This window comes from Equus quagga, chromosome 6, assembly GCF_021613505.1.
Source record: "Equus quagga isolate Etosha38 chromosome 6, UCLA_HA_Equagga_1.0, whole genome shotgun sequence".
Taxonomy (NCBI): Eukaryota; Metazoa; Chordata; class Mammalia; order Perissodactyla; family Equidae; genus Equus; species Equus quagga.
Genome location: NC_060272.1, coordinates 105,196,392 through 105,340,570, shown reverse-complemented (window position 1 = coordinate 105,340,570; position 144,179 = coordinate 105,196,392). Strand labels below are relative to the sequence as shown.

At 41.3% G+C, this 144,179-nt stretch overlaps 1 protein-coding gene and 1 long non-coding RNA gene across 3 annotated transcripts; one reads left to right on the top strand and one right to left on the bottom strand.

Moving 5' to 3' along the window:
• Positions 1-28,366: 28,366 nt before the first annotated feature.
• VLDLR (very low density lipoprotein receptor) lies at positions 28,367-57,498 on the bottom strand. Of its 2 annotated transcripts, XM_046664824.1 has the most exons (18): positions 57,265-57,498; positions 45,840-45,959; positions 42,102-42,224; positions 40,581-40,703; positions 38,554-38,925; positions 38,327-38,449; positions 38,118-38,240; positions 37,542-37,661; positions 37,314-37,439; positions 36,643-36,814; positions 35,807-36,025; positions 34,792-34,910; positions 34,052-34,191; positions 33,597-33,738; positions 32,596-32,742; positions 31,145-31,225; positions 29,897-30,066; positions 28,367-29,020 (listed from the first exon to the last, which is right to left on the bottom strand). In XM_046664824.1, the coding sequence occupies exons 1-18, from the start codon at positions 57,344-57,346 to the stop codon at positions 28,985-28,987; spliced, it is 2,538 nt and encodes an 845-aa protein (XP_046520780.1). In that variant the 5' UTR covers positions 57,347-57,498; the 3' UTR covers positions 28,367-28,984. The 2 variants fall into 2 exon arrangements, with proteins under 2 accessions (XP_046520780.1, XP_046520781.1); XM_046664825.1 differs by lacking the exon at positions 40,581-40,703.
• A 645-nt stretch (positions 57,499-58,143) lies between these two features.
• Positions 58,144-132,356, top strand: LOC124241208 (uncharacterized). The gene is made up of 6 exons (XR_006889143.1): positions 58,144-58,341; positions 71,303-71,450; positions 73,094-73,307; positions 116,080-116,158; positions 129,923-130,082; positions 132,260-132,356. It is a non-coding gene; the product is annotated as an uncharacterized LOC124241208 (long non-coding RNA).
• Positions 132,357-144,179: the final 11,823 nt, after the last annotated feature.

Here is a 144,179-nt window from a genome sequence, read left to right as displayed (position 1 = left end):
ATGTAACTATAGAATTTTTTAGCTTTTTCTATTTTTTAAATTGAGATATAAATGACATATAACATTGTTAGTTTCAAGTGTACAGCATAATGATTCACTATTTGTATATGATGCAAAATGATCACCACAATATGTCTAATTAACATCCATCATCACGTATAGTTACAAATTTTCTTGTTACAAAATTTCTGGTGATGAGAACTTCTTTTTTTTGTATCTTCACCTTTTGCATGTGGTGTTAGAATTCAAATGGAGGTGTTAAATTTGCTCTCTCTTTTTTTTTTAATTGAATTCATAATAGTTTACATCAATGTGAGATTTCAGTTGTACATTATTTCTTGACTGTCACCACATAGGTGCTCCCCTTCACCCTGTGCCCACCTCCCACCCCCCTTCCCCTGGTAACCACTGAACTGTTTTCTTTGTCCATGTGCTTGTTTATATTCTGCATATGAGTGAAATCATCTGGTGTTTGTCTTTCTCAGACCAGCTTATTTTGCTTAGCCTCATTCCCTCTAGGTCCTTCCATGTTATTGCAAATGGGATGAATTTGCCTTTTTTCTGGCTGAGTAGTATTCCATTGCATATATATACCATGTCTTCTTTATCCAATCGTGATGAGAACTTTTAAGATCTACTCTTAGCAACTTTCAGATATACAATACAGCATTAGTAACTGGTCACCATACTGTACATTACGTCCCCAGGACTTATTTACTTTATAACCGGAAGTTTGTACCTTTTGACCGCCTTCACCCACTTTAGTGATTGTTTTTAATAGCTGCATAAAATTTCACATAAATTATTCATTTTCTTAGTTAAACTTCTACAGATGGAAATGAGTGATTTTTTTCTTTCTTTTTCTTTTCTTTTTGTTTTAAATAGCACTTAGGATGAAGATTTTTCAAGTGTGTAGGTTTTCTTTTCTTTTAAGAGAACTGTTCTTTCTACCTGGAAGCTTTTAAGCTTTTTCTCTTTACCCTTGAAGTTTGGGAATTTTGCCAAAATTTGGATAAATGCGGCTCTTCTTTCAATAATTTTGCTTGAGATTCATTAGGCTCTCTCTATCTGAAACTCAATTTTTTTTTTTTTTTAAAAGATTTTTAAAAAAATTTTTTTTTTTTCCATCTCTTGCCTTTTTTCTTCTAAGGCTCCTTCTAGCCACATGTTCGCTTCCTGGGTCTGTTGTCTCAGCCTCCAACTTTTCCCTCATGATTACTAGATGTTTGTATTTTTGCCTTGTGGTTTTGCTTATTTCATCCTTTTGATCTTCCAGGCCACTAAACTTGAGTATCCACAGTGATTATCTTCTTATTTTCTAAAAAATGAAAGCATGTGTTCTAGGAAATCTTTTTTCATGTGCTGAACCTGAATCTCTTTAAGTGCTCTTGTTATCATTACTGTTTTAATTTTTCTTAAAGGTGGCCCTCCGTCTGCTCCAGTCAGCTTTATTTCCTCAGGGACCTACTCTAACCCTTGTTTGTTCTTCCTCTCTCTGACTGCTGAGCTCCCTTGGGGTCTGGTTCTTTTCCTTTGCTGCTTTTAGGGGTTCAGCTGCTGGGATACCTTCCCTGGGATGGAGGGTGGGGTGGAATTGTAAGAGCGATGGAAGGTGTGGTGGTCTGACCCTGAAAGCTGGCAGAGCTGCAGTGGGAAGCCATCAGCTCCTTATCAAGGCGCTGGATGAGGGGGAAAAAAGGCTCTCCAAAGGCTGTCCCAGCCTCAGGGGTGGGGAGCCCTCAGTCTACCCATTCAGCTTCTCTTCAGCTCCTTGTAACCTTTTGGAGACTGGCAATGTCTAGAAATACTCAGGTTGGCCAACGTCAACTTTCCTTAAAAGGGGTCCAGGGATCCCTGTGGATCAGGCTCTCCCCAAAAGCTGACTACTTCAGATCCTTGCCCAGGATTATCTTTTGCTGCCCCCCTCCCTACACCATTCCCCAGGCTCCCACCTGTCCCAGAGCGTTAAAGCACCACCAAGCCCACCAGAGGCAGTTCGCCTATCCACTGCCTGAACTGATGCAGGCTCAGGAGAAGTGAGATAAAGCTGGGTATGGAGTTGTGTGTGTAGACAAGGCAGGCTGCATTAATGCATTCTCTTTTCAAAGTCTCCTGCTGCCATGTTTTCCACAATTGTTTTTGATATTTCAGCTCAGTTATTCTTTCCTATAATTTTAGGATTACTTAATCAAGTTTAAAATATTCTGTGAGTTCTTGTCTGGGGGAATGAATTGGTATCTTTCAAATATTCAGTCATGAAAGATAGGGCTCTATATTCACTCAAACTTCCTTATTTTAAGTTTCATTATTTTCTGTGTATAAGGTCACATACTTTTCTCATTAAGGTTATTTTAAGATACTTGGTTATGCTCATGAATTGTATTTCTTTTGTTTTCTCATTATATTTTCTTTTGAATTATGCTAACTTTAATTTTTGAGATGCTCTTTCCCAGTAAGGGTTCTTAACCCTAGATGTAATTTAGGATTATTTGAGGAGCCCCATCCCTAGCAATTCTCATTCAAATTCAAGCCATTCTTTTAGAATATTCTTTAAAAAAACCCAACCAAACAAACAAAAAACCTCACTTGAAATACAGCCTACGACATACAACAGGCGTCACCATTTCTTTTGTCAACACTCTCTGAAAGTTGGGGACCTTCCTGGAGTTTCTTCTTAACCTCCAGGCTCACTTAGGGGTCAAAGCTGCCCAGATTGTTCATTTCCAGGTTCTCAAATGCCTTCCCTCCTCCATCAGAGGATTCAGGGACTTGCCCTCTGTGCCTGCATAGCCTGATCCAGCCCATCACAGGGAAGATTCTAACTTGTGTTTTCAATGCAGCTACAGAGAAAATGGTCGTGAAGACTGTGATATTGCATGAAACATAAAAACAGCTGTATATTTATATTTCTCCATGAGAAGGAATAAAGACATTCAACATTCCCCTCTTTGTCTTCCTCAGGACAGAGATGATTGTCTTAAACCTAGTCGTAGAATAGTACAGGACACGTACACACCCAGCCCCCTGGTCTCCCTGAAACTCCCAAGGACCATTTTGGGGAGTTGTGCCAATGACAGAATGCCCTCATCAAGGACATGGTATTTCTTATACAGAGCAGACAATTTCAAAAATTTGTTGAATTAACTAATTTAAGAAAATTATTTGTTTATTAATTAGAAATTATTTTCTTAAATTAAGTAGTGCTTGCCCATTATATAAAATTCAAAAATGTACAAACATATAAAAAGTAAAACAAGTTCCTCCTGCCCTAGTCTTTATATTCTAACACCTTCCCAAGAAGAATCTATCGTTGTTCTTCTAGAGCAGGGGTTGACAAACCCTTTCTGTAAAGGGCCAAATAGTAAATAGTTTACTGTTTGTGGGCTAATAGTTTCTATCACTACTATTCAACTCTACCATTGTAGTCCAAAAGCAGCCCCAGATAATGCAAACGATGTGTCTATGTTCCAATAAAGCTTTATTCATAGACACTGAAATTTGAATTTCGTGTCATTTTCATGAAATTATTTTATCCTTCTATTGATTTTTTTTTCCACCATTGAAAAATGTAAAAGCCATTCATAGCATACAAAAACAAATGGTGAACTGGATTTGGTCCTTGGGCCATAGTTTGAAGACCCCTGTTCTAGACGCATTCCATGTATATTCAATTATATAGTCCTTCTATTTCTTTGTGTATTTATTTACAAACAGGCTCCATGCTATATGTAATGTTCTGCACTGAGCTTTTTCTGTTAAGATTTCCTGGTCGTCATTCTATATCATTTCATGGAGTTACTTCCACTTTATTGGTCATGTGATGTTCAGGCATGTGCTGTGATGTATTGAGAAGCATTAGGATTGTCTCTGATCTTTGACTTCTACAAGTAATGCTGTAGTGGATATTCTTGTCCATTGGTATACTTCTGTGATTCTGTCTGTAGAATAAATGCACAAAGGAGTAATCATAAGTAGCAATTCAGCATAAATATAAGTAAAGTTTCTGAGCAAAGATTTGGCTACTTTCATTACAGTTCATTGCAGGTCATGTGCAGACCACACCAAAGCCTTGGGTGGTTCTGAATCTTTTCAGGAGACACTTGTTAATATGGATCCCAGAGGATGTGACCTCAATTTGCAGCTACAGGTATATCTTAACCACCAGTGTGCAGATTAGAGGGGGAAGGAGTACACAGTGGACTCATCTCCCAGAGGACTCTGAGGCTCTAAATGACCCCTTAGAGGTGCGAATTAGGGGCTCCCTTACCACCCACAGGGGCTGATTGCCACTGCACAGAGCTGGAGAGGAGAGAGTGATGGGGTTTGGGAAGGGACATGAGAGGAAGAAATTTGAATTTTCATGATTTACAAAGAGATTGTGAATTAGTTGCATAAACTAAATTTTATTTTAATGGCAAGTAGACGTCATCTAAATGAATCACTTCATAGGGTAAATAGTTCCCCCTAAAGTGATTTGTTTTATAATAAACCATATTTTTAATGAGCAATGACAAGTTATATTTACACGTATAGAAAGCTTTTGCCCCCAGGATAATTGATGCCTCAAAACATGCAGATAGTAGATAATCCGAAATCTTGTGTATCCTTGGTCCAGCAGATGACTTAGTTACTCCCAGTTTCTGTGTCCTCTCCTCTAATATGAGAGAGTTGGGATATTTGGTTTTTATGTTCCCTTCTAACTTGGGGACTATGCAAAACGTGGACAATCAAGAAATGCCCAGTAGATCAGTGGGTCCATGAAGTCAGGGACTGTGTCTAGTTTTTCTTACTGTGGTGTCCTCCTACTACTTAGAATAGTGCATGGCATATAGTGGGCACCCGGGAAGGTTTGTTAAATGAAGGAAAAATGAATATATCAAATGGCCATATTGCAGAAACTTTTGCTTTTGCATTTGTTGGACATTCTTGTTGTCTAACCCAACAGTCATTCCTCCTTCCTCCTTTGTAATAGAACTCTGCTCTTGTTTAAATGTCTGCCCTTCTCCACATTGCCGTAAGTTTCAGGAGATGTGGTCTTCAGACCCAGTGCTAAAAGGTGCCACTGGCCAATCATAGTGATTCCATTTCTTTTGCCTGTGATTGATTTAAGCATGGTCATGTGATGTAATTCTAGCCAAAGATTGGTCAGGGGGAAACTACTGCAGGGCTGTAGGAAAGTTTCTTCATTGATAAGAAGGGACTCTTTGAATAAAGCAGTGTCCCCATTGTTGTCATGTCTACTTCACTCCCGGCACTATTGCGGCCATCTTACAATCATGAGAGAGCGAGCTGAGGACTAGCAGAGAAGCCCAGAGTGACAGAACAGAAATATGCAAAGAATTTCAGTCCATGATCATGGTCTTGAAGGCCTGAGGAAACCACTCTGGAGCAGCCCTACTTCTGGATTTTGTGTTAAGTGGATTGATAAATTCTCTGTGGTTTACACAGTCAGTTGTTTTGTTATTTGCAGCCAAAATCACCTTAATAATATATCACTTTTATAGTTTTTATGCAGGTGACTTTGGTGAAAATTAGAGTTTTCATTGCTTGGAGCTTAATGGGTAGAAAATAAAAATGCACTTTTCTTGTCCTTTCTCATACTCTGGAAAATTGTTCGAAGCAAAAAGTGTTAAAATAGGGGAGAATCTAGTTTTGATTAAAAAAAAAGCATATGCATTGCAAATTTTATCATGTAGAGATGTTACAGAACTGAGCAGTTTTAAAAATGACTCGTGGGGATAGAAGTAGTGGAATATTCTTCCTTGAAAATGGGTTAACATTTGTGGTTGGTCACATAGACTTTTTTGACTATGATTTTTTTTTTTCAAGGTTATAGCAAACTGTTCCATATTCTATGTGAAATTCATGGCTAGAACAAGATGCTGGCATTAATAAATGAGTCAGTAAAATGCAAGCAAAGCACCCACAGCTGTGTCAGTATCTTTAAAATAGAGAAACATCAACTCAGTATTTACTCGGTGTCCCAGCCACAGCAGGAAGTCGGGTGCTGAGGCAAGCTCGCTAGACGTTCAGGCCTCTGCTTGATTAGCTATAGTATTATGGGAGCAAATTATAGGATTAGCTGAGGATAAACTATTATTAGATCTGTCAATATTTGTTAATTGCTGGATAATACGTACATCTCATCCCTTCCTCGACACAGCATCTCTCCCTCTTTTGAGCCCAAGCACAGGCACGCGCACACACACACAACACACACACATGCACATTGGACCACAGTAATAGCAGTCAATTGTGGTAAGCACGTGTCTCAAAGACCCTGAAAGCTGAATTTTCGGTTACACTGCTTTTCCCCAGGATTCTGGTGATGGATGTCCAAAACCCTGCTCTTATACTCTTATTCCAAGGTATCTTTGCTTATAGAAGCACCATAGAGCTCTAAGCATACAGTCCCAAAGCCACACAAATGAGGTTGTTACAGAAAAACAGAGCAACTAGGTGATTGTGCTGGAAGAAAGGATCTTTGAAACCTTGATTGACAAGTTCTACCAGTTGCAGCAAAGGAGCCTTTCCATTAAGTTATGTGATCATGACGTTCTCAGTCATGAGATGTCATAAATTTCTTGACCTTATAACCACTATTATATCTTTTATTTTGCTTTCTCTTCTCCCTCTCCATGTCTTCTTCTCCACCCATTTGCCCTCCCTCTCTTTCTTGTAGGTTTGAGGGCTGGGAATTTTACCTTTCAAGAGTATAAAAGTGGTCTTTCAGCCTTCCGCAGATGTAAGGCCTATAGCAATTGTAAAGCCATCAGTTGGAGGCGTGATAAATGGCATATTCTGTTCTTTTAAGGTCTAGAAGCCTTCAGAGGAGGCTAAGTCCACATAAGGGTTACTGGCATGCTTGAAATCTATCACTGAGGTTGGTTCCATGTAGTAGAAGAAGCCTGACGTAATGAAAGGAGATTAGGATGTAGAATGAAGCAGACTTGAGTTCACAAAGCATCTCTGTCACTCAGGGATTGTGTCACTTAAACGAGATAATTAGCCAATAAAAGAGAAACCTGTTTTTCATCTGCCCAATGGGATATTAATACAGACTTTGTAGGGATTAAATGGGAGGCAGCACGGGAAGCAGCTTAGCGCTTGCTCATTCTACAAACATTTATTGAGTCCTACTGTGTTCGGCATGTGTTAGGACAGGAAATTCAAAACCAAATATGGCGAGTGCCCAAGGAGCTGGGGAAGGCAGATGTGTACCGCCCGCTGGAATCAATGACTCCAGCAAAGCAGCACAGAGGAGGCTGGAGAGAGTGGTGGCGATGATGGTATGGCGCAGAGAAGGCTTTCTAATAATGGTGACCCCTGAGATGTGTTTCAAAGACAAGCAGAAATTAGGTAAAAGGAGAAGGGAAAGGAAGGGTAGTTTAGGTTGAAGGAAAAACATATAGTAAAGACATTAAGGTTTCCAGAATCTGAGGAGTTACCACTGGAGCTGTATGGCTGGGTCGAAGGAGCGGTGGAGGTAGTGATGGAGATGAAACCAGAGAATTTGTCAGGAATCCCACAGTAGAGGGCCTTGTGTGCTAGCATGTGAATTTTGAACTTACCCAGGTCACAGAGCCTGTAAGTGGTAGGTAGATGTAGGGTGGAACTCCATTTATCTAAATCTAAGGTCAGGATAATCTCCTTCTTAGCTCACTACCTCCTTTGGTATGGGACCTTAACACAGTGATCTTAACCTCAGTGCTCGCAGGGGTCACCCATGATGGAATAGTCTGGATTAGAGAATGTGGAAAGGATAGCCTAAGTCTCCCTTTTGGGTGAGGAGGAACAGGTGGACCCTCCGAGGGCATTAGCTGAAAGGTCAATGGCAGGCTGGGACAAAGTAGTTAGCCTACGGCTTCTAAAGCAGAGGAACTCTGACATTAGGTGCCCAAAAAGACCAGTAGAAGGTGTGAAGCCCTTCCAGAAGTGGGCAAGAGCTAGGAATGGAGGATGATGCCCACGGGTCAACCAACAGGTAAAACACAGGTGCAGACTAGGAAGACAGGAGTAAAGATTGCAAAGAGGGAAGAGGATCCAGGACCCTCTTCATAAGGGCTGAATCCCATTCCCAGGGCTGGGAGGCTCAAAATCCCTGGTTATTTATTAGGTTATATATTGTACGTGATATATATTAATAGATAATACATAATTATAATTACATAATAATATTATATATAACCTAATAAATAACCTTTGGCTGCAGAGGGTGTGTATGAACTAGTCATCCTTGTTAAATGCACAGAGTGGGCGCAAAGAGCAAGTTGTCATTGGGCCCTTCCACTGTAACTGAGATCTCCTTTGCATTACACCACTTTCATGCCTCATTGAGGGAGCTTTCTTCTACCTTTGGTATCTTAGCCTGTGTTTTCACTTCTTACATCCTAAGGCCCTCCAAAGGAGGATGCCATTTGAGCATTTACATTGTAAACACTCTCTTGAGAATAAACAGGCATTAAAATTAATTTAAATAGTCATTTGTTGAAACTCACCTGCCTAAGAGCATTGTGCTATCTTGGTATCCTAAAAAGCATCATTGTCCCAGAAAAATCAGGCTAGAGAGAATTTGCATTTAGGGACAAGTTAGGTGATGGAAGGAAAAAGACAAAAGGAACCAAGGAAACCCCATTCCAGCTGCTTTCTGGCTAGAAGGCAAACCCAATACGCGTTTTCAACCAGTGTCATATTGGTAGACCTGTTTCCATTTCCTTTGCTGGGGTTAATTTCCAGTCAAGTCATTTGAGTATTAGAACACAATGCTCTGACTTGGGCAGTCCTGGCTTGCTATGGCAGAGGGATTGATGCTGGTATGTGCCACTGAACATAACCAGTTCTTTATTCCTTTGGCCCCTCTTGCCCAAACTAAAGAAGCGCACTTCTTCAAGATCATTTTCAGTGCTGATATGTTATCATGATTTCCATCTGGGAATACTAAAGTACTCTGAATTCTAGTTGGTGCCCTGAATTCTATCACAGACTAGCTGTGCCTGCAGTCACCCAGGACGTGCTTTGGGGTTGATGCCAGTTTCTGAACCCTAAATCCATGCCTTTTGGGGAAAACCTAATGCTCCAGTTTGCAATGACACTGATGCTTTTCAACTTACTTCAGAGCCAAGAAAGACACGGCTCTTTCTAAAATGGTTTGCAAATTCAGCAGTGTACTATATATATAGTGGCACCAGATTTTTTTTAAAAAATCTAAAAAAAAGATGTATGAGGCTGTGCCTTTTTATGAAGCAAAGTTGCGAAAGTCATCTTTTCTGATTTATGAGAGACTGAAAACTTCCTTTAGAATCCTCACTGGACTTTGAGTCCAGCAGAAAATCCCGCCGGACATCTACTAAGTGATCTGGCAAAACCACTGGGGGATCTAAACTTTCAAATGTCAGGAGGAAAGGTACAAACACACTACAGCTTGCTCCCAGAAATGGACTTATCAGAGGGAGATAGGCTAATGAATAGAATGAAGACCCTTGCTCCATCCTCTTCCTCCTTTCTCCTCCTGCTTTTCTCCGTTCATCAATTCCTTAGGGTGGAGAAGGGGGAGGGGTGTCCAATCATCACTCTTCTCTTTCTGAGGGGGTCTGAATATTCTCAAAAGGGCCATGCCTTCCACCAATTCACTCATATTTAAGAATTATATTCTTGAATGACTAACACTTCTTATCTTCTCTTAAAAACCATTCCTTTGATTTGGGAATGTTCTGATAAACTTGGGTCAGAAAAACCAACAGATAGAAAGGAAGTTTAATGATGTTGGAGATCTTTGTTTTGCTAACTGAAGTATCCCAAGCACTTAGAACAGTGTCAGGCACAGAATAAGTGCTCAAAATTTTTGTTGAATGATAAAAGAATGAATGAATAAAGATGCAGATGTGTGAGTCACGTATTAATCAGGTCTGGAGAGTGCAAGAAACTATTGGAAAAGTAGACATTCCTCTCTTCTTCCCTCGTGGGCAGAAGAGGTTTGAAGCATGGAGTGGAGATGGAAGCATGGGTTGAGGAGACGTTTGAGAAAATGTGGAACTTTTAGAGAACAGGGTCAAAAGAGAAGAAAAGGCTTTAAAATGAACAAATAATATATACTATGAAGAACTGGAAACAGGGAGTTGAACAGATACTTGTACGCCAATATTCATAGTAGCATTTTTACAATAGCCAAAAGATGCAGCAACTCAAATGTCCATCAACACGTGACTGGATAAATAAAATGTCCCATATACATACAATGGAAAATTATTCAGCCTTTTAAAAGGAATAAATTTCTGGGACCGGCTCAGTGGCATAGTGATTGGGTTCACTAGCTCAGCTTCAGCAGCCTGGGGTTCGTGAGTTTGGATCCTGGGTGTGGACCTACGCACCACTCATCAAGCCATGCTGTGGTGGCATCCCACACAGAGGAACTAGAAGGACTTACAACTAGGATATACAGTTATGCACTGGGGCTTTGGGGAGAAAAAAAAGAGGAAGATTGGCAACATTGTTAGCTCAGGGCCAATCTTCCTTACCAAAAAGCATACCTAAAAAAAGGGAATAAATTTCTGATACATGACGTAACATGGATGAACCTTGAAAACATTATGCTAAGTGAAATAAGCTATAAACAAAAGAGCGTATTCTATGATTCCACTTATATGAAGAAGAGTAGACAAATTCATAGAGACAGAAAGCAAAACAGAGTTTACCAGAGGCGAGAAGCGGGGGAAATGGGGACATTGTTTAATGAGTGTGGAGTCTCTATTTGGGATGATGAAAATTTCTGGAAATCGATAGTGGTGATAGTTGTACAACATTGTGAATGTAGTTAATGGCACTAAATTGTACACTTAGATTTGCTTAAAATGGTAAATTTTATGTTATGTATGTTTTGCCACAATTAAAAAAATAAGCAAACAACAACAAAGCTGACATTTTGATATGTTCAGAAGCAAAGGAAATGCCATCTTTTTCTCTGACTCTTCCTCTGCTGTGGTCCAGAGGAGTGTAGCATCAGATGGAATTAGCTCAAATCCAAGCCCCACCATTCACTAACAGTGTGGCTTTGGTCCAACTAGTTAACCTCTCAGATTTCCAGCTCTCTCATTGGTAAAATGGAGATAATGGAAATACTGAATTATTGTGATGTGAGAATAAACGTTACCATGTATGTAAAATGCTTTAGCATAGCACCCGACACATGGTGGGCAGGCAATAAATGGTCAGTTCGTATCCCTCCCATTCTCTCTCCTGCCCTCTGTCCTCACCACCCTTCCTGGTGGTGTTCTCCCTGGCTGGGCTCAGGCAAGAGTTCCCACAGAGAAAGCAGTTCCCATCCAGGTGTGATGTGAACACTTTCTCTGCAGCTATTTCAGCTAGAGCTCATGATCTTTTCGTTGCGCCTCTGGCATTGCCGAGTCAACCTACACATTCCTCGGTGCATCGTGGAATTCAGTGTCCAAACTGTTTCTTGGAACATCATCTTGTTTTCCTTATATCAAACCATAAAGGAACTTCCTCAACTCTGGGCTGAGGCCATTGGAGCCCTTGCTTCACTCTCTCCTTTATAGTTATTCTTATTAAAAAATTATGTAAGCATAGTTTTCAAAGTCAAGAAGTTCTACAATGGTTATAATGAAAAACAGTAGTCTCTTCCCTCATCCCTGATCCCAGCCACGCAGATACTATTAACTGTTACTGCTCTTATTGCTAATCTTTCACTCCACTTTCTAAATGATTAAGCTTTATTGCTGTAACTTGTTTTTTCTTGAGTTAGATATTATCAATCAACTTCTTTCAATAAAAGATGAAACTTTACTCAAACATCTTTCCAACTCCCTACCTCCATGTTCTTCCTCTCTACATCCTTCCATTACACAATTTTGGATTATATTAACAGTTGGTGTTTATATTCTTAGAACGATGTAAATCTTATTTCCAACTACAGTATTTTCATTATTTTCTTTTACGCTTTGTAGTATTTTCATTATTTTTCTTGCACAGCTACTTTTTATTTCCTTGGAAATAAGAATCACTTAACTTTTTATTTGTTTGATAAATCTTTTTAAGATCTTGCATGTCTGAAAATGTGTCTACTTCACCCTCACATTTGATAAATAGCTTGAATATAGAATTCTAGGTTAAACTAATCTTTCTTCAGAATATTAAAGCCATTATTACATTTCCTTCTAATGTCTGGCATTGTTGTTGAGAAGTCCAATGCCATTCTGATGTTCGATCTTTTATTTGCGACCTATTTCTTTTCTGGAAGTATTTATGGTCTTTACTTTGCCCTCAGTTTAATGAAGTGTTGTGGTGATATGTCATGGTTTATGTGTGTGTGTGAATGCACGCAAGTACGTCTATGTGTGTTTACTGTGCTGGACCATCCATGAGCCCTTTCAACTTGGAAACTCATGTCTTTCTCTGTGAGTAAATACTCATGTTACTTTTTTTTTTTTTGAGGAAGATTGGCCCTGAGCTAACATCCATGCCCATCTTCCTCTATTTTATATGTGAGACGCCTGCCACAGCGTGACTTGATAAGTGGTATGTAGGTCCACACCTGGGATCTGAACCGATGAAACCTGGGCTGCCAAAGTGGAGTGCATGAGCTTAATCCCTACGCCATGAGGCCAGTCCCTCATTTTACTTTTTTTTTTTTTGAGGAAGCTTAGCCCTCAGCTAACATCTGTCACCAATTCTCCTCTTTTTGCTGAGGAAGAATGGCCCTGAGCTAACATCTGTGCCCATCTTCCTCTACTTTATATGTGGGACGCTTGCCACAGCACGGCTTGACAAGCAGTGTGTAGGTCCGCACCCAGGATCCAAACTGGTGAACCCCAGGCTGCCAAAGTGGAACGAGTGAACTTAACCACTGCACCCCTGGGCTGGCCCCTCATATTACTTTTTAAAATGATATTCTTTACTTCATTTTCTCTGAATTCTCTTTCTGGAACTCTCTCTTTGAGAGTTGGATCTCCTTGACTGATCCTTTAGTTGTCGTATATTTTGTCTCTTATTTTCTTCTTCTTTGTCTTTTGTTCTACTTTTTGGAAATTTTTTTCAACTTTACTTCTGAGTCCTCCCATGGGCCTTTTTATTTTGGTTATATCTTTCCATTTATTGGTGTCTTCTTCAATTTCTTTCATTAATGTCTTGTGGTTTTCGATATCCAGGAATCTAAGCATACCACTAAAAAAAGTCATCAAACCACAAAAGAAGAGAGCAGAGAAACTACAAAAACAGCCATAAACAATTAGCAAAATGGCAATAAGTACATACCTATCAATATTTAGGTTATAGGATTTAACTTCCAGGAACTTTTCCTTATTCTATGAATGTTCCTATTTATAGCATTCTGTTGTTATTTTATATGTGCAATATCTTTTGTGTTAAAGCTATGAATTATAGCAATATTTTTGGGTAATTTCTTCTGTTTTCTCCATTGACACTCTGCTAAAGTTCTTTTTCCCCCCTCTTTGTTTAATTTAATCCACTTTTCATTGTGGAAGATTTTTCTAAAATTCTGGCTGGTCCTTGGCAGTTTGCTCATACTTAAGAGTAAAGGACTAAAATACTGAGTAAAACTGTGTGCACATGAGCAGGATTTGTTGACTTGTTTTTCCTGTCCATGATTTGGTCTACAATCTGGCCATTTAAGATTGCTATATATTTTTATCATTTTAAAGAAGTGTCCTTGTAATCCTGGTTTTCAAAGCATTTTTATTAAAAAATGCATAACAAATTTTACACAATGCCTTTTGGACTTTTTTAAAATTATAAGGCTTGTCTTATTTGATCCATTGATATGCTATATTAGATTACTTAATATTAAATCATTCTAACATAGCTTCAGAAGTATGACTTGGTCATGATGGTCTATGCCCTTCACAATATCATTGAATTTGATTTGCTAGCACTTGATTTGGGATTCTTTTCATCTGCATTCATAAGTGACGATGATCAATAAGGGTGTGTGTGTGATTCTGTATGCATGCCCACAAATCATCGTCACATGCAGAACAGGATTATTCTAGCTAAAAGCAGAGCATCAAATACATAGACAAAAACTGATAGAACTGCAAGAAGCAATAGACAAATTCACAATTGAGTTAGAGATTTCAGTACCTCCCTGTCAATCACTGATAAAACAAGTAGACATAAAATCTGCAAAGATGTAGAAAATTTGAATAACACTATCAATGAATTTTATCTAACTGACATTTATGGAACACTCCACTTAACAACAGGATGCGTATTATTTTAAGTGCATGTGACATTGTCGAGATAGACCATATTCTTCTGTTTAGGTCTTCATATATTTTGTCAAATTTATCCCTAAGTATTTCACATTTTTGATGATGTAAAAAGTATCGTTAATTTATTTTGATTTCCAATTGTTGCTAGTGTGTAGGAAGACAACATTTGTATGTTGCGTTTTTATTCTGCAACCTGCTAAGCACACTAATTTTAGTAGTATTTTTGGGTACATTTCATAGGATTTTCTACACAGATGATCCTGTCATCTGTGAATAAAGAAAGTTTATGGGGACTGCCCCATGGCTGAGTGGTTAAGTTTGCACACTCCACTTCAGAGGCCTGGGGTTTTGCTGTTCGGATCCCAGGTGTGGACATGGCACCACTAGGCAGGCCATGCTAAGGTGGTGTCCCACATGGCACACAGCCAGAGGCACTTATGACTACAATATACAACTATGTACTGGGGGGCTTTGGGGGAAAGGAAGAAGAAGAAAAAAAAAGGGATTGGCAACAGAAGTTAGCTCAGGTGCCAATCTTTAAAAAAAAAGAAAGAAAGTTTAATTCTTCCTTTCCAATATGGATGCATTTTTTTTCTTGCCTTATTGCGCTGGCTAGAATCCCCAACACAATGGTGAACAGAGTGGTGAGAGAAAACATCTTGTCTTGTTTCTAATTTAGGGTCAAAGCATTCAATCTTTGATTGTTAAGTGTGATGTTAGAAGCATTTTGAAAACGCTCTTTGTGAGACTGAAGAAGTTCTCTTCTATTCCTAGTTTTCTGAGAGTTTTTATCAGGAGTCGATGTTTTATTTTGTCAGATGCTATTTCTGCATCTATTGAGACTATTGTATCACTTTGCTTTTTTAATCTATTGATATCATAAATTATATTGATTTATTTTCCGATGTTAAACCAGCCCTCCATCCTTAGGATAAACCTCATGTGGTCATGATGTATTATCCTTTTCCTATATTGTTGGGTGTAGTTTGCTAATATTTTGTTAAGAATTTTTGCATCTGTGTTCATGAGGGATATTGACCTGTTTTCTTTTCTTGTGATGTTTTTGTCTGGTTTGGGTATCAGAGTCTCTTGGAATGAGTTGGAAAAGATTCCTTCCTCTTCAATTTTCTGGAAGCTATTGGGGAGAAATGGTATTATTTCTTTCTTAAATGTTTGGTGGAATTCACTAGAAAAGCCATTTGGAGGGCTTTGAATGCCAGGCTTAAGGGCTTGGCCTCTGCTCTGAAACCTTTAGTGGTTCCCATGGTAAAAAGATGATGTCTGCAAAGTGTGTTTTGAAAATGAATCTGACAACTGTGGGCAGGAGATAGGTTGGCAGTGAGGGCCTAGAAGTAAGCACTAGGAAATACATTATACCCTGATTTCCAAAATTCCTGCACATAAAGCTTTGCTCAATCTTTCAGAGGCTTGAGGGAATTCCCCACCCAGAAACGAAAGTGACCGTATTTGATGAAAACTCCAAATAGATTGGAAGATTCTCTTCCTTTATGGAGAGGCTTTGAGGGGGCTGCAACTATTGTCACTGAAAAATTACTCTTGGTGTCCAGGGTTTCAAGTTCAGCTCAATAATTCCAGTCTGGCTTGATGCTTGCTTTATGAAGTGCCAAGATCAGTGTAAGATTGCAGGATTTTTAAGTGACTGGAATTTTTTTTTAAAGGAAAGTGATTATTTCGGGTTTTCTTTTCTTTACAGGTTTAAAGAGTCATAAAAGGAACACAAACATTAAGGACTTGTTCGTAACACAACTCTGTAAAGTTGCTTGTCTCTCCACCACACCAGAGACTTGTCATTTTGAACAAGCACAGTCTCCTGTTCTGGGCGCGATATTCTACATATTTCCTTCTACACCGTTTATTGTTTTTTAAGAACGATATTGCAATTTGATCATCTGATTGCAGCAGCCACTCTCAATGAGTTTCACTTCATTGCATCAGCTCTTGGGATGGCATAGGATAGGCCAGTGCCAACCCAGAAGCTTAGTCACAAACTGTATCAATAGCAACATGAATTTGTGTTAAGACTGAACAACCATGTTTTACAAGCTCTTTTCAGCTCATGAGTGAAAACATTTTACAAAATATAACTTTTATGAGAACATCTTTCAGCATTTTCTTCTGCGCTGCAACTCAAACAATGCCTGTACACTAGCAAAGCAAACACACCTTTCTAATATAATAAAGTACTGCTGAGAAGGAGGCGCAGTTGACATCAATGGAAAATTCAGTGGATTAGGGAATGGCTTTCACTTGGCATCAGTGTGAAAGACTTGGCATTGTCAATACGGGTGGTGTTATTTTAAACACAGAACATCCTGCACAGTGATTTTTATTGTAAACCAAAAGTCCGAGATGTCAAGCTTCAGTAAAATTTCTTTCTGGGAAGTGAACCTGCAAAATGCACACAAGGCAAGTGTCTTTTTTTTGAAACAACTCTAGGAAAAAAAAAAAGCTCACATTTGGATAGTACACATCTGTGATCCCATCTGGTCCTTGTAACAACTATGTGAAACGACTGAGTCAGGTTTTATCATTGGCTTATTTTACAGACGAAGAGATGGAGGCTTGAGATGGAAGAGAATTTACCAGGATTATAAAGCAAGTAAATGGCAAAACAAAGATTGGGGCTCAAATCTCTTAACCCTGGCTCTCATGCTTTTACCATTAAGGCACACTTGCTCTCTAGAGTGAAGATACGAATATGATGATTAAGCGATTCCTAGTGTGCAGAACTCAAAGTACACACACCTGGTATGTAACACAGGGCAAGCCAATATTACACCCCTGGAGTTGAATATTTTGTAAATCAACTCCCAAATGTTACAGTTCTGTAGAGAAAGAACTGTGATGTTATGCTATTAAATAAGATATTAATTCTGTCCATTAATATACTGTTTTGATGGTATCTCAGAAAACTTACATGTGAAATCTTAGCGAAAAGAAGACAGTCATAGAAAATGCGAATTTATTTAAATATACAAATCAGAGACTCCTAGCCTGGGGTATGGACAATTTTAGAATCGACAGATAGGCACTAGGAGATATTGGGATCCTTAAACTTAATATTATATAAAGTTTTGTGATTATATATGTTTTTTTTTCTCTGGGAGGATCCTTTGGTTTCATCAGACTTTTAAAGAGGGGTCTGTTTCTTGAAGAACCCTTACTCTGATGGACATGAAACAATTCCTCCTAGCTCCTACCAGGGAGGCCCCCAAAGATTTCCCCATCTCCTGAGCTCTCAGAGAGCTTATTGTCTGCCTGCCATGTTGACTTGGTAACCACTGAGCACAGCTTTGCCTTGTTACTTAACTGTATGTATAAATAAGCGGGACTTCATCTCAGTTATCTGTGTTTGTTTCAGACTACTCAGAACCTTGCTGTGCATGTAGTAGATGCTTAATAAATCTCAGATTCATGAATGTTGACTTCCAACACCCCAAGTCAAATTTTATCATTGACTCATTTTATAGATGAAGAAATGGAGGCTTGGAGACGGAAGAGAATTTACCAGGATTATATAGCAAGTAAGTGGGACAACTAAGATGAGAACTCAAATCTCTTGACTCTTGTCCTAGAAGAAGGCTTGTGGGATCAAGCTCTTTTGTAGCCATGCCATATAAGGTACTTAGTTGGCAAATCAATTCTAAACATAAAAATGAAGTAACAGGTGTGATTATTAAGTTATAGGATAACTTTCTAAATAGTCTCAGCAGTATATAGTAACCTAGATGAGTGTTACCCTATTCAACTTAATTCCCATGGCTGGTTATATTTCTTTCAAAGATGGTATCGTTGGCTCCAAGTATGTCCTGTAAGAGTTCCTCATTAGGATGGCCATGGAGGGTCTCAAAATGGTATTAACCAGCACGACAATTACTATGTTCCCTTATGGAACACTCAATGATTTTTGCTGTTTCAAAATAATAAGTTGACCCTCGAGAATATAAGATTTGCTTTAATGGTATGTATACAAAAGACAGCTTTGTGCTCCCTGAAAGTAAATCCACAGAAGGACCTCCAACTTGTGTGGAGGCATAAGCTGTCATTGGAATTGGCAAATAACCTTTCAAGGGAATTTCTTTGATGAGAGATGCTCAACTGGAGGTGTAAGCTCTGGTATGCGTGTTTACACAATATTGCTTGCATTCATGGGATCAATTTAGTTTAATAAACAGTGTTTGAGCACTTAAAAAGTCCCCAACTTTGTGCTATGCATGGTGTAGGGGAGGGAACAAAGATTACCAAGACTCAATCTGTACTTTAAAGTAGCTTGTATTTCATTAAGTCAGGAAGATACACACATAAAAATATAAATAATCTCGATATAATGATGTACATGTTATTAGAGAATTAGATGCTGGCTAGACGAGATACATGATCCGAATTGGGGCAACAGGGTAGCCTTCCGGGAGAAGGTGATATCTGAACGAAGTCTTGGAAGAAGAGTAAGAGCCAAGCGGGGAAAGATGAGAAAAGCACCAGCAAAGGCATGGCTTTGTATGGGAAGCAGCAGTGTGTGTGTGTGTGTGTGTGTGTGTGTGTGTGTGTGTGTGTGTGTGTGTTGTGGGGAGCGCGGGTTACAAAGAGGTGAGCATTACCAGAGTGCGGAGTTTGGCTGGGGCACTGCAATGGTCCAGTCACGGTGGTCTTGAGCCACAGCCTAAGGACCTTGATTTTTGTTCCATAGGCAACGGGAAGTCACCTAAGATTTGGGAGTGACATAGTCATATTTGCACTTTGGAAAGATGATTCCAAAGTTTGAAATACTCTGAGCCCCTACCAGCCATTACTATAATAAATTCTGTACATTGATTAGTTAGCAAAATTCTGGGTACCTATCATCTAAAAGCCACCTGATTCCACCTAGTAAATATAATAATTTGTGGCATCATCTGGAGTCACTCTGCCCCTTAAGCTCCAGATAATACGGGCTTGAACTTCTACATCCTGTAGAAAGTCTGTTGTCTCACTGAAGAGTTCTCAGAGTCGCTGGGGTGCTCAAGCTCTCTGACTCTGAGCTCTTGTAGCTGCTGAGTTAGTTCAGTTCAGCTAACGGATTGTTCTGTGAGTCCGTTCCCTGTTCTTCTGCCATGTCTACTCAGATCTGGGACTGGGCTCCTTTGTATGAGTTTCATCCAAAGCCACTCACACAAGGTGTTCACGTGTGCCACACACTTCCCTGAAGGACTGGAGAGGCGAAAGGGTTTACAGTGCTGCAAATGTAAGCGGTCCACAATGGCGTATTGGATGTTCCTGTTGTCTGTCAGCCTGAGCCCCACACATCCACTGTGCCCCCCATTGCCCCACCATCTTCTTCAGCTTGCTGCTCACAGCCCTTCCCCGCCCTCGGCCCGAGCCCTCTCCTCACAGAGTGCAGAGCATTTCTGCAATCTGTGGCCCTCTCCCCAAACTCGGCTCAGGACCTCCTTTGGCACATCCCAAGATTTTCCTTCTCTCGTAGCAGTGTAGAAATGTCCTTCCCCAGGACATTCTCAGGCCTCCTGCCAAGGAAAAAGAAGCTACAGTTAGTTTTGGCTTTAAATAATCTTTTTCCACCCCAGTTTCACTAGATTTCTGAGAGAACTTGAGATTCCCTACACTGGTGTGCCTCTCTTGGCGAATTGGCACTATTAACTAGGCCCGTTGAAATCTTATCTGTCTCATGATGGAGACAGTTCACAGAGTGCTGGGAACACGGTGCCTGCTGCAGGGGAGGCAGAGCAAGGAGACAGCACGTAGTCTGTACTCGGCCTCCTGCCCTCTGGAGTTACAGAATCCTGGGATAGAGGAGGTTGGTTTTCTTTTCTGAATGGAAGCAGGTACTGGGGCTGACATCTGGGAAGAGCCTGTTTTCCATTTCAAAGCTGTCTTTTACTATTTGGCTTCTATTCTGCGACATACATGCATACACTTCAGAGACTCACCTCACTTCTGAACACATTAAAAACAGTCCTTTCCTCAAATTTTGGGTCCTAGGAGGCCCTTGTTTCTTAAATAGCGTCCTTTTCTGTTTTTTTAGACTCAAGGCTCACAAGCTGGTGTTGAATTTCTAGGCTTGTTATGAGAGTAATTGTTACTCCATAGGTGACTTAAGGCATTGTCTGATGAATGGGGTCTCCTTGCTGAGTGACATTTTCTCCTCGCCCAATTGGGCCTGTTATCTCCTCTATCAGATGAGTACCAGACTCAGTGACCTTCGAGTCTCTTTTAACTCATAAATACCAGGATCCTAAAATTTCTCAGGGAATGTAGTTTTGATGATTCTCTAATGCCTTTAGGGACTAGGTAGGTAACAGGGAAAATATAAAGTGGTTGGACAGATAGAAAATCTGGATCCTTTGTAAACCCATTACATTAACCAAAAAGTTGTGCCGCTGGCAGAAAACATGCCACTAGAGCACATTACTCAAGACTGGCACAGAAGTCCAAACCCAAAGGACTCTGCCGGGATGTGTACCTGGGAAGGCTTTGCCTTGAAGGTAGGAAAGGACCCCCTTTGAGTGGGTAAGCGCTTGCACTTTTATCCATTGGCATTGTGCTCCAGGCTCTTCTTTTCTTCTAGATTCTGACTTCCTTTGTTGGAGGGGAGGGGAGAAGCATGGCTTTCCTCCCAGCTTCCATGCAGCCTCACTGAGTTTTTCCGTCAATGCTGGGGTCGTGCCTGTCATCCCTGCCCTCTCAGGGGGAAGCCCTGATACCCTGCAGAGAGGGCACAGCTGAAGTAGGAACCAGTTAGGTGACCCTGGATTAGGGGACCATCCATTGTGACACATTCTGCACTCCAGGGATACAACCCGTGCACGCAGCTTGTCATGTGACAGGCCGGATGTGGAGGAGAGCTTTCTTCCATCCCCATCAGCCCAGCCCAAGCCATGGCCATCTACCTGCCCTACTGCCAGAGTCTCCTAACTTATCTCACTGTTTTCGCTCTTGCCTCCCGTAGTCTATTCTCAACAAAGCAGCCAGTGTGATCCTTTTAAAATGTGATGCCACTCTGCTGTCCCTAAACCCTCTCAAGTTGTCCCACCACTTAAAAGAAAATCCTACATCCCAAGCACAGCCCTTGATGTCTATATCACATAGTCTTTGTTTCTCCCTTCTCTCCTCCCTTTCTGCCTTGGCTGCCTCCACCTACGTGGCCACCTTGCTTTTTTCGTTGATAAATCAAGCAGCTGCTGCCTCGGGACTTCTATCTCTACTGTGTCCTCAGTGGGCTCACTCCCACACTTCCTCCAGTTTTTCTGCTCTGGTCACTTCTCTGGAGGGTGGCACCTCCCTTGCCTGCTGTTGCTAAAATAGTACATTCTGTCATTGTCTATCCTTCCTCTGTTTTGTTTTTCTTTGTAGCTCTTCTCACCACCTCACATGTTAAATGTCTGTTCCATGCCTGACTCCAAGCTAGAATGAGCACCGTGGAGGATTCCCAGAATCCAGAACAAACCCTGGCACAGAGGAAGTGTTGAACAAATGAATGAAGTAAGGACAAAGCATATGGGGTGTGTGTGTGTGGAGAGAGTTCCCTTCTGAAGGGCGGGCCTGTATATATCCTTCCTCAATTTCATGAAAAGTTCAAGAACTTTTTGCATCTTCCCCTAACTAATGTTCAATCTAATGCCAATTATAAAATTGTCCTAGAATCTTTTGGAAACTGTCACTGTGAGTCCCCTGAGGCCTGAGAAGGAATGCTGATCACTATCTAGCTACCTGACATCATCCTCCAGCATTTATAAGCCCTTCTCAGGAAATCACAGGGCTATTCATTTGGGGTCAGGCGAAAAGGCAAATTTGCTTTCAGCTTTAAAGAACTAATCCTCAGCAAATTTCACATGTAAATGGATGAATTTAAGAAAATATAAATGACTATGGTTTAAAAACGCTCTCTGCCCTCAATCAACCAGTAGGCAAGAAATATGTCTAAATTGGAGACTACAGCATTAGTTAAATACTGAGAGCCCAAAGTTAGCATTTTCCCACGTTTCCTAGATGGTGCGCCCATCACATTGCCGAGCATGATGAATCCCAAGAGCATGCTCAGCTCACCTTCTTTGAGTGGCACAAAGCTTTGCCTGTCTTCTCCCCCCACTGATGGAACAGACCTCTCTGTATAATTGGTGAACTTACACCAGTTACCCATGCTCTTCAATCAGAAGAGTGTCACACAGAGGTCTTTATGCAAAGCTTATAGGTACAGAATGATTAATCTGGACTTTTTTGGAGTAAAAAGTTATTGCCCAATACTAACATTTCAAGGGGAGACCTAAGAAGGAACACTTGCAAGTTGGATTCAATATAAGAGTGCAGACCCAAATCAGATCTCCAAATGGACACAAGAATTTTAACTTTACTTTTTTTAAAAAAATGAAACGATTTTTTTGGCACTAGATAGGGAAATACCAGCTGTTATTTGAGTAACGCCCTTTAGACTTGTTGCCTCTCTCCTATGAGAAGCTTCTGCATATAGATGTTAGGATTTTCAGAGGAGGAGAGCAGCTTGGATGGTAAGCAACTTACCTGTGGCCACAGCTAGTTAAGTGATGGAGGAGACATCCAAGCTTACATCCATTTCCCTGCAAAGCTGGTATTCACTCAACATCTCACCCAGTAAGTGAATCCTCAAATTCATTAAGGACTCACTGTTAAGCTTTTAAAGGTTTTTGTTTTTTACAGTTTCTCTTTTCCTCAATTTGCTTATTTTCCTCCTACTACTTTTTTGGATTCCCTGAGCCAGCGTCAAGGTGTAGCACTCTAGGATAATTTGAACAATTGGGGCCATTGCTTGGAAGAAGTTTCAGATGGAATATCTCTAAGCCTCAGAAAAATTTAGCCTTATTGTAAATGAATTTCAACACAGGCCACTTAAGAGTTGATGAGGGGAAAGTATCAAAATGATTCTACTTGCTTGTCGAGGCCCATCTTGTCCCGCTACCCTGGGGCGTCCTCCCTTTAGCCAGGTTCTCCATCACCCACGGGGAGCAGGCTCTGGCCTAACATTCCTTGGTAATAGCAGCTTTGATTTTTGTTTCTTTCACAGGAAGGGTAGAAAGGGAGAGTTTGAGAGGGTGACACGTTAGTTGATGAGGCACTGACCGTACTTCTAAGTATGGCGAGAAGGGGAGCATCTCTCATTCTTTCAGCTTGATGAGTCTGGATCTGGGCGGCTGGAGTCTTTTCCCAGTAAAGGTTGACTGAGCCATCTTCAGTGATTCGGTTGAGAAAAAGAAAAAGATCTGAGCAAAAGCTTTTTAAAAATTTCTCTAGAAAAAAGAAAGGCTCACAACATTTATCTCAAAAATAAACTTTTATTTAAGATGTACAGGTTCTTAATAAAAGAAAAATGTTTGCCTACAGGTCAGCAGGACTGGATGTGTTCCAACAGGTGCCTCTAGAATTCTGAAGATCCTGAGCATGATAATTTGGTTGTACACTCCAGACTCCTGAGGCATTACATGCTCTTAAAGACACTTTAAAAAGGCAAGATAGTTTTGTCAAAACCAGTGATTTTGTTCAAAGAATTCTTTTCCCCCTCTGCATGTGTATAAATTGAGAAATACTCAGGTCTCAGGGGTAGATTCCAGAATACCTAAGATCCAGTCCTGGAGTTACAGCATCATCATTCAGTTGACACAAGTCACAGTTCTTTCTGTCTTCTTGGGCAAGTTTCTCCTTAAGAGAGCCATAAAATGTAAGATTTGTTGTGTTACAGCTTGTTTTCCTCAATTATCTTTATACACAGAAATGAGGTTGCTTGTTTATAAATTCCTTTAAGGAATCTTCATCTTCTACTTTGCAATGCAGTAATCTACTTCTGCTTCACATAGATGGCCAAGGAAAATAATTCTGGACCTTCCAGCATCTTGTAGATACGACACGTAACTAGCAAAGTTATTCAGTGCTGACCCGATGTAGTGCTAACATTACACTCCCAGTATGCTGCCATATTGGAAGCCAGCCGTTATAGGCACCCGAGACACCTGGGGAACTGCTGAGGATCCTAAGGTTAGTAGTAAATGGGAATCAGCAAACACAAATGTGACATCCAACTTAACCTTGACACAGCTCTGCCTTTTTCTGAGAAGAGATGGCGGTAAGCACAGAGATCATCCATTATTTGTAGCCTCAGTTTTCACATCTATGAAATGGAGATAATACTTACCTATTCAGCTTGTTGTGAAGATCAAATAAAATACATGAGAGCATTTATTTAGCATGTTATTAAGCATATGGTAAGAAATTAAGGGAAGATTCAAAGTGCTTTAGCTGCCATACAAAGACTGCAGGCCCCCAGATATTTGTTTCTGTGTCCCAGGCAGTAAAGTCAAAAGGTTGAGGCAGAAATGTACCAGCTGTTTCTAGGGTTTAAACCATGTAATCCTTTAAGCCTTTTTAACTATCTAAAGGTGATATCACTACCTGAATTTCAGGCTTAGATCTCATCAGACAGGTATAGTGGAAAATGCTTGGGACAAGGTCTAATGTACATTACAGTCAATAATGGGTCAAGTTGCCTGTAATTCTCACTGGTAAGGTCACTTGCCAGTTTCTAGACTGTGCCACAATAAATACAGACGCTATCACTGAGGGATATTTAGCAGTGACATTTGCCTTGCACCTATTAAATGCCAGATGCTGTGCTGACCTCTTTGTGTGCATTCTCGCTTAATCCTTACCATGTCACGGCGAGCTAGTCTCTGTCATCTCCATTTACAGAGGGGATTAGTGACTTGCCCAAGGTACCACAGGCGAGACTGACACAGAAGTCTGTGTTGTTAATAAGACTTTTCCCATCAGCACAGTGAAGAAGGAAACTGCTTTTGAGATACCATGGGGTCACCTGCAGAGCCCTCACCCCCACCCTCAGCCTGTCTTGCTCTTGCCTCAGTGTCCATGGATGGAAGGAGATTTACAAGGGGGCTGTCAACGGTGCCACTTTGTTCCTGTTTCTCAGATGAAGCAGGCTCAAAACCGCTAAACAGATTCAGGGGATGCATACAGAGATGAGAGACTACCGTGATCTGTTTCTTAGTACCTTACGTATGCATCCTCAAATTTCACACGCCGGACCTACTGCTAACTCGCACGTAGCTTTTCACATGTGAAGGCAGACAGGAATGAGGTATGAGGTACAAAGAAGGCTGATTACCCTTCACAGGAAGCTATTTTGAGCTGGATTTGGATCTGAAATCTTCCACGCTTGCTTTGAGAGAACTAAGTCCAAAAATGCCATTGTTTAATCTTCAAATTCACTCCCCCTTGTTTTTGGAAACAAGATAACTTTGAAGACATTTTCTACTTTTAAGTATTCCTGAACTTCCACAGTTTAGGTCCATGATGACATGGACATACAATTCTCAATTGTCCCAAAGAGACAAGCTGAACACTTGATTATGAAACTGCTTTCAGTTCAATTCAGGGATCAAGATGAGCAGGACTGCCATCTTCATTCTTGGACATAAGTCATCATAGCAGAAGTGTCTATGCTTTTTGTGAGTTTCCTCGCCATTAAAAGCAAGCATTCTAGGTCCCATTTGAGTTCAAAACAAGAAACTGCTTCACTAGCTAAGAATTCTGGGAAATTACTCCAGTTAGACAACATGATACAGGAGGTACCCTCCACTAGGATCTTTTGGTTGGGGTGAAGATAGTTAAAGTTTTTCTTAGTGAGGTCTTCCATTTCTCAGTGTTCTTAACTGAAGAGAGAGTCCTTTAAATACCCTATAGTTTTGCTACTTAAAGCCTGTCTATGTTTTGAGAAGGGCTATCTGACTTCCTAAGATGTAAGGAACAGAAACAAGGGCCAAAGTTGAAGCCTCAATTTTTTCCCCTTGTGTTCATGAAGAAAAGAACACCATAGGCTTGGAAATGATACCAAGGCTTTAAAATAGCAGTAGGAATGTTTTAAGGGAGCTGGTTGAACAACTGGACTATTTCTTGCCAAATAGCTTGCAAAGGCCACTTAAAAATTTGGACTCAGGGACTTGGCTGGATTTCTCTACCAAGGGCCACAAATCCTTTTATTCATCTATCATCAATTCTTTGTCTCAATTCCTAAAGTCTCTGGAGAACCCACTTTTGGTCACTTTGTATGACAGGCTCATTTAACTCCAAACATCATACTTTAGTGTTTGGTAAACTTCATATTTCACCTCTTCATTAATTCTCCTCTCCTACGTTAAACTCTAGAGGCACAGCAACCTTATGGCAACATGTTTCACACGGGATTCTTAAAGTTCTCGTTTGGGTACTGAAGCCCGAGGCTCTAGTCCCTCATGAACTATTACTGCAAGCTGAATTGACTAGCCATATAACCATTCTGATTTCAGTAGAAATACCTAGTTACTTTATCTCTTCAAGTGAGTTTGTACCTCTTAAGTTAGAGTTTCTGTCCGTGGCTACTTACTGGGGAGGACAAGGTAAAAGAATGAGATGCTTTAGACTCTCTAAAAGTTGGAAACTGGGACCCAGAACATGAAGGAACACACTAGGGACTGGAATCCAAGGAAAAATGGAGAATCATGCTTGATTTTGTTCTTAAAAACTGTGACTTTGGACATTTTAGTTGACTAACACTAACAAGTATAATCCCTGTAATGGGGAAACACTGCTATCTTTAAGCTTCCTAGGAGGAAATTGTATATTGCTTAATTGAAAAAATAAATCAGAGGGTTTTGTACCACACCAGGGTCAAAGTACCAGTCAACCAAATGGCCTTCAGAGTTTAGATACAATGAATGCTAACCTACTTATCACACAGGCACTTCGGACACCCCATGTCAGCAGGCCACATCCTGTTTAGTGTAACGACTATCTGAAGAGGAAGCAACAGGTGGACAGCAGAGTCCTACCTTCGTGACTACAACCTTGTCCTTCTATATGCTTGACCTCCACATGTCCCACAAAAAGCGCCTATGCCTGTCTTTTCACTTTCATCCATTTGACCCAACTCACAAGAAGGTATTTATAATCAAAATGACAGAAGTGACTTCTGCATCTAGGATTATTGATCTCTTTGCCTAAGCCACAAGGAAGATGTTGACTGCCTTATTTATAGTCCATGTGCAAGTGGAATATGAAATATCCACTGATCCATTTAGCTGCTCAAAACATCTTCTCTTCATCTTTTGCTACCGTATTGGTCGTTTAATCCCGAGGAAATGTTGCACCTTCAGCAGTGGACTCCCTACCTTACTTTGGATTTAAAGCATCTTCCCAGGGCTTCAAGCCTTATATGTTCCTTTGTTTGCTGGTATCCTGAGACTTTAGAGAAAAGAAGTATTGGCTAATCTGATGGAAAACTTACTAAAGCCCCATGGTACCTTTTCTCTTACCCAAATTCCTTATCTGCTCTTCATACTAAATGTTTCAGAAATTGTCCTTAGAAGGAATCCATCCTATGCCAGCCAGGCTGAAAAATTAGGAGATATCAGATTCTCCATGAAGTCACACTAGAATAGTCGTTTTCAAACTTTAGTTTACATCTGAATCACCTGAAGGGCTTGTGAAAATACATTCCTAGACTCCACCTCCAGAGTTTCTGATTCAGCAGGTCTGGCACGGGGCCTGAGAATTTGTATTTTTAACAAGCTCCCAGGTGATGCAGATACTAACCCTAACCCCACTGAGAACCACAACTGTAGATTGTTCAAGAGTGCCACTATTACCTCCCTCGCTCTCTTTACGGTAGACTATCTAGACTTGTAAGAGAAGAAAGTCCTTTCCCATGCCTGAGAAAGAACGTCTCCTTGAACTGTATATAATGATAGAACATGCAAAACAGAGACTTCAGTGTGAAGAAGAATTAATAGAAACCTTAGCATATGTTTCCAGATCAGGAAACAAATTAATGAGAAGAGGAACTTTCCTCTTAGCAAGAGGAATTCTTGGGACAGGCTAAGCTAGCTTCTTTTACAAAATAAGATTTATTTGGGGGAAGCAAATATTAAGGGGTACCTTGTTCTTTTAGTACTTGTTTGTAAGAGAAACTGGCCAAATGATAGGCTTAGTTATACAACATCAAGATCTATAGCTCATATACGTTGTTAGTAGAACACTTGATACTACTCAGGCTGTTTATAAAAGTCTATCCTAGAGGAATAGGCACAAACCATGGTTAAGCTGCTTGGTTTAATTTTTTTAGCACTTGGAAAAAAAATGTACAGTAGTTTGAACACTCAGTCTTTGCAAACCTCCATTGAGGTCAAAGATTTCATTCATACGTACAAAATTAGTTTACAAATTTTTTGGCAATTTCATCTTAGTAACCCGTTTTATCCTATTGCCATTGTCCCAACCATTGAAAAAGTTTACAATAATTTACATAGAAATATTTTCAAAGTGCTTAAGAATAGTGATTGTTCTCTGGGATATTTACAGATGGCCTATACAATGTATGTACAGGTGGTATACACTACAGCACAAGTTTCGTTGCTGGAATATGGCTTTCTAGGGAAAGTGCATATTTGGCCAGAGGTGGCAATACTGTCTAGAAATTCAAGGGTTACAGATACTTGGTAACCACATCCAAAGCTGAAGTAGAATGTGGACAGGAATATTTACAAAAGTAATATAAAAACAGTCAAGTATACAAGCTTGATCCACGCAAAGATATCTTGACATTTCTTCCAGGCTGGAGGAAGAAAGAGACTTCAGCTGCTGGCTCGGTTACCATTCCGAAGTGGGGTGTTATTGGTTTAGACCTCAAAGGTCAAGCCTTGTCTCAGAAGTCAAGCTAGATCATCGTCTGTGCTTACAACTGATATCTGTGGAAAAGAAAAAGTGGGGAATGAGCTTGGTGGTCACTCATGGGTACCAACTCCAGTCTCTAAGATGGACCCTGCTTTTGAGGTGGTCATTCAGAGACCAAAGGTGCACAGAATGGAAGTCCGATGCAAAACAGCATTGAGTTGTTATCACTAATGCATTTTAACTTGAATTCAACTGTATCTACCTGGTAGAGAGAGAAAACAGTATGACTGATTCTGCCTGTTCTATTTAGTGATCTTAAGTCTGGGAGAAAAATGTCGAAAGAGATGTGTGCCATGAATTGCTCACCATTCTTTGTTTGAGAGAGCTTGAGAGGGAGTACTGAGCACTTGTCTTGTTCACCCTGTTCCCTAAGTGAAGGCCAAATACTCCATTTGGGTTTCAACTGAGGAATAAATAACTGACTCTACTGCTGAAAGAAAAGCTAGCTATACTAAGCAGGATAGGCCACTTTCAAGCATTTGGTAATTTTGACTAAACGAATCTTGGTCAATATACTGACTTTAAGCCAACTCCCCTATATATGATATGCTAATTTACTTTTAAGTATCCAGTAGGCAATGGATTTAATAGTTCAAAAAGGAGCTACTTAGTTCCCGTTAACATGTACGTGTTGTTTCCATAAACAAAAATATATCAAGTATGACCTTAAGTTGACTTACTTGTCATTCTGTATGGGTCAGATGCTTATCAACTGACTTAGGCTCTAACAGACTAGACTGTCTAATTTCCAGGTAGTAGATGACATATCTGGTGGCTCCTTGATCCTAATGGCTCTTCCTAGCCCAGGCAGTCATAGCTTGAGTTAGTGGTCTCCTTTCCAAAAAGTCTTACTGCAAGCCATGGTGTATAAAGACACAAAGCTGACTTACTGCTGGGTACGTGTGTCCCACAGAAGCACTGTGTCTACCAATGTCTATTGACAGGTCCTCTTCAGTGGTCTTCAAGTACACAGGATTGTCGAAGTTCATGCTTTTCATGTTCTTGTGTTGCCAATTCCGCCACATCAAGTAGCCGCCTACTGCTGCCATTGCTAAGAGCACTGAAAAGAAAACAGGGTGACTAAGCAAGATCTAGTCAAAACATACGAAAAAGATCCTGTTTAGGGATCCATGACAGTTGATATTAATACAAGTTTCATGTTTTATGAAGCTGGAATAACTAGATGTGAGAATATAAATGGGCCAGGAGCTTGAAATAAGTTCAGACCCATGATTAGTCTGTGGACTGGTGCTGAGGTGGACACATCCATCTGGGCAAGTGCAGGGTCCTGGGCCCCTCCCCAGGCTGCCTGAATTAAAATTGCAGAAGCTTCTGGAGAGTTCAAGTGGTCCTGATGTATTAGCTAAGCTTGAAATCCAGTAATTTAGGATAAAGAGGCCATTTATAGCAAAGTGCCTTAGAATTCACATGTCTAATAATTGCTTTAGAGGTTCTTTTCCCTAGCTTTGAATTTTTTTTTTTAAATTTTCTGAGGAAGATTCACCCTGAGCTAACATCTGTTGTCAATCTTCCTCTTTTTTGCTGAGGAAGATTCACCCTGAGTTAACATCCGCTGCCAATCTTCCTCTTTTTGTATGTGAGCTGCCACCACAGCATGGCCACTGACAGACAAGTGGTGTAGGTCTGTGCCCAGGAAGTGAACCTGGGCTGCCAAAGTAGAGTGTGCTGAACTTAACCACTAGGTCACCAGGGCTAGCCCTGAAAATTCTGAACTATTTTTAATTTACCCTCTACAAGTCCTATAACTCCTCAAGGAGGCATTTAAGCATTTGTGTATTGCCTCTGTATTCAAAGGGGAATAGAACAATGCTCTTGACTTGAAGGGATTTATTGTGAAAGAGGGTAAGTCAGGCTAGTGACTCTGAAGTAGAAAGCAATAGGCATCTTCCATGTAATAGTTGAGTATTTATCACTGCCGGTCACCATGCTAAGGATACACTGAAGGGAAAGGTGTGGACTCTACCGTGCCGTGTTGGGGAGGGAGTGAATGTAATTCAGTATCCTGAGTGCTATGACAATACAGGGGGCCGTGGGAGGGGTGTCTCTAGATGAACTAGAAATGCCCAGCTGGTATCTAAGAAGCTCGCCGGATCCAGATATGTATGGAATCTACTTACAGAGGGGAAGGATGGCCCAGGCAGCAGAAGTCCCTTTTGGGGGAACGCTGACCTCCGACACTGCTGTGGTCACGTTGATCCCTACAGGGCAATAAAAGACATCAGTTTAGAAGGATCTGAATTCAGACTTAAAAACTGACCCTGCTGGTAGAGAGCCTCATGCCCTTGCATCTATCATTGATGTTCAGAATCTACTACAATTGTGTACCAGGAAGAACAGGTCTAGAAGTATTTGAGAGTCACGTGCTATAATAGCCATTTCACTAATAGTTCTCTAATAGAAACCTTCATAAGTCAGGGCAGACTAAGATTTGCAGGTTCTAAGTCTCTGAAGTTGAAATGTAGGTTACCAGTCAAGGGCAGAACTAGTAGTTAAAGGCTGCATTAATTATTTAAGAAATAGATACAAAGAGTGTGGCTGTTAGTTGAGATTAACAGTTTGCAGTACTGAACCCAATACCTCCAGGAACTAGTCCACTAGTTGGTGAAATTTCTGTTGGGTTGGTATCTTTTGTCTCACTGTAAGTCACAGTAGTTGCAGTACCTGAATTATAAAAACCAAGAACCTGGTTAATGCCAAGGTTCCAGAGAGGCCAGCTGTTGAGTCCAGACAAGCCATGTGATAGGTTATGATAACACCACCGGAAATACACAAAGCACTGCTGAACTAAGTTGCCTGGTGGACATGTCAAGACTGAGAGAAATAGCAGTCTTTGTGGAAAACCAGATAAACATGAGGCTTTGGGCAGAACAGTCAGCATTTGGAAGTTGACAATTCAAAACGATGCACAGCCACACTTAATGACCCCTCTGCAATGTCTCAGACTCCTGGAAGTTATAAGAAATGCATTTTACCAGGCATTATACTAGGCATGCTAGTTGCAAGGGTGTCTTGCAAGTACTTTCTCAGTAAACTGAGCTAGTCCCTGCAGGGACCCAGTATTAAGCTAATAAAAACCTCACAGTATGAGTTCCTTGCTCACATGTGAGTTTAATTTTCCACTTAATCAAAAGCTAAGAACAGAAGACAAAAATGCAAGTTGGTTTAAGTGACTTTAAGATATTGTCAACCACTGGGGCCAGGAGGTTTCCAGTAACCATGGCCTTCTTTGAGCATAATTTCAGGCCTCTCTCTTTGGAGGAAAATGTTAAGACTTTGTTTAATTATCTGAAAGTTGGCTAGCTTAGTGCTGTTATGGGACTAATTGGTACAAATCAGTACAGTCACATTGATACTTTACCTATAGACTCATCTAATGTTGAAATGAGTTAAAAGTCAGTTCTGAATAATAACATGAACACCTGGCATGCAACGGTAACAGATATGCTCTCTAATCTATTCCAAGAATTAGTTAAAACCGAGTTCTTAAAATTCAGGTAGTTTTTATAGCTAGTGTCCTATTTGATTGTGTTGTATGTCCTGCTTGTGGCTGAAAAGTCAGAAGCCTTACGTTGGCACTGCTGGCCATTTTCTTCCAGCTTGTACCCATTGGGACAGGAACAGGTATATTTTGGAGAGTGATCATTAATCTGTGGTGCTGGCAGGCATAGGTATTCACATCCTCCATTCTCCATGTCTTCTTCACACCAATTTTTACCTATTCAAAAATAAAAGTCCTTTAAAATAGGTATTCCAGGGCCTGCTATACATAAAGCCCTGTTCTAGATGCTGAAGACATCTGTCCTTGTCCCCAGGGAGATTAAACTTGTGTCCTGTGTCAAACCTTCAAGTTAAATCAATACCAGTAAAGAATAAATATAAGGGTACATGCAGCATGCTCTAAGGACATGACAGATCCAAAGACACTTCTTGGATGTAGAGTAAGAGTTATGCCTTAAGCAGATGGGTGTGAGGGAACAGAGCGGGAAAGGAGGTGAGTGACCAGCACTGGCACTTGCTATTGGTCCAAAGCTTATAGCGAAGGCTCAGAGGAAGGAGAGAAGCATGTTCTCCTGGCTTTGTGTTGCCTTGTTCCCACAAAGTGGAAGGAACCCAGCTATAGGGAGGTTTCAGGGTTTCATTTAGATAGAACCAGTCAAGTATTTTGGGCAGGAGATGATAGGACCAGATGTGTTTGAGGATCTACATGATTTTATGTAAGGTGTGTCATGGGCAGAGATAGGAAAAGTTTGTGGCATAAAAGCTACTTCGGAGGCTAGTAAATAGTCTTAGCAAGAAGGAATAAAGGCCAAGGGGATATGGAAAACACTAAAATAAAAGACTGAACATTGAGGGTTGGCAGGGAAGATACGAGCTGTAGTTCTGAAGGTCTTTTGCTAGGAAGTCAGAAATAAAATATACCAAACACCAGGTTTGAAGCGTCTGAGGTAGGGTACAGGAGGGAAAAGTTCATGTGAGAGCAAGCTGAGTCAAAGAGTTCCTTATACCCAACAGGTAGGTCATGCTGCTGCCCTTAAAGTAGACATTAAGGGCTCTGCTTCTCCACGTTACCTGCTGGCTGTACAAGTTCATGGTACACAATGATGTCTTGGGCATCGTTAAGGTTGTTAACTAGAGTGGCCAGCTCTGATCCAGTGAACTTATTGGCACCATAGACGGCTTCATTCTCCCCGTCTATCCAATAGACACGATCCTACAACAGAACCCCCAAATTAGCATGTCCACGTAGGGTTAACCCAAGTCAGTATCTAAGGTCGTCATTATTTAGCGGCAATCTAATAGACCAAGTTGATTTAAGGCTGGTCTGGGACATTAGGCGGAAAGCTGTAAGAAGAGCAAGTTTGGGTTTCTTATAGTGCTCCGAGGAATCAGTAGCTACTTCGTCCCTGGTTTTAAGTGAAAGCATGCTCCTCTGCCCTTCCCACCTTCCTGCATGCCTGTTCTTTCTCCTCAAGGTGCCAGAGTAACTCAAAGGTATACACTTAGATGTGAGACACACGTCTTACCTCAAATATTGTTAGTGCGAGAGGATGAGCTAGGAACTCCAGAGACTTCAGCACTATCCGACGATCTTGGCCATTCAAGTCCACACTGGATAACATATGCAACTTAGAGTCAAGCCAATAGAGGCGGCTCTTTATAAGGTCTAGATAGGAAAAGAAATGTCAGTGTGTGATAAGTCAGGACTGCTCTGGCTTCCACTTAGAATATCTAAGGAATCCCATATTCTACTCCATGGTTCCTTCTTCAGCAGGGGTTCTCACCAGGGTCCCACAGACTGTGTGAAGCAGCATGCAGAATCTGGACCCACATTCACTTTGGCGGACTAAAGGAGTACTGAAGATTCTCAAAGTAACTGACTTAAGAAATGTTACTTACATGACAGAATTATTAAAAGAGGCTAGCATTTGTTGTTCTCTTATGATCCAAGAAAACTCTCATAGGCCTGCAATTCAGGAACTGCTAAGGCACCTATGCTAGGAATATTGAGGATGAGCATTCCCGAGGCCCAAGATTCACTGGATTTGTGTCACATATTAGGCCCAAATGGACAGAAAAGCTAATAATTATAGAGCATGTACTTTGCTAAGTCCACCATTCCACTTGTGTTACTCAGCTACCCTCATCCAAAATTCCTACTCTAGAAGGAACCATTGTCCGCCGTGGTCCAGAATTAACTATGGAGATAAGATAGAACTCTCTGAAGACAGCTGGACTGGGGTCAAGGAAGGACGAACATACATACCAAGTGTAATTCCGTTAGGCCATTGGATGTCCGCTGTCACCAGCGGCCGTCTATCAAATCCATTCATTCCCGCTTTTTCTATTTTAGCTGGTTCACCCCAGTCTGACCAGTAAACAAAGCTGGGAAGAATTAAATCAGAATAAGCCTCAGTGGTTTAGAAGGCATAACGTTGTAGCTTGAGACAAACGTTCAAAGAGTAAATAGAAAACGCTAGGGATTGATTCTCTAGAGACAAACAAACACTTAAAGAGTCTAGATTACGGTCTGGGTAAACAAAAGTTAACACTTAGAATTTACAAGCTCATTATTAACTCTATTAACCTATGTAAGTCTGACATTTAAATTTCAGCCCCAAGTCACAGGTTATATATTTCACTTATAAAAGACCAATTCTTTCCGGGGAGTGAAAGAGGCCTATCTGTGGAGCTTTATAGGAGGGGCTGGCTGGCTGTGTCCTAGTGAGGCTTCCTGGGGCCCAGCTGTGATTGCCACAACCTTAGTCAACTTCCTAAGTTGCTTTTCTATATTATTTAGTGGCAAATTTAGCGAAGCTCCTCAGTGAAATGTTTGTAGAGAGGTCTGTTTATTTCAATTGGACTTTCAGACCACCTGCACTTTTAGAGGAAAGCCTTAAGGTAACGTGTTTCCCCAAATCCCCACAATTCAGGCCAGTCCTTAGGTTTGATCATCCAGAGCTCACCTGACAAAGCACTCCGACAAAAATTAAAAATCATTCGTGTAGAAGCTTGGGGGGGCATAGGGTTCAGATACAGCTTTTGGTATACATGAAATCAGAAATGTTGTTTCGTTAAGGTCAACCAGCAGTCATACTGCCCTGGGAGGGCCTGTCATACAGATGCTTACCCATGGCACCACTGACATCTGGAACCAGATAATTCTCTGTTGTGGGGAGCTAAGTCTTGGGGTTTCAGTACTACTTCAGACATGAGGAAAGCTCCTGGCCTGGGCAGATAGCATCCAAAAGGCTACATGATGAAAAACACAGAATACAAACCCAGATAATGGGTCCACAGCTATGGAGGCGGGCTCTCGCAAGTCCGAGTTAAACAGGAACTTCCTCTTGGTTCCGTCTAGGGTAGCTACTGAAATAGTCTTAGAAGCCGCATCAGTCCAGTAGATGGTCTTGTACACCCAATCAACAGCAATGGCTGCAGGATTATAGACATTGTCGATCATTTTAACATGTCTACCAACCTTGTCATCAATTGAGGCACTGAAATAGAATAGGTCACAAGAAATTTAAGAGTTTTGATACCATCAGAGCCTGGAGAATGGACTTTGTGCTTACAAAATGGTCAACAACTTTGTTCAGAAAGAGCTCTAGTAACACCACAGCTTGTCATTCAAATTACTTAGCCATGCTGCTTGAGGATACTAAATTAATAATACTGTAGGTTTTTTTAGTGGCTGGTATGTATCCTATATTCAAGAACAACACACTTCTAAGGGAAGCTATTAGTTTCAGCAGCCATCATCTGAGTTTCTACAGCTCCTATTAAGAAAAATCTGCCACTACCATTTATAGTTGTAGCAACAATGAACAGTTCTCAATTAACTATAGAGAATGCGGAGGAAACATGAGAAATTAAGATGTCATCTGTTCTAATCTTATAGCTACAGCCATCTTTTATTTCATAGACAATTGTTAGTTTCTAATTAGGAACTGATAGTAATTTAATAGTTAAAGAATCAGCATTTAAATTTAATATTCCCAGGTAATAAGATGCTAGATTGCAGCTAGAGACAAGATCAACTCCTTCCAACCTTCCCACAGGCCGAATGACCCAATGACTTATATGCCAAGACACTCGGAATGGAAGGGAAAGTTACCTGAAGATGGCCTTTTGGCTTAGATCAGCCCAGAAAAGTTTCTGAGCAGCAATGTCAGCATCGAGAGCCACGGTGTTTCTTAGCTGTTCAACTAGTTGGATATATTCTTTCCTCTCTAAGCCAATCTTCCTGATATCTCTTCGATTCGTGAAGATCAGACTTGGCTCTTTGCCTGCAAGACAGGAGTCAGGTTTATTTAGTTTTGCTGTGAGAAGGTAAGGTCCTTCTAAGTCACCTCCTCCCAACAGAGGAGCTCTTAAAAAGTGAAGGTGTTGCCGAACACCTCAGGAGTACTCTTGCCGGAGTCCACGCCCCTGGGACCTGCAAGCACTTCCTACTGTTCAAGAAGGCAGTCTTGGGGTCACAGCATTTGACATAGGGCAGTCGAGGAATAAGTCACTTATTTGAATTGCACTCAAGTTTCGGAAGCAGAAAGTAAGCAAACCTGGTAGGTATTCATGGCATCAGATGCAAAAGGAATGACCAAGGCAGGTGTCTGGGGAGAACGACCTGCTATTTATCCTAGGATACTGCACTGGGAGGTTAGTAGCATTGCTCTCAAGTACTATTTTAATTTCATGTTTAGCTTGACTGTTGTAGTCACTGGCTGTACCTTTCATAAGCACTTACTCATAAAGGTACCAGAGCAACACCAGTCCAAGTTCATTTACCTACTGCCTTGCACACGCCAGTGGCAAGATCCATTTGATAGCCACGACTACATTCACACTTGTAACCGCCTTTTAAGTTGATACAAATTTGACTGCAGATTCCCGGATTTTGGCATTCGTCAATATCTAGGAGGGAAATTAGAATTAGTCTTGCTGTTCCTCTATCTTACTAGATATTTACTGTCCTTTCCCATCACCCCCGGGGTTAGGTTCTCTTCTTTGACTCACCTCCACAGGTTTTCCTATCTATCAGTTCAAACCCAGCTGCACAGTCACATTCGTAGCCTATCACTAGGTCTTTGCAGATATGGGAACATCCACCATTATTAACCAAGCATTCATTCACATCTGAAATAAAAATGTAGTAGAGTTACTTGACACCTGGTTCCAAATTGACATTTAACCTATTACATTTAAAATCCAGATTATTTGTGATAACTTATCTAGTTAGTCTAGTCAAACTCATGATTTTTCTAAGATCTCATCACTTGTTTTATAAATATGCTTCACAGAGTTTATTGGGGGAATAGTAAGCCTGATCTCTTTGGCAAGTTACCAGTTGGTTAAGCGGTATTTAGTCAAGTTTCTCTATTGCTGATCAGTTACTTTTAAGAAGGTAAAACTATGAGCAAGTTTGTCACTGCTTGGGCTTTTAAGTCATAAAATTTTACTCTTAAGCCTAACAATTGAACTTAGTTCATTAAAAGTAGTTGAACCAGGTATTATGCAGGGTCTAAGCAGCATTAGCTGCGCTGGATCTAATTCACCTTCCCAACTCTGTGCTCAAGCAACCCCTTCACTTACTGCATTCTTTCAGGGGCTCATCACTCCAGTCCCTGCAGTCCTGCTCCTGGTTACATACTTTACTGATGTCTATGCACTCCCCGCTTCTGCACTTGAATTTTCCAGGGCCCAGGCACTGATTGACTACAAAGAGAAACACAAAAGAGAGATTCCATTAGTGGGTCTGGTCAGAGCACTCCTCCGACTAACCCACAAGAAGAGACCCTTACCGTTTTTGCAGTTGACTTCATCAGAGCCGTCGACACAGTCTCGGATCCCGTTACACTGCCTGCTGCCATGGATGCAGCTACCATCCTCACACTCAAATTGGTCAGGTCTGCAGGTTCGAGAAGCTACAAAGAGGGAAGGAATACCATGGAATGAAGCCAGCCAAATTGTCCCCAGTTGACACATGGAAGAGAAACAAATATGCCATACTGATGAGAGAGCTACTTACGACAGTTGACTTCATCGCTGCCATCTTTGCAGTCAGGATCCCCATCACATCGCCACTTCTTGTGGATGCACTCGCCGGAGCCACACTGGATCTCGCTGGCCGGGCACTTGGTGTGTATCACTGGCTGGCGGCCACACTGCTCTAGGGACTCATCTGATTGGTCCGAGCAGTCTGCATCATCGTCGCATACCCAGCTGTTGGGGATGCAGGAGGAGGTGCTGCACTGGAACTCGTGGGCGCCGCAGGTGGGCGGAGCACAGTCCAGCTCATCGCTGCCGTCGTTACAGTCATCCTGACCATTGCATACAAAATTCCTGGAGATGCAGCGGCCACTGGAGCAAGTGAACTCATCAGGGCTACACGTTATGTTACCTGTTGAGAGAGAGGATGCCCCACTCAGAGTGTATCAGGATTGGTCCTTTCAAGACTCTTGTCCCAAAATCTAACATGCAGAGCTTTGATCACGAATCCTAGCTTTCTAGCTTAATTTAAAAGCTGAAGTGGAATTATATCAATATTCGAGTTCATGGAATACTAGGAAACAGTCTCACATGAAAAGATGCAGGGACACTTGAATAAGAACAGAAATACAGGATCCAGAAAATAGTTGAAATTAATTTGAGATGAGAACCACAATTGACTCTTAAAGGGACAGTGAACAATAAACTATAACAGAGTTTTAGCAGAGGCTGAGTTATCTTTAAATAGATATACTGCTTATCAGACCAGGCTACATCATTAGCTGACACTATCATGCATCAGGAATACAGGCAAACACATACTCATAATAAGCATTATGACACTATGGCCAAAAAGAAGCCATGACATTATACCACCACCTGTGGTTCCTTCTCTTTCAGTCCTTCAAAGGAGGATCAGGAAGTATTAAGACCTGGTTTTTGAAAGGCACTGCTAGGCTAGAATCACAATCTAGCAGCCAGATATACTTATAAATGATAAGCTAGTCAGGCTAGGCACTTTGTACTTTGACTCAAATTCCTGCCAAATGAATTAAGGTCACAATTTGGTGGTAATGAGGGTGGAGACCACGACTCTCTTGGGAAGCAATGTCTACATTTAAGAGGGAAACACTTGGCAGCTCCAGGGCTTACCAATACATAAAGCTCGCTGCTAGGATTGAACACCAAAACTCACTGGACTAGGTGCAGTGGTACTGACCTCAGAAGGGGATTTCTACACACGAGACTGGCGCCTCAACTGCAAGTGCCCTCGGCTCGCTTGTACACTACTGCATCAGGAGGCCTGTGCTTGTCAGACACGGGAGCTGTAGTTTTAGAGGCCCTATAAAAGGGCGGTAGCTTGAAAGAACATTCAAAGCAATGTTTGTTCAAGCTAGAGATTTTCCCAGGGCCTCACCTTTAACAGGTAGCATTTTATGACACATTTTCCAAGATCAGAAACATGAAAGGATAGGAAACAGAGTTAGCTTTTACAGTCACGAACTGTGACAGGAGACAAAAGTCCCATCTGTTGGGGAGAATTTTCTTTGGGTATCTGCTAGCAGGACGTTAATGAACACTTCTGTCCCAGTTTAACTTTTGGAAAGGTTAAAATAGAACCTAAGGGGCTAAGAAATGCTTGTCTAATACTCAAGGCATTTATTCCAGTAAGCAGATCCAGTTTAGAGCTCAGAATGTGTTTGCTAGCTCTAGTCCTCCTCTAGTTTTACTGAGCCAAAGTGAGGAAGGCTCATGAACTATGTCTTACCAGAGACAGAAGCCCAACTCCAGCTTCACTGAACTACTTCTAAATATAAATGCCTTGAACAACTTACCTTCTTATTTCTATTTGCCTAGAAGAAACACCAAGCTCAATGGTCAATTACCATGTGAACTTCTTTCAGAGATTTAGGGCAGTTAGGAAGTACAAGTAGTTGAGCAGATAGTGAAGTCACTGAAAAGTGAGTCAATGTAACTGTATCTCCATGCTTAAGTTCGCTTCCCCTGCCCACCCTTCTTGGAGAGAAAGGGTCTTTGGGATAAGCCACTCAACACTGATCTTCTTACCACAGTTTTCTTCATCTTCTCCACTGTCACAATCATTTTCACCATCACATCTCCAGGACACTGGGATACACTGAGTAGAACGGGCGCCACAGCTGATTTCATTTATGCGGCATGTTCTCATATCTGTTGATGATATACAGTCTCAAAAGAGCCCTCCAAACTCATCGGTGCAAAGCTGCTGCTCCTGCGCTGCCTGGAAGTGCTCACACCTGTAACTCAGCAGCCTGGCCTACTGGTGACATGTGACTCACTCTCTGAAGCCTGGGTAGATCCTTCGCCAGCTCCATTGCGTAGAAGCCATGCCAAACTATGCTACCTGGCAGTACACCTAAGAGCCTTGACTGTGTTACTCCTTCAGGTTTCCGTGGTTTGCTCAGTTCTGGCTTTTGTTTTACTTGGCATAGTTAGGTTTATTGGCTGGCCTGCTCCTGGACCATTATTAATCTGTGGGCTATCAAGTGGCATACGTAGATATTGTTACTTAATCCCAACTTCATTAAAGGCCAGATAGTCTAACAACTATAAAGTCTTCCCTTGCCCAGATTCCTTTACAGGCCTCCTTCATAACCTCCTTTAGATTTACATCTCAGAAGTAGGGACATCCTCTAATTCTTGACTTAACTGGGTCATCCTCCACTAAAACTTGGGGCTGAATCTTTATGGAACCTGCCTTAGTGGTTAGCTCACCTACCTTACCAATGTTCTTATTACTCCCCTAACTTCTTGCCTAGAAAACGGAAATGAACACACGTATCTTTCTCTCTGCTTGATCTTTTTGTAATCGTATTCCAGGCCTAAAATTTGTTCATATTAGACTTCCACTTAGCACTTCAACAAGCCTCTACTGCCTCAAAATGAAATCCAAGACTTTCTTCACCATGACATTCGAGTGATCACAATTTATCTGTCCCAAATCATCCTCCTCTATGATCTCATAGACTTTCTCCTGAGTATCAATCTAAGGATACAGACAATATTTACATGCCTATGAAGTTTCTCGTATTTAAAAACCAGCTGTAAGCTCCCTGCTTTAATAATTTTAGGTTACATGTTTGTTAAAAATCACTATATCATCCTATTTCTAGCCATTTTACCACTTCAGTAGATTATTTTCATAATATAAGAAGCTGTGCATCTAAAAGCTTATACTTGGCCCATGGGGGACCCTTACATCTTGACTTAGCTTCCAGGACCAGAGTACCATCTGCTCAGAGTCATTATTATCAAACATTTGAAATCTATGCACCTAGTCAAGGAGTTCTTAGTCAAATCTGCTGGCTTCAGTCTTAAATATTCAATAGTGAAGCTACCCAAGAGAACGTCAGTCTTGTTAGACTAGGGAGAACATTCTGTAAAGGATACTGATCAACTGTTAATGACTTGACTGACCTTGGAGTCAGCAAGCCTGCACTTGCACTAGGCAAAGGAAAACTAACACCAAGTTTTAGATTAAGCAACATTTAGAGCTATGAGACACAGAACAGCATGGAAAAGTTCAAGTGCAAAGCAAGTCACACTCACGGCACTGTTCTGGGCTTTCATCAGAACCATCCTCACAGTCAGGATCCCCATCACACTGCCATCGGTTGGGCACACACTGGCCATTGTTGCACACGAAGTCAGACTCAGCACACGTCTTCTTCACTACAAAAGTTTATTCACAGGGTTGAAGTTGAAGTCACTCACCCAAGAGTCCTATATTCCCACTGATGGTAAAACTGCATTTTGATATGTTTTACTCTAAAAGTAAAGCTGAGTCAATTAGCACTTAACTGCCAATATCCAGGAGAACCTTAGAAAAATCTTTTTCTCCTTTTAAAGGAGGAAGGTGCTCATTTGAGAGACTCAGAGGATATTGAAGTCAAAGTAAGACAAAGGTTGCCCATTATCTTACAACCCAGGGATACCTCACAACTAACTTTGCCTGTTTTACAATGTTGAGTTAAGTAATAGCTTCATTGTCTTCATGGATTTCTTCCAAGTCATTCAAGTACGTCATTAGTTTACTAGCCAAACATTCCTTCCTATGACTGGATCACAGTATCACTGTTCTAGGGGCATCTCTTAACAACACACGGGTTTAGGGTAGAGAGAGAAGGCCAAGCTCCAGTACTGAATATTGTCACCCCTACAGGTCTACTGGGGCAGAGGAATCCACTCAGTAAGAAAGAGAGAAAGCTGAAGTCTGAGAATGAGAGAAGTCGTATTTAGAATTCAAGGGGTGGGCTAACATCAACCAGCTAAAAGCCATTGAAGCTCCTGTGGAAGCTGCCAATATCCATAATTGACTACCAGAGTTAAAATGGCCTAAGACAAGGTATCAATCCTCTACTAACTCTTACTAAAGGGCAGTAACTCTAACTCTTAGAAAGGGCAGGCCTTTTCTCCTACAATTAGGGTGTCCATGCAATTTGTTGTCCAAACTGAGACCATCTCAGGACAAAGGGGATATTATTAATTATACCAGGAAGATAAGCATAAAACAAGATTGTCCTAAGCAAACCAGGCAGCTTGGTCACCCTACCCATGAGGAAGTCAGAGAATAAGAAGAGTCTTGATAAATAACCACATAGGGAATTCTAGGCTCATCCTTCTCAGACTACATTCTTCTCTGCCCATGAGCCTATACTTTCCACCTGAATTTCCAGTTTAAAACATTCTTCTCTAACAAATATTCTGTAATGGCAAATTAGCTAAAAGCCAACAATTTTTGCTGAAAAATTGAAAGGGACCACTTTAAGTCAGGGGTTTAAGCTAGGTACAACTCTCAGAGTTTAAAGTCTATCAAACTAGTCACTCTGATTTAGCCTCAGGTATTGTAAAGGAGGGAGATAGTGATTGTAGTCAATTTCTAGAACTCAAGATGAGATGATGAATTACGACGATCGGCCAAAGATTAATCTCCTTGAACCAAGGACACAAGAATGGCCATGTTAGCTCTTAGATTCATACCTGTTTCTAAAATCACTGAAATACTGGAACCTCAGTGTGAACAATTTAAGCCATGTCCAAGGCCCATGTTCTCCTGACCATGTGGAAAGATGCCAGAGGGTCTGCGGAGTTAATTGCTGCCACTCAACCTGTGGCAATCCTCAGAAGTTGCAAAAGAGGGAGTAGGGGATGGTTGTAAACAGACAATGTGATTTTAAGGATTATAAAATGTTACAGGGATAGAAAGATTGGCTGTACTACAAAGTGTGTGAGCAAAAGATAAATCGGGACAAATTGCTAGAGTTCATCTCTCTCCCTTCTGAGCATAGACCAAGAGGGTCAAGAAAGGCTATTTGAACTGGGCCTTGAGAGAGAGATAGAAATTTAGATGTGCCACAGGAGAAGAGAACTACCAGTCACATACTTAGGGGATCTAAGTTACTGATTAATCAGCTCAGCCCAACGCTTACAAAAGAATGAGTTACTGGGACCCATAGAAACACATGGCTTGTGGAATCTAAGGTGAAGTTGACTAACTATGCTAGTTGACATGCTTGAAAGAAAGCCCTGCTGAAATTGTAACCAAGTTCAATACCAAGAAGTTGGAGAGGAAAAATAGGAAGTGGCTTTATAAGTTTTAAGTAATTGTGTAGCTTTTCCCTTCTGCGGGGAACATTTCAAAACAAGCATCAGAGCTTCCCTGAGCAATGCTCCCACTTTCCTTCTCTCCCTTCACACCTGGAGGCAGAGACAAATTCTGGCCAAGAATATATTTAACTTTTCCCACCTTGCGTGATCTTGATCATATATGCATCTACCTCCTCACCTTTTCCAAATCCTAGAATTTGGAATCTGGCTAGAGGTTACTTAGGCAGAGACTATTTTAGGAAAAGTCAGTGATGACTCCTAAGATGACCCAGGTTAGTTTCTGAATTAGTCAGACGGTAAAAGACGACTTCCAAAACAATGAAGACAACGGCTACTTTCTAAGAAAAAACAAAGGATTTTGCTAAACATATAGTTTAAAGAAGAGGAAGAATTGTCACTTACACCAAGAGAACAGTTGACAAGAGAGAGGCCCTTCTAGTGAGATATTTAGTGAGGGAATTATATTACCTAGGTAACTCAGAAATAGCATGGAACTCAACATCTTGTAGAGTAGATGAAAATCTTAGTGTTAGAATGCAAATGATGGAAACGTGTGGCACAGGAGAACTATTCTTGCTCTTGAAACTGGAGATAAGTTTCTTCCCTGAGACTGTAGAATGGACTTCCTATGCTTCCAAATGAGCTGCTAAATCCACATATTGGCATGCAAACAGCCATGATATTGTTCTGAGAAATCAAGCATAGGACAGTCTGCCATGATGTTTATGCTATAACATTTTAGTAATGATGCATAAAGAAGTAGGTAAGGGAATAACAAGATGGCAGTTGATGAAATCTACATTTAGCTTCTATTTTTCTTCTGTACTTCTGGTTTGTATATAACATCTTATAAAAGGCAAATGACAAGGTTATCACTGACATTCACACACAATATTGTTTCAGGATTTTTACAATACAGAACAAAGGGATCATAAAGCAATCTTCAGCATGTATTTGAGGTAACCAAATGCCATCTTGACATGTAGTTCTCAGTTGTTCTGGCTGACATGAAGTTATATAGATTGCACAAATAGTCTTTTCTCACAATGATCTTTTGATAGATGCTGATCAATGGGTATGCTGGTATACCCCCATTCTCTTGGGGAGAGAGTGTCTTTCCACTCTGCCTAATGCTTTAGAATTAGCATCTACTGGAGGCAGAAAATTAAAAAAGAATCCTTATCCGATCTTTGATTTGTGCTGGCTTTTAGTTTCTATGCCAGGAGTTAATCAACCCATTGAAACTTTAGGGTTTCATGCTGTCCATGGCTTGCTTTCTTTTTTGGAATCAGAGCCATTTGAGAATCAAAAAAAGAAATTTTTCTGTTCTGAGCAATCTCCTGTCTGTCTCTACTTCTGGTTCTCCTCTCCTTTCCCTTAGCTTCCTATACCAAGTGTTTGCCTGATCTAAGATAAACCAGGTCCTGTCATTTGAAAGGAACTCCACTTTACCTTCAACATTCCATACTCAAGTTGACAACTCTATGTCAAACTTTCAATTATATTCCTTGAGACCAGAAAGTATAGAATCTTCAGATTGTGGTTCAAACCAATTCTTGGAAGTGGATTCTATTTTCAGAATCTTGATACATTTGTAGGCACTAAGGTAACATAGTCACATTTCAATAAAATGCACAAGTCCTAGTAAGGTGGCAAGTGAGACTCTTTGACTCTACTCACCACAGTTCTTTTCGTCACTGCCGTCAGCACAGTCTTCGTCCCCATCACACTTCCACAAGAGTGTAATACAACGGCCGTTTGTGCACTGGAATTGGGAGGGTTCACATTTGGCTTTTCTTCCTAAAATCAGGAGGGAACACTTAACCAAGCTGGGATACAAACGTAGTGAGTTAGAGAGGCAAGTTACCCAAAACCTATGCATAGGGGTCCTCTCAGAGGGACAGCTGCAGACTCAGCAGGCTGTAACATGCTAGGGACCAGAGTTGGGTCTTAGGGCAATGACTGACAGTAATTGAGTTCTTAGCTGGGCCCACACCATCTAGGTAAGACTAGATTTCCCAGACTCTCTTGCAGTGAGGCATAGCCATAGGACTAAGTAACGGCTTCTGGCTAACGGAATGTAAGCAGAAGCGGAATATACAACTTCTGGGAAATATCCTTAAAGGGACAGTGAAGCCATTTTCTTTCCCTTTATTCCTTTCTAGTTCCTGAAAATAGGGCGTAGTGGCTGGAATAATGATCTTGGGCCAACGGAGCCAGACCAAGATGAAAGGAACCTAGATGGCCCAGAGACTTGACCCTGGACTCCTTTCTCTCATTTGTTTAAGTCACTTGTGTAGCTATAATCTCATAGCGAAATCCTAATCCTTTAGTGGCATTTCTTGTCCACATTCTATACTCGTTATTTATGAATGATGCTCCTATGACAAGCAAACTAAAGGAGCTTTAGAAGGGGTAGCAAGGAGTGAGGAGAAATAAAGGTTTAAAATATGGTTCCTCGTCTTAGAATGTGAGGTCTAATTAGAAAAAGACATGTTTACAAAATGGCTCCAAGATAAGATAAAAAGCATCAAGAAGGTACAGCTAAGAGGTAAGGGGAGAACATTTTTAAGGCAGTGATGGGAGAAAAGCAAAGCGATGTCGAGCCACAGACCTGGATTCTGTTTCTCTGCACCTGTTTTCCTCCGTTCAATGTAAGGATATTTAATTCACACGATGGTATGAAATAATACTTGTAGGTAGGCCTCTTAGGTTTTTTGCCTGGCATGGGACAGCTAACATTCAAGTGTTTCCTATCATTAGCAAGTCTGGAGGATGCGATTTCTTTGAGATAAGAGGCAAAGATCTGGTTGCTTAATGCAAATACACCGCAAATATCGGACAAAACCAGTGGCGCCCTATAGCTCATGCGGATTACGTATGGAGGCCTTCCACGCAGAAAGCCTGCCGACTTCCTGCTACCCTTCAGCATCAACAGCTGTGGCCTGCTGGCGGAGGAACAGATGCTCCAGTGACAAGCACAGACTAGAACTCTTGTGTTATGTACACAATACTCTACTTGGCCTCCCTACTACTCCCTGCTGTTTCGGAGCATTCTATACTTTGTGGCTAATTCTCCAGAAGATGAAAATTTGGTCCAAGTCAAGTTTACCATACAGGTGTGGTTACATTCTTAGATACTAAATGGATTGGTTTAAAAACTTGATGTACCACTTTGCTCCTGAGAGTCTAGTAAAGCTAGGACCCAGATACAAAGCAGTATGATTCGATGGCATTTCCTACCTATATTGCATACTATTCTTTCATTCCACAAGTATTTTATTGGGTATAAGATACTAGGAATTGAGAAGGGGGACTGAGGGGAGGGCAGAGTTTGTTGTCAAAAGCACCACCTGCTAGTTTTTCTACTGCAAACCCAAGATGAAGTACCTGGCCATCTCCCGCCCCCCCCCCGTTCTCTCTGAGGTCTCAAAATAGTCTCAATATTCTCAGCATTGGGGGTACCTGTTCCAGGGGCTCTTGGCTGTAGTTCTGTATCTCTACTACATCTGAGGACTGTGGGGGTGAGAAGAATCTACTTTGAGTACTTTATTTGAAAAGTAGAAAAAGAACAGTTTGCAGTCAGAGAACACAGATAAAAATATACTTGGAAAGAGTCACGTTGCAGTTTGGATACTGTGAAAACGGAAAGGCTCAATTTTTCAAAGGTTTTAGTTAGCAAAGGTTGTTCCGTCAAAATGAGACAAAAACATTGACGCTGATATCTACATTGTCAAAAAGGTGACCCTATAATCTGACTTGGACAGGGACTTCAAAAGCAGGTGTCAAGAAATGGTTTTCCACTCTAGGGTTAGGCCTGGAAGATCTCCTTAAAAACGAGTTTTGAAGCTACAGATTTTATAGACGTTCAAGCTGCCCTGGGATTAAATATGGGCACATAACATGCCAAGGCTGATGTTTAGTCCACTACCGCCTTCAAGAGGGTCTCTGAATGGAGTTGTAACGTACAAGCTTATCAACAATAATAAATGATATTAAAGTCCCAGCAATGCTGCTTCACAAGACAATGTTGAACAGGCTCAGGAGAGACAGACACGTTTTCTTAGTGTTTATTCCAATGTCATAAGACAAAAAGGAGTTTAATTTCTACCTTTTCTCATCTCAGATGTTTCCATCTGACCCAAGCTTCTGCCTGGCTGTCATAAAGCTGTGTTTTACCATGTCACACACATAACTCTCCATAAAGAAGAGGGAACAATTGGGGTTAGGAGTGGAGTATGCTCCTAAATGTCCCTGCTTGTTTAAGAGAGGAGCGGGCACGGTGGGTAAGGCTAGCGCGCTTTATCACGGACCCTCTAAAGAGAGGCACATAAAGACCTGAAGCTTTATGGCCGTGTCTCTTAGTTTCACAAGCACTTTGGGGATTGCTACTGGGCAGAGCACGCTCCCTAATTCTGTTTAATTCCCTGCATGATGCAGTGCAGCAAGAGCTCAGACACTAAATTGAGACCTGAGCCATCTGACAGCAACTCTGGGTTTTCTGTCCATGTTTCAAAAAGATCCCCTCTTTACACCTCCGGTGCTCAACTGGGAATGCACAGGGCTCCAGGAGAATTGAAAGCACCAACGAGTTAAGAAGCTTCTGCTTCCCAAAGCTTTGGGGATTACAGGATTGTGGATGTGTAGTCTATTTCCATCCATGACAGTTAAGTCTCAAGTTCAGGATTACACTTTTAGAAAGGGAACAGGTTGAACTTGAAATCGTCTACACTCTAAGTTCTTTTAATTCTCAGGCTCAGCTAAAGTCAAGGATGCCTCAAAAAATAACCTCAGAAGTAGAAGTGCTAGGTAGTCTATAATCCAGAATCTATCTGCGCAGAAAGGTGAAAAGTTGGAGTAAATGTGATTTTTAGTGGGTTCCTCAGAGCCATCGAGTTTCACAAGATTGCCTTAGTGCCAAAGGGGGTGGAAGTCGGGGGAAGCCATGGCAGCGGGCAACTGGGTGTTCCACCTGTTACAGCCAGGAAGGCTTGACTTTGAAGACTGGAGTTTTGTGTAAGAATCTGAAAAGAGTTCTATTGCTTTAAGAAATCAACCGTTGGACTAGATCCAGTTTTCCTTCCAGCTCTAATCCTCAGAATGAGTATCTCTACCCCTTTGGGTAGGTGGTTGGAAGTCACTTGTACCTAGTCGCATATGTGGCTGTTTAAATTTTTAATGAACGGATGCCCGGAAGTGTCAAAGAATTGCTTGCTTATACTGTCGCCTATACAGATGGAATCAACTCTGCAGACTTACTTCAAGGCGCCCATGTCCCAGGAGCCTTGCTTACCTAAACAGTTAACGCTGCTACCCAGACATGTTGGCAGTTCACTGGCTCCAAGAAACTCAGGGTTTTTAATGCATATAGAAGTCAGCCTGCTGTTGTCTAATTGTCCCTGCAAGGGTTAACATGGAAGAACAATATGTAAGCTTCAGTGAAAATCTGCACAGACCTTACAGTCAAAACCAAGCCTTCAAAGTAGGCTACAAGTTCCCCTGCAGGGCTCCGAGCGGCACCTTTGCAGGAGCGCTCCAACAGGAATGCCCAGAATATGGAGACGTTTCTGAGTATCAGGCTCAGACACGAACTTCAGCCTGCACAGAGGGACTCACGCTGCCACACTGCTGGGACTAGCAGGGCCAAGTATTCAAATCTCTCCTGCCCCTCCTCAAGGCTGGGGCATGCGGGTGTTATCATCTGCTGGAATTTCTTCAGTCCATTTGTTTGGGCACTTCTGGGGCCGCCAAGGGCATTTATTTTTAGTCGCACTCACTTCTACTGCTTGCCACTTTAATGCCAATCTTTCTAGTCAGAGGCTAAAACTGGTTTTAGGACAAGCAGATTTCCAAGTCAGCAAAGACGTTTTCCTACAGGGAAGGAGTTTAGCAAGAGGGTCTAAGGAAGAGGGCCCGAGCTGTCAAGCACAGAGGTTGTGTTCTGGCCTTTAAGTCAGCCTGATACTCTGTAAGGACCAGTTTGGGGCCAATTAAAACTTAAAATTAATTAAAATTAATTAAAAGTTAAATACTTAGGTTAATCCTTCTGATTTACTGAAATAACTAAATCTTACAGTTCAACTGTCAAGCAGTTTTTCTATTTACATCAGCTTGAGATGATCTTAGGAATCATGAGTTTTCTTCTTTTTTTCTTTTTTAATCTTTTTATTGTTAGCCAAACACTGCTCTAAGACTTCAGTCTCCTGATTCATTTAATTCTCAGTCCTAGAGGGTCAGTACTACTATTCCCCTTTTACATATCGGGAAACCTGTTCGGAGAAGGGAAAGTACAGTAACTTGCCCAAGATCGCCCTGAGCAGAACTAAAATTTGAACTTGGGCCGTCTGGCTCCAGATACTGTGCTACTGAGCTTGCATACCAACTAGAGCACCTGACTCAGGACAATTTCCTTCTAGAATATTCTGTTGACTTGTAATTTAACTAGTAGAGCCAGTTTAAATTAATCCAGAATTAGATAGTTTCATTTGTCCAGATGACACTATCCTAACCCAGCCTCATGGTTGAGATAGAACCCTCCCTCCTTTTCCCCATTTTAGTTTTTAAAAAATGCTGCTAGAATTTCCTCAGCGAGTCTTTTCCTAGCAGGACTACAGGGCTTGGTGTTGTGGTCCAGGGCACATTAGTCAAATTGGAGCTAAGGCCCTCCGCCTGGCATACTTTGGAAGTTAGTAGTTTTTGTGGGTGGCAAGCTACTAACTTGGTGGTCTTCAGGCTCTAGTTTGCATCAGAATCCCCTGGACGACTTGTTAAAACACAATGCTTGGCCCCTGCCCAGAGATTCTGATTCAGCACTTCTAGGGTGGGGCCCAATTTTGCATTTCTAATGAGCTCCTGTGATGATGTCGACACTGCTGGTCCCTGAGGACACTCTGAAACCACTGCACAAAGGTCAGGAGGCTAAGATGCTATCGACAATGGAGGTGACGACTTCATTTTCAGAGATGGGATATATAGTACTCACCCCATAATCCCTCAAGGCCATCACTGGATAGACATCGGGCATAAATGCGAGTCTTACAACAGACATCTTGGCGACAAGCTGAGGTAAAGCCTTTGTGCCCACTGGGTAGGTAAAATTTATCTAGATGCCTTCACAAGCATGCATGGTAAAGAGGTTCTTCTAAAAATCTGTCTTCCCCTCTCCATGTGCCCTATCTTTGATTGGCCCCATCACTTACTCTAAAGCAGTAGTCTAAAAATGAGCCCAGATTCTTCTCCCAGGACACTTTGCCATCAAGCCCTGGTCTTGTCCAAGCCCTTATCTCTCACTTAATCTAAATTTGGCTCCTGTTCTTCTGTTCCCAGGCTGCCCTGATCTCTATCCAAATCAAGATGGTGATTCAAGCAACCTAGAATGGCCCAAAGTGCCAAGGATGGTATCACTTCCAGGCTTCTCACTGGCTCTAGGATGGAGTCTAGGTCCCTGCCTACTTCCCTGACTTTTCCTATTGGTTACCATGCGCCATCTGCCCAGGCTACCCCATGGGCCCCACCACTTCCCCAGGCCTGCGCCCTCACTGTTGCTTGGTCTTGGTTTGCTCATGTTACCCCTGTTCACTTATCCACCAGGAGTAGGCTCAGATGTCATCCCTTGAAGGAGGCCCTCGATTCCTCTCTTGACCAACTAGGTGTGGTCTGGCTGCTTTCCCATAGTCCCCTGTACTGTCACACAGCTGTCACGTATTTAGATTCCCTCACCTGCCTGTTTCCATCTCTAGAAATGGGATCCCCTAAGGCAAGGCTTAGAATTTATCTTTGTAACTTGGGACCAGTTGATTCATATTAGTTCACTAACAAAGTAGGTCTGAACTATAGACTCTCTTTCAAAGCATTCTTCCCAGCTTTTCTGAACTTGAAACCAAGTGTGACCAGTTGTTTCACTAGTTAGAATATCTGGAAAGACTCTAGGTTATAAAGGTCACTGTTCCCTATGTCTATGAGCATACTTTCACCTCATCTTTGTGGCACTTTATTGTTTGAAAACTGAATTTTCCCACACTTATCTGTCAGAACGAGCATATCAGTGTGGGTATGTCAGCCTCATTTCTGTGTGAGAGGAGTAGTTCTGACACAGGGGAATCCTAGCAATGGCTAACTGGTGAAGTTAGAAATTTGATGAATCAGGCCCAGATCTTACTTCTGACATGTTTTAGTGCTCTTGGTAATGTTGACAGCAGTCCATGTTGCCTGAGTCATATCACCTTTGTAAGATCGTCTGCAGCGATGGAATAGTTTCTGGCTTTGTCACATTAGAGTCTAAGTTCTTGGTGATATTCAGGAAACTTCATTATTTAGAACCCAGGTGGTACGTGGGGACTCCAGCAATCTTCAGCTGCCTTCAGCTTCTTTTATGATTAAGTCTTGACCACTGGATCTGCTCACTCCTACTTCTATTCCAGGCTGTCCTGGGATCATTATCCCCCCCCACTAGACTAAATGTCATGAAGAAGGGACCAACTCCCTGGTCACTGTGTCGCCATGCCTGGTGCCATATGGTGAGGTGCTCAGTGGATGGAGGTCAAGTGGTTTCAAGCAGATGCATGAAGAAAGTTGGCACCAATTTACCTCCTATGTAATAAACCTACAGATCAGTTAATAACTCAGACCTTGGGGAGGCTTCTTAGGAAAACTAAAGGTCAGAGGTAATCTATAAAATAGGAACCCTATTGACTCATAATATTTGGGGGAAGTATTAAGTTATAACCCACGAAATAACTTGCAAATGTTGTATTTAGGGGAAGTATTAGGTATAACACAGGAACACATGAAGTCACTTGCAAATGTTGTCTATCACCAAGGTTTTATCACCGCCATTGCTTGGCAAATTGCAAGCTCCACCCCTTCTCCCACTGCCAACACCATACCTAGACACATAAAGGCTACCAGCCAGCAGGGCCAACCCAGATGACCCAAGTTGGTGGCAAGATGGACCACTCCAGCCAGTGATCCCATCTTACAGCTTTTGCCTCCAAAGTTCTCTCTTAAATACAAAGCCATGAATCCCCTTCCTTGCTCCACGCACTCACATAGCATCTTTAAGATAGAAAATAGGCAAAGGATTAAGCCATTTTTAGCAGAATCTCTGGACTTACTCTCACAGCACCTAGCAGGCATTCTCTTGCTTAATTTAGAGCACCCAAATAACCAGCAGGCCCTAGCTTTCCCAGGAGACTTCACATGAAGGGAAAAGCCTGCTAACTTTAAGGTATCACCTGCCAGCTCATTCAGGTCCTGCAGTGTGGCCAGTGCATCCATCTAGGTGGTATTAATGATGTTTAAAGTTTTTATGGCAAGCCAACAGAAGAGCTCAGCAAAAACACCGGATCAGATTGAAAAAGGCACAGAATGAAATTGGGATGATTTTCACTTACAAAGCCAGATTCTCCTAGCACTAATTCATACTCCGGCCTTAAGTCCTCCAAAAAGCTATCAGTCCTCAGCTTTCCTAGCCAACAACCTTTTAGCTGGGTGAAAAAACCGTCCCTGGACCACTTACTTCTGCTCAACAGGTACATCTCATCCATCACCTCGGCAAAAGGTATTCTTGGTCTCTTTGTCTGGAAAGGAGTCTCTGTGCTTCGGCCTGAGGACTCTCTTGAGATTAAATACTAAGCAATTTTGAATCTATCAACTAACCATCTGGAGAGCAGCTGCATTAACCCACCACAAGAAGCTCTCCCGAGGCAGGTACATTTATCATAAGCATCATTACAGACCTTATCATAGTCCTTTGAGGCATTTAATTTCTTAGAGGCTAGCGTGTGAAGGTGGTGCTCCAAAAAAGAGTCAGTATCCAAAGTAAATTTAATTATGACTTGAAGTCATATAGGTGACTGCCTAAACTTGCTCACTGCTCCCTTTACCGAAAAGGACAATTTTATTCACCTTCTGTGAGAAAGAGGAAGTGTTCAATATTTAACATCAGTTATCTCTCTTTCTCCGCTGTGCTCCAGGCCTTCTGGTCTTTGGATTAAAGCCGAAGCTATCTGGCTAGGGGCCGTCTGCTCTGTTCACCTCACGGCCACATTCTACTCCAGGCGTTCTTGTTCAGTCTTACCCGTCTGAGACTCCTCCTGCAACAGGAGCGCTTGGAACTACTTTTCACCTCTTCTGGAAGTGTAACAAAATGACTCAAGTGGAATCAAATTGATGGTTATCCACTTTTATAAAAGGCAGAAACACTTCCATCAGGTCTTCACTTCTTTTGAGCGTAGAGGCTGCCATAATTAAAACATGGCGTTTGTCCTACCGAAGTCTTAACATTTGGCAGCCTTACTGAACTTGGCCTTTATACACGTTTTAGGTATCAGGGAACTCAAACAATAAGAGAAGAGAAAAAGAAAATGATACAGGACACATAGCCAAATGCCAGTGGGGTGATTTCGGGAGCAAAGCTGCTCCAGACTTCAAGAAGCTGTCACTGCCAACGAGGGCTTGCCTGGTGACCCTCCTTTAAAGAGTCCCTGTTCACAGGCTCACTCTGTGGCCTAGATGAGGATTACCATCATTGTCACACCTTCCCTCTGTGCTGACTGGATGAGCTGGGTTTATTTTCCCTTGTCCTGTGGTCTCCTATGCCTCCTGATCTGTTTGTACTGCCACCCTCACCAACCCACTCCCCACAATGAGAGAAGTTTCTGTCTAGTCTTTTGCTAGCTGCTAGCCATATCTGAATAGCTCTCATCAAACCTTGCTTCTTTTAGGCTCTGGCCTTAACAAATATAAGGTACCCCAGATCCTAATCTTGATTACTAGCCTGGAGGAAACTACACTATTGAATTTTAACTTCTCTGGTTAGCATGACTTAAGTTCCTTGCCAGAGTCTTAGGAGCATGCCTGCCCTGGCCTAGAGTGTCTCAGACCAGCACCATGAGTGTGTATGGGGGAGGGGTTGGCGGGTGGGGAGACAGGGTAAGTCTAGATGATCAGGGCCAGAAAGTCAGCCCACATGCCCTGGAGCTTTGAACTTCGGACAGGAGCCAGTCTGGGTTGGCTTAGGGTCAACACCTGCCTCAGCCAACCCCAAATTCCCTCCACTTTAGAAGGATGTGCCTCCTTTCCTTGGAAGAATTTAAGTCTTGCACCGTCTTCTACTTTCCACTGTTCATGGCATGTCACGTATTTCATATGTGACCTAGGGGTGCCCAAGGGATCCTCGCTACCTCATGCAAGGTGAACATATGGCTACAACGAACTCATTTCAACAGTTTAGGTGCATTCCTAGCATTCTATAGGATAAAGTTAACCTCCAGGGGGAAGTTATTATACGTTAAATTAAAAGAATATGAAAAGAACATGCAGCAAAAAGGAATCTTTTCTCCCACCTTCCTGGACAGTTACAGTAGTTTCTGGTATAGCTTAGTCTTCTGAAATGTTATGAACAGTATAATGCAAGTCATGGTACTATTCTGAGAAATCGTTTAATAAGTTAGTATTGCTCATCCATTAATGATTAATGTTCCAGTCTGAAAACTCTTGTAGGCAGGGCTTAAGCTCCTAGGTTTGTTACACATCAGAGGCCATCTTCACGACACACACGTATTTTTCAAGGAGTCCAGGCCGGGGAAAAGCATTGGAAAGCACAGTCGGTCGGAGCCCGGTCCGGTCTTTTACGTTCGCGTAAAGATAACGCTTCTCAGGCTGCTCAATTGCGAGTCCGCGGAGACACGTGACCAACCTAAACGTGCTCGGGCGGCCAGCCAATCGCAGAGGGCAGAAAAGCCCGGCCCCGCTTCACACGCTCGGGACAGTAGGAACCAAAGGGCAGGAGGCACCGGAGGCCGAAGACCCCCAAGTGTTGCTCGAGAGGCTGTCTGACCACACGCTTTAAAGTTCGCTCTCACTTCGGGAGACACGTGACTGCAGGCAGGCGGGCCTCCTGAGCCACCAGGAGCTAGGGACTCTGGAATAGGTATTTAAGACAGGGGCGGCTTTCTGTCCCACTTCCCTAGAGCTGACGAGCAAGTCGCTTGGTGTCATGTCAAGATCACTTCAGAGACCCGCCAGGACTCTGGCCGAATCCTCTTAGAAGGGCTTCTTGTCGCCTGCCCAGGAAAGTTGTGTGGCCCCAAGCGGGAGAGTGGCTGAGGACAAGGCTCCCAGGCCCAGTGCGGCAGACCCTGGGGACTGGACAGTATTCACCACTGCCCTCCTAACAAGCCACAGCCACACACCAGCTCTCCCGGCAATCGTGCTGCTCCCTTTGATCTATTGTTTAGAATGAAGGCTAATTACAGTCACTAGATTAGGACTCAGTTTCTCTCGAGGAAATCTCACCGGGAATGAGGCTGAGCAAACTCGCCCGATTAAGTCTTCGTTCCACTCCCCTCCCCCGTTCAGCTAGAGGGAGACCGGCTTGGGTTGTAAACCCGAGAGGTTTACCAACGCAGCCCGAGGGATGGAAAGAGACGGGAGAAACACCTAGAGGGGAGTCTTATTTCCAACCTCACTCGTCCTCTGACCCGCACTCCAGAACGACGGCTCGGCGCCCGGCGAGTCGCAGTCCGGGTGCACAGGCTGCGCACTTCTCGCGGCCCCGCCGAGCCTACCGGCTGCCGCCCACCGAACGCGCGCCGGCTCAACGCCGCGGGGGCCTCCCTGCCCCGGCCCGCGCTCCGCGTCCCCGGAGGCGCCCACCCTCCCTGAAGTCTGAGCAGCGCTCCCGGGGCTGCCGCGCACGTCTCGGCCCGGCCCGGCCCTCTGCCTCCTTCCTAACACTCCGCCTGGCAGAAGAGACAGAACCATTGTTCAATGGCTCAGAAGCCCACGCTCCTCAGCCCCTGCCAAGCGAGGTGAAAAACGAGGCAAAGCAGTGGCTTTGAAGGAGGGAGTGTAAGGGGATGAAGACTAGTTCAGGCAAAGCTTTAGGACACCCCAAACCTCGCTGTCCCCCAAGCCCGGCTCCCTGTAGTCGCGGCGCTGACAGTCAGCTCAGAGGCGCCACCAGGGTGGGGAGGGAAAGGCGGCGGGGAGAGCGAAGAGGCGCCTCCTAGGAGGGGGGTGGGCAAGAGGATCCCCGCGCCACGGGGACCCTAGTACCCCGGCTGGATCAGGGCAGCCCGCGGAGGGGCGCGTCGTCACTCACCTGCTCCGGTGGCGCCGATTTCCCGGGGCGCCCAGCACAGCGCGAGCAGCAGCCAGAGCGCCCAGCGCGCGGACGTGCCCATGGTGCCCGCCTGGATGGTGCCGCCGCCGCCGCCGCCGCCGCTCGCTCCGCACAACAAGTTACCAGCCCTTCGGAAAGGAGGAAGGAGGTGGGGGCAGGGAGGGAGGAGGGGGGAGGGGAAGGAGGAGGGGAAGGAGTTAGAAGGGGGGAAAGGGAGCGGGGAAGAAGAGGGCCCCCCCTCCCCTACAACTTGCACAATCTCCTCCCCACCAGCCAACCCACCCACCCACCCACCTCCCCGGGCTGCAGCAGCAGTGCAAGCCGAGCCTGCGGGCAGAAAATAATGCAGGCGCTGCAGAGGAGAGGAGGGAAGAGGAGGGGAGGGGAGGGAGAGGGGGTGGGGAGCCGAGAGCAGAGGAGAAGACAGAGAGAGGAGCCGGCCGCGGAGCACCCACACTGGCGGCTGCTGGAGCGCGGGGTAAGGAGCGAGGAGGGGGCAGGAGGGGGAGTGGTCAGCGGGGAGGGGGGAGCGGCGGCTTCAGCCCTCCTTTCCCTCCGCACGCTCCTCTTATAAGCTCGGGGCTGCCAGGTGTCTGCGCCGGGGGTGTGTGAGTGTGTGTGCGAGTGTGAGCGTGCGTGTGTGAGTGGCCGTGGCCGTGGCCGTGGCCGCTGCTGCCACCCGGACTGCTCCTGGGGCCCCGCTGCTCCGCGCGTCCGCCCGAGGCTCACGGGGGCCCGGGGCGGCCGCTGGTTGGCTCGCGCGCCGCCCTCGCCTCCAATCCCCGGTGTTTGCCCTAATTTCCTGATCCAGGGAACCTGCCGCCGCAGCAGCTGTGCGCTCCCTACAGTCATTACTGTACCTTCGGGCAGCCGGCACCAGTAAACGCAGCAGCGGCGGCAGCAGCAGTTAACGCTGATGCAACTATTGCTGCTGTTGCTACCGCCTTCCCACTAACGGGGCTTGCAGCCCGGGGGGACTGGCCGCTTCCAGGGGCAACAAGCATCTCTCTACCACCCTCCCCTGCGCCCCAGAGAGAGGCTGGTACTGTGAGGCTGGTAGGTAGCGTCTTCCTCGGGCCTCCTCTCTCCACCTGAAAGTGATGAAGAGGAGGGGATCTAAACGTTTGGGCTGCTCTGATGTGGGGTTCGGGATGCCTGTCTCAGTCGTACGCTGAGATGCCATTTGGCTAAACATTAAATGTGCCTTTAAGTGAATGTGTGTATGTGTGTGAGAGTGCGCGCGGTTGTGGCTTGTCCTCTGTAATAGAACGGGACTAAAATAACCCAGTCTGGGATGAGGAGGAGGGAAATTGCTACCGCAGCTCTGCATTCTCTCATCAACGATTATAGCTAATTGCTAATTGCACAAAATGATAGTTTGAGGGCTTGTAATTAAAAGCTTAACCTTTTCTTGTTTGGGAGGGGCGGCCCCGTAGGTTTATTCTTCTTGATATACTTTGTAACATTCACTTACAAGGCTTAAGAAAAGAAGAAAGGAAGCAAAAGCAAGACTCCTAGAAAAGATTGATTCTTGTTTTGTCCCTGGCAGTATGTGAGCCTATAATTTGCTTTTTGAGTACTTCAGTTTTCTTGCACACTTGCCTCTGGTTGCAGTGCATCATCTGCTGAGGGCTGTTAAGCATCTAACAAGAGTCAGATGGCAGACTGAGCTATTTCACCTTCTTAGATAAAGGGTTTATAAATATATTTTAAAAGTTGTTTTTGTCTTGAAAGACCCAAACTGCCAATTTCATTAAGACTGTGCTCTGGCGCTATGCCATCGGTGATATAAGTAGTAGTAGTCACTGCCTGGCTGTGTTCTCCTTGTCTTGGTTCTCCTGGGCATTCATCAAGGCCAGCCATGGGATGGGACGTTTATTGGGAATTACTGTATCCAGGAGACAGAGAGGAGAGGAAAATTCTAGGTCAGGATTTACTTAGGTGGGGCCAGAGAATATCCAGATTGTGACTGATAAACATGAAGGGGCTTAGCTCTCTGAACTGGTGGAGTCTTGAACAACAGCTCATTTTGAATGCTGTTTTGCCCACCCTGTGGTTACGCGTGTTATGCAAACTGCAGCAGCCACACACATGTTGCGTGTGAAACTGAACTGAAATTTGTTTCATGCGTTTAGTAGTGAAGGTGGCATCGAGGTGGTGTTCACCCAACAGGTGTTACAGTGTAAGGGTAAAACAGGTGCACGGCATCTTCAGTGTTCTCGGGGCTGGGAAAGGCCACCTGATCATGCGTTGTGTCTTTTTACAGAAGAGGAAAGGTGGCACAGGGGATTAGTGGAATCAATATGAAGAGGGACAACATTAATAAACAGTCATGTGGCTTGTTTTTAGTATTTTACTCAGATAAATGTATCCTACAAGATAAACACAGATATGGTATAATAGACATTGTTGACAAACATGTATTGTGCTTTCTATCTCTCCATGGGTATAATAAACTGTTAATGAACTTAGCTGTGGCTTTATCTTCAATCCTATAGCTTTTTTGTTGAATCAAAAGGAAGCATAACTTTTGCTCTACTTCTGATTGGCTGTGTAACTTGGGAAAATCAATGTGCCTCTCTGTGCCTGCCTTCTGACCTGTAAACTGAAAACAAAACCAATCCACATAGTATCAAAGTGCTCTGTGGCCTCAAGGACCAGCTCTCTGCAGAGTGTTGATTATTAGAAGAAAAGGGTTATAAGGAGGAATGAATTTGATTAATATGGAAAGTAACAGAATAATTAAAAATATAGATTTATTATGAGTGGAGACTGGCATGGCTGAACTAACTGGTCTCAGAAAGGTTGACACTGCTAGATTCAGAAGCCTTCAGGTAAATGCATGGGCAGTCCCATCCACTCCCACAATCCACCACATCCATTTATTTGTTGAGCAACGCACGTTGAGCATCCCTGGGTAGCAGGCCCTGTGCTAGGCAGTGGACGTATGGGGATGCTTCCTGGGAAAGGTCAGGATCTGGTGGAGAAGGCAGAGAAGTAGCAATTACAGTACCCTAGGCACAGCACAAAGGATGCTCAAGATGATGCTATAGAGGTGGTACAGGATTTCAGGGAAAGAGTGGCTAATCTGGCTGGGGGACGAGGGTATCAGACAAGGCTTTCCAGAGCAGTTCTCTCTGAGCTGAAGAGAGTCATCATTTTTACCAAGCAGTCCCAATTCTCCTTACTCTTGGACACATGGTAGGATTGCACTTCCTGCTCCTTTACGGTTGAGTGGGGCTGAAAGAGAAATTTTGTCAATTATTTGTGAGCAGAAGTTACAGGATGCTACTTCCGGCCTGGAGTGTTCAATTACTTGCATGAGGCCCTCTCTTTTTGTCTGCATGATGACAAGAAATGTTTAAGAGGTAGCTGCTGCATCAGCCCGGTTTCTGAGTGACTGGATTGAGTAGTTCTTTGCTGTCTACCTGTCTCTGGCAGTGGTCACATAGCGTAGAGGTCCGCAAATGGCCAGGAGCCTGTTTTGTTTGTTTTTTTTTTGAAGATTTTATTTTTTTCCTTTTTCTCCCCAAAGCCCCCCGGTACACAGTTGTATATTCTTCCTTGTGGGTCCTTCTAGTTGTGACATGTGGGACGCTGCCTCAGCGTGGCTTGATGAGCAGTGCCATGTCTGCGCCCAGGATTCGAACCAACGAAACACTGGGCTGCCTGCAGCAGAGTGCGCGAACTTAACCACTCGGCCACGGGGCCGGCCCCCAGGAGCCTGTTTTTATATGGCCTATGATATGAGTTTACATTTTTTAAAGGGTTACACACACGCACACAAAGATGAAGAATATGCAACAGACACCGTATGTTGCTCACAAAGCCTGAAATATTTACCATCTGGGTCTTTAGAGAAAAAATTGCTGAGCCTTAACATGGAGTAAGAAATAAACCTTTGTTGTCTTCATCTACTGAGCTTTTGTTACCTTAGGAGGACCTCGCATTAACCTGACTGATACCCTGGTGATACTCGGGAAGGAAGACCGTGGTGAGCAGAAGGAACCATGGCAAAAGAGCATCCAGTATTCAAGCAAATGCAAGGATGGTTCAAGGGTGGGGTCAAGTGAGCTATCGGTGGGCAGAAAGGCGAGGACTGGATTAGGTGGCCATTGGTACGTCCTGCTAACTCCTTGGATGTCATCCTCTAGGCCATGGCAAGGACTTGTGGTGAATTTTTTTTAAAAATTTTTAAGAATTTTGTTAAGTTATGCAATTCACTATGGAGTAATGATAAAATACAGAGTAAGATAAAATAATTTTTAACAAGCATACTTTCAACACCCAGAGATACTGTTAACATGTTCTATTTCTTTCCTTTTAAAAACGTGTTTAATTAGATCCTCAGGTCACAGAATTGTATTAACTGGTCCAGTTATGGCTTTTTACAATTTATTTACTTATTTGTTAATTTATTTCTGCAAGTTAAAAAAAAGCATCCACGAGCCCACCACCACCTCCAAGGGTTAGAGAATTGACAGTAACATACATGGATCTGGGTGCTGCCCTGTGAGCATGTCCGCTTGTCTTCTTCCCTGGAGGAAACTGCTACTGTAATAGGTTTTAATTAAAGGCCTGATGTTCAGCATGTTTTAGAAAATTCCCTCTGGTATGAGGTGGTTTGAAGGGCAACTTCCTTGGGAAGCAGGTGTAACAAGACTAGAGGAGGAACAGTTAGGAGACTGGGGATGGACTTTTCTCCCCAGTCCTTTGGATATTTCTCTTAGAACAGCATTTCCCAAATGTGCACAATCTGTACGGAGCCCTGGCAATGTCTGCAGAAAGTGCAGATCCCCAGGTCCCTTCTCTGGGCGTCCTGATTCAGGGGGCCTGGTGTGGAGCCCAAGAAGCTCTAGGTGTAACCTCCTTCCAGGTGATTCTTAGGATTAATTACTCATGATTAAGAAACTTTCTTAGAGAATGTCTTCTTCAGTGCAGTTTTAACTGCCAAGTTGCTTTACTTTTCTCAAATAGGTTTACATTTATTTGTCCGCTTTCTCCAGAGAGAGTGCGTTGGGGCCCATAGAAAATGCTAAGGTTAATGTTGAGCATTTCCTTTCCTTCAAGCCCTGAAAACGAATACATATGGGCAGCAGAAGTAATCTTCCAACCAATTTGCTAGTTTGGTTATTGATTACTGTGTTTTCTCCCCCATAGCCTCGCCATAGGAAGTAAGAAGTGGGATGAACTGTCCCCTTCTAAATTATTTTGATGGTAACTTCCGGGCCTCCATGGCATCATTTTCTAATTGTGTGACAGCCCAGTGAAATGAATGGGTTCACCCCACTCCAGGCTCCATGGATAGGGCCTGATGGTCTAAACCAGTGGGTCACAAACTTTAGTTTCCATCAAATCCCCTGGAGAGCTTGTTAAAACGGCCGTGTGGCTGAGTGATTAAATTCGTGCACTCTGCTGTGGTGGCCCAGGGTTTCACCGGTTCGAGTCCTGAGCATGGACATGGCACTGCTCGTCAAGCCGTGCTGGGGTGGCATCCCACATGCTACAACTGGAAGGACCCACAACTAAAAAAAATACACAACTATGTACCAGGGGGCTTTGAGGAGAAAAAGGAAAAATAAAAAAAAAACTTAAAAAAAAAAAAAAGACTGTTAGGCCCCACCTTGGAGTTTCTGATTCAGCAGGTCTGGGGTGAGGCCCGAGAATCTACATTTCTAACAGGTTCCCGGGTGACAGTTGATGCCACTGGTCAGGGAGCACACTTTGAGAACCACTGTTCTATTCCCATCAGCATAACTTCCCCGTTCAGCCAGTGTGGTTGATTCCAGGGCCTCAACCAGTCAGCCTATGGCCTTCTCCTGGCCACACTGGTTAGATGCTTCAACCCAAGTACATTACTCAAGTCCATCCAGTTATAGTGAAGCTCAGGACTTTTGCTTGGTTGGAAAGGCAATGTGCTGTATGGACTTTAGGCCAGAACTGCTGTAGCCACTGTGCCACCATGAAGGAAGCTGACTCATGAAGAAGAGACTGAGCTAATCAGAACAACGGCACCTAAACTTGACCTCCAACCTGAGCCCAGGTCAGCTTCTCCTGAAAGCTGCCGTTCTGTAGGACTTCTCACTTACCTGAACCAAGAAATTCCCTTTGTTGCTTAAGCCAACTGGATTGAGTTACTAACAAGTAGCTAAGTGATAGAGGTGCCCTCTTGAGGGATGTAGTGTGCTTACTGTAAAGCATCGGGCAAAACTCCACATGTGGCCTTTCAGTGGAAATAACATGCCCAACCGCTCCTGGAGGGTGTTCAGAAGAGGCATGCAGGTGTTAGTAAGGACTGCCTTAACTCCTTTCTTGTGCGTCTTGGCCAAGTCAACTCCCCACCTCCGCCTCAACCCCAAATCAAATGCTCAATGGGGACTTATTACAAATGAACCCCTATTGAGGGTTACAATCTAATGGGAACACATTTTTTGAAATCCCAAGGCCAAAGACTATTTGGCAGACTGCCTTTGAGCAAGTTCAGAAAGTAAAAATTTGGCCAAACGTGGTAAAGAGTTTATGGCTAGAGTGAAACTCCAAAATGGGTTGAGTCTGAGGGTAGAGCAGCGGTTCTCAACTGGGAGCAGTTTTGCCCCCCAGTGAACATTTGGCAATGTCTCAAGACACTTTTAGTTGTCAAGCCTTGGGGAGAGGTACTACTGGCATTTAGGGGGTAGAGCCCAGGGCTGCTGCTGACCATACCACAGTACACAGGGCAGCCTGCCCCAACAAAGAATGTCTGGTCCAAAATGGCAGTGGTGCCATGGGTGAGACATCCTGGGCTAGAATGATGAGAAGTCAGATGATGCTGTGATGTGTGAGATTTTATCTGGACCAGGGTAGGCAGGCATTATTTGGAACTTGGATGGCCCAATAGTAATATGTTCTCTATTTAAATAAAGAAAGCACAAACTGAGTTTTGTCCAGTTGGTGACAGATGTGAATGCAGTATCAGAGGGCAGTGGGTAGATTTACAGACTTGGGAGATGTAAAGAAAACCAAAAGTAGATCACATTTAAATTGAAGCCAACCAAGGTAAGATATCCACATTCTGGCTGCATTGTGAACTCATAAATGTCCTTTATTTTACAGAGTTGGATTTTGTTTTGCTTGTTTTTCAATGCACGAATGAAGTCCTTGAACACTTCCACCTTCCTTTCCAGAAACTTGGATTAATTCCTATGATCCTGGCCCCGAATTTGATTGTTTTCATTTGTCATAAATGCAATTTACAGGAAGTTTTAAAAGGTAGTGCTATAGTGTTTAAAACACTCTTTTCAATGGGAATTTCTATGGAAATAGGGGCTTTGTGGCCCCTACTGAGCTAGCTAAGCATAAATGCTTATTAGCACATAAGAATTTTAATCTGCAAGTTATGAGTAATGCAGTAAGTTCTTTGAAATATACCATTTCACCATGATAATTCCATTTGTAAACTTTTTGTGGAAGTGGATAGTTGATGTAGTGAATGGATTCTGACTTGGTTATGTGTGTGGTTTAAATTCATGTTGTACTGCTGCTCGTACTCCTGGAAGGGTGGTTTCCAAGTGGATGTGCTTCCTTTCAACCTGGCTCTTTGAGAAGGTTTTGTCTTAGCATCTCTAAATCGTTTTAGAGACACATTTATGAGGAGTTTTAATGCTGATAACGACCATATCTGGAGTGTGGAGGGGAGTCTAGGTTCTCAAGCTTGCTTTCAGGGTTCTATGGTAGATGAAAGAGCTGCAAGTAATACAGAATTGTTGGAGGGTAGAATGGCTTAAGCTGGGAGTAAATTCCAGAGTACAACTGAAGAAGGTATTTGTGTATTGTTTGGATTTTTATTCCATGAGCAGCTGGTAAGCCAGCAAAGGTTTTTGATAGAGGGACAATGGGATCAGATATGTGTGTTTAGAAATATGACTATCTGAGAAGGTGATTATGTTCATACAGGATCCGGAGTGCACCCATGTGGTACCTGAAAGCCTTTATGCATTGAATGAATGCAGAGAGGCAGTGTAGGTTGATGGTTAAGAGAGAAGGTGCTGGAACCAGTCTTTCTGGGTTCAAAGCTTGGCTCTGTCACTTACTAGATGTGAAATTTTAGGCAAATTTTTAAACTCTTATGCCTCAGTTTTTCCACCGGAAAAATGGGGTAACAAGTGCACACACTTCTTATGAAAATTCAGTGCATTCATACACATAAAGCAGAATAGTGCCTGGCATATAATAGATGCTCAGGAATTGTTAGCTACTATTATTAATAATAATGACAGTTATTATTATTGTTGTTGTTATTATCAGCAGCTCCCATGTAAAAGTGAGGCAAAGAGATGACAGGTGTGGGTGGGCCCAGGATTGGAACGATAGGAGGCAGTGCTTCTCTACCCTGCCTGCACACTAAGATCCCCTGGAGAGCTTTTAAGGATTTCAGCACTGGAGTTCTGCTCTAGACCAATTCAATAACAATATCTGGAAACGGGGCTTGGGCATGAGGATTTTTAAGCTCTCCAGGTGATTTGCCTTCTAATTGTGACTCTCTTCCTATCCAGCCTGAAGCTCTGGCCTGGCCCAGCGTAGTATAGAAGGAAAGCTGTGCAGTAAAGTTTGAATGGACTTCACCCTTAGGGGGACAGGATGATGTGGTGGCTGTTGCTGAAGAACAAGAGCAAATCTTTTGCCAGTATTCCAGAATGGCCTCCTCGTCCTTGCTGTGTGCATCCTGCTCCTGGCCCGGCATCTCACACCCAGCTAGATTTGTTCAGCTGTAAGAGAGCCAAGGACCATGGGAGGTCAGAGCTCTGCACAGCCAGACTGTTAGGAACCCAGCTGGTGTCTCCCTATCAGTGATGTTTTACATATCACCAGTCTCATGCTTTTACAAATCAATCTACCAACAAGGACTTGTTGAGCACCTTCTGTGGGACCAGCTGCATGCCAGGTGACTGGAGGGCAGTAACCAGATAGCCATGTGGCTGCTGTTGGGGAGTGAGTTGTTATTGTTTTGTTTGCTTTTTCTACAGGAGCCAAAATTCAGGCTTGTTAAGTGGTAATTGACAGTCCTTTCTTCTAAGGAAGTTTCTCTTGGATTTACTGCCAATAGGAAGTGTATTATTCCTCAGAGCACTATAGCATTCATTTATTGAGTGCCCACTCAATTATGAGGCATGACAGAGTTTGCCATCTAAAAGAGGAAAGACCACTTAATGATTCCTAGAGTCAGAAGTCTGGAATAAATGGACAGACTGATCAAAGAGTTAAGGGGATTCTGTTGTAACTGGAGAAGCACTTTTAGCAAGAGCTGGGTCTTCCACTGAAATCTCAAAGGAGCCCTTGAATAAGTTATGTGGGAGAGAAAGTATGTTTTTGAACATAAAGGAATAGTGGTTTCAGCTGATCATCTAATAGGCTAACAAAATGCAGGTTGTGTTGGTTTTGCTAAACCATGGTGGGAACGGATTTAACACCTGGTACAAATTAGAATTCTAGTTTGAGATCTGAAGAATTATTTTTCCCATCCCAGGAGAAACTAAGCTCTCTGAGAAAGTGTGTTTATCACTCACAGCAATTTTCTAGGTCTGACTGTTTTTTCTGGATGGACAACTGTTGCATGTGAGGAAAATAAAAAGCTTCACCCTTTGGGTCAAGTTTCCTTCTAGAGTTGAAGGACAAATAATGGTTAATAACCCAAATCAGATCTTGTTCCTAAATTGACTTGGATTTGCTTTGGGAAGAAGATAGTGGAAGGCCATTTGGAAGCACAGATCGGAGGTCTTGTGTGGATAGAGGTGGAGGGGCGGCGGGATTGGGATTGGGATTGGGCTAAGGGACTTGGGAAATGAGACATCCCTGAGACTTCTACCAAATCTAGTACTTGCCTTTCACCTTCTTAACCATAATACCCTAGTGTCACCAACATCCTTCTTTGCAGTCAAAACTTACTCCTTTCCTGCTGTAAGAAGTAAGCATCTTGAAGGCAAAAATTATAGTTTAAATACTTGTAGGACCAGCCATGTTTGTGAAATTGAATTGGAACATCTGAACAGATCTTTTAATCAGGTTCTTTTGGTTCTCTTGGTGAACTCTGGAGAGACACCTTTCTGGGAATAAGTGACTGCAAAGAGGAAGGATCATTGTTTAGTTCTCTGTCTTTATATTCTTAGTTCCTCTCTTCCTCCCCTTTGCCAGAGACTCCAAGAAAGAACAAAGAGAAGAAGGAGAGAGAGTTGGCTGGCACAAAAGCTATTCAAAACACTCAACAGAAAACCTACGAAGGTCATGGGAGATCTTCCCTTCCTTTTATAGTGACTCCATAGCGCTCTCTTGGCTAGAGGGGCAGTTTTCCAAACGTGAACCCAAAAAATGATGCCTATGTCTTATATAGCGTGAGAAGAATGTCTTGAATTTGCACACTGCCTTTCTTCTGCGAACGTTCAAAGTACTCTACAAAAATGACATCATGACTCCCCAGGAGGAGACTGTGGACTGACTCTCAGGAGAAGAATGCCTCTGAAGCAGGCTGGAGGAGCTCAAGCACGGATCAGAGTCCTTATTGAATTTAAGCCAGCATCCCTGCATTGTCTGAGTTCTAAATCTCACAGACAGAAAGAGGAGCATTAATACTAAACATGGCTAGATGAAATCTAAGTGAGATCTCTTGATGAATTACGTCTCATGCCTTAAAAAGGCACTCTATAAATTTTCATAGTTTCTTATTCTTTTCTCCTAAATGGCTTTGCTTAGAACTGGCCTCCATCTAGCATCTTTCTTTGGAGCAAGGCAAAAATAAAATGACAGAACAAAACAAAAAGCACAAAGTCGCATTTGTGTTATCATGACAACACCAAATTGGCTCACCTCAGGTAAAACCTGGAGTCTTAGTAAAGATTCCTTGGAGAGAGAAATGAAAACATCCGATCTCTCTCTGTTGTTTTGATTAGGATCTTGTGGCAGAGAGCAGTGGGTTAGAAATTTTGTTAATAACTTAAAGAAAAATAAAAGCAGTACTTATAATTCGTGGTAGTTATAATTTCTTTTTCTGTCTTTGTAAGGAAATTTTAATCACGTCCAGTAAAGTTGCTTATTTTCCTTTTTTTCATTCCATGCCCCCCATCTCTGCCCTGCCTTCTGCCTGGCTCTCACAAGAAATCTCAGGAGGTTCTGCCCGTGGAAGAAAATTCACAGGATATAAAGAGAAATGGAACTGTACCTTGTAGATCTAATAATATTTCCTCAAATCAAATCCACTTCAGGGGAAGATTCACTGGAGAAATTATTGGAGATATTGCAACAAGGGTTATTTGGAAATTGAAGGTGAAAACGCGAACTGTTTATCATCAGGTCAAATTCTCTTCCCATTTCTCTTGACTCTGATCTGAACTGGCTTCAGTTTGTTTATTACTACTAACAGGTCTGATGCCCTGTCAGACAGAGTAGCTGTTTCATTAGAATCTTTATTTTCTTAATCTGGAAGGAAGAGTTACTGGCCATTTAAATCTTTCTCAGCTATAAATACTTGTCCTGTTTCTAGACTTGGCAGTGTGCTTGTTGGGTTTACAATCCCAGCTCTGAGTCGACTGTGCATTTTCATGTGATTATCCAGAGTTTTGGAGGGCTCTTTGTATTATCCTCCCAAAATATTCCCTTGTTAACTTTTTTCTTTTTTAATTCTTGGTGATATGGTGGGAATCTTTGATTTATTTGGATTGAATAAGAGACTGTGATGGTTTGTGATATTTATTTATAATTAGACTGCCAAATTCATCTTCTCAACTTTCGCTGTCACACACATTACTCTTGCTGAGACATTTCCAGTGTCTTTCCTTCCAAAGGCCTCACTATGGATGCCTGGAGCCTCCTGCCCCCATCTATCTCTGTGAGCTCATCACCCCCTCTTCTCACCCCGAACTCCCTGCCACAGTCGTGTGTTTTCTCATGTGTTACCTTTGACCTTGGTTGCTAGTATCATGTGGGAGGGGAGGTCTATGAAATTTTTGCCTTTATATACATGTTGTCATATCCAGTAAGATTGGTGATCACAAAACATTGCTATTTGTTTGCCATGTAACTTTGCCTTCCTTTTGTTGTTTTTACCATTTTAAGGCTTGGTTGAATGTCTTCAACTGTGTTGACCTTTCTGTAATGTTTGGGACCACAACCGTGGAGCCCACACGGGGAGGCTCCAGCCTGCACACACTTAAAGGACCCTTAAGGGATTAATGAGGGCAATCTGTACCCAGCCTGTACTGACTCTACCTTTTATAAGCTACTGAAATTCCTACTAGAATCAGAACTCAGACCCAAAATATTTGAAGCCTTAATGAAGTCCATTCTTTGGAGCATGTAGCATAGACTGCTCATAGATGTGACACTTCATATTGGAGTCCTTGTGTAACTTGGCAGTATTGAGTCTGGGACTGGACAGCAAGAGACACCTATCTGGTATTAAAGTTGCTTCATGGAAAGGAGTTAACAGTGGAGCTGTACTGTGTGTAATTTTAACCACTGAATGTGATCTGTGGCACTTGGTCATTGATATAGATTATGTGGAACAAGAACCATTCTTAAGGTGTAAACTCTGATGGATGGGCACAGGGCAGGCACGTCTGTCCCATGCATGCAGCTTGGAGATGCTCCCCTTGGTGGTAGCAAGCACTGGTTTCCAGGTCCAGAAGCCCATAGCCATTCTCACGGAGCTGCATGCAGCTCACAGATCTAGACTAGTTCTGAGAGGCACCCAGGAGAGCTATTCTACTGGAAGCTGGCATGCTCTCCCAGAGGTCAGGGGCGCTCTCCAAGGAGAACTGGTAAGGTGCCCATGTTCGATGAGGGAGAATGGCCTTTGTCAAAGCAACATGGGATTTCAGAGCAGAAAGACACCTTAGCTGTCCTGCTGTGCTGAGGAACACATTCTAAAGAGTGGCCCTCTTCAAACTTCTTGCTCGTCCACATACTCTGAACGAGCTTTGGGTTCAGGAACATGGGGGATAATAAGCTCTGGTGTTTGCTAATTCTGATATGAAGTTTGCAGCCCCTAGATAAAAGTTTAAATTGCCCGGACATGTCCCATTATTAAACAGCTGAATAAATAACAGGTGGGAGTTTGAGTGTGAGTATGAGTGTGTGTGAGTATGTGTGTGTGTGTTAGAAGGATTTCTGGCCCCTATTGGTGATAAAAATACTGTCCAAATTGTAACTAATATCCTCTCTGCTTGTCTAGAGGGTGACTCTGGTTACCTTAAGAGAAAGAATAAATTTTCAAAGGGTGTTGCAGAAGGGGCTTGTTTGACCCTGGGATGGCTTTGCAACATTTTCCAGTTTCATCACTTTAATGTGATGTGACCTGTGCTGGCATTTGGATTCAAAAACTGGGAGTTGGGCCTCGGCTCTGTGACTCATGAGCTCTGTGTCCTTGGGAAAGCTCCTTAACTCTTTCTGAGCCTCACTTTTGTCAGCTGGGGTAAGCAGATAGTTCTTGCCCTACCGATCTCTTACAGCATTTCATCTGGTTCCAAAGAGAGAATGTATAGAAAGTGATTGTTAGTGGTTTTCCTGGAGTATCCAGTGAGGTTTTCACTGTGATAGTGTGTTGAAATTCAGAATTTAAAATTTTAGGGGAGGGAGAGCTTAGCCGTAAGTTAATTTTCATAAGGACTTTAGTGACCCTCCTAGGAAGGAAGGGACCAAAATCTCAATGCTCCCTCTAGGGGAGCTCAATGTGCAGGCAGAGTGGAGAACCACTGCCTTCCGTCATTCCACTCCTGGGCCCATCTATACCTGTGATCCCTCTGCCTCTCTTTTACGTGGGAGCTGCTGATAATAACAACCACAACAATAATAAAAGTCATTATTATTCACAATACTAGCTAACAATTCCTGAGCATTTCTTATATGCCAGGCACTGTCCTGCGTTACTTGTCTGAAGGTATTGAATTCTCATAAGAAGTGGGTGCACTTGTTATCCCCATTTTTCCCGGCAAAAAACTGAGACATTGAGTGCATTAACACCAAGTTTCTGGCCTAATTTTGTTTTCTGAAGGAGCCACCTTCTGTTGGAAGCTGCTACAATCTTGTGGGATCAAAGGAGCGTGTCTGAGTTCTGGCTCTAGTGGCTCATTGAGAGCACGAAGGACCAACAGATCCTTCATCTGTCAGGAAGTACCTGGGGAGTCCTGAGATCTGTTGAGGTGAGCAGGCCCCTGGCAAGAGAATTTAGACTTTCTGCTCTTCTGCACAAATAGAGTCCCATTCAAGTCATTTTAAGTGCATATATTGGGAGATGGACAGATCTGAATTTGAATCCTGTTTCTGTCATCTGGTAGCTGTGTGACCCCAGACAAGTTACTCAGTGGTCTAAGCCTCAACACGAAAATGGGGATAGACCTACCTTGCAGGTTGGTGGTGAGGAGTGATGCAATCATTAGCGGAGAGCTTTGCAGGGTTCTAGGCACGTGGGAAGGACTCGCTCCGCTTAGCTGTTCTGCTGCAGTAATACAGTCCTCTTCTGAGGGCTTGCTTTGGTGGGGAAGGGCCTTAGTCACAACTGATGTTACCCAGAACAACCCTGTGACAAGGTACAGCTCCATTTCAGCAAAAAGGGATGGGAGTTTTCCTAGAAAGAAATTTAGGGGGAAAACAAGCCAGCTCTGGATCATATTGCATAGAATGTTTTAAACATGAAAGCACATATCTTTCCTCTGACCCTTAATACTTAAGGGTGTTCCCTCTTAATACTTCATACTGAGTTCCAAGAGACATCTGCGTAACTAAGGCATTATGATGGCCACACAAGGACCTTCATACAACTGGAGGTATGTGCAATGGCTGCCATCTCACACTACCTTATCCCCAGCTAAGCTGAGTTAGAACCTGTCGGTGCTCTGAGTGGAAGGGATGTGGAACAGAAATTCACATAATTCTTCCTGATTACACTCTTTTCCTAAAAAGTAGATATTCATGTGAGCTTAAGCTGATAGAAAACAGCAATCAGGCAGTCTCATGCACCCATATTTTCCTGGGACAAACTGCAGAGAAAAACTGTTTGAATGTGTTTAATGAAAATATTTTGCTAGCTCAGAACTTCTTGAAGAGATCCAGCTTTCTTATGGAAAACAGCCCAGGATTCTTAGAGAAAATACTGAAGGTTGGAGAAGCATTCTTCTTTTCTTTTATCAGTGTAGTTTTGCCAAAGAAGATGCTGGCTGTTTTCTCCACTGAGGAGTGAAAGGAAGTTGTGATCATAAGCTTCCATCCTTTCATGGGCATTTTTTCAAATTTGTTTTCCTTTTTAATGTTAACAAAGTGCTTTTTCTTATAACTATCTTGTTTCATAAGGACTTTAAGATAATTTAAAAAAATAAGAATACAAAATATATTGAGGACTAAGGGGAAAGAGAAGTAAGGCAAAGTTGGGTATAGAAAATGCGTGCCTGTGGAACAAAAATTTGGCTCTGGGCTTCCCAGTGACCAGGGCAGAGACAAAAATCTCATTTGGTTACATGATTTTTAAAAATGAAGTTTCTTAGTGTCTCTGGCACTAAGAACAGAAGTTTTCTCACCTGTACTCATAAAGGGAATATTTTGAGCTCTGATGATCAGTTTCCTCAAATGCCCCACAGTGACTGCCACTGAATCATATAGGACTGCTTTGCAGAACATTCCTCATTGTTGGCATTTGGCCAAAGTATAATTCTATAAAGGAAAAGAAAGAACCTCCAGGCAATTCTCCATTTATACTATTCATTTTCCACTGAACTTTTGCAAAATATTGAGCAGCAAAGAGTTAGAGGTCATCTCTGATAAGCACCTGAAATGCAGCTCTTCTTTGCAGACGGGAAAGTACAGAGCCACAGGCTTAAGACAGTTCAATAAGCCGGGGCAGAGATGATGTTCCATTATAAATATAAAAAGGAAAGCCAAAGGTATGGGGGCCAGAAGAAAAGGCCGCTCACTTCTACATGTAGAGAGGGAAGTGCATCCAAGAAGATGTGGAAAATTTGGGAGAAGGGGAAGGAAAAAATGAACGATAATTTTGTTACCTTAAGGTAAGTGCTGTTAACACGTTTGTGTGTTTCCTTTCTTTGTATGTTTCCTGAGGGGAAAAAAATCTCACAGGTAATGTTAACAAAGTCAAAATTTACACATAATTTTATGTCATCTTTCATTTAACTAATCAGCATAAAATAAGCTATTATATTTTATATCGTTGGGTGTGTGGGCTAATAATTCCCACCATGGTTTCAGACCTTCCATAAAGTGTTGAATACCCCCATGCCATAAGTAACCCATGGTTTGGGAAAGTTAGGAAAAAAGGCTGTTTAAATGGATTGGTGACCAATAAAGAGACCAGAGGGGTTGGTAGGGGCGAGAACTGAGTGCAGGGAGCAGTTCAACAGAAACTAAGAAGGAGATCTGACCGTGAAACATAAGCTCCTAGAGGACTTATAACCTCTTGGGGCTCCCACTGAATGTGAGACTGGGGATCTGATTTCAAGTGTATCTCAAGATGGAACATGCATCTCCTATAATATTTGAAAAACTATAAGCATTTTAAGATTTGCCTTTTCATAAAAAGAGGTAAATAGAGAATATTAGATGGGTCACATAATGTGACACTATGGTGGTACTATTTGGCAAGTTTTTTCTCTTTTAAAGTAGTTTTTCCAGGAGTGCCTCTTTTCATGGACAAGAATTCTTTTTTGGTGGTGGTGGTGGGGGGTGGTTGGCAAAAGTCATCTATTGATTTTGGAGGGAGACACTGGTGTTTTCATTCAAACTAGTCCTCATAGCAAATACTTCCCAATGATGCGCTCACTTTATTCAATTTTGTTTTCTCCTTCCCAGAAATAAAACATTTCTGATGCTTAAATATAACGACAAATTCATCAAAATCATGTCTTGAATGGCCTCTGGGTTCTGATATTCCTTCGTTGATCTGGTATAGATTTCTTTATCCCCTTATTGCATTGCTTTGAAATGTGTCACTTTTTTGTGTGTGTGTGTGTGTGTAACTTTTCTTTTTTTTGCTACTTGGAATTACCTTCTGTTCCAGGAAGGGATCCATAAATGCATTTTCTTAAACTGTGGACATTTTCTGCCCGCCAGATGTTGTGGTAAAATTCTACCTTCCCCAGGGACCGAAGTGTGACTATCAAGCGAGGAGGCTCACCTTTCTTCTTTTTATCCTATGTGACTTATAGAAGTCAGTCCCACTGTGTACGATTGCTTTCTTCCCTGACAGCCTTCACAAGCAGGCAGAGGGAATCTGTCAGTAGACTGTCTCAGACAATCTCTTTTGTAGTAAGACTATTTCTTCTGAGGAAATTCAACCAAATGTGACTTTAACCATCTAAAATCTTCCTTTCCCAATAAATGAAGGTAAGTATCTGAAAAGACACAATAAAATGAGAACCTTTGAGTTGATTTAATTAAGCAGCCGGATTAACGAGAGGATGTATTTTTCCTGCAGTTATGAATCCTCCTCCGTTACCAGTATTCGGTTCATCAGAGGAAACAGTCAATACATGTTTGGAATTTGTTTTTCCTTCCAACACTGAAAATTTTATAAGCTGTTAGTCTTACTTCTGGGTGTTAAAGTCTCATTAGAGAAAAAAAAACTTCAGCTTTCTTTCTTATATCGAAAGGGAATGGATTTTTGTGCTTCTAGTACAACGAGTAGGCTGTCACCAGGTGGTATGTTTACTGCCCTTCTGTCTCAGAAATAGAAATGCTGTGCAGGTACTCCATCATGAAAAAGGTCAATTTCCTGACAAATTGATTCAGAATTTAACTGTAAAGCGAATTCTCTTTTTTTCACTGGCTTCTATTCTAAAGCCCGAGAAACGCAGCTGTGCGTTTCTCTATGAATGAATTCAAAATGTCTGAGGAGAGGTTTGGGTGGGTACCAGGTCTCTGGGATTCTGGGAACATCAATGGAACTTACCTGTGGACTATAATTCTCTTCTCTCCTTTGGAGCCTCGGGTAGCACCGCGCCTAGAAGGACTTTTCTGGGTTTTCCCCTGGATTCTAAGAATGTCTGTCTCAATATAAATGGCTTCTAGAACTTTTGCATTCTTTCTTTAACTTGGGTACTTGCAAGTACGTCTGGGGAGCTGGGTTTCACATCAGTTTGCCACTGGGTTCACTAATAGCCTCATGGAAGCTTTCAACATGAATGCTTCCTCCTTCCTCCCTTTTGCTCCAGTCAAGCTTGCCCCCTTCCTCTTGTTTTCCCCTCTAGTCCTCCCCTCTAGTCCTCCCCTCTCTCTTCTACTCACTTTGTCCTCCCTCCCTTCCTCTCCTCATTTTTTTTGCTGCTTCTTTTTATTTTGATAAATTAAAAAAATATAGAAAAGCATGGGGCATTATATAACAATTTATTTCCACCACACAAAATTTATAATTACATTTTAAACCCCCAATTTTATTTTTTTAAATAAAATAAAGCATCATAGATAAAATTAAAAGTCTTTTGGATGCCCCGGTCCCATATTTTCCCTTGCCCTTCCTAGCGGTGACCCTCATCAAATGTATGTCTCATTAGGCCAAAGACTCATCTGATGGCCCTTCTTTGTCCACATGGCCATGTCCACTGGAGCTTCACAGAAGGCTGTCCTCTTGCTTTGGGTCATTAGTTTATTACATGTCGATGGGGGCTATGTGCCAGATGCGGCCTGTGGGTGTTCCAGAAGCAAATGTAGTAAATATCCACTCTGACCCAGTTGTGTGGGAAAACAAGCAGATTGAATGGCCCATGGAGTAAACTCATGAGGAAGAATCAGGTGTAGGAGACTTCAGCAGATGCAGCCAGGCCCTTTCAAGACACAGGAACTATTCTTGTTGGAGTTCTGTCTCCATAGTCTCCCATCTGTGTAAGAAGCTAGATCCTTAGTGACTGCTCCTAATTCTTTCCTCTCTAGGAACACCAACTTGGATCTTCAGCATTCCTGACCTCATTCTTTATTGTTCTTTTGGCTTCTGATGAATTCTAACATCCACGTTTGTAATTCTGGCCTTCTGGCTGTTTCCTGCTTCCTTGGTGTGATGGTTTGGTTTTGATGTTCTTAAATCTGTACCATCCCCAGTCTCTGTTTAATTTAGTTGAAGAAACTTAGCAATGGACTGCGATACAGTCTCCTCATCCTAACCTGCCAGAGCATGCTAGGCGGTAGGTAGGGGCTGGTAATTCACCTGGCTAAGATTTGACTTTGCCCCTAGATCTGCACAGCTTTGTTCCATTACTGCCAACTCGCACGTCCTTAGGGATGAGTAGGGACCCAGGAAGCAAGGCACCAAAACTTAGCGGTGTCCAGGAGCCTAGAGCCTGAGCTGTCAACATCAGCTCTGATGAGCAGCCTGCAGCCTACCAAGACAGATCTTAGAGGGAGTGAGTGGATGTTGAAATTGGCTATAGTTCCAAAGCTCTCTTCTAGGCCTCCTCTTGGTGTTAAGTCTGGGACCTGAAGCCTCTGCTTTCCAGGGCACCAGGAATTGGTGACGGTGACATGGAGACTGAGACCGACAATGCTGGGCAAGTGCTGGGTGTTCATGGGGTACTTTCTCACTCACTCTGTCACCTTCGTTGCATGTGTCGTGGTCAATTCACAAGCTTCTTTATGAGCTGCTGCTTGTTCTGCTTCTAATCCTTCCTCCAGCTTCTTCCCATTAGTTTTTTCCTTCTCTTTTTACCTTGACTTATTGGTCTGTTTGGCTTTCTCTCTCATGCTGTATCCGCTTAACTTGTCCTCTTGGCTGGTGAATTGCAGTGGCACATAAATGGGGAAATGGAAAATATTGATCAGCCTTTGATAAAGTCTGCCAAAATTTTCATCATCCCTTCTCACTTTTGTCAAATACCAGGGAAATAATATAGTGGGTAATAGACTCCAACAGCGGTCTGAGATTCAGGATTCATGCTGTAGATCGTATTTGCTATGGGGAAAACATTTTCAGTTTAGAGTCTATAAAAAGATAATATTACTAGAGAACAACTCTCTTTACTTTTACATTATTTTCTACGTTCTTTGGTCTTTTAACCCCCTAGTGATTAAACTTGTGGTCAGTGAGGAATAGTGATTGATCCACTTTTTCTCTATGCTGCTGTGCCATCTCCATTCAAGGTTAAATTATAGTGTTTGAGGAGCCTGTCACCTGTCCCTTTTTCATGATTTTTAAGGAAAACAACCAAAGAATGTAACGAAATAACGTAAGACATCAAACAATGCAAAACAAAACTTTTCTCCTAGAAATTAGAAATTTCATCCTCCTAGAAATTAGAACATGCTCAAGATTCAAATTACCAGCCAACCTCTCAGCAAGTGCTCTTCCTGGCAGCAGCAAGACTCTTGGGTTCAATGGCACTGGGCACCTGGCTGTCTGGATCTAATGCTCGCTCCAGCATTTACCAGCCAGAACACCATAGAGAAATCTTCTGTCTCCGTCAAGCCTCAGTTTTCTCAGGTGTAAAACAGGAGTTGATGAAACAAGCCTGTCTTAGGATGTTGTGATAAGTAGAGGTAGTGTGTGAAAGGTGCTTCGCTAAGAGGTTGGCCTAGAATCAGCACTCAGGTGTGGCTGACTCGCAATTACTATTCTTCCTCTGCCTCCTCCTTCACTCTAGTGGGTGGTTCAAAACATGGCTCTATCTCGGGGCTACTGGGCCTTGATCTTGGATCCACCCATTCTTCTTATGTCCCCTGGGACAAAACCTTCCACCTTTCTGAGGTTGTTTCTGTATCTGGGAATTCATGATGATGATGATGATGATGATGATGATGATTATGATCATAATAACATACCCCAGTTTATTTCAAGTTTAAATGCAGTGCCTAGAGCCTAGTAAATGTACAATAATTGTTTGTTATTGTAACATGATTCTTAATATTCTCTCAAGGATCAAAGTCTTACACGCCTGCTGAATTTCTGCGGTGCTGGCAGAGTTGAGATGGGGGTGGGGTAAACTATAAAGTTTAGATGAGTAATCAGTGACTTTCCAGAGAAGACATACTGTCTTGATTTGTTCATTTAAATTTAAGTGAGTCTGAAGTGATCTCTAAGATCCCTTTAGTTCTGTTACAGCCCCAATCTGCCCCCAACCCCAGGATGATGGCAGAGAAATGGAGCTGCCTGAGGCCCCCTTCACAGAAGTACTGTTGAGGACTGAGAGGAGGGGAGCTGCTAGTTCTGCAAGGCAGCAAGCCAGCAAGTCCAGCAAGGATCTGGACTTCTCCACATCCCCTCTCCTTTCCTTCCAAAATGTGAGTAGACTGGCGGAGGGTCACCACCTGGGGTGTTGCCAGCCAGCCTGCCAGTTTGTGTTTTAGAGTTAGTGGGAGTTAACCGACAGTTGTCTGAAAGCAAAGACAGGACCTGAGGTGGGTCCTGGGGAGCAGTGTCAGTGCCAGAGCATAGAGCAGGTGAGAAGTACTCAAAGACCAACTGCCTGTTTTATAGGTTTTACTGAGCTCATTTAGCCTCAGCTCCTTTGTTGGGCCTGCCTAGAATACAATCTACAGCCCATTGTCTTTGCCCTTAACACACATAGACTCTCTCATCACACCAGCTCTTAGTTTGGCTTCTTCCATGCACTAATTTGGCTGACCCCAATCCATAGATGCTGTAATGTTCCTCTGTGTGTCTGGTGGGAACTACATATTCCTTCTCTCTGGCATGTTCAAGCCTCATGACTGGAGCAGTAGTTCAAGTCTGGCTCTCTCAAACCATAGAGAAAGAGATCTTTTCCGTACCCATGGCTCTAAGCAAACAGTGAGGGGTCCTCACCCCATAGTGCTGGCAGCATGGTCACATTCTCTTTCTACCTTCTCAGCCAGTGTGGCCACAGCCGTCGTTCTCTGTAGTGTCGTGACTCAGACTGGACTTTCGTCTATACCCAACAGAGTTTGTGCACATTTTCTGAAATGGTTAAATTAAGGGTTATACAAGTCATTACGCCAAGTCATCAAAACAGCAATTAACTCAATAACCATGACATTAAGCCTGCTGTTACCCAGGGAATGTAAAATTGGAAACCAATGCTACAGTGTGCTTGGCTCACCCAGGAGCTTCCGTGAAGCAAAACTAAGTATAGTGAGTGTAAATATCGTAAATGTTGCAGTTCAGAGGGGCAATGGACTACTTCTCTTTTTAGGGGAGAAGATCATGGGGACAAAGAAAAATTCAGAAGAAGGAAAGACAAAAGAGTATCCAGGTCTGGGAGAATACCTTTATAAACGAATATCCACAGCTTTTCTATGTTGTTTATTGTATCATAGATTATCTGGTATATTTAACATATTAAGAAACAGTTCTGGGTAAATTTCTCCCAGGAGGATAACATCTTCGTCAAGGAGAGTATAGAAAATTTGGGCTAATTTCATAACACATACTGACTGTATATAGTTATATTCTTTTAAAATTACATTTTTGAAGATTAAATACTTTTCATAAAATTGAAGAGCTAGTTATACAAAGGAGCTATGGAAGCTTTTTTTAAAAAGGTATTTTGGGTACTTCCTCTCTAACTTATTTGACTTGATCATTTAATGATCAAAAGCTAGGTTTCTCTTCAAACTAGAAGCCTCTGTCCTCAGTGAATATGTCATAATCAGACCAGGGTTTTCCAACCAAAAGAGGGTCCCACAAATCCTACTGCCAAAGGCTTTGGAAAGAAATGTTTTGTTTTTCTGATTGTCAAATTAACATGTGTACATAAATTATCTGAAAAAATACAGAAAAGTATAAAGAAATGAACATTACTCATGTAATCCCCCATAAGACTGTGGTAAATACTCTGCTGTTAATACTTTAGTGTGCTTTCTTTCTGTTTTTGTATGCATGTATTTTTCACATAATTTGGATTATACTATAATATATACACTTTTATCCTGCCTTTACATGCATCTCATTAGTGGTTTCTCATTTTTGAAGTTTTTCTTTAAAAATGTTTTAACACAAATGTGTCAAGTTATTTAATTGTACTCATTATTGGATATTGTCAATAATAACTAATTTCACAATGAACATTTCAGTATATTAGTCTTTGATTCCATGCCCATTTCTTTAGGATATATTCTTAGAAAGGGAATCAATTTGTTTAGGTGTCTGACATATTGCCAAATTGTATTTTAGACAGATGATACTAATTGTCACTCATTAGTGTTTGTGTGTGCTCTGACTTCATGGTACCTTCAATGCCATCGAGTATTATTTTTTTGATCCAATTTTTCTCAACTCTGGCTTCACTTTGAAATCAATGCAGGAGTTTTAGATAAATGAACAAACAAACAAAACAAGCTTATGCCTGAGCGCTCCCCCAAACCAATTAAATCAGTTTCTGGGGAGTTGGGGGGGTGCGGAGGCAGCTCTAAATTTAAAAGCTCCCAACTGAGTCTAGTTGACAGAAAGAGTTCGGAACCACTTTGCTAATTGAGTAAATGAAAAATGTTCTAATTCCAAGCCCTTTGATATCAAAGCACGTTAGAATCTAAGCAGTATCTGTTTGCCTCATTAGGTTGAAAAACATACTGTGAAATTACAGTCCTGGCCAAAATATTTTACCCCAAGTGGATTCTCACATTCTTGGAAAAAAAATAAGGCCATTTCTGCACCAAAACAGCCTCCACTTTACCATCTTACCAATTAGTTTTTAGAAAAGTTTTACAGGGCCTTTTCTACTTTTCCCCATTTCATCTCTAAACTTCCTATCTCTGGGGCTTTTTTAGAAATAGTACATTTCAATCACCTGGCCTTCTTATCACTATTCAATTGTTTATCAACTATTTCATTTATTTTGACATTTTTAACACAAGGCCATGCATTGTCGATGCAAAGGTTTTTTTGTATCTTAGCATAATATTATTTCCCCATCTTATTTGTTGTTTGGTAGATAAAAATACTAAAGGAGACTATAAATAGCCTGATAAAAATCCTAACGCAGCCCTAGAAATAGTTTGACCATCAGGTTTGGTGAGCTCCAGATGGATCCTGGGTCCTGCTTTCAGCTGCATCAGTCCAGGGAAACCCTTTACCCTCACCCTCGGGGGGAGCTGATGTGAAATATTGCCCTCTCTGCTGAAATATTTTCCTGTGTGTGAGAAATAAGAAAATATTTCCTTCTCACCCCTAGTGATCTTCCTGCAAAATCGGATTCCAAATATTTAGATAGTCTCCTTAAAGGCTCTTATTTCCTTATTTATATCTCGCTCCTGGTCCCACCCCTCGTTCTTCCCCAAGAAGGACCAGCACTCCCTCTCCCACAGCCCAGATACTCACTTTCCTGTTTGCTCTTGCAGCCAAGAGTGGCCATGTGACACAATTTTGTCCAATTACACATAAACAAAATTCTGCTGGCAGCTTTGGGGAAGAGTTTCGTTTTCTGAATAAAGATACAATGATACTAGAACCTCTTTCCCTTGCTTGTAGCCTTGAATTCAGGTGTGATTCCTGGATTTTGGTGGCCATCATGCCACCATGAAGTAGCAGACCTGAGCGAAAGACCAAGCAAGAGAAGAGCAGACACAGCTCTGCTGTCTTTGAGGTGGTGAAATGACACTAACTATTGACTGTATCCAGACTTCTTTCGGGAGGAAAACATGTTCTCAGTTGAGTCAGTGTTAGATAGGTTTTCTGTTACTGTCACTTCAAAGCATTCCTGGGTCACTCAAATATTAGTTAATTTCCCATTTAGCCATTGAGTATAGCTTGCTGTTTCCTATTTCTTCCATATAAGAGCTGAATTACAAAGGCCAAGACCATTCATAAATGAGATAAGGCCTGGCTATCTTGTTATCTCCTCCTTCTCTTCTCCCTTGGGTAATGGTCAGATTTGGGCCAGTTCTTGGGCTAAGAACTGGGGAAAGTCGCTGCTTCTTGTTGTCTGTCTCTGATTATGTTTCTGCCTATGCTGGTAGGTCAGCTTGCTTCAGTCTAAAGCTATTGAGGCTAAGTCAAATAGAAAAAAAATGGGAGTTATTGTCTATACCGACTTCTTCAAGCTTTCACCTTGATTTTAGGCCCACAAACACCCATGATAGCTATTTGCTTCCTATTTGCTATTGTTTCTGGTGGGTTCCTCTCTTTTACAATCCTGGTAAGGTAGAGAGGCTAATAGTTAAGACAGGATATCGATACCTCTTCCTCTAAATACCTTCTATAATACTCCAATTTTGACACAGTTTTCCTCATCTTTAATGATTGAAACAGTTCTGGTCATGAATGTAATTTGAGGTTACATCTATTTGTTCTGTGCCACCAAATGTTATGCCACTGCCTTAATTGGTTTTGTTAGAGGGAGCTTGAAGCCTTGGGTATACAAAGCAATTAAAATCTTTTGGCATTTTGCATAAATCACTGAAGCATCATAAATTTTTACCGGCTGTGTGATGTACATATTTATCAAACACAAATAGATACGATTTATGTGCATTCAATTTGGGGCATGGCCACAAAAATGCAAATATGTTTGAGGTTAAACAGAAATATATCAAATGTTCAGCCATTGCAGCAGTAGCTAAGTGTTGAATCCAGTGGTAAAATAAAGGTGAATTTAACCTGTTACCTCTGTATAATCATCACAAGCTTTACCTATTTCAAATTCTTAGCTGAGAGGTTTTTAGATAGGTTTCACATTGTTTTCTAGCTGTCCACTGTTGTTTCTATTAAATGCGTAAGAATTTATAGAACTGCTGTTTTGCCAGTACACTTCAGTTGTCTTGAGTCTGTGGAAGTATAATGAAAAAATAGGTATTTACAGTTCTGGGCTTGAACTTAAATGTTGAAACAGAGACCTGGTTTATTTGTAACCAGGAATCATCAAGTTCATTTCTGTTTCATATGTAGCATGTACCAGGCTATGAAAGCAGCTATGAAAAAAGAGCTCTTTTTGGAGCCTAACTCATGTTACTTGCTCCCTGGAGCATCCTCTTTACATGGCCTTGTCATCATGATTCTAGCTCCATCGGATTGGATCAGAGATTGTTCATGGGAAGAAATAAGCTTATGTAGATTGTAATTTCCTAGCAGAGTGCCCAGGAAAATGTTGCAGAGAAAAACCCAGCAGGTCCTTTGCAGACTGACACAGGAGATCATGTAGTGACATTTTCCAGAGAAGGCTCTTGCTAATAAGAATCTTTACTTTTAATTCGCTTATTCAATTTCAGCTTCCTTTGTGGCCAGATAACTGGGTGCAAGCTTGAGCCTGATATCTGATTTTAAATATATAGAAGTGATTTTTGGAGGTCAGTCCCGTGGCCAAGTGGTTAAGTTCACACGCTCCACTTCGGCAGCCCAGGGTTTTGCTGGTTCGGATCCTGGGCGCAGACATGGCACTGCTCATAACGCTACGTTGAGGCAGTGTCCCACATGCCACAACTAGAAGGACCCACAACTAAAATATACAACTATATACTGGGGGGATTTGGGGAGAAAAATCAGGGGGGAAAAAAAGTGATTTTTGTGGTCTACCCTGCACCCCAGGCTTACTGGTATGTACTGTGCATGTTTCCAGGTGAGAGCTGGGTTAGTTCTCTGTGAGATTAGGATGTGGGTAGAAGAGAATATGTCCCTTTTTGACTCTTCATGTCTTTCTAGAGATGGTCTGACTCCTTATCATTCAGAGTGGAACCAAAAGAAAAAAAAAATCAGACTTCATTCTAGAAACCAGCTACCAATCCTTGAAATCTCCCAACCCCAGGCAGGGCAGCAGTGATGCTCAGCTGCAAAGGGGCAGTGTTCTTCCCCATCAACACTATGGTCATTGATGCATCTTCTTCATATTCTTAGGAAACAGATAAATAATAGTTTTCTACTTCTTTATAGACAGAGGACAGGCAAGAGAATTAAATTGCTCAGTTTCAGTGGCTCTCATTTAGATCCCACCCTGTGTTCTCATTTGGGCTCCTGGTCTTTGCTCTTCTTGGCTCACCGTGGAGGGAACGGGCCAAACTCCCTCACCTGCTTGGGCTGTGAGCTCTACTCCTCTTTTCTCAGTCTCTCCTTGTTAATTATCAGCACGCACAACCCCCATGTGGTAAGAATCAATAAAACCCTCACAAGCTTTAAGTGATGAGGATAAGAACTGGAAAAAAAAAACCAAAAAACCCCTCTGCCATGGAAGCTAATTGTGTGTTTTTAATTAATTGCTCCAATTAGTCCCACTCTTTGCAGTTATGCTCCTCTATAACAATGTCAGCTGGGATGCTTCTGGACGTGGAAATTGCTGTAATGGTCAGGTACTCATCAATTAAAACTCTTACTATGTGCAATTAGCTTCTCTTCATGTGTTCATGGCAACCCTGGGGAGCGTGACAAGCAGCATGGATGCAGCCTAACCACCACTAGAACGAATGGCATCAGTCCATTTCCCTCACGATCATTTAGATAGCGTACATACTTCATTGTAGATAAAAGTCAATTATCTAAGATAGTGCAATTAATGATGGGGTAATTTAAAAGAACTAATCTTCACCTTTGTTTATTACATTTTGTTATTTAAATTTTGGCAAACAAATAATAAGAGCAGTGGATGGTGTATAGTTAAGGGCTTGGAGGAAAACGGCTGTCCAAGGCATCTTGAACATAAGATTGATATGAATATTTGTGATTAGCATATTTTTATTGTTCATTGCAGCCAGGCTTTTTTAGAATCCAAGTAAGAAAGATAAGATTGGGCTAGTTTTAGTTACATACGTAGGACTCATAAAACTTTTTTTCCTCAAATATTCAGCCTTTTCCTTCTGTGGTGTAAAATTTTATTGTACGATAAAAAATTGTACAAATTTGTACATAAAATTTATTGTACAATAAAATGTGCTTTCAAATAGAGCTAATACAGTATGATGGTTATTGTTTGATTATTTAATAATTAGAATTCTTTCTACCACACTTTTTTTTTTTTTTTTTTTTTTTTGCTGAGGAAGATTCGCCCTGAGTTAACATGTATTGCCAGTCTTCCTCTTTTTGTATGTGCACTGTGCCACAGCATGGCCACTGATGAGTGGTGTAGGTCTGCGCCCAGGGACTGAACCCCGGTAGATGAAGCGGAGCATGCCAAACTTAACCACTACACCGCTTGGGCTGGTCCAACCACAACCTATTTCTTAAACTTATTGTGAACTATTAAAAACATACGGAAAAGTGCACAAGATATATAAATATAATGCTTGATGGTTTATCATGAAGTGAATATCCACGTAAGCACATCCAGGTCAAGAAGTAAAATATTGTCAGCAGCCCAGAAGTCCCCCTCATGCCTCCGCCCAGCCACTCCTTCTTCCTCCCAAAAGGCACCCACTTTGAAGAAATCATTCCACTCGGCTTTCATTTTTTTGGTTTGAGAAGCTGGCTGTTGGTCTCTTTGCCTCTTTGATAACAATTCTTTTTTTCACTCTAGCTGCCTTTAAAGTTTTTCTCTTTGTTTTGGTTTTCAGCAGTTTTACTATGATTTGCCTAAATGAAGATTTCTTTATTTATCCTACTTGGAGTTCACAGGACTTCTTGAACCCACAATTTGTTGTTTTTCATCATTTTGGAAAATTCTCAGCTGATATTTCTTCAAATGTTGTTTTGGTCTTTCTCTCCTTTGCCTCTTGGATTCTGGAAATACGTAAGGGCTTCTCGCTATTTTCTCTACGCTCTTATCTTCTTTAAAAAATATTTTACAACTTTTTGTCTCTTTAAGCTTCAAGCTGAAGCCTTGTCCACTTGTCCACTAGTTTTTTTTCAAGTCTCTCTTCAGCTGGGTATAAATTGCTCTAAACTGATCTATTGAGATCTTAATTTGGTTATTATATTTTTCAATTCTAGAATTTCTGCTTAGTTCTTTTTTAATCTGATATGTTCCCTTTTTAAAATTCAATTTATTTAAACTAAAAAAACCCAAACAATTCACACATTCACCCCAGACAACCAGCAATCTGTTCTCTGCATGTACGAACTTCGTTCTTGCATTCCCTGATATTAGTGATGTTGAGCATCTTTTCATGTACCTGTTGGCCCTCTGTATGTCTTCTTTGGAAAATGTCTATTCAGAGCCTCTCCCCATTTTTTAATCAGGTTGTTTGGTTTTTTGCTATTGAGTTTTATGGGTTGTTAATATATTTTGGATATTAACCTTTGTCAGATACATGATTTGCAAATTTTTTCTCCCATTCAGTAGGTTGTCTTTTCATTTTGTAAATGGTTTCCTTTGCTGTACAGAAGATTTTTGGTTCCATGTAGTTGTACTTGCTTATTTTTTCTATTGTTGCCATTGCTTTTGGTGTCAAATCCAAAAAGTCATCACCAAGACTGATGTGGAGGAGCTTACGGCCTATGATTTCTAGTAGGAGTTTTATGGTTTCAGGCCTTATGTTCAAGTCTTTAATCTATTTTGAGTTGATTTTTGTGTATGGTGTAAGATAGTGGTCCAGTTTCATTCTTTTGCATATGACTGTCCAATTTTCCTAGTACAGTTTATTGAAGAGACTGTCTTTTCCCCATTGTGTATTTCTTGGCTCTGTTGTCATAAATTAATTGACCATATATAAGTGGATTTGTCTCTGGGCTCTCTGTTTCGTTCCATTGATCTGAATGTCTATTTTTTTTTTTTTTTAAAGATTTTATTTTTTCCTTTTTCTCCCCAAAGCCCCCCGGTACATAGTTGTGTATTCTTCGTTGTGGGTTCTTCTAGTTGTGGCATGTGGGACGCTGCCTCAGTGTGGTCCGATGAGCAGTGCCATGTCCGCGCCCAGGATTCGAACCAACGAAACACTGGGCCGCCTGCAGCGGAGTGCGCGAACTCAACCACTCGGCCACGGGGCCAGCCCCCTGAATGTCTATTTTTATGCTGAAACCACACTGTTTTAATTGCTGTAGATGTGTAATGTAGTTTGAAATCAGGTAGTATGGTGCTTCCACCTTTGTTCTTCTTTCCCAAGATTGCTTTGGCTATTTGGGGTCTTTTATGGTTCCATACAAATTTTGCGACTGTTCTATTTCTGTGAAAAATGCCATTGGAATTTTGATAGGGATTTCATTGAAACCTGTAGATCGCTTTGGGTAATATAGACATTTTAACAATATTAACTATTCTAATCCATGAGCATGGAATATCTTTTCATTTATTTGTGTCTTCTTCAATTTTTTTCATCAGTGTCTTGTAGTTTTCAATATACAGGTCTTTCACTTCCTTGGTTAAATTTGTTCCCAAATATTTGGTTCTTTTTGATGAAATTGTAAATGGAGTTGTTTTCTTAATTTCTCTTTCTGATAGTTCATTATTAGTGTATAGAAATGCAACAGATTTTTGTGTTTTGATTTTACATACTGCAACTTTACTGAATTCATTTATTAGTTCTAACAGTTTTCTGATGGAGTCTGGATGGTATTCTCTATATAACATCATGTCATCTGAAAATAGTGACAGTTTTACTATTTCCTTTCCAATTTGGATGCCTTTTATTTCTTTTTCTTGCCTAATTGCTCTGACTAGGGCTTCCACTAACACACTGAGTAGAAGCAGTGAGAGTGAACCTCCTTGTCTTGTTCCTGATCTTAGAGGAAAAGCTTCCAGCTTTTCACCATGGAGTATGATGTTAGCTACGAACTTGTCATATGGAGGTACATTTCTTCTATACCCATTTTGTTGAGAGTTTTTATGATAAATAAATGTCGAATTTTGTCAAATGCTTTTTCTGCATCTATTGAGATGATCATATGATTTTTATCCTTCATTTTATTAGTGTGTTGTATCCCATTGACTGATTTCCTCATGTTGAACTCTCCCTGCATCCCTAGAATGAATCCCAGTTGATCATGGTGTATGATCCTTTTAATGTATTGTTGAATTGGGTTTGCTAATATTTTGTTGAGGATTTCTGCATCTATGTTCATCAGGGATATTGACCTGTAAATTTCTTTTCTTGTGGCACCCTTTTCTTGTTTTGGTATCAGGTTAATGCTGGCCTCATAAAATGAATTTGGAAGAGTTCCTCCTCCTTCAGTTTTTTGGAAGAGTTTGAGAAGGATTGTATAAATTCTACTCTGAATATTTGGTAGAATTCACCAGTGAAGCCGTCTGGTCCTGGATTTTGTTAGGAGATTTTTCATTACTGATTCAATCTCTCCACTAGCAATTGGTCTGTTCAGACTTTCTATTTAATTGTGATTCAATCTTGGTAGGTTGTATGTTTCTAGGAATTTATCCATTTCTTTTAGGTTGTCCAATTGGTTAGCATATAATTGTTCATAGTAGTCTCTTATGATCCTTTGTATTTCTGTGGTATTAGTTGTAAGATTTTCTCTTTCATTTCTGATTTTATTTTTCTGAGGCTTCTCTCTTTTTTCTTAGTCTAGCTAAAGGTTTGTCAATTTTGTCTTTTCAAAGAACCAGCTCCTAGTTGTTGAAAATGTTACATTTTCGTCTTATGTTCCATAATACATTCTTTAAAACACAATTTCTATTCTGTGCTGAATTCACGATCTGGTCTTCTTTTTCCTTAAAAGAGTAAACATAGTTTTCTTTTTATGTTTTCTATGTTTCATTGCTATTCCTGACATGCCAACTTTGATGAATGTCAGAGAGATGATGTGAGGTTTCCCTAGTCAATGGTATTCAGTATTTTCCTGATGTGGTGATGACAGAAGAGCCAACTAAGATTCTCTTTGAATTGGTTCATAGACTTTTTTCCTTTTATTGTGAAAAATTCACAGTATATACTAAAGGAGAGGAAAAAGTATATGAACTCACAAGAATCCATCACCCAGTTTCAACAGTTATCAACATTTAGCAACCATAGTTATTTTAAAATTCATTCCTGAGAAGTCTAATATCTGGACCCACTGTAGATCTATTTCCATTGTCTGTTGGTTCTGCTATTGCTTATTCTCATCTTCTTGCTATTATTTTATTGTTTCAGCAATTGTATTGAAAAATCATTTGTAGAAATAATTTGATATGTAGGATAATTTCTCTATGTAGGGCAGATTTACGTTGTCGTCTTCTACGTGCCTGGCAGCGCTTGCATTTGGAATGACCTTAATCCAATTTCAGGGATGAAGATGATTCAAAGCTGAGCTGTAGTTACTACAAGACCTGTCTACTTCTGGTTCACCCTGTTAGGGAGACTTAGGCTCTCTTACCAAGCCAGAGACCACAACATTTGTGACTTTATCCTCATGACACTGCCAAAGGTGCTGCTTAACATTTTGGCTGCCACCTCCTCAATTGGTAAATGCCCCCAGAGGAAAAACCAAAGACTGAATCTTTACTATCCTGTTAGCTCTCTAATGCTGTCAAGAGGAATATGTATATGATATGATGTGTATGTGTGAGTGTGTGTAAACCTTAGTTATCCTCAGCAGAAGGATTGGACCAAATCTCCTAGTCTACCATTACTAGAAGCAAAAGCTTATTCTACACATTTCTTAACCAGTCTCTCATCCTGTAGTCTTTTATAGCAATCATTTCAAAAGGGAAAATTGAATTGTAATATACAATGATCATGTACAGATTGACTGATTTCTGTATTTACCAGTAAGAATTGATTGATCACTGTTTCAGTAAACGTCTGGTTTACTCTCAGATCCATGCCTTGCTCCATTTCTTCTCTAATTTGTTTCACAGATACAGACTCACTCTTTGGCTTCCAAGTAGATGTGACCAAAAGAAGGGACCAGTGAAAAATTGGAGGGCAAGAATAGAGAAGAGAAGTCAGTGTATTCTCATCTCTCTTTTTGCTTCCTTTGGTGTCTCTGACAGTAGCTGTGTCTCCTCCATGGTTCCAGCTCTTACTGGAAGGCCCTGGTTTCTGGGCTGTAAGCACTCACATCCTCCCATTGTCTCCCCACCCCTAAGAGTGGTAGAGGCTTCCTACTGTTGCTAACCTGTGGGTCGCCTTACTCCATTTGGCTTCTCAACCCTTCGTTGCTGTGTAATCAGTTCCTTCTAAATTCCCTGTCATAATTTCCACTAATTTGAATACCTAGTGCAGTTACTTTATTTGTCTACAGGGTTTTGCTGTAGTACGAAGTGTGTAATAACGCAGTCCTTGTCCTCAGGGAAGGTATAATCTTGACAAGGAACAAAAGACGTCTATATATGAAGAAATGACAGATGACCATGTGATAAGGGTCAGCTGTAATGATTTACATGAGAAGACCAAAGTAACTCAAGGAAGGGAGAAATCCCTGGAATCCTCATGAACTTTTGGAGTCAGGTTCTGAGGAATGTGTGGTAGAACAGAATAGAAAATGCTCCAGGTCAAAGATAGGATCAAAGAGTTGAAGCAAGAAATTTCTAGAAAACAAAATCCTTGTTCAAACTCTTCATGGAAGAGTAGCTTTTGAAATTATTTTCCATTCAAGCTAATGGCATATATGAGTAACTTGGTGATTCTTGTGCATAATTTGAAAAAAATCTTTAAACTTTGAAAAGCCTTTAAAAGTGTTTGATGTGATGGCATTTTCAATCTCACTTTACACATTTGGTCTTACTGGTCCATAAACTTGAGCTTCATGAGAAATTACCCTGTCATTCACTGGAAACAAGGTCTGTCATTTCAGATGCTACCAACAGAGAGCTGATTGAAAGCGGAGCAATGAATGACAGTCAAAAAGCTTCTGAGCAAATACTTATTTTTCCACTGAATAGGGCTTCATGATGAGTGCATGAGGAGATGCTTTTTCTAAGCCAGGATGTCACTGTACTTTTGGGAGGACTGAGGTATCTGAAATAAGTAAGGAAATGGAAGGTATAGTGTGAAATGAATTAGTTGGATGTGCGTTGTTACTCTGTTGCTAGTTTTTATTATGTTGCCAGAATCTGCTCCAGCCCACTGCTCGGGGATCAAGTGCCTTGCTGGTGTTTGTTGTCTCCATTTTGCCAGTGGGAAGAGCATTGAATTTGGGGTAGAGCTGAGTTAGAGACACCTCTTTGATTTTTGGCTGTTTGATCTTGGGTGAAGAATTTAACTTCTTGAGTTTTGCCTCCCTCATCTGTAAATTAGGAAGAATAATGCAATTTCTTAGAAGGCTGTTGTGATAATTTAGGTGAAAGTGCTAAGTAAACTGTCTTACAAAATGTAGGAATTTCTTGCACAAACATCTGTTAGTTTCCGTACTATGTCTAAGTTAGTATGCTTGGCCAGGTTGTAAAATTTGCTGGGGGAGAGAGAGTAGACACCTAACCACCCGTACTTCCACACAGGACTTTGTGTTTATAGCACAGACAAGGAAGAATCACGTCATTTTCTTTCTTGCTTTTTCAATTTTCACTTTTCAATTGCCACTCCTAAAATTCTGGCACCTGGCCCATTGAATATTTGTATTCGTTATACATGTTTCCCACATGACATGCTTGGCTCTGCTCCAAAGGTGGAAGTTGAAATAAGTAAATGGTCTCTTTATTTGCTTTATAACTAAGCTCCATTTCCTTTCTTCTCTTACATCCTGGAGCCCTCATAATATATACATGGCATAAAATGTACATGAAATAACAAGTCATTACTCTCAACGTACATTTTTTTCCTCTTCAGGGCCTTATTAGCAATCGATAATCTTAAAATTTCATCTCCTAAGCAGACTCCTCATCAGGTATTTCTTGACCCCATTCTGTTCAGCATCCTAACTGCTCGTTGTTAAGCCATCTGCTAAAAATCATAGGAAAAACAGCTCAGGGGACCCCTGCAAGCTTCTAGCTTCTGCTACCCAGAACAAATGCTGAAACTGGCCAGAAGTCACATTTCTTTTTTTTTCTGCTTTTTCTCCCCAAATCCTCCCAGTACACAGTTGTATATTTTAGTTATGGGTCTTTCCAGCTGCAGCATGTGGGATGCTGCCTCAGCATGGCCCAATGAGTAGTGCTGTGTCTGCACCCAGGATCCCAACCAGCAAAACCCTGGGCCACTGAAGCGGAGCATGCGAACTTAACCACTCAGCCACAGGGCTGGCCCCTAAGTCACATTTCTTATTCTGAAAATAATAGTCTTTTGCAGTTTATGCTTATCTTTTCACCCAACCACAGTAATAATGTTTGACGTGAACTGTGTACTAATTACTTTTATTATTTTAGAGGTTCATAAGCAACAGTCCTCCCTTGCCCCCCAATACTGCCAGACTCCCAAACACCTAAAAATACCATCTTAAGTCTATCCCTGAAGACAAAATAAATTCTAGCATGTACATTTTCTGTTTGCTCCTGCAACTTTCCCCCACCCCTGCCAAATCTTTCAACCATTCACACTCAAAATGCTAAGTCAGAAAGAATATCATCATGATTTCTCAGAGAGAATTCCTGTCTCTTTGAATGTAAGCAGGTCTTAGGAGTCTTCTCTTAAGTCAGACACATTGGCCATTGAACACTTTTTCCTCTTTCCTTAAAAAAAAAATAACTAAAAACCCAACAAATTATGGTCTATATTTTTAATTTTATTAACCAGTTTCAGCTATTAAAAGTCTAAAAAACAAACGTAAATACTGAACTTCTGAATGCCAAAATTTAACTTGGAATTTGAGAGTAGATAATGCAGACAACTGAGCAGTCAAAATAAATGAAATAGCACTCATGGATCACATTCAAACTTTTATTTTGAGCAAAATTTGATCCAGCATTCACAGCAGATTAGAAGCAGTGAATCAGAAATGGAAATGTGGTTGCCCTGTGTCTTAGTCAGCTCAAGCTGCCATAATAAATACCATAGACTGGGTGGTTTAAAGAACAGACATTTATTTCTCCTTCCAGAGGCTGAGAAGTCCAAGATCAAGGTGCTGGCCAGTTTGGTTCCTGGTAAGGGCCCTCTCCTGGCTTGCAGTCAGCAGCTTTCTTGTATGGCCTTTGCTTAGTGTGTGCATGCAAGGAGAGAGAGAGCAAGCTCTCTGGTCTTTTCCCATAAGGGCACTAATCTACTCAAGAGGGCCCCATCCTCATGACCTCTTCTAAATCTAATTACCTCCCAAAGGCCTCATCTCCAAATATCATCATATTGGGGGTTAGAGTTTTAACATACGATTTTAGGGAAACAAAATTTAGTCCCTAGCTTGCTGCTAAAATCAGATACACCAGCATCAGCCAAAAGAGAAAGCAGTCCCTCCATAGGGGGGGATCAAAGAAAAACTACTATACCATTTTGTTTTGAAGAGGAACCATTGAGTTCAGGGATGTGTCACTCTCTGGAGGTCAGTAGTTCCTGACAGCCTCATGATTACCAATGTTCATAGTCATGAGTCTGAGTCATTAGAAAGGATGAAGCATCTTCAGTGCCCTCTGTTGAAGAAGGCAGGGAAGAATGTGCTCTATTTTAGAATTATTGTTGTCAATGCCCTTAAAATATGGGTGTGTCAGCTACTTGCCATCAATCATGTGAAATATCCATTTATGTGGAATGATTTGTTTTCTGAAACCTGATAAATCTCATGCGTTAATAAATAATACATTTTTCTAGGGTCAGTCAATGGGATACCATTTTCAAAGAACAGTTTTCTTTTAAACTGAATTATGCAAGAACCAACAAAATTTAGTGTTGATATTTCAGTCACTGAAAACAATTCATCAGGTTCCTCACTACCTAGCACCAAGGCTGAAACAATTTATCACAGTGCTTTCTTATCGAAGCATGTCTACGCATGACAAGTCTTATTGCCCCTTAATTTAAAGGTGGTAATACAGATTGGGGGTTCAATAAAAGACAGAACTTATGTTTGACCACAATTTTTTCACCTGGGCCCAGGAACAATGATTTCTTGATCTGTCTGCCCTTTGTCTCAGTGCCTTTTGTTCTGTTAATAGCCCTTTGCTGGACTCTTGTGCTTGCAATAGCCAAATTTCCCTTTTTACTGCCTGCCATACTTACCAAGCAATCAGCATCCATCAACACAATGAGGCTTATCTTGCCAAAAGTGCTGGATACTCGAAGTCAGTTGGCTGCAGTTCCCTGTATCAGTCCCTACGATAGAGATGGCCTTGCCAATGGGACCGTAATAATTGACATCGCTTGGCAAAGGCTCCCCATACTCTGAATGGTGTTTGGAAATGTACAGTCAGCTTCTGCTTCCATAATTCTCTTTTTGTCTATGTTTCCATGTCTGAGAAACCCCCCATTTGGCTGACACATCCCTTCTTTAGCCATATTAAAACCTTTGAGGTCTGGTCTCGTCTTGCTGGCAATGGTACTGGGCTGTCTTATATAAGGTGACACCGCAGATCTTGGTTAGCAGCCATTACATCCTGATTTTAGAGTTGATGCCTGGGTAGAATCTTTCTCTTTTAGCTCTGTGTTCTTGAGGAGGATGTCTCACGGTAGTACCCCCAAATCAACACATACTGAATAACACTATGTACCATGTGCTTTATCTCATAGCCACATCACATCTATTAGCAAATCCCAGTTGGCTCCACTTAAAAAATCTATCCTGTGGAATACTACTTAGCTGCAAAACAGAACAAAATCATTCCATTTGCAATAACATGGATGGACCTTGAGGGAATTATGTTAAGTGAAATAAGCCAGCGAGAGAAGGATAATCTGTGTATGACTCCATTCATATGAGGAATTTTAAATTATGGACTAAGAACAGTTTAGTGGATACCAGGGGAAAGGTGGGGTGGGGGGTGGGCACAAAGGGTGAAGTGGTGCACCTACAACACGAATGACAAACATTAATGTACAACTGAAGTTTCACAAGATTGTAACCTATCATTAACTCAATTAAAAAAAAAGTCTATCTTGAGTCCACCTACTTCTCCCACCTCCACTGCTGCCACTCTAGCCTAGGCCACTCCCCTTACTCACCCAGACACTGCTATAGTCTCCTAACCAGTCTCCCTACTTCCAGGCTTGTCAACTGGTCTTTTTCAACACAGCAGCCAGAGTGATTGCTTAGAACACAGAGGTACTCGTATCTACTCTTCTGCTCAAATCATCCAACTGCTTCCTATGAGAGAATAAAATCCAAATGCTCATTCACTGGATACAGGATCCTACCTGATGGAAGACCAACTTTTTGACCTCATTTTCTACCACCTCCCTTTTGCTTGCTCTGCTTCACCTACACTGGCTTCTGTGTGCTTCTTCCAATACACCATGCATGTTCTTACCTCGGGGCTTCTGCACTTGCTGTACCCTCTAGGGGGGGAGGGCTGTTCTTTCACTCTAATGTGTGTATGTCTCAGTCCCTTACTTCAGTCTGAGCTCTGTACGTATGTCCTCTCCTTGGAGAAGCCGTCCCTGACCACTCTATCTAAAACAAGAGCCTTCTACCCTATAGTTTATTACTTGTTGTCTCTCCTTGCCCTGCTCATGTATTTGCTTATTAATGTTTTCATCCATCTCCCTCCACTAAAATATAAGCCCCACCAGGGCTTGTTCACAGCTATGTCCCCAGATCCTAGAACAGTGCCTGGCACCTAGGATGCCCTCAGTAAATATTTGTTGGCTCGTGGACAGAAGGATTCATTGTCTTATTGAATCCTCACAGCACTTCTTGTAGGTCTTAGCTGATGGTATTCTGATTTTGTAAATAAACTGAAACAGTAGGCTCAATGACTTGCTTAGAGAATGAAGCTGCTATGGAGCTGAGTTTTGAATTTTGGTCCTCATGACCCTGAATTCAGTGTCCAGCATATGACACTTTGAACCCCATCTAGTGATATGGCACTATATGGCCATGTTAGTGAGTGCTGGGAGGTGGCATTCCAAGTCATGGCCATTGATGTTCAATGGCAGGACAGAATCATTAGGTTATACCTGAATTTATAGCTGATGATGAAATTTCCCAAGAAGCTAAGTTGTGGCCCATTAGTATCCATCAATCAGGACTCCTCAATCTCAATATGGAGGATATGGAGTTTATATATGTTTTCATGTTTTCCTGGCATTCTGTTCTGAATTAGTAAGTCAAAGACTTGCTGATTAGTCATTGTGTTGAGGCAGTTGTTACTTATTTCCTCACCCCCTCCCAGAGAGATAAACATAACAGGAACTAGAGTATATATAGCCTGTCCAGGACCAGAAGATAGGAAGTTAACCAGATCAGAATCATTCATTCAAGGATCAGAGTCAAATAACTAGCCACAGCTCCAAGATATAGAATGTTAGACATTAAATTTTCAGGATTTTCAGCAATAGGGTCTTCATATTGATGGATTACTGGCCCATCACAGCTATGCTTGGCTGGTGTTAGACAAAGAGGGCACTGAAGACTTGCCTCTTGATGTCGCCTCTTGGGCCAGGTCCAGGGCAAGGGCAAGATCAGGAGCCAGGCTGACCCTGACAGGTGTCAGGTGTGGCTCTTGAATACACTGCTCCAGCAACAGGAAGTCAAGAGGGCTCCATGAGTGGCTGCTGGTGCATGTATCAGTGGGGTTCATCTCTGAATGGACAATGCTGACTGTCTCACAGGTTGATGCCATTTGATTTTTGTTTATGTGTAAATAAAATTCTAAAGACTTCTAGCTGTTTTAACTTAAGCGGCTGCAGATACGAGTCTGTTGAAACTCCAGGAAATGAGTGGTTATACATGAATATGTTTTTAAAAAAGTAAGGGTATGGACTCAACATGAGTCAGCATATGGGAATATTGCTTAGGGGAAATATGACTCTGGAACTTGAAAACAGGAACCTAGCATGAGGTTCTCTTTCCTGCATACCTCATTTTAACCATATATTTTTAGAACATCTATTATATGCCAGATAATGTGTTATCTGCTGGAAACACACAGATACAAGAACCAGCCAGCTCTCAAGGGTCTCAGGACCTAGTGACTTTTCTGTGGGCCACTGCTAAACTTGTATTCCTATTTCTTTCAGCTTTTAGGAATTCTTAAAGGGAAAATAAAAATTTGAGATAAATGAAAAAGAAATTGATCATTAGTCTGAACATGATGTAGTTATCAATTAGAGGAAAGATATAGAGAGCTTACCTTGTAGTTCATCTCCCTTCACACTTAATGAGGAGGTCTATCAAACAAGAGAGAAGCTAGAATAGATATAAAGACCTTCCATTCTTGACCTTAAAGCAGTAAAAATATTTGCAAATATATTATGTATATTTTGTGTGTGTGTACATATATCTATTTGTGTCCCTTCCACCCCCTCCCCAATTCATATGTTGAAGTCCTAACCCCCAGTACCACAGAATGTGATGATATTTGGAGATAGGGCTGTTAAAGTGGTAGTTGGGGGGAGGTGTCAAGATGGCAACATAGGCAGACTCTGAACTCACTTCCTCCCATGGACACAACCAATTTACAGCCACTCTGAGAATAATTACCCCTGAGAGATAACTGAAAACTGGATAAAAAAGAACCCCTGCAATAAGGGACAGTCCTGACTGAGGCAGAAGAGGCAGAAATTTCTTTATGGAGAGAAAAAAAAGCCACCTTCATGAGCTGTGGTGTTTCATAGCTGGCCAAGAGCACTCCTAAGGCATGCAGCCTTCCCTGGAGGAGTAGGGGACCTGAGCAGGGAAACGTTACCACTACAAGCATCCTTTAGACTCAGCACAACCGAGATGAGTCTCATAATATCTGGCTTTGCTGGCTGCTAACAATAATGGGGAATATCCCAGAAAAGCTATCAGACATAGGGAAAAAAAGCTGGCTCTTAAAGGACCCATGTACAAATTCACTCATTTTGGAAAGCAACCTAAAATCACTAGAAAGAAAGGTGCGCAGTCCTTTGGTGAAAATAGACTCATTTGATAGACTCTGGGTGCATCTTGGTGAGAGGTGAGACCTTTCCAGGGACTGACACATTGGCAGCAGCCTTTATTGTGACCTATTACAGGCGTGCTGACACAGATGCTAGCAGACACCATTGGAGTCCTTCCCCTAACCTGTTAGCCCAGGGTCTGCCCTATCTATTAGGGCACTGATTTAATCCAGCCCAGGCAGGGAAAGCAGCTGCCCTAGGGGCTGGCCCCACCCAACAGCAAGCCCTCAGGCAACTTGTGGGCCTGCATAGGCTGGGTGTCTGGATCCTCCGCAGTTGAGTGAATGGGTCCACCTCTGTGGGGCAGGGCATGTGTTAAGAGAGGGTGAATTGTGGGGGGCCTCTACAGTGGGGCAACTGGGTCCACTTCAGGGGGTTGGGATGTGTTTGCAGGGCAGGACTGTGGTGACTGTGTGTGTGGCCTTGTGGGACTTGTTAGCTGCAGAAGACTTGTGCTTCTCAAACAGCCACATAGGGGATCAGCTCCACCTTCCAAAGCTTGAAACGATTGGGTGCTCCTGTGCCTGGGGCAAGCCCCACTAAGCTGAAATCCTGAAAGAACCGACAATAGCCTTGTAATTGTACAGCAATTGGAAGCCCCTGAGCCTAGCAATCAGCCATGCTGGGGGCCTACTCACTTAACAGAAAACCTGCAACAGGAATGTGCTATTAGACCTCATAGCCAACTGTGCTGGGGCTCCCCAAACCTGATAAAGTGACTTAAGGGTCCATAGCAGCCACACGCAGCTGAGCATTACAACCAGCTTGCCAGGGAGACAGCCTAGCCTCCCTAGGCACCTGCAGCAAGAACAACCCTGTCACAACAGAAGGACACACATAGCCCATGCAGAGGTCACTACTGGAACATTTGGAAATGGTAATGAGAGGGAAGCACACTGCTGGACCTCATAAAGCATCCCTTACATAAGGCTACTTCTCTAAGATCAGAAGACATAGTTGACCCATCTAGTACATAGTTGAAAGCACAGAGAAAGAAGCAAAATGAGGAGGCAAAGGAATACATTCCAAGAAAAAGAACAGGATAAAACCCCAGAAAAAGAACTAAGTGAAACAGAAATAAACAATCTATCTGACAAAGAGTTCAAACAAAAAGTCATAAGGATACTCACTGATCTTGGGAGAAGAATGGATGAACTCAGTGAGAACATCAACAAAGAATTGGAAAATCTAAAACAGAACCAATCAGAAATGAAGAATACAATACTGGAAGTGAAAAATTCACTAAAGGGACTCAAGAACAGAGTAGATGATACAGAAGAACAGATCAGTGAGCTGGGTGAAAGACTAGAGGAAATCACCCAAGCTGAACAGAAAAAAAGAATTAAAAAGAACAAGAACAGTCTAATGGAGCTCTGGGACAACATAATCACACCAACATTTATATCATAGGTGTCCCAGAAGGAGAAGAGAGAGACAAAGGAGCAGAGACTCTATTTGAAGAAATAATAGCTGAAAACTTTACTAATCTAAGGAAGGAAACAGACATCCAGGTACAGGAAGCACAGAGAGCACTAAACAAGATAAACCCAAAGAGGCCCATACCAAGCCACGTTATAATTAAAATGTCAAAAATTAAAGATAAGGAGAGAATCCTAAAAGCCGCAAGAGAACAGCAACAAATTACATACAAAGGAAACCCCATAAGGCTATCAGCTGACTTCTCAGCAGAAACCTTACAGGCTAGAAGGGAGTGACACAATATACTTAAAGTGCTGAAAAGGAAAAACCTACAGCCAAGACTACTCTACCTGGAAAGATTATCATTCAGAACGGAAGGAGAGAGAAAGAGATTCTGGAAGGAGAGATAAAGAGATTCTGAGACAAGCAAAAATTAAAGTTTATCACCAAGAAACCAGTTTTACAAGAATTGCTGAAGGGACTTATTTAAGTGTGAAAGAGAAGACCACAAATAGGAATAAGAAAATAAAAAAAAAAAGGCAATAAAATCACTGATAAAGGCAAAAATACAGGAGAAGTAGCAGATCAACCACCTATGAAGATAATATGAAGGTCAAAAGACAAAAGTACTAAAATTACCTATTTCAATGATAAGAGGGTAATAGATACAGACACAAAAAAAGAGGTTAGATATGGTGTCAAGAACATAAAATGTGGGAGGAGAAAAGTAAAAGAGTAGAGCTTTTAGAAAGAGGTCAAACTAAAGAGACCATCAACTTTAATATCAATTGCTATATATGTGGGTTGTTGTATGTGAACCTCATGGTAATCACAACCAGAAACCTATAATAAATACTCAAAAAATTAAGAGAAAGGATCCCAAACATAATAGTAAAGAAAGCCATCAAACCACAAAGGAAGAGAGCAAAAGAAGAAGCAAAGAACGGAGAAGACCTACTAAAACACCCAGAAAAAAAGTAACAAAATGGCAATAAGTACATACTTGTCAATAGCTACTTTAAATGTTAATAGACTAAATGCTCCAATCAAAAGGCGTAGGATTGCTGCTTGGATAAAAAAACAAGACCCACATATATGCTGCATACAAGAGATACACTTCAGACCTAAAGACACTCACAAACTGAAAGTGAAAGGATGGAAAGAGATACTCCATGCAAATGGCAAAGAAAAGAAAGCAGGGGTAGCAATACTTATGTCAGACAAAATAGACTTTAAAATACAAACTGTAATGAGACAAAGAAAGGCACTACATAATAATAAAGGGAATAATCCAAGAAGAGGATATAACACTTGTAAATATCTATGCATCCAACATAGGAGCACCTAAATATATAAAGCAATTATTAACAGACATTAAAGGAGAAATTGTAACACAATAATAGTAGGAGACTTTAATACTCCACTTATACCAATGGATAGATCATCCAAACAGAAGATCAATAAGAAAACATTGGCCTTATGTCTACATTAGACCAGATGGACTTAGTAGATAGATACAGAACATTCCATCCAAAAACTGCAGAATATGCATTCTTTTCAAATGCACATGAACGTTCTCCAGGATTGATCACAGGCCACAAAACAAGTGTCAATAAATTTAAGAAGATTGAAATAATACCAAGCATCTTTTCTGACCACAAAGCTATGAAACTAGAAATCAACTACAGGAAGAAAACTAGAAAAGCTACAAATATGTGGAGATTAAACAAAATGCTACTGGACAACGATTGGGTCAATGGAAAAATCAAAGGAGAAATAAAAAATACTTGGAGACAAATGAAAATGAAAATACGACATGCCAAAATCTGTGGGATACAGCAAAAGTGGCTCTAAGAGGGAAGTTTATAGCAATACAGGCCTACCTCAACAAACACAAAAAATCTCAAATAAACAATCTAACAGTGCACCTAAAGGAACTGGAAAAAGAAGAACAAACAAAGCCCCAAATCAGTAGAAGGGAGGAAGTAATAAAAATCAGAGCAGAAATAAATGAAATAGGGAGTAAAAAACAATAGAAAAAAATCAGTGAAACCAAGAACTGGTTCTTTGAAAAGATAAACAAAATTGACAAGCCTTTAGCTAGACTCACCAAGAAAAAAAGAGAGAAGCCTCAAATAAATAAAATCAGAAATGACAGAGGAGAAATTGCAACAGACACCTCAGAAATACAAAAGATTATAAAAGAATATTATGAAAAGCTATATGCCAACAAATTGGATAATCTAGAAGAAATGGATAAACTCTTACAATCATACAACCTTCCAATACTGAATCAGAAGAAATAGAGAATTTGAATAGACCAATCACCAGTAAGGAGATTGAAACAGTAATCAAAAACCTCCCAAAAAATAAAAGCCCAGGACCAGACAGCTTCCCTGGTGAATTCTACCAAACCTTCAAAGAAGACAATACCTATCCTTCTCAAACCCTTTAAAAAACTGAAGAGGAAGGGAGGCTTCCTAACTCATTGTGTGGAGCCCAACATTGCCCTGATACCAAAACCAGACAAGGACATCACAAAAAAAGAAAATTACAGGTCAATATCACCGTTGAACATTGATGCAAAAATCCTCAACAAAATAGTAGCAAATTGAATACAACAATACATTAAAAAGATCATACGCTATGATCAAGTGGGATTTATTCCAGGGGTGAATGGATGGTTCAACATCCACAAATCAATCAATGTGATACACCACATTAACAAAATAAAAATCACATGATTATCTCAACAGATGCAAAAAAAGAGCATTTGAGAAGATACAGCATCCATTTATGATAAAAACTCTGAATAAAATGGATATAGAAGGAAAGCACCTCAGTATAATAAAGGCCATCTATGACAAACCCATAGCTAATATCATTCTCAGTGGAGAAAGACTGAAAGCTCTCCCTTTAAGAACAGGAACCAGATAAGGATGCCCACTTTCACCACTCTTGTTTAACATAGTATCAGAAGTCCTAGCCAGAGCAATCAGGCAAGAAAAAGAAATAAAAGGGATCCAAATTGGAAAGGAAGAAGTGAAACTGTCACTATTTGCAGATGATATGATTTTATATATGGAAAACTGTAAAGAATCCACCAAAAAACTTTTAGAAATAATAAATGTATACGGTAAGGTTGCAGGATACAAAGTCCACATACAAAAATCAGTTGCATTTCCAAAAGAGAAATTAAGAATACAATCCCATTTATAATTGCAATAAAGAGAATAAAATGCCTAGGAATAAATTTAACCAAAGAGGTAAAATATCTTTACACTGAAAACTATAAAACATTGTTGGAAGAAATTGAAGAAGGCACAAAGAAATGGAAAGATAGTCTGTGCTCTGGGGTTGGAAGAATTAACATAGTTAAAAACGTCCATACTTCCTATAGTAATCTCCAGATTCAATGCAATCTCTATCAAAGTTCCAAAAACATTTTTCACAGAAATGGAACAAAGAATCCTAAAATTTATATGGAACAACAAAAGACCCTGAATAGCCAAAGCAATCCTGAGAAAAAAGAACAAAGCTGGAGGTATCACACTCCCTGATTTCAAAATATACTACAAAGCTGTAGTAACCAAAGCAGCATGGTACTGGCACAAAAACAGACACACAGATCAATGGAACAGAATCGAGAGCCCAGAAATAAACCCACACATCTATGGACAGCTAATATTCAACAGGGGAGCCAAGAACATACAATGGAGAAAGAAAAGTCTTTTCAATAAATGGTGTTGGGAAAACTGGACAGCCACATGCAAAAGAATGAAAGTAGACCATTATCTTACACCACATACAAAAGTTAACTCAAAATAGATTACAGACTTGAATGTAAGACCTGAAAACGTGAAACTTCAAGAAGAAAACATAGGGAGTACCCTCTTCAAGATCGGTCTTAGCTGCATATTTTCAAATACCATGTCTGACCAGGCAAGGGAAATAATATAAAAAGTAAACAAATGGGACTACATCAAACTAAAAACCTTCTGCACAGCAAAGGAAACCAGCAACAAAATGAAAAGACAACCTAACAATTGGAAGAAGCTATTTGCAAACCATATATCAGATAAGGGGTTAATATCCAAAATATATAAAGAACTCATACAGCTCAACAACAAAAAAACTAGCAACCCAATTAAAAAATGGGCAAAACATCTGAACACAGATTTCTCCAAAGAAGATATACAGATGACCAACAGGCACATGAAAGAATGTTCAACATCATTAACTATCAGGGAAATGCAGATCTAAACTACAATGAGATATCACCTCGCTCTGGTCAGAATGGCTATAACTGACAAGACAGGAAACAACAAGTGTTGGAGAGGATGTGGGGAGAAGGGAATCCTCATACACTGCTGGTGGGAGTGCAAACTGGTGCAGCCACTATGGCAAACAGTATGGAGATTCCTCAAAAAATTAAGAATAAATCTACCATATGATCCAGCTATTCCACTGCTGGGTGTTTATCCAAAGAACTTGAAAACACAAATGTGTAAAGATGCATGCACCTCTATGGTCATTGCAGCATTATTCACAATAGCCAAGACTTGGAAGCAACCGAGGTGCCCATCAAAGGATGAATGGATAAAGAAGATATGGTATATTTACAAAATGAAATACTACTGAGCCATAAAAAACAATGAAATCCGGCCATTTGTGACAACATGGATGGACCTTGAGGGTATTATGCTAAGTGAAATTAGTCAGAGGGAGAAAGTCCAGAGGGAGGCAGGGAAGGAGGAGGGTGAAAGGGGTGGTTAGGCACTTATGTGTGGTGATAGATTGGAATTAGTCTTTACGTGGTATACATGATGTAATCTACACAGGACTCGAAATATAATGCTGTACACCTGAAATTTATATAATCTTATAAACCAATGTTGCCACAATAAAAAAGAACTAAACAAAAAATTCTAAAAATGGAAAAAAAAAAGAAAATTGTTACCTATAGAGGAGGGATGGGAATGCAATAGAAATAGGGATGGAGTGACACTTCCAGGAGCATAGCATTTTACACAGTTTAAACCTTGGAACCATGTAAACGTTTTCACATAATCAAAAATTGAATGAGTAAAAAAACTTAAATTGAACACAAATGCAAACAAATGAACCTAAATGTATCAAATCATAGCACAATCAGAAAAAGAATTAATTCAAGTAACGTTTGAACCCATTATGATACATCCTCAGTGGGATATATTCTAAAGACAAAAGAAAAGAAATCTTAAACTTTACTCAGTATTGCATTGTTAGAAGTGATATCGTGTCGAAACTCTGAAACTACTTTATGTATATTGTAGGACACTGTAAATAAGTTAATGTGTTATAGTTACTATGATCCAAAATTTTCACCATAAAAAACTTTTATACATGTATATATAATAAACATAAATATGAAAAAAGTCAAGTGGTCATTAAGTTAAATGAGGTCATTGGGCAGGGCCCTAATCCAGTGTGACCAGTGTCTTTATAAGAAGAGGAGATGAGGACACAGTCATGCACAGAAGGAAAGCCGTGTGATGACACAGGGAGAAGATGGTCATCTTCAAGCCAAGGAGAGAGGCCTCAGAAGAAACCACCCCTGCTGACACCTTAGTCTCAGACTCCTGGCCTCCAGGGCTGTGAGAAAATCCATTCCTGCTGTTTAAGCCGATCAGTCTGTGGTATTTGTTATGGCAACCCTCGCAAAGTAACACAAACACACACGCAAATGAAAGGACTCTGGCCCTACAGATTTTAAGAACTCAAGAACTGCACATATGTATCAGGGCTGGTTTAGGAAGAAATGTTCTCAGGTGCTGCATCATGATGGGCTTGCTAAACTCAATGGTAGCATGAGAAATAAGCCTGACTGGATACGTCGCTCTAGCTACATGGATGTGAAGTGCTTTATGAGTCTACTAGCTCATTCACTCAGTAAACATTTTTTTAAGCTCCTGTTATGTACCAGGCATTGAACTAGTACAGCAAACACAAGAATGATTGGCATGAGAATCTGTCCTGAAGGAACTAGTTATGGATGGCCATTGCTACGGTGTTAGAAGTCTTATGACGAACATCTGAACAGAGCACTTAACCTCGCAGGGCGATTTTTCCAGCTCTGTATTTCCACAGTCACTGGACTACACTTGGTTTTTCCCTTAGTTATTTCTCCTGTTTTCAAGTCCTCTTTTTTACTGGCCCTCCCTAGTTCCGTTCTTTTTTTCTCTGAATGACTAAGTATTGGATATCAACGCAGGATTTTGCAGTCATTTAGTTAGGCTCCCAGGAAGTCGTTCAGAGAACATGACGCAATAAGTCAGACTTTGTGTTAACTCTGACCTGCAGCGTTATCATCTGTCTGACTAATTCCAGAAGAGAGAACCACCTCCTGTGACCTCTTCCCCTGTATTTCAGGCTGTAAATAGGTGCTGGGGCCCTGCCAAGTTGGGTCACTGTGGTTCATAAGGGACTGTCAGTTCCTCACAAACATTACACAGCTGCAAAATTACTATGCCACCCAAGGTGACTCATAAAATCTGCTCCTCTTAAAAAGGGAATATTAGAAATGTCACCTCCTGGCTGTCACTGTAATGCAATTATGAGCTCTAGTTCTCAGCTGACTGCCCGCAAGAGTCCTGAGAGGAACCAAATGAGAAATCGGGGAAACCTAACACTTTGATTTGCCCAAGGCGAGTTTTAGGAAGCAGTCAGAGTAGAACTTTTAGAGGATATTTTAAATCTAGGATTGTGATAAAATATAAGTGATGTTTGATATCTGCTTGTATCAGATATTGGAGAAACAGGGAAACAGACCAATAGAGAGGGAGAGTTATTTTAAGGAATTGACTCATGTGAGTATGGGGCTGGCAAGTCCAAACTCTGCAGGGCAGGCCAGCAGCCTGGAAACTCAGGCAGGGTTTCCATGTTGCAGTCTTGAAGCAGAATTCTTTTATGGGAAACTTCAGTCTTTGCTCTTAAGACCCTCAACTGATTGGATGAGACCCACCCATGTTATGAAGAGTAATCTGTTTTACTTAAAGTCTACTAATTGTGAATGTTAATCACATCTACAAAATAATCACATCTTCTCAGCAACATCTAGGCTAGTATTTGACCGTAGCCTAGCCAAGTTGACACATAAAATTAACCATCACACTACTTTTAATGAGAAGAAGTAATCTGAATTCTTTGACATGTTATTGAATAAGAATCTCAATGAAGGTAACTAGTAGTTACAAAAATTCTGTGAACCTCACATTCATCTCTCTTTGAATGTTTCCAGTTGTGGGGTTTTCAGCCACTGCTTCACAAGGCGGGCAAGTCGTCTTTGGATAACTCTCACAGTTGACTTGAATTTATTAGTCCCACTTCCGCTCCAGACAACATTCATGCCTTAAGTGCACTTCTGCCCTCTGGAACAACACTGAAGCAGGACAAAGACCAATTCATCTCAGATAATATCCAAAGTGTGTTCTATGGAATATTCATTTTGTATGATGCTCAGTGTGGGGGTGGGGGATAGAGAAGGTTCTGTGGTCAAATAAGTTTGGGAAACATTGCTTACCAGTTCTTCCTTTGGAAGATTTATCATGACTCATCTTAAAGGCTTTGAAATTCTGCAACAAAGAAACCAACTAAACTAAACTTTAGCCTTTTCCGGAAACCTGACCTTGGAAAATCCCCTTTCTTCTTTTCAATACCATCCTACAGAATATAAACTCTCTGATACTATCAATGCCCAGCCCTTAGTTTAGATGCTCTGTCTCCGTCGTTGCTCTGTACTATAGTTGTTGTATAAGAGCTGTGTTGTGGAACACACCACCCCAGTCCTTAGTGGCTTACGATAATAGCCATTTATAATTTCTTCCGAGTCTACAGTTCACTGGATGATTCTGTTCATCTGGGCTGGTCTTGATTCATCTTAGCTGGGCTTCCTTATGTATCCACAGTGATGAGTGAGCTGTGAGCTAGCTAGTCTAGTCAAGCCTTGGCTGGGATGACTCAGCTTTATTCCACGTGTTTCTCATATCCTTCCAGTAGGCTAGCCTAGGGTGTTCTTATTGCAGTGGCTGAGGTTGATGAGAAGAAATGGAGACATGCAAGTAAGCACTTTTCCAAGTCTCTGTTGGCAATCAAGTTTGCTAAAATTCTGTTTGCCAAAGCAAGGCCCCTGGGTGAGCTCAGAGTGGTAGGGTACCACAAAGTTACAGGGCAAAGGGCAAGGATTGGTGGTGGCCATTAATTGAGGCCCTTGATTATATTCATCTAATGCAGCTGTCAAATGCCAATCTGAGAAATGGTGCCTAGGTAGCTGCATCAGACTTGCCAAGGGGAGTGTAGTAAAAATGCAGGTCCTCGGATAGCCAACCCTCAGAGATGCTCAAGGTGCAGGTGGGGTACCCATAGTTTTAAAAGCTCCTCAGGTAATATTGATGATGACCCAGATTTGGAAACACCTCTTCTAGACTCTCTTCTGTTTAGCAATAGTAATTAAGCTCTTCAGTGATAAATGCCACAAAGGATACAGAAAGAGGTTTAACTCGAAAATGCTGGTGCTTCTACCAACTTGCAGTCTCAGGCAAATAAGACTGATGTGTGATAAGGGGCATAGGGGGAGGTCAGCTTTCAATCCCATTGCTGCTATGACTCCTCCCTGGCCTGAAGTCTGTCCTAGCTCTTGGGATCCTTGCAATTAAATCACTTTCTCAAAGTGTTAACTGGCACATTTCATTCTGTGCGTGCCATGCCCTCAGTCGGGGGGTAGCTGGGGAGAGACTGAGCCAAGGGTAGTGCAAATTTAGCCAGACTTTAAAGGGGCTCGGAGTAGCTGATTCCTTCCCAGAAGACTGAGGATGCCGGGGGTTAATGGAGTTACTATTGGAAGGGGGTTGATTGTGCAAACACATTAGTGCCAAGCATTATCTGCAGACTGAATAAAATAATCTCTCTGAAATATGTATACAAATTTTCCCCAATTATATTTATGTATTGTTATGATTAGTAACATATAGCCATTACTGACTCATCATGTCAAATTATTTGTGTGAATATATGTATTTATATATAACCTCAGTCAACAGAAAGTGAATATACAACTAATTAATATCTTACGGAAGTTCATATAATTTTTTACATATGAAAGCTGGGAATTGTATTAGTCTGCTCCAGCTGTCATAACAAAATACATCCAACTGGATGGCTTAAACAACACACATTTATTTTCTCATAGTTCTGGAGGCTGAAAGTTCACAATCATGGGCTCAGCAGTGTTGATTTCTGATGAAGGTCCTCTTACTGCTTGTATGTGGGCGCTGTCATATGGACAGGACACTGTCTTCTCATTGTTTCCTCACCTGGTCTTTTCTCTGTGTGAGGGCAGAAAGAGAGAGCTCTCGTGACTCTTGCTCTTCTTATGAGGACACCAGGTCTATCAGATTAGGGCCCCACCATTATGACCTCATTTAACTTCAGTTTCCTCCTTAAAGGCCCTATCTCCAAATGTAGTCACATTGGGGGTCTAAGCTTTGACATCTGAATTTTGGGGGGACACAATTCAGTCCATAACAGGAAGCATTGTGTTAGACTGTTGCTGGATGCAATCAAATGCTGTCACTCCTTGCTGCAGCCATTTGGGATCTCCTCCCAGACTTAACCGGGCCTCAGAAGCTTCCCTGGTTCAATCCTTTAGAGTGGTCACTCTCAAGCAGTTTTGGACTATAGCTTGGGTGGCTCAAAAGTTCCCTTAGTCTCCCTACTTCATGTGTTCCAACTAGATTATATGAAGCAATGGGGCAAAAACGCTGTAGATTGCAGCTTACTTTAAAAGCAAGTGATGACCTTATGTATAGATTTTACATCCTAAAATATTGCAATATGAACCTAAATGATCAAATAATCTTATTATGCTCACCTTGATAATATGCTGCAATTTAAAAAAAGCAAGCAAAATTTTCTCACATCACCAGTGAAGGTACTGCTGTACAAGCATATATTTTTCAGCTTCTTTATCAATAAGGGCACAGATGATTAATATTTGAACTGTAATACCTTTAGGTCTCAGTATACCTATTAGAGTATTCTAGTCTCCGGATCTGCATATGTGCTTCACTGGAAGATAAGAAGGCAAATGTTAATGGCATAGAGGTAAAGAGTGCAGGTTCTAAAGCCAGAGTCAGCAAACCATGGCCCAGAGGCCAAATCCTGCATGCTGTGTGTTATTATAAATAAAGTTTTAAGGGCTGGCCTGGTGGCTCAGTGGTTAAGTTCGCACATTTTTCTTTGGTGGCCTGGTGTTTGCTGGTTCGGATCCCGGGTGCGGACATGGCACTGCTTGGCAAGCCATGCTGTGGTAGGCATCCCACATATAATGTAGAGGAAAATGGGCACGGATGTTAGCTCAGGGCCAGTCTTCCTCAGCAAAAAAAAAAAAAAAAAAGAGGAGGATTGGTGGCAGATGTTAGCTCAGGGCTAATCTTCCTCAAAAAAAAAAAAGTTTAAAAAAGTAAAGTTTTATTGGAACACAGCCATGCCCATTTGCTTACACGATGTCTATGGCTGCTTTCAGGCTACAATAACACAATCGAGTAGAGACCATGTGGTCTACAAAGCCTAAAATATTTACCATCTGCCCTTTACAGAAAAAGTTTGCTGACCCTCAGTCTAGAGTAAAGATCCTTGAGTTTGAATCCTGGCTCTGCAGTTTCCAGTTGTGTGACCTCAGGCAAGTTATCCAGCCTCTCTGTACCTTAGTTTCCTCATCTGCAAAATGATGACAATAGTATTACCTGCCTCAAATGGGTGTAAAGAGCAATAAATGAGCATTTAAAGATCTCAGCAGAGGGCCTGGGCTAAAATAAACACTCAATAAGTGGTTGGTATTATTAACCAAACAACCGACAGCAACCCAAATTCATAATGAAGATGCTAGACTAAGAGAAATTTACCATTAAAAAGGAAAATTAATAGTAATTAGAAACCTGACCAACTCAAATCTATAGTGGTAAGGCTCCTCTCGAAATATCCTTTCTAAAAATTTACAGGAATTCTATTTCTATGTGGGGTGTTCCCAGTGGGAGCTTTTGAACATCAGCAAGCGTTGCCTGGCACTAAGCCATCTTAGCAGAATATAGCATAAATTCTTAGTAAACTCTGGCAATGTACTAAGTTTAGTTTATTAATAACACATTTAGTAATCCTTAGTAATTCACTTAGTAATTTTCCAGTAAATAGCCTCTAGCAATTCATAAAAATAGAAATCAGTGAATTAAATTGTGCTTCTGGTTCTGTCACAGCAAACCAGATCCTCCTTTGCAGATGTCACACCCTAATCTAACCCTTTCCTGACTGGAGGGACAGCCACCTAGTTCATAGAGTCAATGAAACCAAGTCATGGATCCCATCCCTAGTTATCCTGTCAACTTCACTGTCTCCTGTGGTCACTGGCTGTACCTTTCACCATGGTCAGCTGTGGCAAATCGGCCCCTGGGGAAGATTGAGTAGGCCATGTGGTTGGTTAAACATAAGTATCTTAGCCCCCTGGAAACCACATCCTAGTGATGAGTGGTAGGCCCGTAGCATCATGTGTTTTGTTAAAGGAAGTTCATAATCCAAGAGAGAACGGCAGTGGAAGTTGCTGTCCAGTCTACCTTGGGGGTTATTTGAGGTCCCTGGCAGCTCTTCCCATGAGTGCTTTGTTTTGCAGTTGTGTGGGTGACACCGGGAATAGCAGTCATAAAGAATAAACTGGGTGTTTAATTAGGAGTAGGAAGTGTGAATAGAAAGTTCTTTGTCTCATCTGTTGGTTGTTTGGATCCTTGTCACTGTCAGAAGTCTCTTCACAAAATTGCAAAATGAAGTACAAATGATCGTTAACCTGTGAGCAAGCCTGGAAAAGAGCCATTGAGAATGGTTACTCTGCAGCCCAGCAAGATTCATTCACCACAGTAAACTCTAATTATATTTTCTTATTTAGATAGCCAATAGATTTTTAAAATATTCCTATGGAGGGTTCTTGCGCAAAATGTTCCACAGTAAGTATCTGGCCTTTTCTTTCTTCTGATGCTCTGTTGGCAAACTCTCTGGTCTGTGAGAATTTTCACTGTGTCCCCTCAGTTCTTCCTCCCCTGTCTGTTTCTTCAAGTTCTGCTCCTCCCTGGAGATCTCCCTCCTTTGCTCTCCACATTCCCCCATCGATTTGATCAGTTTTTATTCCTGTCCTCGAAGACTCCTTGTAAACCTAGCCTAACCTCCAGCAAGTAAAGGTGAACTGTCCATACCTGCCTTTTATCCTGGGTCAGAAATGACTAGATAATCGATGACTGAAAAGAAAGATGGACATAAAAGAATGTATGTGTGAATTGAAAGTTCTTGTTCACCTTCTTCTTTTTTCTTAATTGAGATATAATGGGCATATAACATTATATTAGTTTCAGGTTTACAACATAATGATTTGATATTTGTATACGTGGCAAAATGATCCCCATGATAAGTCTAGTTAACAACCATTGTGGTGAGAACTTTTAAGATTTACTCTCTTAGCAACTTTCAAATATACAGCACAGTATTAATTATAGTCACCATGCTGTACATGACATCCCCTGGACTTATTCATTTTATAACTGAAAGTTTGTACCTTTTAACCACCTTCGCCTATTTCAACCCCCCACCCCCCACCTCTGCTCTCTGTGTCTTAAGGGTTGTTTGTTTTTTTTAGATTCCATAGGTAAGTGAGATCGTCTAGTATTTTCTTTCACTGTCTGACTTATTTCACTTAGCATAATGTCCCTGGAGATCTATCTGTGTTGTTGCAAATGAAAGGATTTCCTTCTTTTTTTATGATGGAATAATAATAATTTTCTTCAGATAAATACCCAGAAGTGTAATTTCTGGATCATATAGTAGTTTTGTTTTTAATTTTTTGAGGAACCTCCCCACTGTTTTCCGTAGTGGCTGCACCAATTTACATACCCACCAACAGAGCACAAGGGTTCTGTTTTCTCCGCATCTTCACCAATATTCGTATTTCTAGTCTTTTTGATAATAGCCATTCTAACAGGTGTGATGTGATATCTCATTGTGGTTTTGATTTGTATTTCCCTGATGATTAGTGATGTTGAGCATCTTTTCATGTACCTGTTGGGCATCTGTATGTCTTCTTTGGAAAAATGTCTATTCAGATCCTCTGCCCATTTTTTAATCAGATTGCTTTTTTTTAAAATTTTTGCTATTGAGTTGTATGTGTTCTTTATATATTTCGGACATTAGCCCCTGATCAGATATATGATTTGAAAATATTTTCTCCCATTCAGTAGGTTGCCTTTTCATTTTATAGATGGTTTCCTTTGCTGTGCAGAAGCTTTTCAGTTTGATGTAATCCCACTTGTTTGTTTTTGCTTTTGTTGCCTTTGCTTTTGGTGTCAAATCCCAAAAATCATCACCAAGACTGATGTCAAAGAGCTTTGGCTTCAGGTTGATATTTGTGTGTGGTGTAAGAAAGTGGTCCACTTTCATTCTTTGTATGATGCTGTCCAGTTTTCCCAGCACCATTTGTTGAAGAGACTGTCACTTCCTCATTGTATGACTTGGCTCCTTTATTGTAAATTAATTGATTATATAGGTATGGGTTTATTTCTGGGCTCTCTATTCTGTTCCATTGATCTATGTGTCTGTTTTTATGCAAACACCATACTGTTTTGATTACTATAGTTTTGTAATATAGTTTGAAATCAGGGAGCATGATGCCTCCACCTCTGTTCTTCTTTCTCAAAATTGCTTTGGCTGTTCAGGGTCTTTTGTGGTTCCATACAAATTTTAGGATTGTTTGTTTTATATCTATGAAAAAAACCATTGGAATTTTGATAGCGATTGCATTGAGTCTGTAGATTGCTTTAGGTAGCATGGACATTTTAACAGTATTAATTCTTCCAATACGTGAGCATGGAATATCTTTCCATTTGTTAGTGTTGTCTTCAACTTCTTTCATAAATGTCTTATAGTTTTCAATATACAGGTCGTTCACATCTTTAGTTAAATTGATTCCTAAGTATTTCATTCTTTTTGATGCAACTGTAAATGGGATTGCTTTCTTAATTAGTACAAAGAAACAACAGACTTGTGTGTATTGATTTTGTATTCTGCAACTTTACTGAATTCATTATTAGTTCTAACAGTTTTTTGAGAGTATTTAGGGTTTTCTATATATAGTATCATGTCATCTGCAAATAATGACAATTTTATTTCTTCCTTGCCAATTTAGATGCCTTTATTTCTTTGTCTTGCCTGATTGCTGTGGCTGGGACTTCTAATACTATTTTGAATAGAAGTGGCAAAAGTGGGCTTCCTTGTCTTGTTCCTGATCTTAGAGGAAAAGCTTTCAGCTTTTCACTGTTTTTAGCTGTGGGTTTGTCATATATGGCTTTTATTATATTGAGGTTTGTACCCTCTATACCTGCTTTGTTGAGAGTTTTTATCATAAACAGATATTGAAATCTGTCAAATGCTTTTTCTGCATCTATTGAGATGATGATATAACTTTTATCCTTCATTTGTTCATGTAGGTGTATCATTGATTGAAGGAAGTTGAAGCATCTTTGCATCCTGGGAATAAATCCCAGTTGACCACAGTGTATGATCCTTTCAATGTATTGCTGAATTTGATTTGCTAGTATTTTGTTGAGGATTTTTGCATCTATGTTCATAAGAGATATTGGCCTGTAATTTTATTTTATTGTTGTGCCCTTGTCTGGTTTTGGTGTCAGGGTATGTTGGCCTTGTAAAATGAGTCTGGAAGTGTTCCCTCCTCTTCTATTTTTTGGATGAGTTTGAGAAGAATTTGTATTAATTCTTTAAATGTTTGGTAAAATTCACCAGTGAGCCATCTAGTCCTGGACTTTTGTTTGTTGGGAGGTTTTTGGTTACTGATTCAATCTCCTCACTAGTACTTGGTCTGTTCAGATTTTCTATTTCTCCATGATTCAGTCTTGATAGGTTGTATGCTTCTAGGAGTGTATCTGTTTGTTCTAGGTTGTCCAATTTTTTGGCATACGATTGTTCATAGTAGTCTCTTATGACCATTTGTATTTCTGTGGTATCAGTTGTAGAATCTCATCTTTCATTTCTGATTTTATTTATTTGGGTCCTCTCTGTTTTTTTCTTAGTGAGTCTAGCTAAAGGTTTATATATTTTGTTTATCTTTTCAAAAAACCAGCTTTTAGAGGCCAGCCCATTGGCATAGTTGTTAAGTTCATGCGCTCCACTTTGCCTGCTCAGAGTTCTTGGATTCAGATCCTGGGAGCGGACCTACACACCACTCATCAAACCATGCTGTGGTGGCATCCCATACACAAAATAGAGGAAGATTGGCACAGATGTGAGCTCAGGGCCAATCTTCCTCACCAAAAAAACCCAAAAACCAAAAAGTCAGCTTTTAGATTCATTGATCTTTTCTATTATCTTTTTAGTCTCTATTTCATTTATTTCCATTCTGATCCTTATTATTTCCTTTCTTCTACTAACTTTGGGCTTCATTTGTTCTTTTTCTAATTCCTTGAGGTGTAAAGTGAGGTCTTTCTAGTTACTTAATCTAGGCATTTATTGCTATGAAATTCCCTCTTACAGCTGCTCTTCCTGCATCCCATATGTTTTGTTAGGTTATATTTCATTTTCATTTATCTCAAGGTATATTTTGATTTCTTCCTTGACTTGTTGGTTGTTCAGTAGCATGTTTTTTAATCTCCACATATTCGTGAATTTTCCAGTTTTCTTCTTGTAATTGATTTCTAGTTTCATGCCATTGTGGTCAGAAAAGATGCTTGATATCATTTCAGTTTTCTTAAATTTGTGAAGACTTGTTTTGTGACCTAACATATGATCTATCCTGGAGATTGTTCCATGTGTGCTTGAGAAAAATGTGTATTCTGTGACTTTTGGATGGAATGTTCTGCATATGTCCGTTAAGTCATTTAGGTCTAAGGTCAATGTTTTCTTATTGATTTCTGTCTGGATGATCTATCCATTGATATAAGTGCATTATTAAAGTTTCCTATTATTATTGTATTTCTGTCTATTTCTCCCTTTAGGTCTCTTAATATTTGCTTTGTATATTTAGCTGCTTCTTTGTTGGGTACATAAATATTTACAAATGTTGTATACTCTTGTTGGATTGATGCCTTTATTGTTATATAATGACTTTGTCTCATTACAGTCTTTGTCTTAAAGTCTATTATTTTGTCTGATATAAGGATAGCTAGCCTACCTTTCTTTTGGTTTACATTTCCTTGGAATATCTTTTTCCATCCCTTCACTTCCAGTTTGTGTGTGTCCTCACAGCTGAAGTGAGTATGTTGTAGGTAGCATATCGATGGGTCTCTTTTTTTAATTCATTCAGCCACTCTATATCACTTACTTGGTTTTTAAAACAATGTATGTTTCCTGATTATAGAAGAAATACTTGTCTATGGTAGGAATTTTGGCAAAATAAAGAATACTAATAAAGGAAAACATAATTACCCATAATCCTACCATCCAGAGGTAAGCACTGTTAATATTTTGCTGTATTTCTTTTCTGTCTCCTTCATCTATATATTAATTATACATATAGCTGCATACAATTTATCTGTTAAAAGTTGCATCATAATATTAACTCATATTGATAGAGTACTTACTATGTACTCGATCCTATGCCAAGCATTTTGTGTGCATTATTTCATTTAATCTTCATTACAGCCCTATCAAGTATGACTTATATTATTCTCATGTGAAAGATGAGGAAACAGGGCCCAGTGAGTGAAGTTACTTAACTAAGGTAAGTAAGGATAAAAACTCAAGCAAATAAGAGCCCACATTATTAACCCTATGCTATTCTGGTTGTCATTCTGTTCCATTAATACTAGATTTAATTATGTAAATTTAATTTATTAGTGATTAGAAGATTAAGTTTTAAAAAACCAATGAGTTATTATCTTTGAAAAAATAATGTGTATTAATGATGGTTCAAAATACATAAATTTAAATTTCTTAGAGTATCTTTTTCCCCTTCCATAAAATGGGACAGGGATTTGTTGCCCATGTGAAATACCCTAAACTGAACTTCATTCTTGTCATTATCCTTATTTCTCATTCCTTCCTTACTGTTCTAAAAGAACTGATTAATTTGTCAGGTGAGAAAGGGAGGAGGGTAAATAATCTTGTTAACCCACAAAGGATTCACATTCAACTTCTCCCTCCACTCACTCCCTCTCATACACTGGTAGAGATACCATCACACACTCATGGGCACTGTATCCATTGCTTTCTTTCTCATTCCGCTCTCCTCTTATTTCCCAAATGGCGTTAATCATGAAATATGCAGAAGCAGTAGTTCTCAGCTGTTGACCTAACAACATCTGACAAAATAATGAGTTCCCTAACAATAAAGGGCAGGTTAAATGTATATAAACATTTTATTGTTTGTTCTGAATGTTATATTTTATCAGTATATAATGTATATTTTCTTCTATCAGTCATTTATGTCTTCTAAAATAATACTCTACTAAAGTATAATTACAAGTTCCACCTCATCTCTATCTAAAAATATTTGTATGGGAAGATGTTATCCAAAATCATTATACACGAGCAATTCATAACCCGCTTTTCCACGTAATAGTTTAGTGACATACATTTTGAAAGGCTGCATAATTCTTTATTTTTTAGATATGTTTATATTATTTGTAAGCATGTAAATTGTATCCATTTTATAAATGAGCTTCGGGGGCACTACTGCAGAATTTCTTCAAACTATTGTCCTTTGATTTCTGGATTTCCTGTGAAATGTCGACTCTACTGCTCATTACTGAGATAGGAGAATAAATGAGTATCCTAAAGGATATTCTTGCAGTACCTGACTTCAAATGCTGAATAACAAGGTTAATTTATAATAATAAGATTTTATGCTATAACAGGTATGAGATATAAGGTAAGATTGTTAATTTTAGCCCCTTCATTTTGTGGGTGAGGAAGCTGAGTTTATGGCTTGCCTAAGGTCAACAGCTGGAAGTGACGTCTCCTGTGTAGGAACAACCAAATCTCCTTTAATATCTTCAAGTAGAAGGCATTTATTTACTCCACTATTCCCCAAAGGTTTTTGAATTTAGAGAAACTGTCTGGAAGATTGAACATTTCCCTATATCTGTAGTCTCTGAAATGGAGTTGCCCCCTCTCTCCCACAACTTCTGCAACCAGGGGTATGACAGGCAATCCAATGGTCAAAATTTTGAACTACCTTTAGACTTACAGAAAAATTGCAAGAATAGAATAGAGAGTTTCCATATTGTTCCTGTCCCAGCATAACCCACCGTTAACATTGTATATATCATAGTATAATTATTATAACGAGAAAATTAACTTTGGTATAGTACACATATATATCCCCCTCAAGATGGTTCCTCATCCTTCTCAGTACATCAAATCACAGCATTCATGATGCTGTTATGTATTATTATAATGACGTTTGTCTCGATTACCTGGTCAAGATGGTTGCCACCAGGCTTTTTCACTATAAAGTTACTATCCCAATGGCCAAAGATAGGGCAATTTGAGCAACAAAATAGATAATGATAGTACTAGATCGTAGCCCATAAAATAATATAAATATTCATGAGTTCATAGTGATATAAATAAATAATTGGTAAAACAGATACAATCAATTCTTATTATTTTCAGTAGTTGTGTTCTGTAAAGTCACTGTGAACACTGAGTTAGTGAATACTGAACCATTGCTCCTAGGGGAAATACAGGGTTAGGTTCCTGTGAGCCTCTGGTCAAAGACTTTTTATCAGTTGATCAGTATACATCCTAGTTGTGTTTCTGTTTAAAGACCCCTTATTTAATATATTTTGTCGATTCATTAACATTGAACTCACAGTGAACAGCACTATAACTCATGCCTGAATGAAGTTCATCTAACACTCAGACTCTCTGGAAGGCACATCACAGCCTTCTTGAACTTAGGAACTCTGGACAGCACTTCAGCACTACACTTGGGGGACATTTTAAACAGTGGAATGACCAACAGAAAAGCACAAAAATGTGAAAAATGTGGCACTAAACAGATCAAGAAAAGGACACTGGTTTACAGTATGAGAGCTGAAATGAAAAGGCAGAGCGTTGCCCTTGTCCCTCAGCTGAGAATGTGTCCTTTGGCTGACTCACATTTTTCACTGCTGTACAGATGTCCAGAAATGACCAAGAAAGCACCATGAGTGTGACTTTTGAAGTTACAAATACATTTTAGCAAGTACGTGAATTCTCAAATACATAATCTGCGAACAATAAGGATGGAACATCTATGGAAGAGAAGTGACAGCTCTTCTTTTGGTAGAATTCCAGTTAATAAACGTTAAAAGAATGAAGGACTTAGAAAATTGCCACCAGATAATCCCCATGGTGAGCATTGTTGCATGGATGCTAATTGGGCAAAGGTTTGAGGAACAAAGGTATTTGCATAGTCTCCTAGGATCTCCCCCAAGGCATTTGTTGACCACAGGGGGAAAGATAGTAAGTGTGTATTTATTTTACAGTCCATATTACACCGTTTCTTTATTTTTCTAATACTAGCATTAGTAGATGCTGACTCCCAGTACATCTGAGTAGTTAGTACGTTCTCAAATTCTTGATGATAAAGGGGCCTCCAGATGTTGATTGTGTTTTTGTATCTAGATAATTAGCTAGTGTCCAGTCAAAACTGTTAATTCATGTATAACTGGAGGAAAGTCCACTTCGAGGTAGACCTGGGACACTATGTAAAATCATCTCAGGTAGAGACTCGCACTTGCTCTTCCGTGTTCCCACTGTGCCCTATTTGAATAGACTAGAAATATCTATTTCACACCAGAGAATTGGTTATATACAAATTTGTCTCCTGACAAGGTGTTTCCTGAGTCCAGCGGCTGCCTCCTTCATCTTTATGTCTCTGGTGACAAGCACAGTGACTCACTCAGGGTGGGTGCTCCATAATCATTAATTGGAAATGAGATGGCATGGAATGGGACAGGGCAGAACCCAAGATAGATTCTCCAGGTCCGCTGGGCAACCACTGTCCATGTTTTCCACAGAGGAGTTTTTGTTCTTGCCGTATTTCCAGTTACTAATGTTATCTCCTGCCCATGATGAAAACAAGCATGCCCTTGGTGGTATTTAAAGGTATATGGAAATGAAGGCCTTTGTAGGCACATTTGGGTCAAGGGAATTTTCTTATTCCATGTGTCTTAGCTCAGATATGACCACAGGCTTTACTCAATACTGACCTTTAACCTAAAAAGATGGTAGTGTTTTCTCTAGAGGCCAAACTGATTGAGAGCAGTATTAGGGATTTTATAAAGCAGTTATCTGAAAAAGCTTCCAGTGTCGTGGTTGGTTCTGAGCACTTGGATGTTTTCAGGTTGAAACAAATGTATTAGTCAGGGGAGCTAACTGACATAACAAACAGCTCCCTAGTTCCAGAGACTTAACATAATACATTTTTTTGTTGCTTGTGAACAGTCCAATGCAGTGTTCCTGGTTGGGCAGTTGTCCCTCAGGCAATGTTTCAGGGACTCAGGCTTCTTCCATCTAGTGGCTCTACCTACCTCCAGGTCCTCGGAATCCTCTCCCCTCAGGTGGTGGGTTTTATGTGCCAGGTCTAGAAGTGGTTTCCCGCCTTCTGCCTACATTCTTCTTCTTCTTTTTTTTTTGGTGAGGAAGATTGGCCCTGAGCTAACATCTGTTACCAACCTTCCTTATTTTTGCTTGAGGAAAATTGTCACTGAGCTAACATCTGTGACAGTCTTCCTCTACTTTGTATGTGGGATGCTGCCACAGCATGGCTTGATGAGCAGTGCATAGGTCCATGCCTGGGATCTGAACCCATGAACCCCAGGCTGCTGAAGGAGAGCAGATAAACTTAGCCACTATGCCAACACAGCGGCCCCCCTCTGCCCACATTCTTGTGGACATAAATCAATCATATGTCAACCCCTAAATGCTAGGCATGCTGGGAAATGTCTAACATTGTGTGCCCGGAGGAAAAAGAGAAATTGTTTGGTGAACAACTAGCCAGTCTGCCTCACCAACTCAGGCTGGCATCTCTCCTCTGAATTCTCATGTCATTTGTTTTCCTCTGCTTCTGAAGATACTTAACCTTTCTTCATTGTATTAATTCATGAATTAAACTATTAATAACATAATAGTCGCCCACAACATGCCAGTTGATGCGGTTGTAAAAAAAAGAATCAGGTGCAGATCCCACCCTGGATTTCAATCTAACTCAGCCTTATTTAACTGTCAGAGTATCTGGAAGTCATGAAAAACTTGTATTTAATTCTGTCATCCAAACAGGAAATAATATGATTGCATGACTACCTATCTCAAAAAATACTCTACTTTAAGCTGCTCAGGTCTGCAAATTTTGCCCCAAATATTTATTTGCTTCTCATTCATTTGTTCATATTTTGCCTTTTTATAGTCTTATTGGAAACAAGCAGAGGCAGATATCCAAGATTTAAGGGAAATGCAAAAGCAAAACCCTTTTTCTCTAAGTTTAATTAGCCTTGAAAATTTGGAAAAGGTTATTATTTAACCTCATTAGAGAATTAGATTTTTTTCCTTATTTTTGAGGAAGATTAGCCCTGAGCTAACATCTGCCGCCAATCCTCCTCTTTTTGCTGAGGAAGATTGACCCTAGGCAAACATCTGTGTCCATCTTCCTCTACTTTATGTGTGGGATGCCTGCCACAGCACGGCTTGATAAGCAGTGCATGGGTCTGTGCCCAGGATCTGGGTCGGTGAACCCTGGGCTGCCAATGCAGAGCATGTGAACTCAACCAGCATGCCACCAGGCTGGCCCCGAGAATTAGAGTTTTGAGAACCACTGGTCTAATCTCCAGTTATTTGTGGATATGATATTCCTCTTCTGTTAGCATGTAAGCAATTTGAATTTAGGGACCTGTGTGACATAAAACCTTTTTTTTCTACTTCTTCAATTCTATCTTTAGTCACCTAACTGATCAAATCATCTTTTAAAAAAATTATTGTGTAATTTTTAAATGTAGTTAATGCAAAAAAGGTTGAAAATATAGGTAAGCAAAGAGACAAAAATTAGAAATGTTCCTTTTCTTACTTCTCAGAGATAAACCTGTTAAGGTTATATGTGCATCTCCAGTCTTTTTTCTGTATGTGTGTGTATGTGTGAATATGACTACAGTAATTGTAACCTTTTACAATAATGGGATCATACTAAGCATATAGTTATAGCTAAAAAATTCATTGATTAACATATCCATCCTTATATTGGACATGTTTTACTAGAATTTCATTGCAAGCATACTAAGAGTAAATGAACCAATAGATTAAAAAGCAATATCTAGTGGCTGGCCCCATGGCCGAGTGGTTAAGTTCTCACGCTCTGCTTCTGCGCCCCAGGGTTTTGCCAGTTTGGATCCTGGGTGCAGACATGGCACCACTCATCAGGCCACATTGAGGCAGTGTCCCACATGCCACAACTAGAAGGACCCACAACTAAAAAAAAAAATATGCAACTACGTACCATGGGGGGCTTTGGGGAGAAAAATTAAAAAAAAAAAAGAACTAAACATTAAAAAAAAAAAAGCAATAAGCAATACCTATAAAAACTGACATGTGTATGTAAAATGGGATAACAGAGGGGAAGTAGCATAGAATTGAGGAGAATAGCTGCGGGCATTTTGGTTCTGAAATAGTATAGCATGGTGGCTCAGTGCTCAGACCTGGGTTTAAATTCAAAGTCAATAGACTAATCCTAATCATGATGTAGGTTATTTTGTATGGACCAAATAGTTGTATTTGGGTCAATAGTTCTAGCACTTCTTTGTGATATATATGCAACACCAGCGTCCATGCATCTTAGCTTTACAGTTACTAACTGCTAGGTTTCCTTATTTGTAAAGTGAGCAGGATGCTAGTATCGACCCCATAGGTTGAGGCTTACGTGAGTCAATACATATAGAGTGCCTGGTATATAGTAATGTCAATAACTGTTAGCTATCATGACAGTATATATTAAGATCAGTAGGTGGTAGTCTCTCTTTATAAGTAGACTTTAAGTCAGTGATTCTCACCCAGGAGTGATTGCCCCCACCCCATTCCCCAGGAGACATTTGGCAATGTCTGGAGACATTTTTGGATGTCCCCACTGGTGGAGATGGTGCTACTGGGATACGCTGGCTGGAGGCTAGGGATGCTGCTCAACATCCTGCAGTGCACAGGACACCCCCCTGCAGCAGAGAATTATCCTGCCCCAAATTCGGTAGTGTTGAGGTTGAGAAGCCCTGCTTTAAAGGAATGTCTATGCTGAACTGTCACAGATGGAAGGGGGAATTTGCCACCAAAGTCACACAGGAAGTAACGTAGCCTCTCCGATTATGAATTTACATGTCTGGGAAAGAGGTTAATCGTACCAGATTCACCTGGGTTTTGTGGACATTAAATGAAAGACTGTATTTAACTGTTTTGTAAACTAATGTCCTATGCAAGTATAGGTTAGTTCTAAATGATTTTCCTCAACCTTTTAAGTTTCTCTCATTATTTCTCCACTAAAGTGCCTTTTTAGATTTTTTTTCTTAATTGCTTTCTCGCACCAAGAAATTTTAATCCTACAGGTATGCCATATATCTGTTTGTGCAGTTGGACAGGATTGAGGTTTGGAGGGCCACAAACCACTGTGAGATCTAAGATTATTTTTGCCCCACAACAACCACTTTTCTCCCACTTGGGGCAATATCACCATCATCGAGAATGAATAAATAAAAATGGAATGAATTCTGAAAGTAAAAAGTGGGTTTTTTATGTTGTTTTAATTACTGATTAAATTAAAAGGAGCTTAATATCACTTGATTTGGGATCATATTGAGACAGCAATAGAAAACTCAAAAATACTGCTATTGATTTAAAATACCTATAGGGGCCGGCCAGGTGGCGCAGCGGTTAAGTGCACATGTTTGGCTTCAGCGGCTTGGGGTTCACCTGTTTGGATCCTGGGTGCGGACATGGCAGCACTTGGCAAGCCATGCTGTGGCAGGTGTCCCACATATAAAGTAGAGGAAGATGGGCACAGATGTTAGCTCAGAGCCAGTCTTCCTCAGCAAAAAGAGGAGGATTGGCAGCAGATGTTAGCTCAGGGCTAATCGTCTTCAAAAAATAAAAAAATAAAAATAAAAATAAAAATACCTATAGCCTACATAAGGCTCAAATGCCTATAACATTTTAAATGAGCAGTAATGCCCATACAAATGAATGGAGATTTGGTGAAATCTGAAAATGCAAAATTAAAATCTGGCAGAGGACAAAAACGTGAGAAACTGAGGAGATAAAAGTTTTCTAGGGAGGCATCTAATCTGAATTTAAGTTTATCGTGAAAAGGAGACATAAAAGAAAGATTTGAGTGGCAAAAGAATGGAAGGGAAATTGTGCTGGATAAGGAAGCTGGAAGAAATAATGTTCACTTTTCTTTTTGTAGGTGAAGGTTACTGCAATCACTAGGTAGCTTTTTCCTGCTTTGTTTGAAAAGGAAGGATTAAGCACAACTTAATGTGCAAAGTGGGAAGCACGTCATGCGTTGGGGAACGTGGGAAGCTTGGGGCCTCTAAGTTGGCTATCTGGTGATCAAGCCGTAGGTCTGGAAGGAATCTGTATGTCGCCTGGCCTGTTTTGATCTGTTCCCTTTGTTCCTCAATCCCCTGCCTCTCATTTGTAAATCCTCAGCAGAAGGCTCCTGTCTGAGTTTTCAGCCTTATCTCTTACCACATCGTCTACAGACCTTTTCTTGTCAGCTCTGTCTCCCAGCCTCCCAGCAGTTCTTGCGGGTTCCCACTTCCTTACTTTTGCTTGTAACCGATACTTCTACTTGGACTGCCTTCTCAGTGTTTCACTTTCCACCTTCATATCTTTATTCCTGTTAATTCCTACTTCCCCGTGCTGACATTGAGATGTAGGTATGAGCCTCACTTTACAGGTAAGGCTCAGAGAGGTATGTGACTCCCCTGAGGTCACACAGCTGGTATGACTAGACTCTACGTGTACTCTCTACCCTTGTGGTCTGGGCCTATCTAGCAACTTGACTGACACATTGTAGATCTTCAACTGACATTTTTCTCTACTGATGAGTGTGGAGATAGATACCTTTTACCTTGATGATGGATGAATGATGGTAAATAGGAATACTAAAGTTGTCTGCATTATAAATTTTATATTTTATTTCCTGCTCGTTTGTTAGCATCTGACAGCAACTGAAAATAAAACTTTGAATCTTTGCCTTTCTATCTGCAAATATTTTGCTATTGTCCAACATGAGAGCTGACTATTGACTCCACAGTATGAATATCTTGCATGTTGGTTCTCTACAGTACACCATGTGTTTTTAGGTATGTGCTGTAGGTAAGTGACCACGTATAGAGGCCAAGGTGTTCACAGGCAGTGCTGGGTGTTACACTCCTTGAAGGTAGAATTTGCTGTATTTATTTTTGTGTCCATGAGCTTAGCCTCTCCCTGGAACAAGGTTGGTACTTAACACATGTTTGTTGAGGCAAAGGAACTATTGTTTCCCTACTCTATATGGGGTGTCTGCCAAGTCCATAATAATTCTGCCTTCTCTGGGAACTCAGAATTGGCATTGGCTATTTCTTCCCTGAACTCCCACACGCACCCATCCCCAGCCATAGTTAGCTGACCGGGGTTGAACACCTGACCGTAGCTGGGCCAAATTCCCCTCCTTGAGATTTGGAATTGAGACACTGAGTGACTGAGGGTCAGTCTCTGTGGCTAAACCCAGAACATATAAATACAGGAACTATTACAGAGCCATCTTGTAGCTTGAAGATTGGAGAAAGCTAGAATTCTAAGATGAAAGACTGGGGCTGGCCCCGTGGCTGAGTGGTTAAGTTCACACGCTCCACTTCGGTGGCCCAGGGTTTCACCTGTTTGCATCCTGGGCATGGACCTAACACTGTGCCCATCACGCTCATCAGGCCATGCTGAGGCAGCGTACCACATAGCACATCTAGAAGGACCTACAACTAGAATATACAACTGTATAATGGGGGGATTTGGGGAGAAGAAGAAGAAACAAACAAAGATTGGCAACAGATGTTAGCTCAGGGCCAATCTTAAAAAAAAAGATGAAAGACTGAAGCCACCATATAAAGAAGAGCAGAAAGAATGTGGAGAGAAATTCCTGAAGGATTCCAGCCCCTTCCTAAGTCTTGGTTGCATTTCTTCATTTGATTCCATGAGACATCCTTGTGTTCTCATAATAAATTGTTTTGTGTTAAAGTTGGTTTCAATTATTTGTAACTAAAAATTTCCCACCACTATATCAAAATTTCAGGATTCTCATTTCAATGAAGGAAATTATATTAAGCAGAGAAATATATAAGAGGGAGAGACCAAATGTAGTTTAAAAATTATAAACAGAAATCATTTGGGACTCATATATTTAAAATAGATTTGGGCGGATTGGTAGAATAATGCTGAGGGGGCTCTGTGTATTGTTAGTTTTGAAGTAATAGGGAATTTTTCTTCAAGATGAAGTAGGAGTATGAAGAGAGAAAAACTAAAATCCATAGACAATAGTCAATGATAAAGCAAAGGACCAAATAGTTAAAATCAGATACATAGGAAACCTACAAGTCATTCCTCAATGCTTCCTAAACTTCAGTCCTCATGTCCAATCCATGGCCAAATCCTGTCTATTTCCCCACCTAACAATCTCTTGAGTCTGTCTCCATCCACACTAAGTGGCCATTACTTCTCATGAAGAATCCCACAGTGGCTTTCTGTAAGTGGACTTCTGGCAGCCATTCTTGCCACCCATGTTTTTCCACACTGTGACTAGAGTGGTCTTCTAAAAATGCCCAGTTGATCCTGTCACCCCTTCCAGGTGAGACTTGTAGTGGTTTCCTTTTGCCCTTCCCCATAAAGCCCTGTAAGGTCCAGCCGCTGTCCACCTGTCCAGCCTCATGGGTACCACACGTCCCTGTCTATGCTCCTGCCATGGGCTTCCTTTCAGCTCCTTGCCTTTCCAGGCTCCCTCCACAATGGGGCTTTTGCACACGTTGTTGCCTCTACTGGAACATTCTTTTCTGCTACCTTTACCCAGCTTTCCTTGGCTTCCCTGACTAGATCAGTCATTCCTAATGAAGTGCTGTGTACCCATCCTTTCTACCATTTGTCATAGTAGCAGTTTTACTTTTTTCCCCCATTATTCAGTTGTCTCTCTATGCTACTGGACTGTAAGCTTCACAAGGCCAGGAAATCTCTTCTTTGGACTACTGTTCTAGTCCTAGCCTCTAACAGATGATCAACAAACACTTATTGAATGAATAAACCTGTGGAAAGGTAAAAGAAATAAAAAACAAGCAAATAAACCCCACACAAAGCCTCCTTCGACTTTCATACCCTTTTTCAAAGGTTGGGATTATATAATATTGAGTTGTTTTTAACTCACAGTTTCTCTTAGGTACTAGGCTGTTCATGAATAATATTAATAGTGTTAAAATCCCTTTTACATGTAGAGATATAAGGTTATCAGTAGATAAAATAAAATTACTGCTAGTAGGACTCCTAGGTCAACCCACAAAGGCCTGTTTAACCATAGTGTCTCTAAAACGGTAGGCTTTTTTTTTTTTAAAGATTTTATTTATTTTTCCTTTTTTCTCCCCAAAGCCCCCCATGGTACATAGTTGTATATTCTTAGTTGTGGGTCCTTCTAGTTGTGGCATGTGGGACGCTGCCTCAGCATGGTTTGATGAGCAGTGCCATGTCCACGCCCAGGATTCGAACCAACAAAACACTGGGCTGCCTGCAGCGAAGCGCGCAAACTTAACCACTCGGCCACAGGGCCAGCCCCTCTAAAACAGTAGTTTTAAGCCTTGAAATCTACTAAGCCCCCATGAGCCTTGCGAGGGATGTGGGGGATATGAGAGAAAGAGGACTCCAAATACTAGTGGAGGAAAGATGCTCTGAGATGCATGTTCTGAGGTATACCATTCTTATGGTGAGCGTGAAATGGCAGATGGGGATGGGGGGGGAGCCTTAGGGACCATTTGAGGGAACAAGTTGCTCCTAAGCCAGTTGATGTGCTGGGCGAGGATAGATCCCTTTCCTTTCCCTCTGCATATGTCCCTTTTGAAAGTATGTATCCTGAAGCAGAAGACACAGCTTATCCTGCTGGAGGAAGACCTTTCTTTTGTCTAGAGTATAGAGGTAGCTGTACTTTGGGCTAGAATTTCTACGTAACATTCCACCCCGAGAGAAAGAGGCCAAAAGGAGCTTCTAAAGGTAGAAGGATGGGTACAGAGGCCTTCTTAGAGCAGGGGAGTGAAGTCAATTTGTGGAGTGATGAGAGACAGTGATTGCTAGAGAGAAGGGTGGATGGTACTCAGGAAATGAGAAGGCAGGAAGGGAGAGAAGAGCATGCGCAGGTTACTTGCCTGAGAATGAAGGACATGAACGTTCTTCTATTTCAATGACCAGATGTTCTGACAAATATTCCCAGAGCTCATAGCTCATTAGAAGTGCCAGTTACTGCAGCCAAACCTTTCTGGAGATTATCAGTTTTATTTTAGAAAGAGCAATCTGCCTGCAAAGTTAAGAAAAATCTAAAATCCAGAAAATATCAAATTATATAAACAATTACCTTGCAATACATTGTTTTCATGAAATGAGATGATACACAGTGCTCTGAAAAAGCTTTTTTGTTAAAATTCCAGCAAAGAGGATTCCCTGAAGTTAAACCCCACGTTTTTTCCAAAGAGTTTTACAAATGCCATCCATGCAGTAAGAAGCACAGGAATTCTGATGAGAACATACTTTTCAGGAATTTATCAGCCCCTTCCCTTTCACTCAGGAGGTGGCCTCTTATTCATGCCTGTTGGATGTAACCAGTGAAGCGAATACTTGAAACCAATTTCCTGGTTTGAGAAGAGGTTATTGATTCTCACAGCATGTATATACCTGGAAAATTTTATTGTTTAACTCTGCATGTGATGGTTCTTGCCTCACACTACTTTAAGTCAGGTAGACTGGGTGAGGTATACAGATCCTCGTGGCTTTATTGAAGTCTTCAGAGGAGTTAAAAAATGTTTAATAAGTCTGAATGTTGCCTTGAGTTTAAAATACTGTATGTGCATCTCAGAAAATGTCTGAGTAGGTGAGGGATATTTTTTGTAAGCATGTGCTTTATTTTCAGAGAGGAAGTTGAGAGAGAAATTTTCTGAGGTCTACCATTCTGCTGATGAGCATGAGATGGCAGATGGGGATGGAGGGGAGCCTTAGGGACCATTGAGGGAACAAGCTGCTCATAAGCCAGTTGATATGATGGGCTAGTACTTTGCCTAGTACCAAGAAGACCATGGAGGTGATTGATAAAACATCAAATTAAATGATTATATTTCTAGATCTTATTTTAAATGATCACTGCTTAACCTATTGGTGATTTATTATTTTCAGAATTGCAAAACTCCATCCGTGTATTATTCATATCATATTAGCATTTATTGGTCCTATGACCTAAATTTGTATTCTTCATATAAAAGGGAGCATCACTGATGGAAAGGAGAAACAGGGTATGGTGTCAGGCATGCACCACTCCCTGACAGATCTTGTGCATTTGTATTATTTTTCTCTAAGTAATAAAAGTTCAATTGAATAATTAATGTTCAACTCTTTGGGTGGATGAAAATGAACAAAAACTTGGCATGTTTGTAGTTAACACCTCTTCTGGGTGTTGTTTAAGAGTACGTGTAACCTGGTGAATGTTTCCCCTCAGATCCTAGAAATATGTTCCAACCCCACTCCAACCCTCTTCCTCTTTTTCCCTTAGAAATATTATTATTGGCCCAGGGAAGATTCATTCCAGCAGGAAGTCTGCCATTTTGAACCACTTTGAGCAGGTTTTGTACTGAAGGGAAGTGATTTTTTGTTCTCAATCATCATTCATACGATGACCATTATGAGCAAGTTGGCTGATAAATCCATGGCCACAGGGGAGGATTTTAGTTTGTGACAAGGAAAATCTATTTCTGCTTCATGGGGGGAGACATCTCTGGCCCTTACCTGGGTGGGCTTTTGGTGGGAGATAGGCCTTTTTGGTATTTGTTGAGTTGAGCTGAGAGGCCTTTCTACTATAGCATTGTGTTTGTTTTTTGGTTTTTTTTTTTAAAGATTTTATTTTTTTTCCTTTTTCTCCCCAAAGCCCCCAGGTACACAGTTGCATATTCTTAGTTGTGAGTCCCTCTAGTTGTGGCATGTGGGACGCTGCCTCAGCGTGGCTTGATGAGCAGTGCCATGTCCACGCCCAGGATTCGAACTGATGAAACACTGGGCCGCCTGCAGCGGAGCGCGCGAACTCAACCACTCGGCCACGGGGCCAACCCCCTATAGCATTGTGTTTTAGAAATAAAACTCCCTGTGTCCTCATTTGGGTTGGGCAATTGATGGAGAAAAGAATCAAGTTAATATTTTTCTCAAACATCTGCATTTTGGGCTTTAATTTTTTTTTAACTAATGACTTTTTCTCTTTCAGTCCCCATGGTTGATACAGAAGACTGTCATATGAACCAGTGAGAGTAACTGAAATCAAAAAAAAGGCTCCAGCATCTCGGTAAAAACATGCCACAAGGGACGAGAAGGAGAAGTTTCAACCAGCAGGCCAAGAGACCAGAGACAAGCCGTGTGTGGACAAGGTAGCAGTGTGGGAAATATTTAATTCCCTGTGGTGATTGTTGACACATGGAGCTTGTGAAGCACAGAGCCCCAACTTATGGATCTTGTGTTATAATTTTTCAAATACTTCACAGCAGCCGCACTAGCCATACAACTAACACAAATAAATTGTTATATTTCTAAACTGTTATACACTTTGTCAATTAGCAGCTTAGGGTTCCTTCTGAATTTCTTGGGAAAACCTCCAGAGAGTCAGCAGTTCTCAAGGTGTGAGATTCATCTTCTGTAGCCATTAGGGTCCCCTTGGGATGCACCCTCTTGTCTAGAGCAGGTCACCTGGAACTGAAAGTCTTCTGAGACACAAGAACGGGGAGCAGTTAGGACTGTGAAGGAAGATGCGAAGAAAACTTCTCTCTGCTCGAGAGATGAACCAAATTTAAAGGGGTGATGAGAACACTGGCAGAATGATATTTTTTCAGTATATTTTTTTATATTAAGTGATTTCCCCATCTGGTAGCTGCTCTTGCCTCTGCCTCCTTCCCAACCCCATTCGGGCATCATTTCTTATATCAGGATAAAAAACCAGTTTCACCAGAGAACAGGAAAAAAAAAGGCTTTTGATTTTCTTAAGTCAAGACCCGAAGGGCACTTGGCACAGAAACTCTAAGATGACTTGGAGTGAGGCTTCTAGGCTCTAGTGGAACATAAAATTTTCCAGCTGTGCTGGCGGGGAGGGGAGGAGGAGGGAAGGGAAAGCTAAGGGGGAGTGAGGAAGCAGAGAGAGCTCTTAGGTGCTGGTGGGCCCTCTCTCTTCTGAGAAAAAGGCTCTGTGCCCTGCTCCCCAGAGGGGAAGGTGGTGGATACAGAAATCCCAGATGGCTTGGGTTATCATCACTTCCCAGCAGGGCCCAAGGAGACTGCGAAACTCCAGAACAGAAAGGGCCGAGTGGTTTCTAAGGAACGGAGAGTCTGAGCCATCCTTAGAGAGCCATCCCAGCACAGCATGTGGGCACAGGTTAGGATGAGTCCTCTGCTCAGAAATGCCACCAGAGTAGCAACAAAGGACCCATGGCTTTCGATTGGCATCTGAAGTGGGGGCAGTCTTGTGAGACTGAGCCCTTCACTTGTGGGTTCTGACCCCAACTCCAGGTAGATAGTGTCAGAATTGAACTGAATTCCAGGACACCCAGTTGGTGTCAGAGAATTGGTTGGTGGGGAAAAAACCCCCACACATTTGGGGTCAGAAGTATTTTGAGTAAAAAGAATTCAGACCTTCTGAGGGCTTCCCTGTTTTCCAAAGCACAATTCAAATTTCACTTGTTCACAGGACCTCTCAGTTTTTATTATCTTCTCCATCCTCGTGCTCCTTTAGCACTTCACGCATTCCTTACAGCCCTTTATCAAAGTCAGCCTGGACTGCAGGGTTTTGGTTTAGTGTCAGCTGCTGGGTGTGAACCCCAGAAGTATTCTGGGTTGTGTCCTCACAGCCCCTGCCGTGAAGGCACCTCCTAGGCTGGCAGGGATTTCGGCGCCTGGTATGTAATAAAGCCTGAATGTATATTTGTCAAACTAAATTGAATTTAAAATTTTTAAAGACACAGTTAGTGAAACATAGGCAGATCCTTGAAATAATGTTTAATTGGGCATGTCTCTGATTCTGTCACTGTTTTTCTTCCTTTCCCCCAACTCTTTGTTTCAGATTTTTTCAAACATACAAAACAATTTAAAGAATCATTCAGTGAATATTCATATAACCGCCATCTAACTTCCTGGCATACACTTTATTATATATGTGTGTCTACATATATTTATATATTATTTATGTATCTCTCCATCTATCCATCCATCAATCCACATTATTTTTTCCTCACTGCCTTTCAAATACAATCAATGGTTGAGAGATCTTCAACTTTGGAATCAGATCTGGGATTAATTCCTAGATTCAGCCCTTATTTGTCGTATGGCCTTGGGGGTGTTGCTTAGCCTGCATCTATTTCCCCTCTGTAAATGGGGGATGGACAATGAAGCCGACTTCACAGGTGGTGGTGAGGATTAAATGACATAATGTAGATGAAGGGCCTGGCATGTAGTGTGTGTTCACTACATGGTAGCAAGAGAAAAAGTACAGCATAAGTATTTATTTCAGCCATCAGCACTGATTTGCAATGATTTGTACTTCTGGTGTTCCTGCTTCCAGCCTCTGCTTTAGGCCCAGAAGGAAAAGAAATTCATAGGAGACAATGAGTCTCAGACTCTTTCTTGGTTATGAGCAAGAGTTCCCTGGATCTAAGAGGTAAGTAAGAGTGATCTGGGCTTTGGTGTAGAAACTGTGTTCTGAATTCTCCAGTGCACTTAAAAGGCCATAGAGGGGCCGGCCCCGTGGCCGAGTGGTTGAGTTCGCGTGCTCTGCTTTGGCGGCCCAGGGTTTCACCGGTTAGGATCCTGGGTGCAGACATGGCGTTGCACATTAGGCCATGCTGAGGCGGCAGCCCACATGCCACAATTAGAAGGACCTACAACTAAAAATATGCAACTATGTACCAGGGGGCTTTGGGGAGAAAAAGGAAAAATAAAATCTTTTTTTAAAAAAAAGGCCATAGAGCTAACAGTAGAAATCATCAATTATCTGCTTGTACCCAGATAAGATGGGGGATCTCAATGCTTCTCTAAAATGTAGAAGAACCTTTTTGCTAAAGATGGAAGTGATTAGGAGAGAATGTCCGGGCTGAGCCCTCTGGTGCAGGGATTTTGCATGTTTTCTGAGTGTAGGCCTCGTTAGTACATCCTTCAACTCTAAGGCTATAGAAGATCCCCAAATCAGGGTACCAGAATTATGCCCAGATCAACTTGTTCCTGAAATGGGCCTAGAAAGCTGTGGCTGGAGGTTGGAGGATGAGATCGTCTTCACTGTGGCCTCCGGCCAGGCAGCATTTGGGATTGTTGGCAAGTTGGAAAAAGAAACTCTCATCCTTTGTTTCCTGCATGTGCCCTCACCATGCCCATCCCCAAGCCCTATCATTGCAATGTCCATCACACTCCTTAGTTTAATCATGCTGAGTACAAGATGGTGTGAATATTGTGGTTTGAATGAATAAAACTGTGGTTCATCCCCATGAATTGTTTTCTGCTGAACACTCAGAGTTGAGGCCTCTTGATTTCAAATCTGTGTTAGTGTGTGTCAATAGAGTTGTCCGTGCATGAACTGGAAAACACCCACTGTCCTTCTCTTCCTAATGGTTTACAACCTAGATGATATATCACATCAATCTGTGGATCTGTTTTAAAAATACAATCGCCTGCTTCCCCCCAGTTCCACCCCCAACCCAGAAAGTCTGAGATAATGGGTCTCGGGATAGCGCAGTGGAATCTACATGTTAAAAATATCTACAAATTACTTTACTTCATAGCCAGAGCTAGGAACTACCTCTTTACTGTAAAGCTGTGTAGCTCTTCTTAAGAAAAATAGTGAGAGTTGAGCATGTCTACTTTTGACATGCAAAATCTTGGTTGACCTTTTCATTTTTGCATTCTTTTCTACCAGTTGATGGGCATAAAATGGAAACCTAGCTGAAATGAAAAGATGAAGAATACTTCCAAAGTAGAGAAGGTTGGGTGTAAAATAGAATAAGGACACCCCGGCAGAGTTCTTGAGGAGACGCTCAGCTAAAGTGAAGAAGAGCTAATAGAGGTTATCCCAGCCACCTAGGACGGCAGTGCTGGGGGTTGTCAGGTTGAGGGCATAAGCCAGGCCAGGAGGCAGACAGGCAGATTGAGTTACTGTATTTTGTCAATTCTAAAACATCCATACTTCACTTTTTTTTTTTTTTTTTAAAGATTTTATTTTTTTTCCTTTTTCTCCCCAAAGCCCCCCGGTACATAGTGGCATGTTCTTAGTTGTGGGTCCTTCTAGTTGGGGCATGTGGGACGCTGCCTCAGCATGGTTTGATGAGCAGTGCCATGTCCGCGCCCAGGATTCGAACTGACGAAACACTGGGCCGCCTGCAGCGGAGCGCGTGAACTTAACCACTCGGCCACGGGGCCAGCCCCCATACTTCACATTTTAATTTCCCGGGCATCTGTTGGCTGGGTGCCAATTGGGTTGCAGTTGTCATTGCCCATGCAGAACAAATTTTGTTATTCATGGTGGCAAAATTCAACGACTTCAGTTCCTCAAAGTTTCAGTCAGCAAGTAATTCAAGGACTATTTGAAGAAAGAATAAAATCTTGGTTGTTGTCTGAAAACCTACTGTTGTCATTTGCTAGTTAGATGCAAAAAGCAACAACATCCCAGCCTTTGGATCAAGTGTTAGTTGCTGGGAAGGAAATTCCAGAGATCATAGCGGAATGCTATTTAAAGAAATACTGCATTCTCAATGCTCTTGATCACACAGACACTAATATCAGGTGAAAAATGGCAACAAACATGCCAATTCTGAGTTGAAAAGTGACCCAGGAGAGTTGGAATCTAAACATGAAGAAGTTTGGGGTATAGTTTAATTGGCAGCATTCTTTTTCTCTGTTAATGCTACATAATGGTGATACATCTTATAACTGATGGTCTCTGAGATTCAGTGTAATAAGGTATTTGTGTTGGTCTTTACAAAGGAGAATATTGAAGAAAAGTCTGCTGGAAAAAAGCATACGTAAAACTGTAGAAGGGACCAGGAATCACAGATCTGTGCATGTCTGACTTCCATAAAGGAAGTGCTTTCTGAGAAGAGACAGAAGAACCATCATACATGTAAACAATAATAATATTTTTAAAGAAAAGCAGGTGGGTTTCATTATAAGAAATTATTCCTATTTCACTGGAATTTTTTGATGGAGGCAAGTGACAGGAACTGATGGGTATACTCAGGTAGACTTTCCAAGTCTTTCGCAGTTGGAGGTCCGTTGTTTGTTCCCCTCCTCTTGGGCTGGAGTAGCCCTGAGAAGCAGTCATTTTCCCTCTACTGGAAACCTCATAGCAGAATACCTCAAGACTCATAAAGCACAAGTCTCATTCCTCTTCCACATGCTGCCCTTTGAATATGTCAAAATAGCTTCCACATAAACCTCACACTGCTCTTCCTCAGGCTAGACATCTCTTTCTCCAAAGATTTGTCATAATCCATTTCTTCAAGTCCTTCCCATTCTTGAGTCTGTCCTCTGACACCTCCAATTTGTCTAAAGTCGTTATAACTAGGTAACACAGGTCCCAGTTTTCCAGGAATCTTAGTTTATGCCTATTTTCCAGGCTTAATTACTACCTGCAAACCCTTTCATTCTAAAAAGTGTCCTGATTAGAATAATATCATATATGGTCAACCTACTTACAACTGAACTAAATGCAATCTCTAAGGGTGGACTGACTAGTAAAAATTAGAGTGGGGCTCTCACCGTCCTGGGTCTCGGTACTTTAGAGTTGAACAGATGCCTTAGTGACTTGGCCATACATCACACCACTGCCTCACGTTAAGCTTGTGGCTGACTGCAGTCCTCAAGTCTTTGCCACAAAGCCACGTCTTCCCTTGTAGTACTGATTCTGGTGGTTCTATGGCATTAGTTCCTACTAAATTTCGTGACATTAGAATTCAACCCATTGTCCAATCTGTGAAGAACGCTCATCCAAAATGCTGCCTTATTCCTTTCAACTTCCTGCTATAAGAAGATATAATCTTGTTTTCTGTATCATTCTCCCAGTTCTTGATTAAAAATGTTGCCTAGGAGAGTCTTGTGGCATATCACCTCTTTTCAGTTTGACTTCCATTCACATCCTGGGAGTCATTTAACATCATAAACTCACTTAACTGTAGCATCTTCCCGGCCGTGTATTTCTGCCTGTCATATCATAATATCTTGGGAGACCTTGGAAAATGCCTGTTGAAACTGTAGATGACTAACGTAGAGTGTCTTTTCCTGATCTATGCATCTAGATCTTGGACCGAAAAACAGGAAAGAAAAAACAGAGCTAAGCCTAATGTGAATTCTTAGTGCACTCCTTTTTAGGCCCTGTGGGGCCTTGGAAATGTATTGACTGACACACAGGATAGGTCAGTGCTCAATGAATATTTGTTGATCCAAGCATGATTTTTCATTGAAAAACAATTGGGAGATCTTGCTCACGACTCTTGCTGTGAAAAAAGCCTATTTCCTTACACCTGCCAAGGACATCTGCTTTGGGAAGTCCCACACACAGTTTAGGTCCACACCAGAGTATGAATTAACTATTTGCTAATCATGTAAATATTTTTGCTGAAACAAAAACATGATTGAGGCTGCAAGTGTGAACCGAATGCAGAAAGTGCCAGCTCTTTAATGTAAGCAATTAATTAGGCATCATCTTTACATCTGGTGATAGGTCCCAGGGTGTTAATCAAATCAAATATCACCAGTTGCCGAAAGGACAGGCTGTTTCAGCAAGGATTCCCTGCACTGAAGGGGAGAGGGAGGTGGCATTGAAAAGGATTTCCTGAGGCTCCAGTGGCTAGGGACACCTCTGGAGGAATTGTGGGAAACTGCTTTGTAGGCACATCCATAACAGATCAGATAGATACTGTCTTGAGTCAGCTGAAGTGATAGAAACAGCCCAGATTTGGAAGCCAGAGCTGGATTCAACTCTTGGTGCTGCTTCTTTCTAGCCTTGGAAAATCACGTCATCTGTCTGAGCCTTAGTTTCTTCAGCTTTAAAATGGAGATGACAACACCTACCTTGTAGGGCTTTTGTAAGGGTAAGAGACTCTGTAGATGGCACCCAGGGCCATGACCTGCCCGTGGGAAGGATTCTGTATGGCAGTTGGGGTGGTCGTGTTGGTGGTGGTTGATGATTGATGGGTTCTGGTCCCTACTCTCCTGCTGATATGTCCCTCTTCGAACTTGGACATGCCCTTAACTTGTTAGAGTTTGCTTCTCTCCATCTCTGAAAAGGCAGAAGTGGACTAGATGGTATTCTACGGCTAAGTCCCCATCATTCTATGACAGGGATGAGGACTAGGGCAATTTTGTGATAAGCAGAGTGAGACATGGGAAAAGTACCCTGATATGTGGGAGGGTAGTCTGGCCAGCAAGGGTGATGTCTCACAGGGTGTTCATTTCCCCAACTCTAACCCCACAGCAGGCTGGAGGCCTCCTGAAATGAGCGATCACTCGAGTCCTCACCACCACACCTGCTTGGCTGCTATTGCAGGCAGGGGCTCGTGGTGAAGCATGTCTGTGCAGGGTAGGGAGACACTCAGCACCACAAGCAGGGTGCCTGGAAGGAAAAAGGAAATTTTGGAAGGTGGAGAGGGCTTGTCCTGAATTATTGGGATATTTCAAATAACATTTATTTTTTCTTTTCCTTTTTTTTCTTACTGTAAATTAATGCATGGTTGATGCAGAGAGCTATGAACACACAATAGTTTAAAACTGCCACCTTTAACATTCTATATATGTCCTTCCAGTCATTTATATGTAAAACGAAAATGACCTCACATTATCACCCTATCTTATATGTACTTTTCTAGATATTTTCCTCTTCTTCCTAGTTGCTGTTGGAAGTTTTGCTGATTTCTGTTAATAGTGATGTCTTGGTTATTCAAGAGAGGTCTCCAAAATAGGATGCTTGCCCCTGGGGCATATGCAAGGCAATCTATCAGGGAGCAGCAAGAAAATTTTAGAATTTCGGTTTATATTTTTACCTCTTCTTTTTAAAACTTTGTTTGTATGTGTGTGTTTATTTCATAACATGTAAAAATATGTCTGGAGGGAGGCAGTCCAGAGCTGGGATGTGGCTCAACGGTACCATCAGAGACTGAAGCTCTTTCCAACTTCCTACCCTTCCACCTTATGTACAGGCCTTCATCCTCAGGCGTGAAGCCTCATGTTTACAAGATGGCTGCTATAGGGGGCCGGCCCATGGCCAAGTGGTTAAGTTTCTGTGCTCCGCTTTGATGGCCTGGGGTACGCGGGTTGGGATCCTGCGCACAGACCCACACACTGCTCATCAAGCCTTGCTGTGGCAGCATGCCACGTGGAGGAAGTAGAAGGACTTACAACTAGGATCTACAACTGCGTACTTGCACTTTGGGGAGAAAAAAAAAAAAGAGGAAGATTGGCAAGAGATGTTAGCTCAGGGCCAATTTTCCTCACCACGCCCAAACCCCCCAAAAAAAGGTGGCTGCTGTGCATCTATGCTTTACATCCACATTCCAGACAGGAATAATGGGAAAGAATGAAGAGCAAAGGGTTTTCTCCTAATGAGACTTTGCTTTTTATTCAAGAAAGGATGTTTTCCTTCTCATTGGTCAAACAAAGGAAGTCGGGAAGTTGAAAATTTTAGCTTTTCAGAAAGCCTCTGTAGTGAAGGAAGTCAAGGGCATGGGGAATTGAGAAGGATTTGGGGGTAGACAATCCCTAGAGTCTACCACATTCCCCTTTCCAGAGAAATGTATGCCTGTGTGCACACATACACGCGCAACTTTGCCAGGTGGTTTTGGGGGGTTTATCTTATAAGTGGGCGTGGAAGGGAAGACACTCTATAGGGCCAAGCTAAGAATGAGTGCTGATTGGAATGGATGCTCTGCTCAGCCCAAAGCCAGGGAGCATGAGATACATAAGAGGGGAAGGAGAGAAAAGAGAGGAGAGAGTGAAAATACAAGAATGTGAGGAGTGGCAGATAGAGAAAGCAGAGCGGCCTTGAAGGTTATAGGTAGCAGATATTGAAATAACAGTAAAGAAGAAATACAATGTCAAAGAGAGGAAAGAAAAGATGAAGCAATAGTACAATGGGGAAAAGATAAACGGTCATTTAGGTATCTGAAGCTTAAGGGAGTGCACCCCGCGGAAGGACCAGAAGTCAGCTCTCTGATGAGGGTTGCGGCCGGCATTGGTGGTGGTGGAAGAGGACACCATTTAGTGAAGAGTTGGGCCACGTCCCATTAGTGTCTGTAGAGTCACAGGACACTGAGGAACTTAAAGGGATTCTCTAAAAGACTTGGTAACTTGGAGATTTGAAGTCTGATAGAGAGTAGCCAGCAAGATAAGCTCAGTTCGGTAAAATGCTGTAACATGGTGTTGCATTAATTATCGTAAATAATTTCTGGGGGAATTTATGATGGCAACTTGCAGCTAGTTCCCTACAGATTTGTAACTGATTACAATATTTGGGATTATACAAGTTGCTGATAACCTACAAGCAGCAAAATAATTAGCATCATCTCTGAAACTATCCTACATAACCTATGACAAACTTTCCCCAGTTGCAAAACTTATAGAGCCCTCCAGTATCTTTGGTCCATTGTAAACTGCAGAAACAGAAGGTTTTTAAGAACAACACAGATGTTTGAGCCACATGTATTTTCTTCTAGGGCACTTGGTGATGTCAGAGGAGGACATCACGTTGGAAAATAAGTTAAAAAAAACAAAAGGAAATCATGAAGCTGAAGAAGAATTCACTGAATTTTCCAGGGGAGGAAAAACCTGATTTCTTGAACACTGCCTATATCCTGAATGGTTTCCAAAAAATGACACAGTAATTAATTTTTATAAAGCATTCCAAGTGTCACACAGCAAGTTTTGATGCTTCCAAGTGCCCAAAGAGATAAGAAATTTAAACGAGTTTAAGATTTTTACTGTATCTGACCTGGAGGACCACCTAAAGTAAAATTTTGCTCATTTGGAATGCAAAGTAAATAGTGGTTTTAAGACTTAGCTTCTGGAGTCAGATCACCTAGGTTGGGATGCTGGCTCCATCATTTATCAGTTTTGTGATTTGGGAGCAAGTTATTTCACTGCTCTGCCTTCATTTCCTCATCCATAAAGTGGGGATAACCACTTCATGTGATGGTTTTCAGAATTAAATGAGATAATCTATACAAAGCTTACCACAGGGCATGGCAGAAGAAATGTTCCAGAACATTCCAGAAACACATGGATAGATAAGCAACATTTTTTTTCTGATTAGTTCCACATTTTTTTCTTTTTAATTTTCACATCAGTACCATGAGTTTACCTAAGGATGAGGAATCACTTTTATTGCTAGCTCACTCCGAAAAATAGCATTAATTCCTGATAAGGCATTTATCATCTTTTTTACAGGCGTCAAAATGATATAATATTTAAGAGTGGTCAGACTTCTGAGTTTCAGTCTTTGCTTATTGGCTCCAAGACTTTGAAAAGTTACTTAACCTCTTTAGGCCTCAGTGGCCTTATTTGTAAAATGGGGATTCTGTGTAGTGTAAGTTATTTAATAAAGTGCTCACATCAGTGCCAGGCACGTAGAAGGTGCTGAAGGCTGCCACTGTTATTGACTCACACTTGTAACCGAGCATTTTGATTGATTAAGGAAATGGAATTAAGAGCTGATATCACAAAATGGTTTTCTTCATCTTATAGCTGATAATTCCAGACTTATAATATTCAAGACGAAATTTTGAAGGATGCCTAGGTCAGAATTTTTTTTTTCCATAGCCAAACATTAAAAACAGAGTGAGGGTCTATTCAGATAGAGATGGAAAACACATGGCCTGTCCCACCTGCCATCAGAACCAGGGCAGACATTACTAATCCATCATAGCACATTTACCTACTGGGTTCATGTTCAGCCCCTGAATTTTTCTCAACGGAATACTCTATGCAACCATTGTCAATTTGATTGGTGTTATGTGAAATCAAACTTATTTTCCATCCTTGTTCCAGTATCATGTCTTCAGAAGTGTTATTTCCCTGGAGGATAAACAATTTATAAGTTTTCTAGTGAACGCCTTCAACTGAAATTCCAATCAAACTCTTAAATGTTAAGAGATAGTGCTCCCTCAAACCATTGACTAAGCAGGCTGAGGTATAAAAAAGAGGGGAAAAGTTGACTGGTATTACCCATGATCTATTGTTTGTGCTGCTTTGGAAGATGCTGCTAAGGACGATGACATTGATAGCTGCCATTAAAAAGAAAGATTTGCTAGGGTCTGAGGAAATCATGTGGAATATGGCTACTTTTGCCATTGACACGGTAAATAATTTTCTGGCAAGACAGCCAGTTCACATTGTCTAGTGCATCATACAGGTGGGTATCTTTCATTTTATCTTGAGAGAAAGATGCAAATGACTAAATGTGAAGATGTTTCCTAGATGTTGATTGGCATATGAGGCTGCTAGGGCTGCCGTAACAAAATACCAGACTGAGTGGCTTAAACAAAAGAAATTTATTTTTCCCAGTTTTGGAGGCTGGAAGTCTGAGATCAAGGTGATGGCAGATTGGTTTCTCCTGAGGCCTCTCTTCTTGACATTCAAATGGCTGCTTTCTTGCTGTGTCCTCACCTGGCCCTTTTTGTGTATGTGTGCCCCCTGCTTGGTGTCTCTCTCTTATTATAAGGATACAAGCCATGTTGGATTAGTGCCCCACACTTATGACCTCATCTAACTCTACCTTCCTAAAGGCCACATCTCCGTACAGTCACATTGGGGGTTAGGGCTTCAACACATGCATTTCGGGGGAGGCACAATTTCATAACGATTGGTTTGCACCCATTTAACTCTGGGTTCTATAGCATCTTATAACCCCAGCATTTGTTACTTATACGCATTAACACATGACCCTAGTTCTGCAAGAAAGGATAGTTGTGCTGGTTATGCACTGTTTAAAAAGACAAAGAAATGTGTACTCACTTTAAAAAATTTCCATCTTCTGCAAACCAATAAGACAGATACCTCAGTGGAAAAGAGGCGAAGATATGAGAGTCGAAGTTGACAGAAAGGGAAAATACAAAAAGCTGACAAGAGTATGAAGAGATGCTCAATCTCATTAGTTAACAGAAAAATGCAAGATAAATTAACAATGAGATATCACTTTGCATGTACTAGGCTGGCAAAATTAGGATGATGCCAAATGTTGGTGGGGATGTAGGACCATGGGAACCCTCATGCACTGCTGATGGGAATGTAAACTGGTGTAGAAATTCTGCAGAGGACTCTGGTAGTAATAGCAAGTTAGGTCTATGTATACTTCCCGACCTAGCTAGTCCACTCCTGGATATGTACTAGGAAGGAATTCTGACTGAGTTGTTAAGGGTCCCGTTTGAGTAAGAGGATGAGACATCTCAGCTTTCCTGGGACAGTTAAAGTGTCCTTGTTGTCCGGTGGAATTATTAATAGCACCCTTTTCATTGTCAAAAGTGTTCACCCTTTGTATCAGGATTGTCATCACAGCATATTTGTGGGGGTCGGGAGTTGGAGGCGGTTTGGCGGGTGAAGAGGCAAAATGTGTTGGATTCATGCAATTCAGTAGAGAGAACTAACAGACTACATGTACACAGAGCATAATATAAGGGTCTTAAGAACATACTGCTGAATGAGAAAAGAAACAAACTGAGATTTATAACAATATTTGTATTCTGTTAAGAACCATGCTTGTAAAACTGTGTGTTTTATAAGAACACATACTAACAAAAAGACGTACACTAAGCACATTGGAATGGTTGCCTTGAAGCAGGTGAGGAATATGAGTAGGACAAAGGGAAAAAAAAGAAAGAAAATGAGAGGGTCTTGTTAGACCAAAGGTGATAATGAACCATTGAGAAGTAAGATCAACTCAGGCCTCAGTATCTGAAATCAGAAAGGAAAAGTTTCATCAAAATAGATAAAATTGAAGGATTTGTTTATGTGTTCCAAAAAAAAATTATAGCTTTCTTGAGAAACTGGCATTTATTTATTTTGTTTGCTTATTCTCTGAGGTTCTAAAAGGCTGCCTAAATAAGTATCTTAAATAGGACAAAATAAACATAAAAATAATTGAATGAGGAAAGAAGAACAGAGAGAATATAGAACTAAGAAAGATAAGTCAAAGTCAGATGTGAGGTTAATATCTAAAATTCACACCATAAGTTCTTATAGATTTGCTAGAAATGGGTCTCAGATTTGGCACTAACCTTCCCCAAGAAAGAGATGCCCTCCCTTTACGTGATCTACATTATTTGTAATAACAGCCGCCACACCACTCCAAGTGCTAAGCAGCAGCCCACTATTTCCCATTCCGAGATCAGGGAGAGCTTCCCCCATGGGCTCTCATAAGGAGGGCACTGTGTAATGGAATAGCGACCTAGATAACTAATTTCTACAGAAAGGCTCATTCCAAAGCCATGTTGAATACCTAAATGCTAATTTACTCTAACAGGGTTTGGGCTCCATGAATTTCTGCAAAATAACTAGATTTCGGTTGCAGAATAGTTCAGAAAATGTTCCCATGTGTGCAATAAACCTGTGGCCCACAGACGTCTGGGCTCCTTCACTTGATTATGAACCACAGGGCCAGAAATTCTTGGTTATTATAGCAACAGCTAATGAGAGGAAAAAGAAAGGACTCTCCTGAGCCAGCCCTGATGGCCTAGTGGTTAAAGTTCGGTGCTCTCACCCCTTCAGCAGCTTGGGTTCTTTTCCTGGTCATGAAACCACACCACCCGTCTGTCAGTTGCCATGCTGTGGCAGCGGCTCACATAGAAGAACTAGAAGGACTTACGACTAGGATACACAACCATGCACTGGGGCTTTGGAGAGGTAACAAAAAAAAGAGGAATATTGGCAACAGATGTTAGCTCAGGGTGAATTGTTCCCTGCATAAAAAAAGAAAGAAAGGACTCTCCTTCCAGATTCCAGAGTACTGTTGCCTTTATGCCCCTTTGGAGGGGGTGGGAGATGAAGAGAGAGTGTTCTCTTCTCTCTCTTCTTGAAACAATTCTATTGTTTTAAATTTAAATCTTTAAAAATTTAATTAAGTTTTTATTGACTGGAAACCAAATGTAAACCAAACCAAACTTTACATGTTGTGAAGATCACAGAAAGTAAGCCTAATGTATGGAAACAGGCATCACACTAAGAGTGAAACCAGCAAAAAGCAGTGCATAATGGAATGGCTTAGTGGCAGGCATCTGCAGAAAGAATCCACTCTGAGATGATCTCCAAGTGGACATTGGTGGGAGTGGGGGAGAGCGGGTGTATGTGTATGTGTTGGATGGGGGGTGGGAGAGGGAAAGAAACAATCAGGTATCTTGGTATATTCTGGGTTTGGAGCAAGTAGAGTTTTTCATCAAGTTCTTTTGAAGGCTGGTTGAAATAACACCTGAATGCTATTCGGTTATACCTGATTTTTCATTCATCAAGCGACCTCT

What these genes read in the sequence shown, in the direction of transcription:
- VLDLR (XM_046664824.1), bottom strand. Translation starts at nt 57,346, where the DNA reads ATGGGCACGTCCGCGCGCTGGGCGCTCTGGCTGCTGCTCGCGCTGTGC. An exon ending in CAGTGACGAAAAGAACTGTG is followed by an intron (nt 42,225 to 45,839) that starts GTGAGTAGAGTC and finishes AAACTTTTGTAG; the next exon opens with TGAAGAAGACGTGTGCTGAG. An exon ending in TGAACTTGTACAGCCAGCAG is followed by an intron (nt 32,743 to 33,596) that starts GTAACGTGGAGA and finishes ATTTTTGAATAG; the next exon opens with GTAAAAATTGGTGTGAAGAA.